The sequence below is a fragment of the Carya illinoinensis genome, chromosome 4 (genome assembly GCF_018687715.1).
Source record: "Carya illinoinensis cultivar Pawnee chromosome 4, C.illinoinensisPawnee_v1, whole genome shotgun sequence".
Taxonomy (NCBI): domain Eukaryota; kingdom Viridiplantae; phylum Streptophyta; class Magnoliopsida; order Fagales; family Juglandaceae; genus Carya; species Carya illinoinensis.
In genome coordinates, this window is record NC_056755.1 from 16727179 (window position 1) to 16870169 (window position 142991).

General features: G+C 35.1%; 5 protein-coding genes, 1 long non-coding RNA gene, 1 other non-coding gene and 1 pseudogene across 13 annotated transcripts; 2 read left to right on the forward strand and 6 right to left on the reverse strand.

Moving 5' to 3' along the window:
• The first annotated feature begins 10962 nt into the window (after positions 1 to 10962).
• LOC122306298 lies at positions 10963 to 14841 on the forward strand. The gene is made up of 5 exons (XM_043118728.1): positions 10963 to 11347; positions 11624 to 11853; positions 12121 to 12405; positions 12532 to 12718; positions 12836 to 14841. The coding sequence occupies exons 1-5, from the start codon at positions 10963 to 10965 to the stop codon at positions 14839 to 14841; spliced, it is 3093 nt and encodes a 1030-aa protein (XP_042974662.1).
• Positions 14842 to 22813: 7972 nt separating this feature from the next.
• Positions 22814 to 27201, reverse strand: LOC122307364 (G-type lectin S-receptor-like serine/threonine-protein kinase At4g03230). Of its 2 annotated transcripts, none has more exons than XM_043120219.1 (8): positions 25775 to 27201; positions 24964 to 25491; positions 24605 to 24751; positions 24285 to 24490; positions 23996 to 24206; positions 23631 to 23868; positions 23345 to 23495; positions 22814 to 23256 (listed from the first exon to the last, which is right to left on the reverse strand). In XM_043120219.1, exons 1-8 carry the CDS (start codon positions 27135 to 27137, stop codon positions 22951 to 22953), a joined length of 3150 nt encoding a protein of 1049 aa, XP_042976153.1. In that variant the 5' UTR covers positions 27138 to 27201; the 3' UTR covers positions 22814 to 22950. The 2 variants fall into 2 exon arrangements, with proteins under 2 accessions (XP_042976153.1, XP_042976152.1); XM_043120218.1 differs by having other exon boundaries at positions 24285 to 24493.
• Positions 27202 to 70206: 43005 nt separating this feature from the next.
• On the reverse strand, positions 70207 to 75286 carry LOC122306299 (annotated as a pseudogene).
• Positions 75287 to 79333: 4047 nt separating this feature from the next.
• On the reverse strand, positions 79334 to 80130 carry LOC122307366. Its single transcript, XR_006241744.1, has 3 exons — positions 79924 to 80130; positions 79693 to 79815; positions 79334 to 79459 (listed from the first exon to the last, which is right to left on the reverse strand). It is a non-coding gene; the product is annotated as an uncharacterized LOC122307366 (long non-coding RNA).
• A 56-nt stretch (positions 80131 to 80186) lies between these two features.
• LOC122306300 (protein FAR-RED IMPAIRED RESPONSE 1-like) lies at positions 80187 to 82895 on the reverse strand. Its single transcript, XM_043118730.1, has 6 exons — positions 82845 to 82895; positions 82690 to 82755; positions 82492 to 82581; positions 82341 to 82407; positions 80328 to 82257; positions 80187 to 80223 (listed from the first exon to the last, which is right to left on the reverse strand). Exons 1-6 carry the CDS (start codon positions 82893 to 82895, stop codon positions 80187 to 80189), a joined length of 2241 nt encoding a protein of 746 aa, XP_042974664.1.
• A 15790-nt stretch (positions 82896 to 98685) lies between these two features.
• On the reverse strand, positions 98686 to 104221 carry LOC122307365 (G-type lectin S-receptor-like serine/threonine-protein kinase At4g03230). 6 transcript variants are annotated; one of them, XM_043120225.1, is made up of 9 exons: positions 104026 to 104220; positions 101625 to 103360; positions 100845 to 101339; positions 100518 to 100661; positions 100197 to 100405; positions 99908 to 100118; positions 99543 to 99780; positions 99257 to 99407; positions 98686 to 99170 (listed from the first exon to the last, which is right to left on the reverse strand). In XM_043120225.1, the coding sequence occupies exons 2-9, from the start codon at positions 102970 to 102972 to the stop codon at positions 98865 to 98867; spliced, it is 3102 nt and encodes a 1033-aa protein (XP_042976159.1). In that variant the 5' UTR covers positions 102973 to 103360; positions 104026 to 104220; the 3' UTR covers positions 98686 to 98864. The 6 variants fall into 6 exon arrangements, with proteins under 6 accessions (XP_042976159.1, XP_042976154.1, XP_042976158.1 ...); XM_043120220.1 differs by having other exon boundaries at positions 99543 to 99792; XM_043120224.1 differs by lacking the exon at positions 104026 to 104220 and adding an exon at positions 103847 to 104019 and having other exon boundaries at positions 99543 to 99792.
• Positions 104222 to 113652: 9431 nt separating this feature from the next.
• Positions 113653 to 115118, reverse strand: LOC122306301. The gene is made up of 3 exons (XM_043118731.1): positions 114715 to 115118; positions 114484 to 114535; positions 113653 to 114438 (listed from the first exon to the last, which is right to left on the reverse strand). Exons 1-3 carry the CDS (start codon positions 115116 to 115118, stop codon positions 113653 to 113655), a joined length of 1242 nt encoding a protein of 413 aa, XP_042974665.1.
• A 6196-nt stretch (positions 115119 to 121314) lies between these two features.
• On the forward strand, positions 121315 to 121396 carry TRNAS-UGA. The gene has a single exon. It is a non-coding gene; the product is annotated as a tRNA-Ser (tRNA).
• Positions 121397 to 142991: the final 21595 nt, after the last annotated feature.

Consider the following 142991-nt stretch of genomic DNA (forward strand, 5'->3'; position numbering starts at 1 on the left):
CAGAATGACTAAAGACACAAATGTCTCGTCCTCCTATCTGATATGCATCTTCATTTTCAACCCATATTGCTGCAACTTGTGAAGATGTCGGGGCATTGAATACGCGTTGATCTAGACCAGCATCTGATCTTATATGGATTACTTGATTTTTCAGATTTGGCAAATCATCAAGAGACCGGAAAAACACAGAATATGGATTGATGCGAAGAATATCGATAAGTTGAGCTATAATTGATGGATTCATTCTATCTGAATCAGAAATGTGATTTTCTAATTCATGCTCCGTATCATAGAAATACAATTGGAGATAAGAAGAACGACCATTTAAATGGATTAAATCATTGATATAGTGATAGATCTATCCCTGAGTTCAAAAGGTATAAATTCCTCTATTCTGTCTGCAAAGATCTCTATCGAATTTAACTCCAAAAGATGTAAGCACGAACTTGTTATTATAAGTCCGAACATAGGTCTTAAAATGTGTATAGTCATCTGTGTTGGAGGTAAAAAGATCATAAAATTGATTAGGGACAGCATTTGTGGCCAAAGAAGTTATCCCATCAGCACAACAAAATTCGTTTGTTTCATGATAGAATTGCTTTGCTTTACAATGTCTGCAACAAGGCACATACGACAAAGAATATGCTTCAGATGGCACGACTTATAATAATTGCCTAAGTCCAGCAAAGCGGCGATGCCTCTCACCTATTGAGTTCAAAAGTGAATATAAGATAATATGTGTAAACTCATCGATTGTTCTTTGAATGATCTAACTAAGGACACTATTGGAAGAGTGGCAAGAGTTGACAATGGAATCAAAAGAATGAATAATATAATTATACTGGTTTCTTACCCCTACAAGGTGGCGATATACTTGTTTCAAAACTTGACTGTTCCTAAACAACACATAGAGCCTATTTGAATAGAATGTTCCCAAATTTCAATGAAAAATAATATAAGGCTGTTTGAATAAGAAAGATGAGAAAATAATTTCAGGAAAACCTGTTGAATCAGAAGCTGATTGGAGACGGTTGTTTAATCTATGTATGTATTTCCTGATTTACGTGTCAAAAAATCTATAGAATCACTCGGACAATTAGAACGATCTGTCACATTGTTTAATGATGAAGTTGCCTCTGAATCAACTACACAGACATTAACACCAGGAGGATCACATACTTCATGAGATGAAATCAATTCATAGATGTCAACATCAGCGTGGAAAATTCATCGTCTCTTTGACACCTTTTATAGAACAGTAAAGTCTTGAATGATGTTTATATGTTGGACATCATCATTTGAAGGTTCATCAATTGATGTAGTCAGTTGATCACCACCAAATGAAGTTGAATCTTTTAACTGGATGGAATTGCTGCTAGATGCCTTTTTTTTAGCATATCTTTCTCTCTGTTTTCTACGGAGTTCTTCCTTTTTCTCTTTTGGTAAATTTTTATACGGGACATTCTTTGCTGGTTGTTTTCTATGATCCTAAAAAAATAGTCCCCAAACTTAACTTTTAAAAAATTAATATTACTATTTCACAACAAATGCTACATAACTTACTAACACAATCTTACCACTTCTCATTATGTTAACGAAGCAAATGATTCTTCTAAACGTTGGATACTGTTCCACACAACCAAAACTAAATGAATAAATAACAACTGCTTAATACGAAATCCATACCTCCATGATGCATTTTAAATGCTATAAACAATTTTGTTGATTCATATGTTGAAAAATACATACAACCAAATTATTTATACTTTAAATCAACAAGGAAATGAAGATAACAAAATAACACATGGAATGAAAAAAATACCATAAAAAGGGAACTTATAAAAAGCATAGATCGATATCACATATCAAAAATCTTGAATGCAATATTTCTTAAAATTAATTTACTATTCAAAGCAAGTACTCACAAAAAAATTATAAGCAGAGACCAGCAAAAAGAGATATAATATATATATAAAGGCACTTACAGGTCTTGAAATGAATAATAGAGAGTCTTTTATATATTTAGATCTCTTGATGAGGAAGATAATTTCTGTCTAGACACAAAAGCCATTGTAAGTTTTGATTGCATTGTATATATATATATATATATACACACACACACACATATAAATTGTTGAATTTTTTTTTTCTTCCCTTAAAAATTGATTTCAATCAATAATTTAATGTATAGAGAATAAAATGAACATTGTAATAAATATGGTTGTAATAAAAGATCTGGAATGCTTATTATTATCAGCATCAACGTTCTTATTATATATATAATATATGTAGTGATGATAGGTAGAATATTTATTCTTTTGCTTAAGGATGCATTGACCAGGCCGGATAGAATGCACTTGTGGGTCTCTGTCGGACGTGATCGAGCCATTTCTAATTTTCTGTGGTCCAAAGAAAGTTACAAATGAAACCATGTATGAAGCAACGCCTCGAGTCTTTGACTCTCTCCTCTCTTTCCCTCTCTCTAGTCTCTAAGAAGCGTCAGCAAATTTTATACAGAAAAATGATATTTATATTTATTGGGTGTATAAGTGTTTCGTATTTTTATTAAAAAAATGATTAGTTTATATGATTAAATTAATTTTTTAATAATGAATCCTACTTTTTGTTAAAAAAGGTGTGTAACTTTTACATTAATTAAGACTGTATTCAATATTATTCTTTTATACAATATTAAATGTATTTAAATGTGAAATTTATCCGTTCATGAGTTTTTTTTTTTTTTTTTGAATTTCAATTCTAAATCTCAAATTTTAAAATCTTCATCAAATTATAAGTGCAGATAGTATTTTTTTTTTATGAAATTAATTTGATAAAAAGTTTAAAGTTTAAAATTTTATTTTATTTTATTTTTTAATTTGATAGGATAGTGGTCATATTTCAAAATTTCTTAACAACAACTCATGTTCTAAACTTACTTACAAATAAAATGATTATTTTGAATATATTTAAGATGTGATATCCTTCGTTTAAATGCATGGTTTGAACTTTTTTATACTTATATTTAGAATAAATATAAAAAAACTTGTTCAAATATGATTTTTTCAAAATGCTTGCCCGTATTTTTATTTTTAAAATTTTTTTTAATAGTAAAGAAAGTAATTACTAATGACTTTGTTTTTTTTTTTTTTAATATTTGAAGATGTTTAAAAAGATATAATTGCATACAAGAGAAAAACCACAAAGGATATATTTAAAGATGTTTACTATCAAGGGGTTTGTTGGTGGTTTTAAATAAAAAGTTACAAAATATAATAAAAAAAAAACTAATTGTTTGTTGGTGGTTTTAAATAAATACATCTTCTACTTTTAGAAACTTTTTTGAGGTGTTAAAAACAAAGGAAATAATTACAAACCACTTTGGTTAGTAAAACCGTTTAAATATAAACTTTGTTAGAAGAGTTAATTTTATTTAAGTTAAAATTTGTTCAAGAATACTTTAATTTTATTAAAACATAGTGGGACAAAAGAATAATTGTGTTTTTGCTATTAGTTCTTTCTTTCTCATTTTTTATTTTAAAGAAAAAAATATGAGAAACTATTCTTTTTCTTGTTGAAGTATTTTTTTTTTATGGAAAATACTATTCTCACAGATAATTTCTATCGAAATTGTTTATCGAATTTTTTTTTAATTTGTTTTTATTTTTTATTTTACTTAGTGATTAAGTAAATGTTTTTAAATGAATATGTGATTTTTTTAATTTTTAAAAAGGTTTAAATAACTTAAACAGAATTTCTGTTATCGGTAGAGGATTTCGGTGGAAATCCTATGTGTATGTAGCAAGCTCCTTTTAGTGTTTTAATACTTTTAATAGTCTCAATAATACATAAAATATATTTTGCTATTCAAAACGGTGCCGTTTTAGTCTCCTCATAACCCTAATCCCCATACCCCCTCCCATTCGTATCATCCACGCCGCAACTCCCGCCCCCCCGCGGGCGCGATCCCTCTTCCGTTCGAGCAGATAAACCCTAGCTTCCCCAGTCTCTCTCTCTCTCTCTCTCTCTCTCTCTCTCTCTCTCTAATAGACGAAACAAGCATGCCGTATCTCTCCTTCATTCTTCACTTCTCTCTCTCTCTCTCTCTTTGCTCTTCGATGCCCTACCCACTCCCCCCCCCCCCCCCCCCCATTCACTTTCTCTCTCGTGTGTGCTCCGACGGTGAAGCCCTAAGTTTCTCGGCCGTCTCTGTCAATGATCTCATCGCTAGCATTTCGGTAAGCCTCTTCTCTCTCTCCTCATCTTTGAGCAAGCATTTCGGTAAGCCCTAAGTTTCCAATTTTTTTTTCTTCCTTTAACATGGGTCGTTTTCACCTACTTTGCCCAGATCTAGCAGTAAACGATTTGAGGAGTTTTCTGTTTATGGGTTACATCCTCATGCCGTCGTCTTCATCCCTGGGTAATTTTTCCTCTCTCTGTTTCTTTTGTTCTCTCTTTGTTGATTTTGATTTTTTTCTTTTTGTGCATTGGGTATTAGAGTATATCTTATATAGATCTATGTTGATTTGGGTATTATAATTTATATTGAGTTTGGGCAAAACTGGTGTTTTTAAAAAAAGATGTACGTGTTTAATACTTGGGTATTAGAATTCAATGTGTGCACCAAGATTGCTTTGTTCTACTATGATTGGAATGTTGTATTGAATCCTTCACTGTTCCAAATTTGTACTGTGATTTGGTCCTGATCTGAGCATGCATTCTGTGGGTTAGAAAGTTGTTATGACTGTTAAATACTTGAATTGAACTGGATAATTATGGTTGGAAAAACTGTGTGATAGTTTTATTAGAGATGTTTTATGGTATAATATGGTGAAATCTATCTCTAATGGAGGTGAAATACTTGCAGATAGCAAAGAAATCTGGAACTTATAATCCATCTAGGTGGGTGAGATATTTTACTAGGCCAAATACATATATCGACTGAATGAGTTAAAAATAAAAAATCTATGTTTTTTTTGTAGTATTTTAGATCTGTGAGCATGTGGGAAAGGATTAGGGTTTGTTTTGGTTTTTTTTTTTTAAACATGGGGTTTTATTTTGTTGCTCTTTCACAAGGTGTGAGGCTAAGATGATCATATGTTGATAGTTTTATTACTATCTAGATCTGAATTATTCTTGTTATTGATATTTGATAGTTTTTTGATGATCAATATATCTTTTTATTTTCAGTTTATAGATTGGATCTGTGATTGGAGTTTTTATTGGATTCCTAGATATGTTGTTGGTTTCCATGTTTTGAGTATGTATGTTGTGGGTTGTTTGTATTTTTGGTGAAAATGTTTTTTTTTTTGTTTTTTGGGGTTTGTAAGGGTTATTTGAGTTCCCTGTTAAATATTTAGCTAAAGGGTCTGAATATTGAGGCTCTGGTGTTCTGGCCAGTAGTGTTAATGTGTTCTGCACTAAGCGTACAAAAACCATTGTTATATCACAACAACAACTTAATTGGGACAATTAATCTGTTGGATGTGATGGTTGCACATGGATGCAAAAAGGTATCCTACCATTTTTTGCTTTAAAACACTGGCGCGGGTTCATGTTTTTCTAAAACCAGAGGTGTTTTAACAAACACAAATTTTTCTTCTTATCTACTGTTCTGTTCTTAGCTTTAAGAGAATATCAATACCCAGGAAAATGTTTCTTAACAAACACTTGTTTTGTTATCTGGAATCGATGTTCTCTTTTGGATGTCCTCTTTGTAAATCCGTGGCAATGATTTGCACTGTTGGGATTCTCTTCTTTAAATCATTCGCTTTAGTGTTGTTCTGGCCCTACCAATGTTTTGTTAATGCTTGTACCTCTGTTGAATTGATACATGTGCAACATCTGATCTGCTTATATTCTTTTCATCAATCTTAGAAACTCATTTTTACACTAAAAAAATCTGTAATGACAATGGAACAATAATATGCCCTTTCCCTTTTTTTGTATAATTAAGAAACAATATGCCCTTTGCTATGGGAAAAAAAGTATCTATTAGTGAAACAAGAGCCATGTAGTTCAATTCCCAAAGGGTGACTTGTTATGTTTTTTTTTTTTTTTTTGTTGGAATTTTGGGTTCGAAGTTCATGATGGTTTGCAGTTTGTATATGGATAGATGTATAATTTAGCTTGGTTAATGTTGATGTGATCAATAGACTATAAGCTATTTATTTTAGATTTAGATGTGATCAATATATATATATATATATACACACATTTAGATGCATAGAAATTAAGAAACATATATTATAACAAATACTTCTCATGACTTGTCATCCTAAAAAAAATATGGGTTTTATTATTTTGGTTTGCACATTGTTGCTACCAGTTATAAATGTGATACTTTTTCAACTGGCTTATTGTTGTTTTTGCATGTGTGATTTTTAGATGAGTTAGAAAATATAATCTTTTTTATAATGCAGTGTTGTAAAGCTTATATTTGTTTGTGTTATTATCTATAATTTATATATTCATGAGAAAATATATTTTCCTGTTTGTTGGTATTTTTATTGTTATTTATTTTCTATTTTTTATTTTATTTCTTGAGTTGATTTGCTTGTTTCTTTTCTTGTTTTGCATTGGTTTTTACCACAATGCTTGTGAGGGAGATGGGGCCTAGAACAGATCTGGGTAAGTTTTTTCCCCCCCCCCTATAATCTATGTACTCATCTATTATGTTGGTTTGTTGGTATATAACTCATTTACATTGTATTGCCCTTAATATTTCTTGTATCTCATCTGTGCTGGTTTGTTGGTTTTTTGTTTGAAATATGTGGCTTTCAATATTGAGAACAACTTTTTCTGGTTTGCATTCATTTTTTGGTTTGCATGTCATTGTTTAAAAAATAAAAACAAATACAACTAAACACATAAGTAGAAATAAGAACAAATACAACTTTTTGGTTTGCTTAGTGTAGAGTTTGTCATCTTCTTAGAACATAAGAACATAACTAAGCACAACATTGAACATAACAAGCCAAAAAGACACCACTGAACGTAACAAAAAAAATCAAAAGAATTAAGAAAACAAATACAGCAAAACACATAAGTAGAAATAAGACATTGTAAGAGTTAATAATAACATAACCAAGCACAACATAGAACATAACCAAGCCAGAAAACAGAACCCATTATGTTTTTAGATCTCTTCATATATTGCACCTTCTTATATATAGCATGAACCATCATGAACCAAACCAAAAAGTAGCACAAATCTGTACAACAGCAAATGAAAGATAACAAAGTAAACCATACTAACAAAGATAAAAACCAGAAACATGTGGAACTCTGAAAGTCTTGAATACAGCCCACACTTTGACCCACAAACTGTAAGAATACATAGGAAAGTATAAAAGTTTTTCTTAGGCAGATTACGTGTAGGCAGATTTTCCTTACCATGAAGAAAGAAATAACACTAAGGAAATATGTACCTCTGAAAGAAAAACCAAATTAGCTATACGAGACAAGCTAGAAGTGAACACAAATAATCCATAAAGACCCTTTTAATGTGCCTGTTCTCCTCAATCATCCAGACATCCTATCACCCTGCAAAACCACTGCTGCAACCAAATAAACTGCTGCAACCTAATCGCTCTGTTGGAAAACTGATAAAACAGGTATGGGAAAAGAAAAAACATGAGTCATGACTATTATGATAGATATTACTCTCTGCGGATTCATGATGTAGTAGTGGCTGACTTATAATATATTATTGTATACCTTTAGTCATATTTATATGATGTTTGCCCAATTACTTGATACCATTGCTTTCAATGCAGAAGACAAAATTTAGTGGAAGATGGCAATACACATGTAGTGCTTTTATTATTAATATTGTTATAATTGTTTGAGATAAAGAAGTTTTATATAAAACCTCTTTATTTAAATCTGTGAGATAGATTCAATTTTACTTGTGTAGGGAAGTATTGAAAAGAATGGCATGAGTCATGACTATTATGAAAGTAGCCTATTATTTCTTTTTTATCTTTTAATTTTTCTTCTTCAATAATGAGTATAGTTATCAAAATGTAAAAGAGATGCATGGATTTTATTTTATTTTATTACCCAATGAGATCGATTTAATATTTTTTGTGATTTTTTATTTTTTTTCTAGGTTTTGATTTATTTATTGGCTAGATGAGACATGCATGTCTTTTTTTTTCCTTGTTCAACAGAGAGCATGTTTTTTTTTTCTAATTATCAAGGATAATTTTCTAATGTATTTTATGATTTTTTAGTGGGTTACTGTATGCATGTCTTAAACATTACTGTACGTAGATTGTATTTACTGTACGTAGATTGTATTTTATGAATTTTCTAATTATTAAGGATAAGTTTTTAATATATTTTATAGATTGTATTTACTGTATGTAGATTGTATTTTATGATTTTTTAGTGGGTTACCGTATGCATGTCTATGATTTGCTTCTTTTTCAGCAGAGAGCACGTGTAAGACATGCATGTCTTAAACATTGCTGTACGTAGATTTAAATATTACTGTATGCATGCACTGACCAAGGAGCTATAGAAATCCTCCTCAGTCTACCTATACACGTTACTTGTAGGCATGCACTGATTATGGACAGGTTGTAGTGACAGCTGCTTAATCATGTATTGGAAATGGACATAACTGGACTGACGGAAAGAACATGAGTGGATTGCCAACAGACTAAAATAATTATATAATAAACACAATTCAAAGAGAATTGCATGGACAATATGCACAAAAAGTGGAGGATACGGAAACGGAATTAGAAATCATTGTTTATTACTATAGCAGTGAGATAGAGGCTTTATATTATAGAAAGATATATATTCTTATGCATGTCCCAACCTCAGGCTTGAAGAAACCCCCCAAGCTGCAGCTTTTGTTTTATTCTTCTCTGGATTTTTGTATTTTTTTTTCTTTTCATTGTTCACGCCGTATCCTCCCGTGAATTGCACCCCTCTCGGCCATCCCGTACCCACATAAGGGTCTGCCTAACTCCTCGCTTCATCGTGTATGTGCTGACCAAAATTGCATCTCACCCACCGTGTGACTCAGCTGTTGTCCCCTGTTTTTCCACTCTCGAACATAGCAAAACTGTGTAGGCCACAAACTCGGTTGATCATCACTGTATGATAGAAAAATACTCCAGTTGGCCACATTACCTTCTGGTTGTTGCCTCCCTGTTAACCTTAAGTCGCTTTAGATCTGCCTTGTTCCTCACGGTGAGTCGTCAGCCAACGTTCCCACTGCCTCTCTGTCCCTTTCTCCCATTGATCAACTTTCTCTGTATATATATATATATATATATATATATATATCTGTGTGTGTGTGTGTGTTTAGCTACCACCTCGCCGGCATAATCTCCGTCACCTCCCAGTTCCTCGCATTGCTCCTCCACTCTCGGTGAGTTTGGATGCCTCCATTGCATGTGTTTGGTCTCAGTTTTTCTTTCCCTTTTTGTTCTTCATAAAGTATGTAAAACTAATTCCATCGCATGCGTAATCCTCTCTGCGTAGAGGTTTTGTCTCCAATCCAGTGCAGGCTTTTCTTTTCTTTTCTTCTTTTTTTCTTTCTTCTTTTGCTTTCATTATCTTTCTGCCTCAATGGCAGAGGAGTTATAATCTTTAGGCCAACATTTGTCATTATCTAAGAAAGAGAGTTGTGAGATTCATGTAGATTCTACTGTCCTAGAACCAAATATTGCACGTGGGGAACGTTGTCTGGTGATGACTTTACTTACGGATAGATATTACAACCATGAGGCTCTCAAAAGTATGATGAAGAAAGTTTGGCAACCTATTCACAAAGTTAGTTTTAAGGAGTTGGGTTCAAAACTAATTTTGGTGGAGTTTGCAGATGATCGCGATAAGCAACGTGTTCTTCGAGAAGGACCATGGTCGTTTGATCAAAATTTGGTTCTCATGAAATGCTTGGAGGGGGATCGACAAGTGACAAAAATAAGGCTGTCTGAAGCATCATTTTTGGATCAGAATGTATGAGATGCCGTTAAATGCCATGAATGAAGAGGTGGGACGTATCATTGGTAATAAGATTGGATTTGTGGAGGAGGTAGACAGGGAACAAGGTGAGGCTGCATGGGGAAAGTTCATGAGAATAAGAGTCAGGATGGATATATCTCAACCTCTTATGCGAGGAGTTAGAGTTAAGCTGGGATAGTATGGTATATGCTGGATTCGTTTTGCCTACGAACGTTTGCCAAATTTCTGCTACTGGTGTGGAAAACTTGGTCATCAATTCAAAGATTGTGAGGGGGTTGGCCATCAAGAGATAAGGGCGTCTACCAACTTACCATTCGGAGCATGGCTGCGTGCTGGTAGTTTGATGGGAAGTGGAGAGAAAAATGCAGGGATTCAAACTTTTGTCCATCGGAATTCCTCACCGGAAGCTCCTTTGGAATCCGAGAAACAATCTTTCGGTGTCAAGCCGAAAAATAAGGATATTGCAGAGCAGAGAGAGGAAAATCAGGAAATGACTGAACAGGTAGCCTTACCCTCTGCTTCAACTATGCATGATTTAAGGGAGGTGGCATTAATGAGGGAAAAGATTGCATGTAAACAACTGGGCAGTTTGACCCATGCTGCTATACCTGAAAAGGTAACAATACAGCCCTACTCTAGTACATATAGGGAGGAAATGATATCCCATCCCTCAAAGGACGATTGTAATGTGGTGCCCATGGCTATGGTGACAAATGAAGATGGGCTTCAGCCCATAGGAGTGAAGACGAATGCTGAAACACAATTAAAACCCAAGCGAGGAAGGCCTTGCCGAAAGTGGGTCAGAATGAGCCTTGCAACTCATGCAGCCCCTGGTGATTCTCTGGTGCAGGAAGTGAAGGGTAAAAGGAAGGCTCTTGAAATATTATCTACTCCTTAAAAACGTGTGAAGAGAGGAATACCAGATAAGGAGGCCTTAAGTGATCTATTTTTAAGCCCTGTGCAGCCCCGCCCAGAACAATGAAAACAATTAGTTGGAACTCTCGTGGGCTTGGGAACCCACGAGGAGTTCGAACTCTTCGTGACTTGGTCAGAAGGGAAGATCCTGAAGTTCTTTTCTTAATGGAAACAAAAATGAGCAGTTGGCAAATGGAAAGAATTCGTGTTAGTATGGGTTTTGGCTGCTGTTTTACAGTACCTAGTGAAGGGAGAAGCGGTGGCTTGGCATTACTATGGAAAAATGAGGTAAACTTATCCATTAAGAGTTTCTCATTCTTTCATATTGATGCAAAAATCAGTGAGATCGATAACGGATTGGAGTGGAAATTTACGAGTTTGTATAGACATCCAGAAACTGAGAAGAGAGTGGAAACCTGGAGTTTACTTAGAACTTTGAATGAGGATGGTAATATACCTTGGCTGGTTTGTGGAGACTTTAATGAAGTGATAAGTAGGTAAGAAAAGATGGGAGGAAGGCCACACCCAGAAAGGTTAATGCAAGCTTTTAGAAATGTTCTAGATGAATGCAATCTGGTTGATTTGGGGTATGAGGGTCCAAGGTATACTTGGTGTAATAGAAGATATGAACATGGTGTGGTTAGTGAGAGATTGGACAGGTATGTCGGTAATCACAGCTGGAGAACATGCTTTCCCTCTTCTTGAGTTGTGCATGGTTTTGCAGCATACTCTGACCACTTGCCTATAATTCTTATACCAAGTAGCAGCCATAATAGATACCGACAGAAACTCTTCAGGTTTGAAGCAATGTGGGTGGAGGATGATGAGTGTGGGGATGTCATTTCAAGATGTTGGAATGGGGCTACTGACAATAGGCCTATGGATTCTTTTATTGACAGATTGAGAATTTGTAGTAGGGGCCTAGAGACATGGAACAAAATGAAATTTGGGCATGTTAAAAAGCAAATAATAAAGGCCTGAGAATCTCTACAAAGATTACAACATGCTGATCCAAGTAGTATCTCAAGAGAGGAACTTATGCAGGCCCAAAATAATCTTCAGGTTTGGTTAGAAAGGGAAGAAATTATGTGGAACCAAAGGGCAAAAGCTTTGTGGCTGAAGGGGGGTGATAGCAACTCAAAGTTTTTCCATTATAGATCATCTTAAAGAAAGAACAAGAACTGGATCATAGGCTTAAAAAATGATGTTGGGGTTTGGCAGTATGGAAATGATAGGGATCAGCTTATCATTAGTTACTTCCAATCCTTGTTTCAATCAGAACAGCAAGTCCCGATGGAAGATCTGGTTTTCTTAGAAGATCTGAGAGGCAGAGTCATAGATGATATGAATGTGGAGTTGACAAAGGATTTTACTAAAGAAGAGGTCAAAGAAGCTTTGAATCAGATGCACCCTACCAAATCACCAGGACCCGATGGAATGCCACCTCTATTTTTTCAACAATATTGGCACATAGTGGGAAATGCAGTAACCTGTGCTGTATTGCAGGTACTTAGAACTAGTAATATTCCTCCATCTCTCAACCATACTTTTATAACCTTGATACCAAAGAAATGCAAGCCTGAGATGATTTCTGAATTTAGGCCTATTAGTCTATGTAATGTGGTATACAAGTTAATATCCAAAGTCCTTGCTAATAGACTTAAAAAGGTGCTTAATGCAGTTATATCTACCTCTCAATGCGCTTTTGTCCCTGGTAGAATTATCTCTGATAATATTCTGGTAGCCTATGAAGTTGTGCATTTTTTGAGACAGAAGAGAAAAGGAAAAGAGGGCTATATGTCCATTAAGTTGGATATGAGTAAGGCTTTTGATAGAGTGGAATGGCCTTTTATTGAAAAATTCATGATAAAAATGGGCTTTAATACACGATGGATTTCTCTTGTGATGAAGTGTGTAAAATCTGTCTCTTTCTCAGTTTTGAGCAATGGTGAGCCTAAAGGTCCTATAATTCCATCAAGAGGGCTTAGTCAAGGGGACCCATTATCTCCCCATTTGTTCTTACTTTGCACAGAGGGATTGATATCTCTACTTAAGAAGGCTGAAGAGCATGGTAAGATCACGCCTGTTAGAATCTACAGTGGAGCTCCTAGACTATCCCATTTAATTTTTGTTGATGATAGCATCTTGTTCTGTAAGGCAAATGTGTATGAAAATCAAAGGATTCAACATTTATTGCACTGTTATGAGCAGTCTTCGGGTCAAAAGATTAACAGAGGCAAAACTGGCATCGTTTTTAGTACAAATGTAAAACCTGATACAAGGCAAGATATTTTGGATCTTTGGGAGGTGCAGCATAGCCAACAATTTGAGAAGTACCTGGGGCTTCCACCTTTGGTTGGGAGGGCAAAGTATAGAGCTTTTTCTGATATAAAACATAAAGTGTGGAAAAAACTGCATGGATGGAAGGAGAAGATGCTTTCGGTTGGGGGGAAAGAAATTTTAATAAAGGCTGTGGCCTTGTCTATCCCAACATATGCCATGAATTGTTTTAAACTACCTTCTTCTCTGTGTGCAGAGCTAGAGCAATTAATGGAAAAATTCTGGTGGGGCCAAAAGAAGGAAGAACATAAAATACATTGGATGAGCTGGTCAAAGATGTGTAATACAAAACAGAATGGAGGGATGGGCTTTAAAGACTTGAGAGTGTTTAATGAAGCTCTTTTAGCAAAAAATGGTTGGAGGATTATGCAGAACACTGAATCTTTACTCCATAAGATCTTCAAAGCTCGATATTTTCCTAAAAAACACTTCTTAGATGCTGCATTGGGTTATAACCCCTCTTTTGTATGGAGAGGTATTTGGGGAACAAAGCGCAAACTACAAGAGGGCTGTCAGTGGAGAATTGGCTCAGGAAAGGAGGTGAGGATTTGGACAGACTCTTGGGTTCCTGGCTTTACTAGTATTGCTGGGCAACATATCAGTCCCTCTTATTATGGGAATGCAGAATTGATAGGGGATGAAAGTGCAACTGTTAATTCTTTATTTATTGCCAATCAGAGAGTGTGGGATGTGGGTAAAATTACTGCATTCTTTAGACCAGAAGTAGCTCTTCACATTACAAAGATTGTGCTCAGCCAAGATAGAGAGGATCTAATCCGCTGGAAGAAGGAAGCAAATGGTACTTATACTGTCAAAAGTGCCTATAGACTGTTTAAAGATTTAAGTCCAGGTAGACAGAATGGGGAATCCTCAAATGTTGATTTATTAAGGAAAATGTGGAAAGCTATATGGAGCATGAAACTTCCTATAAAGGTGAGGATCTTTGCTTGGAAAGCTGTCAAAGAAATCCTACCCACAAAGTCAAATCTAAAGAAAAAGAAGGTGTTAACAGAGGATGGTTGTGTATTCTGTCATGCTAAAAATGAGGATACTCTTCATGCTCTTTGTTCCTGCCCAGCTATCAAAGAGGTCTGGTCTCTCTATTTCCCATCAATGGTTCTTATGAAGGAACATGACATGTTCCTGGATGTGGTTCTGAGGCTGCAACATAATAAGAGACATGATATGCTTGATCTGTTTTTCATAATATGTTGGAGCTGCTGGTATAGAAGAAATATGAAGATGTTTGAGAATAAGGCAATGAGTATTGATGCTATTCTGGGAAATGCTTTGGCAATGCAGAAATCGTACAAAGAGCTCAAAAATAAACCTATTTCTATCATTAGAAATCAGTACAGATGGGAACTTCCACCTCCTGGTGTTTTCAAACTAAATGTAGATGGAGTCTTTTCTTCATCCGGTTCTATAGCTGGTATAGGAGCTATTGTTAGAGACTCTAAAGGAAAAGTGATCATGTCTGCTGCAAAGAAAGAATGTTCTGCTATGACTGTTGTGGAAGTTGAGGCTTTAGCTATCCTCCAAGGTTTGCAATTCTGTATCCATCTTGGGATTAGTAACCTGGTTATTGAAAGTGATTCTTAGTTCGTTGTCACTGAGTTCAATCAGCAAGGCCCTTCAAAGGCTACTTTTGGCAATGTCATTCATGAGGCAAAGGATTTGATATCTCGGTTCAGTATCTGTGATGTGCAACATACTTATAGAAACTGCAATGTAGCAGCTCATTTACTTGCCAAATATGGCTTAAGTGTTCAGAATGTTAGCTTATGGTGGGGTGCATACCCTAGTGTAATTTCTAATGTTCTTTGGTCTGATTCTAATACCTTGTAAGCTTTATTGTTAATGAAGTATGTTTCCTATAAAAAAAAAAAAAAAAAGAAGTATGTAAAACTTTTGTTAAAAGAAAATTACAGTTATGCCCTTAAATCCTTTTAAGTTGTGGTGTAGCTCGGAAGTTTCTGATTTTACGTGGCATGTCTCCTTTTTATATTAAACCATCTTGTATGGACCTTATTTTCAATAAATGTTTTTTTAATGATAATAAAGGAGTTTTAAATTTATAGGATTTAGTATGAAATTATTTTTAACAGTCTGAATGTGTGTATATATAAATATATATTTTTATGTTATTTTGTAACTGGAGGCTATATGCAATAAAATCGGTATTCTATTTTTAAGAGGTTTGGGATTTGTTTCCTTAAATAGACTGATGTTTGAGTGAGAATTAGATTAAGTGAATAATTGATGATTTTGAAAAATGATGGTATTTTAGGAATTATGAAGATTTTATATTTTGAGGAATTAGAACAGGTTAATTGAGCATTTCGGGTTTAAATATTGAAATTGTGTTTGACAAGAGATTTACAAGAATTACGTGACTATTTTATAGGTGTCCATTAATACTTACGCAGCAGTGTTAAGGAAATTTTCAAAAGGTTAAGAAGTTTAGGTAAACAGGGTTCCTAAACTAAACTTTGCTTAAAAGAAATGAACTGAAATTGATTTTGGAAAAATATGCATGTTTTATTATGAAAACAATTTTGGAAACACTTCAGTTAGTTTTTTTGTATTATTCATGAAATTTTGTATAAGAATAAAGTATTTTTCTGGCATGACTGGTGTAGACATGAGTTATTTTGGCATTTTCTTTCTGAACTATGCAAAAGAGAGCGAATATGAAATTTTGTACATAAATTATATTTTTATGATATGATTTTGTTATGTTCTGAAAAAGTTTTGTACTCTGATATGATATGATGTGATTTATGAAAACCTCTAGCGTGACATTTTGTTTCTGTTTCTGTTCTATTTTGACCATACCACGGGTGTAAAACTATGGCCCCCAGCCAACTTTTCTGTTTCCAGTTCACCCACTTTGGAAGCAAAATGGTCTTTCCTGTGTGCATACCCAGGTCTCTGAGAATAATAAGGGAAAGATTCACATTTTGTTTTTGCTTGGTTCGCCACTGGGGTTTGCACAATCCTACCACGGGGGTTAAACATGGAATTATGTTATAATGTGATATTTCAGTTATGCTATGCCAAAGAAATTTTGAATAATAATATTTTTTGAACTTTCGCTCTAATTTTTGTTAACATGTTTATGCTTCCACACTCTGAAAATGATAAGGAAAATGTTTTGTTCTGCATTCTGAATTCTGTAAATGCTCATGTTTGGACATTAGTATATGTTCTCTGATTACTGAGTTGTTGATAATTCAACCCTTATCTCAAAATATTTTTTAGATAATTTTGATGGTTCAGCTGAAGAACAAGATTAGGAAGTTTTAGCAAGGTGTGATGATCGAAGTGGAATAAGTGTCTAAGGGTACAAGTGCTTATTTAAGGGTCATAGTTAGTAAATTGATTTATTTTTAGATGTTTTGATTTGATGAGTTATTGATATTTTTGAGTTTTTGGGGGGTTTTTAAATTATGTTATTGAGAATTTCTTTATTATTCCTAGGAAGGAACATGGATATTTCGGTTGAGTGAATAAATTAATATTTTATAGAGTTATCTGGATTTTATAGTTGTGGTATTAAAGTTGATATGAAGTAATAAGAGCTAATTCTCAGGACCTTTGGGAATGGGGCATTACAGCGATGATGCTTGCAGCACCACCTTGGTGCATGCAGTACTTCACTGCTCATGATGGCTTAGCCCAGATAGTGTTTAAAAAAAAAAACAAAACTTTGTAGCACCACTTGTGCGCGAATAACTTTCACAGAAAAAAGAAGACAAAAAAAAAAAAAGGCCAATACAGTTTACATGCATATGCTAATAAAAATTTATAAATTGGGAACAACTAAATAATACCTCTGATACTAATGTAAGAAAGCACAATAGAAAATACCTCAAGCACAGCTTACTAAGTTGCTCCACAAGTTTATCTAGTCTATAAAATCTCAAATCTCTTCTTACTGGTGAAGTGTACTACGTAGTGTAAATTAAAGTAACACTTAACAAATCCACAGCCTAAATACTATTTCAAGAGAGAACCAAAAGAGAGAGAACTTTTTTTTTGGGATGATTACCAAGAACCAAATGAGGGGAGCTATATATAGCCCACCCACACAGCTGACCTCTTCACTCTGCCATTTAATTGCAGTAACACAACACGTTACATTGATTGTAACGCATAGGAGGAGAAAGGTCTGCCCATGTGGGTGCCCCTTCATCCAACAGTAAGGAACTACAAACTAAAAAAATGAGGCTCAATCTTAACAAAAACATTAATATACGAAAACCCTTCAAAATGTTTCCTTTAAAATTCCACACAAATTAGTCTTGGGAGCAACAGGATGTCGTGAGATTAAGATAAATAACAGAGAGTGGGCAAGGGAGTGAGAGAAAAAAGATAGCAAGCTTGAGATTGAAAGAGTTGCCTCAAGCTTCGACAAGACAACAGTGGGTGACAGCGCTAGAGGGAGAGACAGTGGCTAAGAGAAGGTTATAGTTTTTTTGTACAAAGGAACACGACTCACAAGAGATGGAAAGAATGGAGATTATCACAGATATTAATTTGAGCTGGTATTTTTGTAACTAGTAGTATAGTTAATTAGTCACTTTAGTTACTGTGGTTAACTACTTAATTACTACTCTTAGTTAGTTACTTTACCTCCTTTACTTTTCTTTCCTTTTCTATATAAATACAGAACACGTATCTTGTAAGTTCTAGTTCAGATAATAAGAGATTAGAAAGTTTTCTTCCCAATCTTTCCAGGATTTATTCATTCTACTTCATGGTATCAGAGCTCAGATACCTAACTGCACATGTGGAGCATATAAAAACTATATTTGTGGTGCTACATGCATGATTTTGTAGTATCATCAGTGTCAAAACATCATAATGTTTCTTATGGGTTTAAATGTGGAGTTCTCGCATATTAGAGGGCAAATTCTATTGATGGAACCATTGCCATCAATTACTAAGGTTTTTTCCTTAGTAATTCAAGAGGAAAAATAAGGGGATGTTGGGTCTATGGCTAGATCTGGAGTGGAAATAGTAGTCTTTATGAATAAAAGGTTGATAATGCAAGATCAAAGCTTGGAAAGCAACAATACAATAAGGTTTTATGTACTCACTGTGGTATGACAAACAACACGGTGGATAAGTGTTATAAACTGCATGGGTACCCTCCAAACTTCAAACAAAGGGGAAGAGTTTCATTAGCAAATCAAATAATGGTTCAACCTACGAGTACACACTTTGATCAAAATTTTGTGTCTTTCTCTGCAGAAGAATATCAGCAGCTACTTGCATTAATTCACCCACAACTATCTAATCAAAACACCATTCATCAAGCAGCCAATGTTTCCTCTAGCCAAAATGCATTACCTATTCTTTTAGGTAAAGCTAATAATACATTAGCATGCCTTTCAAGTTTTCAGCTTATTTAGTTGAATTTCCATATTTTGTTCATAACACCTGGATCATAGATATTGATGCAATAGATCACATTATATATTTAGCTAAGCTTTTCACTAAAATTACTCGAATCCCAAACAAATTTGTTAAACTCCCTAATGGAGAAAATGTTGCAATCACCTTTTTTGGGACTGTACAATTATCTGATAACTTAGTATTGAAAGATGTGTTATGTTTACCAAGTTTCTCATATAATCTTCTTTCATTTACTAAGCTGACTTCTAATCAGAATTGCTGTTTCATTTTCACGCCTCGTATTTGTTATATTCAGGGCCTTATCCGATGGAAGATGATTGAAAATGGTAGAAGAGTAGCTGGATTATATGTTCTACAGCAACCATCAGTGAGTGCAGTTAATAATTCCATTGTTTTACCAAGTGTCAATTCTATATCTAATTCGAGTTTTAGGATATGGCATAATAGGTTAGTCATCCAACATCATCCAGAATACTTGTTCTTGCAAAATCCATTCCAAACATTGTTTCTCAAAATAAAATTGTACATAATAATCATTGTACTATATGTCATTTGGCAAAATAGAAACGCCTATCTTTTCCAATTCATTCATATTAATTTAATACTTCTTTCCATTTGATTCATTGTGATATATGGCATCACTTTCAACTCCTACTCATGATGGTTTTAAACTTTTTCTAATCATTGTTGATGATCACTCAAGATCAACTCGGGTGTATCTAATGAATTTCAAAGCTGAGGTAAAATCTATTTTTATAAGTTTTTACAATCTAATCCTTATGCAATTTAAAACAAAAACACAATGTGTAAGGATTGACAATGGTTTGGAATTCAAGATGAAGGATTTTTACTCTTCTAAAGGGATAATTAATCAAACTTCTTGTGTTGAAACTCCTCAACAAAACTCAATCGTTGAGAGAAAGCATCAACACCTTTTTAATGTAGCAAGAGCCTTAAGATTTCAATCTAATGTTCCTTTGAAATTCTAGGGTGAGTGTGTTTAACAACAACTTACATAATCAATCTTATTCCTTCTCACATTTTAAGTGATAAATCACCACATTAGATTCTATATGGAAATGTTCCCAAATATAGTCATCTAAAGGTTTTTGGCTGTTTGTGTTATGCATCTACTTAAACTCAAAACATATCTAAATTTTCTCCAAGGGCAAGAAAATGTATTATTGTAGGCTATCCTCTTGGAACAAAGGGATACAAATTATTTCATTTAGATTCTCAAATATTTTTTGTATCCCTAGATGTCATATTTCATGAATCTATATTTCCATTCCAAAATCCAATTTATAAACCTTCATCTTCTTTACTATTTGATGTTGTCTTGCCAAATTTCATTCTAGAATCATGTTCTTTTTCTAAGCCTCCTTTATTAACTTTCATACCTCAAAACCCATCATCAACTTCCTCATCTATTCCAAAAAATTCAAATGTTCATTCACTTTAAGATAATAATCATTTTCCTTCACTTTGAAAGTCAATTAGACAACACAAAACTCCTAGTTACTTGCAACATTATCATTGCAATCTAGCAACATCTATTACTATCTCATCATCTTCAAGCTCAATTTCTACACAATTAGATAATAAATATAACATTTCTGATCTTTTTTTTTACAAATATATATCTCCTTCTTATTGTACCTTTAGTGTTTCTATCTCATCTACTCTAGAACTTGAATTTTATGATCAAGCTGTTAAGCATTCCAATTGGAGAGATGCTATGTCCACTAAATTACTTGACTTAGAATCAAATAACATATGGATTCTAATTGATTTGACACCCAACAAAATCCCAATTAGTTGTAAATGGGTATATAAAACCAAGTATAATGTTGATGGTTCGATTGAAAGACACAAAGCTAGATTAGTATCCAAGGAGTATACATATAGGAAATTAAGGTCTGGACTATCTAGAAACTTTTTCTCCTGTTGTAAAAATTGTAATAGTGCACTTTTTTTTTTTTTAATCTCTAGCAACTATTCATGATTGGCATTTGATACATTTAGATTTCAATAATGCTTCCTTATATAGAGATTTGGAAGAAATAGTATATATGAAACTACCTCCTGGGCATTTGAAGAAGGGGGACACAAGAGTTTGCAAATCGCAAAAGTCCTTATGTGGACTAAAGCAGGCTTCTAGGTAGTGGAACTCGAAGTTCACTGCACCTTGTTGAATCTGGGTTTTGTTCAATCTTAGTCAGATCATTCTTTGGTTACAAGGAAGCAAAATGATTCATTTGTTGTATTATTGGTATATGTTGATGACGTACTGCTATCAAATAGTAATTTAGATGATTTACAGTCCATTAAATCCTCTTTGAGTGAATGTTTCAAATTAAAGGACTTAGGTCCTTTCAAGTACCTTTTGGGCATGAAAATCGCATGATCTAATAAATGTGATAGCATAAGTATGCCTTAGAGTTACTTGAAGATGTTGGTTTGTTGGGATGTAAACCTGTTAATTTTCCAATGGACACCCATTGCAAGTTATCAAAGAATGATGGTGAGTTACTTGAAGATGTTTCTTCTTATAGAAGTATTATTGGTAGATTACTATATCTCACCAACCGAAGACTTGATATCACATATTCAGTAGACCATTTGAGTCAATTCCTTAATTCTCCTGGACTTCCACATATGCAAGCAGCCATCAGAATTTTGAAGTACATCAAAATGGCACCAAGATAAGGCATTTTCTTCTCAGCTTCTTCAATTCACCTCAATGCTTTTGCTGGTTTAGATTGGACTAGTTGTCTCGATACAAGGAGGTCTACATCTGGTTATTGTATATTTCTTGGGGATTCACTCATCTCCTTTAAATCCAAAAAGAAAAAGACAATCTGAAGGTCTTCTGTAGAGGCTGAATATAGGTCCATGGCCTATGCTGTTTATGAATTAACATGGCTACAGTCTTTGCTTTCAGATATGCATCAACAACATCCTCATGCTTCCCTACTATTCAATGATGACCAACCTGCCATCCATATTACAGCCAACCCTGTATTTCACGAGAGAACTAAGTATATTGACTAAGGGTTTAAAAATAAACCGAAAAATCAGAAAATCGGCATGGACTGGTTGGTTCGATCTACCTTTCGATCGGTTTGGTCTAGAATCGGTTCTTTTATTTTAAAAACTGGTCAAATCTGGTCCGGAATTGGTTTTAGATTTTCTAACACCAGATCGGACCGGACCGGTTTACATATTATATATATTTGATTAATTTTTAATATTATATGTAATATATTTTATATTATATATAATATATATGAATGAAATAATATATTTTAATTTATAACATAACATTTTAAACATAAATATTTATTTGATCGTTTGTTTTAAATATAATATATATATATTAAATACATTTTATTGTCTAATAAATTCTCAATATATTTCTTTTGATAAATACATTAGTAATACTAATATACTTAATATATTAAAACCAGACCAGAACTTGTGAAACCGGAAGTACCGATTTAGGGGGGTAACAGGTGTGTAATCGGTTTTAAAAAATGCAAAACTGGTGTTACCGGTTTAGTCCTAGATTTTGTCCAAAACTGGATTAAACCAGACCAGTTACACCTCTAAATTATTGAGTTTGACTGTCATTTGATTAGAGAAATGATTCAAGTTGAAGTCCTTCGAACGCTACACGTTTCTTCAAGTCATTAACTTGCTGATTTACTTACAACACTTCTTAGGTCTGCTATTCTTCACTCTTTGTTATTCAAGATGAATGTTAATAACATTTTCCATTCATCTGGAGATGTACAATCATAGATATTAATTTGAGTTGGTATTTTTGTAATTAGTAGTATAGTTAATTGGTTACTTTAGTTACTGTGGTTAACTACTTAGTTACTATTCTTAGTTAGTTACTTTACCTTCTTTACTTTTCTTTCCTTTTCTGTATAAATACAGAATACGTATCTTGTAAGTTCTAGTTCAGATAATAAGAGATCAGAAAGTTTTCTTCTCACTCTTTCCAGGATTTGTTCATTCTGCTTCAGAGATGATTTTATATTTATATTTTGGATGTAATCTGGTGTGAACAATATTTTGGATATTTATATTTATATTTATATGTTCCTTGGTGTATTTCTCTACTTTATAGTAGTGTGCACAATGATACGAAAATAAAGCTGCTCCATTTCTAAATTTCCATAGCAATTACAGCTAAAACTAGATTTAGGACAATAGGCACATCATAAAGCTGACTGACCTCAGCAAACTTCATAGTGCTACTTCATATGACACAATCATTCATATTAATGTTTCTCCCAAAGTAGAAGTCCATTCGCTTCGTGTGTATGCTTGACTAGAAGAACTTGCTGTGCTAGACAGGCCTTTTCTAAGAATGAAAGCTGGTTGTCTAGGAGTTGGAATTGTCACAGTCTCACCATCAAGCATGGTACTGATATTTGACATGTTGGGGCGGTCACTTGGGTCTTCTTGTACGCATAAGAATGCAATATTAATGCATTTCAAGAACTGATCAACATCGCAACTCTCCCGCAAGGATTGGTCCATTGAGTCCAACACCCTGTTTTCTTCCCACGATCTCCATGCCTGATACATTTTTTAAGTAGATATTGGTATGAAGAATAAGATGACAAAAAACAGAGCTGATGATTATGAAAAGCTATAAATTGCTTACATAATCTACAAGGCTCATGGCTTCTTCTGATTGATAAAATCCTGTATTCTTTTTTCCACATATTATCTCAAGGAGAACTATGCCAAAACTATAAACATCGGATTTGACTAAGAAAATTCCATTTAATGCATACTCCGGAGACATATAGCCCCTGCATTAAGATAATTTTCAGTCAACAAAGTTGGCACATGCATGAGTTCTGTTCAATGGAGTTTGAAGATTGAGAATTGTGGTATTATAGTATACAAAACCAGCTTTCAAAGTTATATTGCTACCATAAACTTACAAAGTTCCGGCTATTTGGGTTGTGTTATCCCCAATTTCTTTTCCTCCAACAATCCTTGCCAAACCAAAGTCAGATATTTTGGGGTTCATCTCCTCATCAAGTAGAATGTTGCTGGCTTTCAGATCTCTATGGATGATCCTCAATCTAGAGTCTTGGTGAAGATAAAGAAGTCCTCTAGTTATTCCCAAGATAATGTTGAAGCGAATCTTCCAGTCCAAAAGGATGCTCAAATTTTTATCTTGCAAGGTTTCCATTTTCCATCGAAGAGCACAATTTTAGAACAGAAACAGATTAAACTTTTACTCAAATAAGATACAGATTTATCAAGCACTATAAGAAAATGAGGATTTGGTTTAGAAACTAACCAAAGATAAATGAGTCTAAGCTTTTGTTTGGCATGTACTCATAAAGTAAAATCTTTTCATCTACATTTATGCAATATCCTCGAAGTCTAACAAGATTCCTATGTTGAAGTTTTGAAATCAGCACCACCTCATTTTTAAATTCCTGTAAGCCTTGTCGTGATACAGTTGAGAGCCTCTTTACAGCAATTTCTTTACCTCCTGGAAATGTACCCTGGGACAAAAGTATACACAATATTACTGCTAACATAAACTATTGCAATGAACATACTAAATGATGTTTCTAAATTACCAGGTAAACAGGCCCGTAGCCCCCCTGCCCGAGCCTGTTTGCATCTGAGAAGTTATTTGTAGCAGCTAGTATGCATTCCAAATCAAAAAAGGGTACTTCTATGCCTTGCTCATCTTCTTCTATGGACCCAACTGAGTCTATCAAGTCTTTGACATGTCTTTCACTGTCCAATGCGTGAAGTGCTTCTTTTCTTTTCTCTCTTATCACTTCTGAATTCAGTAGACAACATGTTTAGTATTTACATGTTAATTACAAGATTCAGCTACTAGTGGTTTCATTCTGAATCAAATGGGGTATAAAACTAACGATTGAGGAGTTACCTTGCCTCTTGGCCATCTTTCTTATATACATAAAAATAATGATGCAAGCGAGAGCAGTCACAACACATGCAAGAGTTAACACCACAATGAGGGGCAATGGAATCTTTCTCGTTGAAGGCTCCTCTAAAGACTTAGGAAAATCACGTTCTACAAGAAACAAAGAGGCCTTGTCTCACTTAGATATTTAAAATATTGAAATGGATTTTCTTGAATAGATTTGTGAGGATATTCAAGATCAAATGGAAATGGAAAAACAGATATTGTTAAATAAGAAAGTAGTTTCAATAGAATAGCTTCCTCTTTAGCAATAACATCACACGGGTCTAATCTGCAGAGGCATCTGATATATTCATCCTAACCTTTAGTACAATTCAAATTTTTGCCATCCCATTGGAAGTTTGGATGGCAAAGGCACCTCAGCTTTCCTTCTCTTGTTGCATTGCAAGTTGAATTTGGCCAATCCTTGCAGTCCGTGGATGAAGTACAGGTTGGCTCCATTGGTGGGTCCCAACTAATCTGTATGCCGACTTTATTTTTCCTTTGTGATCTAGAACCCTCCGATCTGCCTTCAAATTGATAAGTGGAGTTGCCTACCTCAGTAATCAACTTATCGGTCGAATTAAGTGGCAATGACTCATTGAGCCACGGAATTATTCTTGAATTTCTAGCGTAAGGATATTCTTGAATGACTTGGATGACAAAGTTTCGTGTACTTGGATCGATGCCAATAACACGATGGGCGCCATCAGGTGCCTTGAAACTAACCTGGCCTGACGAGGTATTGCAGTCGAAAATGAAGTACATGGGATCACCACAATCTTCACCTGTGCTCAAGGGATAGGGGATCGCATATGTGCCACAAGGCTCACAAGTCCTTGAAGTTGATTCTACAAGAGTATAAAGTTCAAAATTAGAAAATATACACTAAAAATTGAGCTTTGCCCCTTTTAGTTTTAGGAACCTGTTTAGCATTAAAACGTGTTACAGATCTGCCATGTAGAGTTTTCAAACTGCCTAACAAAATTAAAGATTTTGAAGGGGAGAGGTGATTGTTTCTCAGTTCCTTTTCCATCTTCTCTTTTTTCTAAAAGTAGTTATAATACATTGGCCAAATCGATGCCTATTGGTCCAATCAACTCCATAATATCATGACATTTTTAAAAGGATTACCTATGTCAGCTTTTGCTACGCGAACAGAGAGGTTACGGCCCGGGTGCTGATATTCCTCTTGAAGATTATGTATATACTCACTCCAAATCCAGCAGATGTTGTCACTAACGGTAGTATCACCTCTTTGCGTGCTCTTTCCAGCTTCCTGATATGAATAAGCGACGCACTGGCTATTTTTAAGGCAATACTCCTCTTCACATTCCGTTTTATTTGTTACTTTGAAATTTGAGCCTGCGTTGCTCACTTTCATCATCTTTAATCTCAAGAACGCATCGATCTTATTTGATGTCGATGTCAAATTTCTGGCGCACCCACCAGAAAAATCTCCGTAAACCCAATAATTAACAGGGTCGATAGGCTTGAACCCCGGCAAACATTTGCATAGAAATGGCCAATTGTTAATATTGCAGCTACCAAATTTCCCACAATAGTTATAAATGCCACATTCGTCTTCCGGCTTCGACCATGTCAGAGACCAAATGCGTTTCGTCTCATTCCAGGCCAGGTACTGCAACTGCCCATTGTTATTCATTACCAACCTTGTGAAATTTGAACTTCGATTAGTCGGCAGGTGTATTGTTGTGTATTTCAGGAGGCCGGATTTATTGTCAGGTCTGACGCTCTTGCTGAAATTGCATAACAAGAAGTCTATGGCATAAGGCATTACATTTGAGCTCGAGAAAGTACCTGGCATCTGGTTTTTCCCGTGAGGGAGAGATTTTTTTGACACAACATAGTGGTCCTCTCCTTGTTGATCTTGATCTAGCTTAAACGTATATGGCCCTCTTTGAGGGTCATCATCGGCTTGCCATGAAGTTAATATGAGGTTTTCATCCATCTTCATACCTGAAAGAAAAGTATCGGTTGGATTTTTGCAGCTCTCCCACAAACTCGTCGGCATGTGATCATCGCTTAACACTAAGTTTCCAGAATCCAGGAGCTTCACAGATCGGTTTGTAGAGATGGCTATCTCAAGAGCTGTAGACCAATACGGTTTCCCAGTAGTGCTATCCAATACCTTCAGGTTTCCATCTTCTGCAATTCGGAAAACACCAGTAACGTCCTCCAGCAATGGGTTGTCTCGGTTGGCAACCCATACAACTGTATCTCGGTCCCATTTATAGCATATTCCGACGAATATTTTGGGGATAGAGGTGTTGCTTCTAGTGGTAAAGAATCTGAGTTCAGACGTTCCTCCAGCGGAGACAAGAGTTCCACTCCCAGAAATAGACTCGCCATGCTTAAGAATATCTCCAGGATAGCAATAATTTACGTGGAGAGAGGAACACAAGAAGAAAAAGACGCAAGAAAGCAAGCATCTCGACGACGATCGTCTGTCGAGTGTTCTTCTATGGCTTGCCATTCATTCATTCTCAGAAAGCTGGCAGCCTGGCAATAGTGATTTCCCCTCCGACCGAGCACATGACTCACAGCGCATAATAAATGTTCATCCGCATAGATTTTAAATACATGAATGGACAGAGGATTAACGAAAATTATAAAATTATTTTTATTATAAATAAATTTAATATACGAAAATATATTAATTTATAAATTTAATTTTATAAAATTTATTTACAGTGGTACGGTAGCACTACTTGGGACGAACAATATTAATCGACGTAATCATGTCGATTGTATTATTGAAGTTGAGGTTTATCATTATTTAAGAGATTATGTTTATTGTTTACCTCAACGGATTGTCCAAAAAAAACATTTTAATGAATATAAGATAAATTTAATTTTTAAATATTCTATTCACAAAAGTCACTATATTGGAATAGTTATTTTTTTATTATAAAATAATAAAATAATATAAAATAAATTTAATTTTCACTATTCATATTAAATCTCTATATTAGATTATACCTTAATTCATTATATAGTAATCATTAATTAATAATTAAAAAAATATTTAATTTCTTTAATTATTAATTTATTTAATTTTATCATTTTTTATTATTTTACCTATTAAATGTTAATTAGTAACTATATTCTAATTAAATTAATAATTAGGAGTAATATAAAGTAATAAAATAAACATTTGTTCCTCAAACAGTAACAACCGAATTTAACTTTATATTTATCAATACTATAGTTGAAAGCCAAGTAATTTGAGTTTAGCTAATCCATTAAATGCCTATTTTCATGTCTAATAGTTAAAAGGTACTTTATTTTTACATATACATAATCTATTAATAATACTCTAAGATAAAGTATTTGTGTTATGTTTAACAAAAATTAAAAAAAAGAAATAAAAATAGGATCTAAATGAAAAAAATTATTTTTTTAATAATAGAACTTACTTCTATTAAAAAAGAATATGCGGCACTTACATAACTTATAACTATGCCGCAGTATTGTTAGGTCTACCCCTGATACAAATTTTTCTTTTTTCTTTATTTTTCTTTAAAAAAAATTATACCAATTCATTAATATTATTTTTCTAACCATTAAAAAAATCAAAAAATAAAATAAAATATATGAAATGTCAAAATTAGAGGACAAAACTAGAAGACATATTATCATTTTCCTTACTTAATCGTATGGGGAAATTAATCATATGGTACGAAAACTAATTAAAAGTTGTAATGAACACTGAACAAAATACTTGATAAATTATAATAGTTTGGAAATCTTTTCTAGTTAGTTACTGTCTGTTTTTGTTGTTGTCTATTTTAAAGGTCAGATACTAAATAAAGGGCACATTACAATGTTTAAACTGTTTTCGTATGCAACGTAAGGTGATAAAAATAATTTTACAACAGCCAATCGAAGGCTGCCACATAGGTATCTTTATAGTTTTCCATTTGTACCCTCACACAAGTGATAACCACTATTGCTTTGGATACCTCCCTCACCCACGTGACCGTCCTACTCTGCCCTCATCTATCCCTTTCTCTCTCTCTCCAATACGATCTGGATCAAAATTTGTGGGGCTCTGTCTGGTGAACCTTTAAGATTTCATAAATACTTTGGACCCGAATTTGGGTTCCGAAATACTGTCACGAATGATTTTTTTTATTTAATTTTTATTTAATAATTAAGAAAATATTTATTAATGATGTTATAAATTTTTGTATTTAAAAATATAAATAAATAAATAAATTTTTTTTTAACTAATTCGGCCAGTTTTCGAGTTACATCCTTCGGTGGCACGTCTCAAGCTTTCTTATAGGTAAATTTTTTTGTTTGTTTATTCCCTCATTTTTGTTTTGTCTCACAAAATCTACAAATTATTGTGGGGTTTATGAATTTCATCAACTGCTCGGTTTGGATGGCCAATTTATCTGTACCCACTACCGTACACTAATTTTTCCTATCTTAAAATATTATATTTTATTTTTAAATTTTAAAAATATATCTTTAAATAAACAGTAATAAATAATAAAAATTTGAAATGAATATGAATGCATAAACAGTAAATAAAGAGGGTGGAAACAGTATAATCTGATATGAACAGTACTAGGGGTGAATTCGGTCCGGTCCGGTCCGGTCCGGAGAGGTTTTACGGACCGGACCGGACCTATTCGGTCCAGGGTTTTCCAACCCTGGACCGGACCGAACTTCATACGGTCCGGTCCGGTCCGGTCCCATTCGGTCCAGTCCGGTCCGGTCGGTCCGTTCGGTCCACCCTATGAGTTTTTTTTTTTTTTTTTTTTCAATGACATTTTGTTTAATACTTATGTAATTATATTGTGACATATTTAATATATATACATATAGTATACTATTATATATATTAATAATACACTACTACTATTAGTAATAGTGATAACTATATATGTAACTATATCATGTAATAATAATAGTAATAATAGTAATATATGTAACTATATGCAATATTAATGACTAATACTATTAGTCTATTAGTACTAATAACTATACTAGTACTAATACTATAACTAATAAATATATGTAATGATAGTGATAATATATGTAATATTATATTAAATAATAGTAATACTCTTATTACTAATATTCTATGTAGTTATAGTGATTTAATGCTAACATATTACATATTAAGTTAACTATACTAATACTATTATAAATTTACAAATATATGATATATTATAATTGATACTATAACTTTTATAATATGTTAATACATTAATATATATACTAGTACTATATATTTTTTTTGATCGGTTGTACTAGTACTATGTATTATAGTTAATAGTTATATATTAAAGAATATAGTAATACATTGATACTAAATATATATAATATAGTTATAGACTTACATTGATTTAGTTATTATGAATTTATAATTAGTATAACTATATAATTGTATTAGTATTAGACTATTAGTAATTCAATTTGACTATATTATATTAGTAATATTAGTTATGTTGAACTTGAATCAGTTAGTTAGTATAACTGTATTCTATATTATTAGTATTAATATAAATATTAGTATTAGTTATAACTATATAGACTATATTAAAATTGAGTCTTAGACTATATAATATACTAATAGTATTAGTACAACTATATAAGTATACTGTATAGCTATATATTAGTTTTAATTATAGTGATTAGTATAACTATATAATATTAGACTATTAGTATAACTATATAATAGTAGACTATTAGTATAACTATATATTAGTATTAGTTATACTGTTATAGTGATTTAGTATATTATAATTTATATATTATATTTATACTATAACTCTTATAATATATTAATATATACTACTACTATATATTATAGTTATATATTAAAGAATATAATAATACATTCATACTAAATATATATAGTTATATTTCTAGTGATTTAGTTATTAACTTATTATGATTAGTATAACTATATAAATTATAATAGTATTAGACCATTAATATAGCTATATATTAGTGATATTAGTTGTGGTGAATCAGTGCTTTAGCATAACTATATAAGTATTAACTATAATGATTAGTATAACTATATAAATTATAATATAGTGATAATTATATTAATTAAATATAAGTATATTAATAATTAAATTATATTAATTATAGTGATAAATATACTCTATAGCTATACATAGTATTAATTATAATGATTAGTATAACTATATAAATCATATGATAGTATATTAGTATTAATAGTAAACTATTAGTATAGGTCACTATAACTATTGTTGAAGCCTTGAAGTATTAGCTATAGTGATTTATATAACTATATTAGTATAAGTATAACTACAATCTATATTAGACTATTAATATTTTTTTATACCATATATAATTATATAATTAATTATATACAACTATTATATAAATAATAATTTTTTTTTTTAATCTATTCGGTCCGGTCCGGTCCGGTCCGGGGTGAAAAACCCCCGGACCGGGACCGGACCGAATACCTTCGGTCCCTTAAAAATTGGACCGGGACCGGACCGGACTCATTCGGTCCGGTCCGGTCCGGTCCAAAAATGACCGGTCCGGTCGGTTTTTCCGGTCCGGACCGTTCGACTTACAGCCCTAAACAGTACATAAATAGTAAATAATTCGACTATCCTTGTTAAATAGTGAGACTCACACTTTTTTCAAATTTTAAAAATTAAAAATTATATTATTTTATCTTACTATTCAAATACACATTTTTTTTTATAAATTATTTTATCTCATCTTAACTCAAAAATTTTATTACTATTAAAAATATTTTATCTCATCTTATTTGAATTGTGTATCCAAACATGGCCTTAAAATCACCTGTAGACATTTCTTTTTCACTCTCTTTTTTTTTTTTATAATTCTTTTTTTAAATTTATTTTACATATCTCACTATTATATTTTTAAAATGTGAGAATCATATTTATTAATTTATGTAACATTCTTTTTATGTATCTGTCATTTTTTGGATCTGGTTCGTTCGAACTTCCATAAGCCAGGGAGCAATTCCGAAAGGCTAATTACAATTCGCCGTGGAATATGAAATAAATATTTAAGTGCAATGAGAATCAAAGAGTGATGAACGTTTGAGATTTTGTTTGAACTGAATGATCATTATTTAATTAATACTCTGGTGACTATTGACGGATTTTCAACATTCAGTCACACACGTGTTATGTGCCAACAGCTGTAAAATGAAAAAAAAAAAAAAAAAATGGTAACATTCAAAATACATTGGAATGTGATTTTTTTTTAAGAGTATTGCGTTGAAATATTTAAATTCTATTCTAAGTTTTGTATTAAGCTATATATACTACACTTAATTTGATTGTTTATTGAGCTATACTTATCTTGTAAATCATATTAGATTAAGTGAATAATGAGTACATCAAGAAATTATGTTGAAATTTTAGATAAATATAATTCTAGCGTCGGTGAAGTTGAGATGATTGAAAAGGATAGTAAGGTTAAATAAGACAAGAACATGCCCAGGAAATGCTATACGATGTCATTTTTGTACGTGGATCCATATGTGAAGGTTAGAGTTTGATGATCTAGAGGATCCACATAGTTACTATAAAGCCTTCTCCAGACGAACTGGTTTTAGCATCCGAACAAACCATACTCGTTTGCTAAATATTATAAATAGATCATTAATTGGTATATAGAGTATGTGTGTTTGAGAGAATGATCGTTATAATTGTAAACTTAGAGAGAGAGCAAGTGTCGAAACTACGAAAACCAAGTATGGGTGTAAGACAATGATTACAAAAAAGAAGGATTGAGACAAATGGGTTGTCCAATTTTGTACTCCAACATAATCTTGAGCTGTTAATACTTAGGAGTACAAGTTTACTTCGTAAGCATAAATGGGTGACATTAATGCAACAAAATTTAATAAACACGCTAAATGAGTCGGGGATACAAACACAAAAAATAATGTAAGAAGGCCATTTGCTTCTAACTTGATGAATTTGTTTTTATTATTATTATTATTTATTTTTTGGAATATAGGGGAATCAAGCTCCACTATATTCTCTCCAAACCCGATCACAATGTTAACCACATTTGATATGTATGAATACTATGTTGATCTTATTTATTTTATATTTAGACTTTCGATTTTGTCAATTATTCTAATCTCTATTTTATTTTGTTTGTAGGATTATGCAAGACTTGATTGACAATGTCATAAAATGAAGAGTTTGGAGTATTGTGGAATTTTTATATGCAAGATGATCATTGAATGTTTCTATTTTTTTGGGTAATAAAAAAATTCTCAAACTAAATGACTATAAGCCAAGTGATCTGTGAGATGGATACCCCAGTACTCTATTTGCCCTTTTCTTCTTACAGTTTTGAACTGTATGCTTTTTTTTATGCCGAATTGGTAAACTGTGGACTTTGTATTTTTTGGTTTGATGCCGAATTGATAAACTATGTTACGTGGTTCCATATTTGTATTTTTTCTGTAGTGGTGGATTGCAAGGACCACGCCACGCAGTACAAGTTGTGAAAATAAATTGACATATGTACTCAGGAGACATAATGAAGGGCACGAGCATTACAGAACACCCTGAAAGATAAGCGTTCTTTTGGTGCACGAGCACTAAGAACAAAAGGCAATACAAGAAAAATTTCAACACCATACAATACATATGTTCAACGTTCATCACATAAGTCAGTCAATCCTTAAGCCAAGTACATCTTATACTAGCATGAAAGCTCCTAAAATTTCAGAGTAAGAAATAATGCAATAAATACAATCCAAGATACAATGAAGACGTATTTTGGAGGAAATGCCGCAATAACATTGTGATCTTTTTCTCGAGATCACTTTATCTCCTACCCTCATAGACCGTAAGCTAGATATGGTGTCTCCGCCACTACTTTTCATATTGATGGAAAAACAAAAAAAAACACTCAATCAAAGTCATTCAGACATACATGCCATGAATGAAGAGTCAGCAGATATATGTATGTAATGACAGGGTAGTCTTTTTTTTTTTTTTTTTTTTTCCATGTGTTTAGCTGGATATCGTACTTAAAGTAGTGTTTTTTCATGTGTTTAACTGGATATCTTACTTGAGGATTAAGTAGGGCTACCTTCTAAACAAACCCATTAGAACTATCTTCATATGCAAAAATCACAAAAGATACATTAATTGCTAACAACCAGATCTCCTGCATCTACCAGTTCTGGAGGACACATTGGGTATCTAGATTCTGTAAACTATTCAAAATAATTCAAGCATCAAACTACCAATGGTTGAAGGGATATATGAAATTTAAAATCCAAATTAGGTGGGAAACTTAAAATCTAAAATCTTTGACAAAGTGACACTATCAAATTGACTAGTTATAAAATAATAGGTGGTATTGATATATCATTATTCATATTTAGGCAATGGTATGATCAACTTGAAAACTGTCAAAATACAGTTTTGGTCCCCTTCTTCAACCCATCGGTTTCCCATATATAACACTTATGATAATCACCTAAAATATCCAATACCATTATACCCAGTAGTAAGTGGCGAACCTACCACTACAAGAAATCGGAGCTTTTCCAGCGATTTTATTTTTGTTGCAAATAAAATCGTTGGAATAGAATATTAAAAGCAGCGATTTCCGTAAGCTATAGACTTTTAAAACAGTAATTTTCATTTAAAATTTTTTGCAGCGATTTTTGACTTATTGTAACGAAAATTTTTGCTGTGTAAGAAACTTACTGTTCACTGCCAAAAATTGCAGCGATTTTCTATGTTAATACATCAGCTTTTGCCGTCGGGGGTAGAGTTATATTTTAGCAGCGCACTAATCTTCGCTACAACTGAGACTGTTGTGCCAAACACCAATTTCACTTTTAATTTCCCCCCAACTTTTTTTTCCCCATGTTTGCTCACTTCGACCGATTTCCCCAACTTTCTGCACTTCGAGTCTTCAATACATTCCCACCAACAATTCCAGTAGCTCAATCCACCCAACTGAAAACAAATTTATCACGTTCAAGAGTGCCTTGAGCTGCTCCACCTTTAGCAACTGTCGTGTTTCTCCCATTCTCTCCTATTCACGTTTTGGGTTCACCAAATTCAAAGAACCAATTTTGATCTCCCAATCATAAGTTCTCGTATGCACACAGCCTTCCATGCTATTTGGTTATTGTCTCTGTTTGGGAAGCTGAAGGACTACGTTTCCACATTTGCTGGAATAGACGATTCCAGCCCTCCATCTGTAGTCCGAAGTTATTAGTCCTCTGTTTTGCAAGAATGATCAAACGATTGTCCAGGTATCCATTGAATTTATGAAACCCCTTTACAAGTAGGTTGCATTACAAAAGTTGTCGTAACATTGATGTACACTTGTATTTTTTGGGTGATGTGAAACTGATGTGCATGTGCGTTTGCCTAAGGTATACTGGTTGTGTATCTGCCTCTTGTATTTGGATTGCTCAATCAGTTGTGTGTATTAGATAATTTGAGTATTAAGCAAATAGAACTTCTTGTAGCTGAACCAGAAGCATGTTGATTTCAACAACAATACCCAGAAAAGGTGTTTGGTCAGGTTTCCTGTGGGTTTCCAACGTGATTTTCCTTTTAACAATTTGTATGACAGAAGATTTATATATAGATACATTATAACATAACATCAAAATATGTATAAGAGATGCTACAAAATAAAAAATAAATAAAAAAAAAAAACCACTGCAATACAAGTTGTGCCAATTAATTAAAGAATGTTCCTTTCTCCATCTCATGACTGGTGGGATTTGGTCCTGTTTTTCCTACTTATTTGTAATAAGTAACTTAGTGATATATTTATAGAGCCAAGCAATTAAATGTCTCTTTAATGAAATGTGGAGAGCCCTAACTTCTTTCCAAAATTATCAAACTGCCATACTCTATAAATAAGATATGAACATCTTCATTGTTTGCAGGGTGTTATGCTACTCTAAATACTTACAAATAAACATTGGTTGAAGAGTTTTTGGGATTGAATAAAGTAGAGTAAGATGTATCCTTTTACCTCCACTATGGGCATCTCTTTCAATCAATATAGGAAGGTTCAGTGTGTGTCATTATACGTAGTTTTATCATATAGGCATGATTATGGCCTTCCTTAATGAATTGCAGCAAATATTGTTAAGGCTAGAGTTTTACAGTCAATTATTATATTTTTAAAGCCTAGAATGATTGGCTTAAAACTAATGGAAAACAAAACCCTTACATATTATTTACAAACTTTTATGATGATCACTGAAAAGTCACAATGTAGTGAGAAGCTACCACATTTTCTTTTCAGATGAATAATATTACTAAATATTGTTCCTATTAGTGCTTCCCATTATACATATATAATGGGAAGTTTCCGCCCATCGATATTTAGTAATATCTTTAGTGCATTTCTCTATTTTTATAGCAAAGAATGTCATGCCTTCAGATCCTCTATATGTGTTTAATGAAAGTTTTATATTTCAAATTACTAAAACTTATATTGAAAAAAATAAAAAAACTTAAAGATCAATTAGTGGCCTTCAGCTTGTGTTTTCTGCATTCTACTAGCCTTTGTGACAGCTTGCACTACAAACTTAATCTGTTGTGTCGTTTTTGTGGATGTGCAGTGGGATTTTAGTGCACAAAACAGTTATGGTTCTGTTTTAATGCATCTGAGTTGTGGTTCTTTTCTGTGCATCTGTGTTGTGAGTCTATTGTGGGGCTAGTTGGTTGCTGTCATTTGTCACTGACCAAAACATTACGTATACGTAATGTCTAAGGGCCCCCCAAAGTTTTTAAAAAATTCAAAATGTACATTATGTTTTATTTATAATTTTAAAAATATAGTAAATGGCCCCCTAAAAAAATTTACACTTCCCATATGTTTTTTAAAATTTTCTAAAATTTCAATATATTTAGAAATTTCTTTCTTCAATTTTTGTTTTCCTATAGTCTAGAAATTTTGTATAATTTCTATATATTATTTATTATCAAGGATGTGGTCTCACCAAAATTAAACTAAAACTAAGTTTAGGAAAAATAATAAACTTATTAGCATAGATTTCCAAGTTTTTTTTTTTTGTCTACAATATTAGATTTCTTAATATAAAATCTAAAGTGAAAATATAAGTAAAATCATTTAAGGTTGATAATTTACATGAAAAATAGTTGAGATATTATCCTCTAAACTTCATTGAGCTAAATAAATAAATATATATTATTTAAGGTCTCAACTATAACATTAGATGCTTAATGTGACACGAAAATATTTAGATTTTGTATGAACTTGATAAACTAACTTACGAACTAGAATTAAAGATGACATTTTAAAAGACCAATTGATAGTTTCTATAAAAAAATAAATTCTAAATATTTCATTATAAAAATAACAATGGATTAATATTATTCCATAAAATATTATCGTTATAAATTTGAAACATATATTAAATTGTGTTTTTTGAACCTTTATATATAGTTATATTTTATAATTTTTTTATTTTAAATAAACATACCATACAATAGAAAAGTTGGCACCCCTCATAAAAGTTTCTAGTTCTGCCATTGCCAATAGTGAGAGATAGAGAGACCTCCGATATTAAAAGAGTCGTTGTATTTTTTAGTGCAAATGAAATTTCACTTTCATATATAAAAATGCATAAATGAAGGGTAGTAAAATTGGTACAAATTTTTAATGAAATAACTTGCTTTTGCATTGATTGAAAACTTCTTTCCTAATATAAGAAGTTCCCAACTTCAACAGTCATACCTGATAATTCTGCTTGTTACAGTTTTCAACACAAAAGCGTGAAGCGAAGCATTTCTTATGTCAACATCAAAACTACTCTCCTGAAAGCTCGAGAAAAAATTTTCACGATATCAAAGTGGCTATAAATTAAAATTGCATCTCACAGTCTGGCACAAAAGAAAGCTTCCTATAGAGCACCATGCAAAATAAAAATAAACAACTTATCAATCGATCAACAGATGAGATGGGTTCCACGCAGGAGATGGGTCTGTCGAGAGATCAATAAACGAAGATGGGTTCAGAGGGGAGAGGGGTTTTGGACGATGGTATGGAGGGAGAAAACGATGGGTTTAATAGGTTTTCTTGAAGGGGAAGAAGATGGGTTCGAATCGAAGAGGAGAGGAGAAGAAGGGCTTCTAAAGGTAAGCTGGGTTGGAATCGAAGAGGAGAGGAGAAGAAGAAATTTGAGGGAGAAGCGAAGAATTGATTCGAGGGGAGAAGAATGGATATGGGGGAGGAAGAGGAAAGAGGGAAAAGAGAGGGGTTTACCTGCATGCAATTCCAATATAATTTCTTTAAGTCGTATATGTGTTTATACATCACTGGGTATTATAAAAAGAAACCTTTCACCTAACCGGCTTTAAGGTTTTCCAAAGGGAAATAGAACAATAACGACATTTTTATTGTAAAATAACATTGTTGTAAAATAAATTGTATGACCACTTTGAGCTAGCCATCAAATGCATAATGCATAGTGCTAGCATAGTGAGAAAGCCGTCAAATGCATAGTGCTAGTCGTCAAAAGCATAGTCCCCTTTGTACTCCTATATATATCGTTGAATCCTTTAAGAAATTCATAAGTTTCATAACCTCTCTGAGCTCTATCTCTTTCTCTCTCATTTCGAAAGTTTTATAACACGTTATCAGTACGAAAGTTCTGACGATTTTGAAGGTAGTAGTTCTCTACTTCAAGTAAGTTTTTCAATATATTTTTGTAGTTTTCAAAATGAATATGAAATGTTAAAGATACTTATGTTCCTAATTTATATATGTAGAAAATGTCAAATCTTACAAAATTGGAATTCGTTGCTCTTGACATTTCTAGAAAAAATTATTTATCTTGGATCCTTGATGCTGAGATCCATCTGGATGTGATGAACCTGGGAGATACAATTAAAGAAGGAAATCAAGGGTCCCTGCAGGACCGTGCTAAGGCAATGATTTTCCTTCGGCACCATCTTCATGAAGAATTAAAAACTGAGTATTTAACGGTGAAAGATCCACTTATTTTGTGGAATGATTTAAGGGAGAGATATGAACACTAGAAAACTGTAATCCTCCCAAAAGCTTGTCATGATTGGATGTACCTGAGGTTGCAAGACTTCAAGAGTGTTAGTGAGTATAACTCTGCACTCTTTAAAATTAGCTCGCTATTGAAATTATGTGGTGAAAAAGTCATTGATGATGACTTATTAGAGAAGACATATACTACTTTTCATGTCTCAAATGTGCTCCTGCAGCAGTAGTATCGAGAGCAAAAGTTAAAAAATATTCTGAACTTATATCTTGTCTTCTATTAGCTGAGCAAAATAATGAGCTTTTGTTAAGAAGTCACCAGTCACGTCCTACTGGTTCTATATCATTCCCTGAAATGAATGGTACTAGATTTACATCATTCCCAGAAGCGAATGGTGCATCTTTTCAAAGAAAAAGAGGGCGTGAACATGGTAAGAAAAACTATAGAAGTGTAGGTCCTAGAAGTGACCACACTAAAAGGGATAATAATAGATATACACCATACCACCAGAAGTGGTTCAACTCAGAGAAGGGCAAAGGTCCTCAAAACAAATTTTTAAAGAAAGATGAAGATGGATGCCATAGATGTGGTATGACTGGACATTGGGCTCGTACCTGTCGTACAGCTAAGCACTTAGTTGACTTATACCAATCTTCTATAAAAGAAAAAACAAAGAAATTTGAAACAAATTTTGCTGAACCATCATATGCTTTAGATTCTATAGATGGAGAAGATATTACAAGCCTTGATGTTTCTGATTTCTTTGAGGATTCTAGTGATAGAGTTGATCATGTAAGTGTTCCTTTTTAATTAATGTATTTCCTTTATATTATTATAAAATATTTTTATATTCTGCAATGTTTTGTAGTAATGAAAGTTTTATATATTTTGTAAAATCATGAGTCTTATTGATGAACTTTCTATCTCTGAGATGAATAATAGAGATGTATGTCTGGCTGACAGTGCAACAACTAACACAATTCTTAAGGATAAAAAATATTATCAAAATCTAACATTGAGTAAAACCTATATTCATACCATTTCTGGTTCATTGAATCTAATTGAAGGCTCCGGAAGAGCTTATATTGTGGCCTAATGGTACCAAATTTTGTATTGATGATGCTCTATTTTCTTCACAATCCAGAAGAAATTTATTAAGTTTTAAAGATATACGTCGTAATGGCTGTCATATTGAAACCATTAACGAAGACAAGAAAGAGCATCTTCTCATTACTAAAATAATTTCGAGCCAGAAGCTCGTATTAGAAAAACTGTCTGCCCTCTCATCTGGATTGTATTATACAGAAATGAGAACAATTGAATCACATGTTGTAATGCACCAGAAGTGCATTGATCCCAAAATATTTATGACTTAGCATGATCGCCTTGGACATCCGGGATCAATAATGATGAGACGAATAATTGATAATTCGTATGGGCATCCCCTAAAGAATCAGAAGATTATCTTACCCAATGAATAACCATGCTCTGCATGTTCTCAAGGTAAATTGATTATCAAACCATCTATCTCAAATGTTGTTTTTGAATCTCCATCTTTTTTACAAAGGATTCATGGGGATATATGTGGGCCTGTTCAACCATCAAGTGGACCGTTCAGATATTTTATGGTTTTAATTGATGCATCAAGTCGATGGTCACATGTTTGTCTACTTTCCACTAGAAATGTTGCATTTGCTAAACTTCTTGCACAAATAATTAAGCTACGAGCACAATTCCCTGACTATCCAATTAAAACTATTCGATTGGATAACGCAGGAGAATTTACATCTCAAGCTTTTGATAATTATTGCATGTCAATAGGAATAGATGTTGAACATCCAGTTGCCCACACACACACTCAAAATGGTTTAGCTGAATCATTAATTAAAAGGCTTCAACTAATCGCTAGACCTTTACTCATGAAATCAAATCTTCCTATTTCTGCTTGGGGACATGCTATAATTCATGCAGCATCATTAATTCGAGTTAGGCCATCAGCATATCACAAATATTCACCATTACAGCTTGCATTTGGTCAGCAACCAAATATTTCTCATCTTCGTATTTTTGGATGTACTGTATATGTTCCAATTGCACATTCACAACGTACAAAGATGGGCCCTCAACGTAGACTTGGGATATATGTTGGGTTTGATTCTCCATCTATTATCATATACCTTGAGCCTCTTATAAGGGATATGTTTAAGGCACGTTTTGAGGATTGTCATTTTGACGAATCCATTTTTCCAACATTGGGTAATGAGAAGTCGGTGCCTGAAGCACGACAGGAAATTACTTGGGAAAATAAAACTCTTTCTCAATTTGATCCTCGTACAAAAGAATACAATCTAGAGGTTCAAAAGATTATTCATTTGTAAAGTGTTGCAAACCAATTACCAGATGTATTTATTGACACTAAAAGTGTGGTAAAATCATATATTCCTGCTGTTAATGTTCCAACAAGGATTCCAGTCCCTGAAGGACAAGTTGCCAAAACAGCAATAGGCGAGTCTAAGATACGCCTGAAGTGTGGACGACCTATTGGTGCTAAGGACAAAATTCCTCGGAAGAGAAAAATACAAAATGAATTTGGTACTCCTGAAGAGTCCATACCAATACAGGCCATAAGAGTAATTGATGCTCCTGAAGAGAGTAAATCTCTTGAGAAAGAACCTCCTGAAGAGGTATTTCATGAAATGTCTTCCTTTGAAGAGGGACAGGTACCTGAAAATAACGAGATCTCGATACATTTCATGAGTACAGGAGAAATTTTAAATAGAAATAAAACTGTTGTCGACAACATATTTTCATATAAAATGGCTCTTGACATTACCAGAAGTAATGAAGAAATTGAGCCAAGAACTGTCGAAAAATGTCGACGTAGAAATGATTGGCCAAAATGGAAATCAGCTATTGAAGCTGAATTAAACTCGCTAGTAAAGCGAGAGGTCTTTGGACCAATTGTACAAACACCAAAGGGTGTAATGCCTGTTGGATATAAATGGATATTTATATGTAAGCGTAGTGAAAGCAATGAAATTGTGCGATATAAAGCACGACTTGCTGCACAAGGTCTCCTGTAGAAACCGGGGATTGATTATGAGGAAACATACTCTCCTGTTATGGATGCAATCACATTCAGATATTTGATCAGTTTGGCAGTTATAAAAAGATTGGATTTGCAGTTGATGGATGTAGTCACTGCATATTTATATGGATCATTAGATCATGACATATATATGAAAATCCCTGAAGGATATAAAATGCCTGAACCTTCTAATCTGAGTACATCCAGAAGTATGTATTCTATTAAACTTCAAAGATCTTTATATGGATTAAAGCAATCCGGACGCATGTGGTATAAATGCCTTAGCGAATATCTATTGAAAGAAGGATTTGAGAATAATCCAATATGCCCATGTGTGTTTATTAAGAAATCAGACTCCGGATTTATTATTATTGCGGTTTATGTTGATGATCTAAATTTTGTTGAAACTCCTGAAAAGATCAGAAGAACCGCTACATATTTAAAGAATGAATTTGAAATGAAGGATCTTGGCAAAACGAAATTTGTCTCGGCCTGCAGCTCGAGCATTTGCCAAATAGAATTCTCATTCATCAGTCAAATTATACAGAGAAAGTCTTGAAACACTTTTACATGGACAAAGCTCATCCCCTGAGTACTCCAATGGTTGTTCGATCACTTGATGTGCAGAAGGATCCATTTCGTCCTTATGAAGACAATGAAGAAATTCTTGGTCCTGAAATACCTTATCTCAGTGCAATTGGAGCCCTGATGTATATTGCAAATTGCACTCGGCCTGATATTGCATTTTCAGTTAATTTACTTGCAAGATATAGTTCCGCACCAACTCGAAGACATTGGAATGACATTAAACATATCCTTTGATACCTTCGAGGTACTGTTGATATGGGATTATTTTATCAACATGGTTCAAGTCCACAATTAGTTGGATATGCAGATGCAGGTTATCTTTCAGATCCACACAGAGGTAGATCTCAAACTAGATATGTATTTACTTATGGAAATTCTGTTATATCATGGAGATCTGTCAAACAAATACTATCTGCTACCTCTTCAAATCACTCAGAAATCATTGCAATTCATGAAGTAAGTCGAGAATGCATTTGGCTAAGATCCATGATCTAACATATTCAAGAAAACTGTGGTCTTCCAGTGATTAATGATAGTCCAACAACTTTATACGAAGATAATACTGCTTGTATTACTCAAATTAGAGGAGGATATATCAAAGGTGATAGAACCAAACATATTTCACCTAAATTCTTTTATACTCACGAACTTCAAGAGAAAGGTAAAATTAAAGTCAATCAGATACAATCATGTGATAATCTGGCAGATTTATTCACAAAAGCATTACCAACTACAACATTTAAGAAGATTGTGCAGAATATTGGAATGCGGAGACTTGAAGACTTATGCTGATTGTACTCTTTTTCCTTCGCTAAGGTTTTATCCCACTGGGTTTTCCTTTGCAAGGTTTTAATGAGGCAATATTAAAAGCATTTTACGGTACACATGAATATTGTACTCTTTTTCCTTCGCCATTGGTTTTTTTCCCACAGGGTTTTTCCTTGGCAAGGTTTTAACGAGGCATATTCTTTATATGTGGTCATCCAAAGGGGGAGTATTGTAAAATAACATTGTTGTAAAATAAATTGTATGACCACCTTGAGCTAGCCGTCAAATGTATAGTGCATAGTACTAGCATAGTAAGCTAGCCGTCAAATGCATAGTGCATAGTGCTAGCATAGTAAGCTAGCCATCAAATGCATAGTGCATAGTGCTAGCATAGTGAGCTAGCCGTCAAATGCATAGTGCTAGTTGTCAAAAGCATAATCCCCTTTGTACTCCTATATATATCATTGAATCATTTAAGAAATTCATAAGTTTCATAACCTCTCTGAGCTCTATCTCTTTCTCTCTCATTTTGAAACTTTTATAACAATTTTTCCTTTATAAGATAGCTTTTTGAGTACTCTTTTTTTGTTTTCTGTTTGTTTTCTTTTATTTTGCCATTTTACTCCCATCTACAGTTATTTTATATATTTTTGTTTGAAGAGCACAGTTATTTTATATGATTGATAACTGAGTGAGACAAGTATTCTTTATATCACATTTTATACATTTACGGTCCTCCCTCGAGTTAATCAAATGGGTGTTTCAGGGCCAAAATGGAATTCTTTCTCAATATGGGATACATATATCTCTATTGGAATTAAGAGTGTGCATATAAGTCAAAAATGTAGATATCCGGATGATTAGGTCGAGTAATTGACCCTCTTCTCTAAAGGAAAATACTCAAGCTATAAAGAGATTATATAAAAGTAATTACACAAACTGATGTAGTTTGATGTGGTTCGTTAAATTATAAAATTATTTTTATTGTAAAATAAATCTAATAGATTAGATGAAACTACATAAGTTTGTAGAATTTCTTGTGTAATTCCTTTGTGGATGTAATAATACTCCCTTTCTAAAAGGTGGATAATTGGATTTGATATCTACCCTATACTCAAATGCGTAGTGAATCCCGTTAACAGATAGCAGTTGATCCCTGCCATCCGATTTATATATATATATATATTTTTTAAAAATAGGTAAAAGTAAAAAAAACATACATATATATATTTCAATTTGAAATAAAACAAAATATAAAATGAAAAGGGAGGGCCACCAAAATATATGTCAAGGATCGTATGGAGTAATTGACAGATATGATGAGCATGTTATTTGAAAATCAAATCCAAATGGCTAAAAGGGAGGGCCACCAAGAACTAGATCTCAAGGTCCAGGACTCTAGAAGATCATTCACAAGGGGAGTACAGCTAGACTTCCCACATTTTGAAAGGGACAACCCAGTAAGTTTGGTGTTTAAAGCAAACTAACACATGAGTTTCACCAAACTCAATCAATGCGATATATATTAATGGCATCATACCACGTGTAAGGAGAAGCACTTATATGGTATTAGGATGCTTGGGAGAGTGACCATTTCAACAACTAGGAAACTTTCATCCAAGCTCTATAAATCAGATTTGGTCCCACTACATACAACGATCCCATGGAAGTCTTGACAAGGTTAATTTGAAACAAACATCCTCAGTAGCGACTTACAAAGTCCAGTTTGAAGCTCTCTTGATGTACACAAACTTAGCTGCTTCCTCAGTGGATTGAAAGATGAAATCCGCCTACCAATTAGAATGTTAAACCTAGTAAGTTTGAATGTGGCCTTTGGGTTGGCCAAAATCCAAGAAGAATACCTAACCAATAATAGAAAATGGTGGAAATCCATGGGAGATAAAGTAGCCTTACCTGCAACAGGAACTTCATCACATGGGGGGCTCTTCCAGCGATGGGGGAAATAAAGAGCATAAGCCCTTTGTGCCTGCAAGGAAGATAACTTCAACTCAAATGGATGAAAAATAGGAGAAAATGCCTATGCTACCATTGTGATGAAAAGTGAAACCAACTCACATATGCAAAACTCCCAATATTTACCAAATACAAGGTGTGATGGATCAGGTGAAAGAAAAAAATAGAGGTAAGTAGTGAAATCTAGAATAATGAAGATGGGTTGATAGGAGAACCTAAGAAAGGTGAACCTTAAGAGTTCTTCTAGGTACAATCCCCCTTCACCTAGACCCCACGCACAACCTAAGTTCACTGTCTGAATTGCCCATGCACAAATTGAGTTCATTGACTGAAATGCCCATGCTCTGCACAATGATGAAAACACCCTTGACTTCAATTTTACCCAGACCCTATTGCCATGAAATTTACCCAGCAACCTGCACTCCACCTCCTGCCTTTTCTTTGTGCATTTTTGTCCTTCATCTGCATAGTTCTCCCACCACTGTTGGCATGTGCAGCTCCACCACTGTCGACCTATCCCAAAGCTTCAGATTTGCTACAAACTAGCATCCAGCCAGCTCGTACCACGCACCACAACTCTGCCACCAACTAGGTACCATCATTGCTCTAATCTCATTTGTAGATGGTGATTACATGTGGTGCATTATAAAAAAATATTTGTATGCCTGTGCATTATCATTGCTATGATAAAAAAAAATTAAAAAAAAGAAAAAGAAAAAGGACCTTTTGATGTGTGTATTATCATTGTGTGATGACTCGCTTTTACGTGTATTTTCACTGAAGGGTTGTTTTTTAATTTAATTAATATATGGGTTTATTTATTTTAAATTATTGTATTTTTATTTAGTTTTTAATTTATTTGATGTTGTGTTTATTTATTTAGTCGTTTTATGGTTTTTAATATCGTTTTCGGCGTACCTATTTTGGTTTCCAGAGTGAGGATTGGATCTCATTTCTTTTCCCTTATCTTTTCTTTTTCTTTTCTTTTTTCCTTTTTCTTTTTCCTTTTCCTTCTTTTTCTTTCTTTTTCTTTCTTTTCTTCTTCTTTCTTCTCATTTCTCTCCCGCATATGCCGAACAGCTTCTCTTTCTCCTTCCTGTCGCTGCCCCTTTGATTGCCCAGTTCTCTGCCGTCCGGCCACCGTGTAGTGCACCACCACCACCATTCTCTTCCCCTCCCACCAGAGATCATCCCCACCAATGTTCAGAGTCGTTAGCCGCCACGAGCCCCTGTTTTTCTCCCCTATCGCCGGTTGCTTTCACAGCCCAGAACTGCCGCTCGCCGGCGGTGTGGCCTACACCACCACCCAATTTTCTTCCCCTCTGACTGGTGAATATCCCCACAAAGTTTCACCTCCATCCGAGCCACCGTTAGCCACCACGAGCTCTTCCAAGCCATACTGTTTTTCACAGATTCCGGCACCGTCGCACCACCTCTGACCACCATCTCTTCACAGCTTCTTCCCCTACCTCTTGCCGACCTAAACCACTCATTTTCGGCCTTGATCTGTTGCCGGAGCAGCTCCCACTAGCTCAACTCCGTTCAGCCCCTTTTTGGCCTTCAACCGCCGTTTCCACCGCCACCCACGGCCAAAACTCGTTTCCTTTAACTTCATAAATATCTCAAGATCATTCCCTATCAATTTTGTGCCTTGGTTTGTCCCCGTTCGAAAGTGGGTAATTTATTACCCACGTCCACAATGTAAATTACACTGTTACGTTATTTTTCTTCCGCCATTTGCAACATCGCGAGCTTTCAAAAAATACCATATAGCGCCATAAGTATTTTCTAAACTCTACTTGTTGATTTAAATATATTTTACTCATACAATAAATATTTGCTGTTGGTTGGCTGATTCCGAACTCAGTCTAAGGAGTTCGGGGGTCGAATGGTTTGAGGACGGAGTGCTTAGTTTTTGTTGTTTGTGATTGCTTGATTATTTGTGCCATGAGGCGTGTATTGCATATTGTATACATGTGCATTTTATTTTAAGTGAGAAAATCATGTTTTGTTAGCGTAAATGGTTTTCGGATGCGTGTGTCTCACGAGCCCAAACCAAGACGGGTTATTATCTCGGTGGAGCTTCTCTAGTCATTCGGGAGTGGATAATAATGAGTGACGTCCTCTGAGTTGTCGCAGGGCAACGACCAGATCGCACGATATGGTAACACTGTCTTGTCGACTCCGTGGTCCCTAGAGTGGCGGGGATTAGAGGATAGCCTGGCCAGGTACACGCTGGGCGCAAGTCTGGTCATTGCTCATTTAGGTGTCACATGCGTAGTCGTTACCTGCGGTGTGGCATAGAGCCAGGGTGTGCGGATGATCCCTAGGGGAGATCATTATGCATGCATAATTGGTTTGTTTTTATGGTTTACGGATGCGGGTCATTTTCTGTGAAAATGGCGAGGCTTGGTTTTGAGGCTTTTGATCCATTTTCTGGGAAAATGGTGGTTTGAGCCATTATCTGGGATAATGGCGAGACTTGGTTTTAAGCGTTATGTTTTTGGGCCAAATGGATTTTTGGCTTGCGTGGAAAAAATGGTTTTACGGGACATGTGCATTGGTTTTTCTTTCATGCATATTGTTTGAGTTTTATATTTTTTTATTTAGTGGTGTTTGGATTTTACTTACCTGCGATACCATTTTTGGTTTTGTAGATTTTGGTGCAGAGTTCGAGGAAGAGGAGGAGACTGAGCCCGAGGATGCAGCTCCGCCGGAGTGCTGAGTTAAAGTCTATGCTTTGTTTTCGGCTTTGAAAATATATTTGTATTTTGTAATATTTTATTATGTATGTTTTAAACTATTTTGTATTAAATTAAGAAAAATTCTGATACTTAGTTATTAACTTTACTATCCGTTGCGTGTTTCTCGTGCACATTCGTTGCTTACACACACACTTGGCACACATCGATAGGGTGGTGACCCGTGATGTCATCATCCGGACGTCTCGATTTTTTCCTGTCCATGTGTGGGGATTTGGGGGCGTCACAGGTGGTATCAGAGCGGTTTGGCTATGGGTAAAACCACATGTCCCGTAGGTAGTAACAGAATGGTTTTAAAGTTGTGTTTTTAAAAAAAAAATTATGTTAAGTAAAGTTGTTATTTGATATGTTTTATTTGTTTTATTTCTTTCAACTTGTTTGCTTGTTTTTTTTATTTTATTTATTTAGTTATATTATTGCATGCTAGTTTCTTTTATTTCTTGCTATGTGGTGTTGGTTTTTAGTTTTATGTTGGTTTTATCTGTTTTCTTAAAGGGGGTCAAAGGTTGTATTGTGGCAGGAAAAATGGTGAGACCAAGGAAGTCTACTTAGGAGCCACGAGACGATACATCGAGAGATGACTCCATAGCCCAAGCAATACGACAGATGACGAAGTTCATGCAGCAGAATTTTAGGCCACAGCAGGCAGGGTCTTGGCCACAATAAGGAAGACCTTGGCCACAACAAGGGGGTCCCTGGCCACAAAAAGGGGGTCCCTGGCCATAACAAGAAGGGCCTTGTCCACAACAAGGAGGGCTTTGGCCACAACCAGGAGGTCCTTGGCCATATCAGGGAGGGCTTAGTGGCATGGTGCAAGCTGGATGCACTTATGAGCGCTCTCTGGTGCATAGAACTCCACACTTCACTGGAGAAAAGGATCCACTTCAAGCTGGAAAGTGGATCAAAGACTTGGAAAGAACTTTTGAGGTGTGTGGTTGCATCGAAGCGCAACAAGTACTCTACGCCAGCTATCTATTGCAAAGCACAGCTTCTGATTGGTAGGATACGAAGAGGGTAATGCTGGAATCAGAATTAGGATCTTTCGCCGCTATGACCTGGCAGCGCTTCAAGAAAGAGTTTAATGATCGCTTCTTTTCCGCTTCTGTAAGGAAGCAAAAGGCAAGAGAGTTCTCAAGTTTGGTCCAAGGGAGCATGACGGTGGAACAGTACGCTCGAAGATTTATAGAACTTGGGTGATTTGCTCCCCACCTCATCGCCATAGAGGAAATGCAAGCTGAGCTTTTCCAAGAGGGACTACCCCCTGATATACGTCGTATGGTGGTTAGTCACCGGATATCCACTTTTCAGGACTTAGTGGATGTGGCCACCCTTGTGGAGCGAGAGAATAATCTGAGTATGGGCTCCCCTCCGGGACATAAGAGGCGGAGTTTTTCTGGTGAAGGAAACAGCTCGGGTTCATCTTAGAAATTTGTTCAGCGGACCGAAACTCGACCACAAGCATCCTCAAGTGTTCGCATGGGAGGACGTGTGCCTGTTTGTGGAGTTCGTAATAGAGCCCATGTGGGTGAGTGCCTTTCTGGTGGGGCTCGATGCTATAATTGTGGCCAGCAGGGTCACTTTGCCCGTGAGTGTCCAAGGCTAGTTCAAGGAAGCCGTGGAGGTAGATGCGGTGGAAGAACAAATTCAAGACAAGCATTGCAAGCCCGGGTTTATGCTGTCACACCCGGAGATGTGAATGATGAGGCGCCAACGACCCATGATGCTAGAGTAATTACAGGTATGGATTTAATTTAATTTAATGTTGGATTTGATTTTTGGTGTGCTTTGATTTCTTTGTGTATTTGGATTTCATGGGTTTATGTGTTTGGTTCAGGGAGAGTCCGTTTATATGAGTTTTATGCTTATACTTTGCTTGATTCAGGTGCTTCATAGTCATTTGTATCTTCCACGTTTGCGCGAATGTGTAATTTAGTCACGGAACCTTTGCCGAAGTCATTGGTAGTGGCTCTACCCAATGGTGAAATGGTGTGGTGTTCCAAGATTGCTTTGGGATGCCCATTAAATTTTGATGGAAGGTTCTTGGATGCTGATTTGGTAGTGTTTAAGCTGTTGGGTTTTGATATCATCCTTAGGATGGATTGGCTATACCGATATTCTATGAGTATTAATTGCAGAAGTCAGATAATTAGCTTTCAGCTTCCAGATGGTGATTGTCTAGAATTTATGGGAAGTAAGTTAAAAGAAAAGCCAGTAATTATATCGGCAATTCAAGCAAGAATAGAGATTGCATGGGGAGCGAATGCATTCTTAGTCCAAATGGTGTCCACGCCGTCTGAGAAGAAATCTTTGGTAGATATTCCAGTTGTGGAAGAATTCCCCGATGTGTTTATGGATGACTTGCTTGGGCTACACCCCGTTCGAGAAATAGAGTTTGTTATAGACTTGGAACCTGGAGCAGCTCCTGTATATAAAACTCCTTACCGCATGGCACCGACTGAATTAAAAGAGTTGAAGACTCAGTTGCAAGAGCTAGTAGATAAGGGGTTCATTCAACCAAGTACTTCGCCGTGGGGTGCTCCAATTCTGTTTGTTAAAAAGAAAGATGGAACCATCTGTATGTGCATTGATTATCGGGAATTAAATAAGGTAACCATCAAGAATAAATATCCTCTCCCACGGATCGGTGATTTATTTGATCAGCTTCAAGGAGCAGCTGTGTTCTCGAAGATAGATTTGAGGTTGGGATACTACCAGTTGAGGATCAGAGACAAGGATGTGCCCAAAACTGCTTTCAGGTTGAGATATGGGCATTATGAATTTAAGGTGATGTCGTTTAGATTAGCTAATGCCCTAACTGCTTTCATGGATTTAATGAATCGAGTATTTCGACCTTATTTGGATTCCTTTGTGGTAGTATTCATTGATGATATTCTGATTTATTCTCAAGATGTTGAAGAGCATGTGTATCATCTTCGTCTGGTTCTTGGGAAATTGAGAGAACACCAGTTGTATGCCAAGCTCAGCAAGTGTGAATTCTGGTTGGAGGAAGTCAGATTTCTTGGGCATGTGATTTTCCGAGAGGGAGTGGCTGTTGATCCTAGTAAGGTGGAAGCCATTTTGACATGGCAGCGTCCGACAACAGTGCGCGAGATCCAGAGTTTCTTGGGACTTGCTGGATATTATCGAAGATTTGTGGAGGGATTTGCTTGCCTATTCGGAATATCACATGCCCAAGATTTGTGGAGGGATAACTCAATTAAGAACTCAATTCTCGAAATTTCCGGTCGGAAGGTATAGATTTATAAACTAAAATTAAACCTTTTGAGAAAATATGTAAATTATTATCCCTATTGAGAAAATCCAACGACGACAATATACTCAAGGAGCGATATTGCAGTAAATAACTAAATCAATATAGATAAATAATTGATCTAAACATAATTAAAGAACCAATCTATTCAATAGAAAAAGCATGACTGAATCTATAAATAGAATAAATTCTATTATTATTCAAAGAAGAAAATATCAATAATGAATTAAGAATGATGAAACAAAATAGTTTTAGTAATTGAAAATCAAATATATAAATTAAAAATATCATCTAATATGCAAATTCATCCTAACCCTACTTGAGAATTTAGTTACCTATAAATATAATAGATAACAAAAATCTCAAGAGAAGAATGAAGTGAACGGCAACCATGAAAGTGATTTTTTTCATCTCTTCAAATCAGCCTCTTGTGCCTCACTCCTCCCATATTTCGTGCTAATGTTATGCTTATATAGATAGGATAGGAAAGAAACCCTTATGTTTTTATAATTCCAACATAACAAAATCGCTTAAATTTTAGGACTAATCTTGGTAGCCACGTACGTGCTTCAGAAGTTTAAATTTGGAAATCCTTATTAGAGACATATTTATAGCCCATTAAGATAGCTTTCTAATGCATTAACAATTGCATCAATCCGATGTGTGGGTAGAAAGTTATGGTTAAAATATTAAAATATGTCCAGGCTATCTCCTAGCAAATTTCGAACTTAGACTTCTTGTAGTTTCCTTTTGTGATTTTTTTCCTTTTTTTTCTTGATCCAAATTGCTCTCAAATCCCATAAAAGTTCTCATTTGAATTCGATTGAACTTTGACTTTCTCTTTTATAAACTCTGAAATTAAATATAAAAAACTGCTTAGGAATATCCCAACGTAAATAGAAACTCAATTCAAGAATATACATTAATTCCTATGATTTCTATTCACATTTTAGCATTTTAATCCAATAATAGGATATTTAGAGTGCACTTTCGCGCACTCATCACACCCCCCAACTTACTCATTGCTAGTCTCTAGTAATTTTCATACCAAAATAACGAAAGAGACCAAAGAAAATCACATGACACAAAGGCCACCAAGTCATACTTTCCAGATTCACATGTCAAGACAATCTTAAGAATTCAATAACCCTATCACAAGCAATCCACCTATCGTAAACTACAGAGTGTGTGTGTTCCAAATTATATCCATCTAACCAGAGGCCCTGACACATGCAACATCAAGAACATCTCAAATGAAAGGTTCAACTCCATAACTCACGGGTATAAAAGTGTTTTGTTTGAAGATTCTCTCTATGGAGTTGACAATAGGTGTATACACACTCTCATGGGTAATTAGGCAATTATGTACAAGCAACAAGCAAACATTAATCTAATGATAGGAATACTAACAAATGGGACTTCCACAACTCTTTCCAAAAGCTTACTTAGCATTAGAACAGTCAACACAAAAGATTGTAACGTGGTTTGGGTTCGGCTTTATATGAAAAAAAAAGGGGGATGAAAAGGATTCAAAAGACTTTCAAGTACATACAAAGGGAATTTTATTAAATATCTCAGTAGACCATACTTCTCACTTGATGTACTTTTCAATTTTTCAGATTATTAAATAATAATGCTTTTCCTTCTTTCTTTTCTCTCTCCTTTTGTTTTCAAAAATTTTATGGACAAACACATACCATTTTGGTATTCTTGTCATTGCTACCCAACCTTTATTTTATTTTTTTTATTTTTTGCCTTTGAAGCTCACTCAATTGAATACTTTGCAACTTATACTCGTCTCTTTTTTTCTTCTTCCTTTTTTATAATTGAAAATGATAAGACAAAAGAAAGAAAATGCAAATTCCACACCTAGTATACACTTGGAAGTAAAAATAGTAGAAAAATTTATGTATAAGCTATACTTCAATGTGGAGATGCATGGATGATATGGGTATATGAAAAAAAAAATTACATGTGTTTATTAGCTAAAAGTTGGCTACTACGAGCCTATGATGGAAATAGTTAGCTTGAAAGGCTTAAACGTTGATCTTAAGTTGACCTTCGTCATATTTTAAATATATTCACCATCTTACCACAAATCATGTAATGATATTCTTAAAAGAAATGCCCAATCCAACAGATAAATGAACGTTTATCATAATTTACTGCATTTATAGGCTCTCAATCCTTTCCAAACTTTCATGAATATTTAAACAAAAGAGTTCTCTATCTACATGTATCAAATTATCATCTTATCACAAAGCTTGGATGAGTGCATTAGGGGTTCTGTGAATGCTTCAGAAAAAAATGATTATGGTGGGTTTGGTGAATTCACGAAAATGGCTATGAATGAGAATGAGTACACATATGAAAATAGTGCACGTGTGATTCAAAAAATTGACATATAAAGATATATCATAGAGTTCTAACAAGTATTTTAAATACTGAATTTGTACCACCACCCCCAACTTAAATAAAACATTGTCATCAATATTTAAGAATCAAAATTGAATGGGGAGTAACTAAAACTGGTAGAATATACCTGATGAGTGACAATGGTAGCTCACTAAGCACTAAAGATGATAACCTGAAATGATGAAATAAAACTATCCTGCAAATAAAAACAAAGAAAACAATAGTAAATAAAAAGGAAAAGAAAGAAAATAAGAGAAAACAAAAATAAAACAAAACAAATAAAGAAAAAACATACATGTGTGGTGTGGTTAAGGTTAATAGACCGAATCCACAAGTAGAATGTCTTCTATTTATGGAACTTGCCTATCAATTAATACTTTAAGACATTGACCATTTACTTTAAAGATCCGACCATCCTTAGGATTCTTTATTTCTACCGCCCAATTTTCAAAAATATTTTTCACTACAAATGGGCTAGTCCACATAAACCAAAGTTTTCCTTGGTGCTTGTGAAGTCTAGAATTATATAAGTATACTCAGTCATTAGGTTTAAACCTCTTCTTAAAAATATTTTTACCATGAAACACTTTCATTTTAACCTTATGGATTTTAAACTTAGGCAAATGTTTCAATTTAACTCTTGGTGCTTTCATACTTACAAGAATCTGTCTTTCACCTTTCTTAAACCACTCCTCAAATTTCGGTTGCCATGCCTGTATCCTATAATCCGAGTTTTATAAAAAAGCAGCACAAATATCAATAATATTAGATGAATCACTAATAGTATCAAACTCAGAATTAATAAGGGAATATTCTAGGGGATCAAAATCATAAGTTGTGTGAACTCCCTGTCTATAAGTGTGTCAATCATGTAAATTTGGTGGCATTCGTCATCTTCTATTGGTTGTTTTTCAATATGAAAAATATTCAACTCGAGTCTTATTCTTAAAAGACAGTTTCATTAGATCATTCCCGTAATTAATAAGAGAGTTATTAGTAGTGAGAAAAGGTCTACCTAAAATTAAAAGGATTTTAGAATTAGAGTCAACAACAGAACTAGTGTCAAGGATTAAAAAATTAACAGAATAATAAAATTTATCAATTTGGATCAAAACATCCTCAACTATCCCTATTGGTTTCTTAACTGAACGGTCAACCAATTGAAGCACAACAGAAGTTGGCTTAATTTCACTCAAAACAATCTGTAACTAAATGGAATAACGCATCAAATTAACACTATTTCCTAAATCTAGCAATGTTTGCCCAAACTTATTATTCTCAATATTACATACAATGATTGGACAACCAAGATCCTTGTACTTAGAAGGAATTCACTGCTCAATCAGAACACTGACTTGCTCTATCAAAAATGCTATCTTCTTAACATAGTGCTTTCTCTTAACTGTATATAAATCTTTGAGAACTTTTGCATAAGTAGGAACTTGTTTAATAACATACAAAAGAGGAAGGTTAATTTTTACCTGCTTGAGGTTCTCCAAGATTTCATTGTTAGTATCCAAAGTTCGCTTATTCAGTTTTAAAGTTTGAAGAAATGGTACCTTAACTTGGCTCTTTATTACCTCGGCTTCTTTGGGCAACTCGGCAGTACTACTACTATCTTGATTCTTTTCCACATCCTCTGATTTGTTCGTTGTTGGGATGTATAATGACTTACCACTTAGGGTCACAATGACATTCACATCCTTCAAATTCTCTTGCGCCATGTGTTGACCATGGGGTGCGGAGTGAGCTTGAGAAGAGAACTTACCTCACTCATTCATACTCAAGTAGCTCATCAATTTGGACACTTGACTCTTTATCTCCTTATTTTCTTCAACAACTTTTGTAATTAAAGATTCAAACTTTTTGTTAGTCTTACTCTATGCCTCAACAAAAGCATACAAAGTGTTTTCTAAAGGAATCCTAGAAGATGAAAGTGCATGATATAGTGCAGGATATGATTTAGGGGATTGTGCAGATGGCTGGTTTTCAAATTTTCAACTAAAATTGGGGTGATTGCACCATCGAGGCTTGTAGGTATCAGAGAAAGCTGCAACAAGCTTCATGTACACACCTAAGGCATTACATTGTTCCTCATACATCCCTCTCATCTTAGCAAATATGGGGCACTCTTGGGCGAGGTGATCTATCTTGCCACACATAAAACATGGCCCAAAAGACTCTGCATGATTAGCCACATATGTTGGCTTTAAGTGCTTAGTCTTTAACACCTCTAGCTCCCTAGTGAGTATCTCAACCTTAGTCTTTATGTTATCCTCTTCCCTAAGATGGTAAATTCTACCACCATTTGGGTTTCCTGCAGGTCGTGACCTATTTGTGCTCTCAATAACACTAGGTCCAATCTAAGTGTGAACTTTTTCAGCAAGCTTATTGAGGTATTCTATAGCCTCATCAGGATCTTTCTGTAAGAACTCACAATTACATATCGTTTCCACAAATTGGTACTCTCTACATGTAAATCCTTCATAAAAATAGCTCATTAAGTGCCAATTCTCATACCCATGGTGAGGACACATACTCAAAAACTCTTCAAATCTCTCCCAAGACTGATACAAAGTCTCGTTGTCCTTCTGTACAATGGTGGAGATTTGCCTTTTTAAATCATTAGTCTTATGTTGGGAAAAGTATTTATTAAATAAGACATGAGTTATCTTATTCCATGATTCAATAGATCGTGATCTTAGTGAGTATAGCCAACTCTTAGCTCTATACTTAAGGAGAAAAGAAAGAACTTAAGTCTCACAATGTCATCAGTTGCATTTTGAATATGAAAAAGTCGCAACTACTTCCTTAAACTCCCAAATGTACACATATAGATTTTCATTTTCCAAGCAATAAAAAGTAGGGAGTAATTGTATCATCTCTATTTTAAAATCCAATTAGCGAGTATTAGCTGGAAACATGATGCATGATGGTGTGGCTATGCGTGTAGGGTGAAGATAATCCTAAAGGATTCTAGTAGGTTGATCTCCGTGTTCACTCATTTCCTCAGAATTAGAAGAATTATCCAATCAATTATTAGAAAAATTAAACTCTGACTCTGACTTTAACACAGGTTTACAAGGAAATCGACCCAATGCGTCTCTATACCTGTGCATGGAAGATAGAGAAAAATGTCCTACTAAAAAAAACCAAAACTACAAAAAGAAAAAGAAAATAAAATAAAGATGCAGCAAACTAAAAGAGGGAATGAAATTACCACCTTTACAAACTGATGAAAAGAAAAACTATCTAGCAATTCTTCTACCTTCTCCTCAGCAACTGCTCCAAAATTTGATTACACTTAAAGAATAACACGGAAATTGTAGCATAACTTTAGGGTGTCGATTCACATGAAGACAAATTAAAAAAATAGCAGAATGAATAAGGAAACTAAATAAAAATATTAAATGACTAATGGAGAACAAAAATTTATTTTAAATACAAATTAAAGTGAATCAAAATTACTAATGGAAGAAATATTCAAATTTGATGAATAGTAAAGCGTCAGGAATCCCTTGCAGAAATATGGTATTTTAATTATTCTTAATTCTTTTGATAACTCAATTGGGAACTCAATTCTCGAAATTTTCAATCAGAAGGTATAGATTTATAAATCAAATATAATCTTTTAAAAAATCATTTACTACTTTTAAAATATGTAAATTATTATCCTTATTGAGAAAATCCAACAACGACAATATACTCAGGGAGCACTATTGCAGCAAAGAACTAAATCAATATAGATAAATAATTGATTCAAACATAATCAAAGAACCAATCCATTCAATAGAAAAGGTATGACTGAATCCATAAATAGAATAAACTATATGTTTATTTAGGGAAGAAAACATCAACAATAAATTAAGAATGATAAAACAAAATAGTTTTAATAATTGAAAATCAAATATATAAATTAAAAATACCATCTAATGTGTAAGTTCATCTCTAACCCCACTTGAGAATTTAGTTACCTATAAATATAATGGATAACAAAAATCTCAAGAGAAGAATGAAGTGAACGACGGCCATAAAAGTGATTTTCTCCTCTCTGCAAATCTGTCTCTTGTGTCGTCCCTTTCCCCTATTTCATGCTAATGATATGCTTATATAAGGTAGGAAAGAAACCCTAATGTCTTCATAATTCCCGCATAAACAAATTGCCTAAATTTTAGGACTAATTTTGGCAACCACGTATATGCTTCAGGAGTTAGAATTTGGAAATTTTTATTAGATATAAATTTATAACCCTTTAAGATAGTTTTCTAATTCGATAAGAATCACATTAATCCGATATGTGAATAGAAAGTTATGGTCAAAATACTAAAATATGTCCAGGCTGTCTCCTAATAAATTTCAAATTTGAACTTCTTGTAGTTTACTTTTGTGATTTTTTTTCTTGATCCAAATTGCTCTCAAACCCCATGAAATTCCTTCTTTGAATTTGACTAGGCTTCGACTGTCTTTTTTATAAATTTTAAAATTAAACATAAAAAAACTGTTTAGGAGTATCCCAACGTAAATAAAAACTCAATTCAAGAATACACATTAATTCCTATGATTTCTATTTATATTTTAGCATTTTAATCTGATAAGGATATTTAGAGTGCACTTTCACGCACTCATCAATACATTTGTGGATTGAAGAGTGCATTGCACAAATTGGTTTATGATTGTCAGACTTCTGAAGAGTTTGAGAAGTCTTGGGAGATATTTCTTGATATGTACAATCTGCACAAGCATCCATGGCTTCATAGTTTATATACTGAGCAAATGTATTGGGTTCCTATATATATATATATATATATATCTATGAAAGATACATGTTGGGCTAGGATGACCACAGCTTAGAAGAGCAAGAGTATGAATGTATTTTTTGATGATTTTGTGCATTCGCTGACCAATTTAAAGGAGATCGTTGATCAATTCGATAATTCACATAAGAATAAAGTAGAGCATGAGATAGTAGTAGAATTTCATTCAGTTAACTGCACAATCCCATGTATATCCCATTTACCTGGTGAAAAAATATTTCAAGAAGTGTATACTAATTCTAAGTTTAAGGAAGTACAGTCCAAAGTAATGAGGATTATCTATTCTCAATGTGTTCTCATCAAAATGGAAGAGGTGATTTCAACATATCGAGTGAATGACTAAAGGCAAGTTGATGACTGCATCAAACAAGTTATATATTAGGCATATTTCAATAATGATGAATGTGAGGTGAAGTGCATGTGCAGACAATTTGAGATGAGAGAAATTTTATGTAAGTACATTTTTGCTATTTCTCAGTCAAGGATGTATGGTCGTTGCCTTTGAAGTACATTATGGATAGATGAAGAAAGGACATTAAACGTAGGTGTACTCTCATCTGAAGCAGTTTCAATGAATTGAGTAGAAAACCAACTGCTAGTAGGTACTCTATTTTAATAAAGATATGGTTTGAGATTGCCACAAATGTAGCAGAAAGCAAAGATAATTCTATGGATATGGCATAGAAGTTATAGGCAATGAATTTAGTTTACACAAAGTCAAAGCCACAGCCAGCACTTGCTAATACTAATATTGAGGACATTGATATTGAAACTGGAAGTTCGATAAAAGTATTGAGCCCTCACATTGTTAGAGTTAAAAGGAGGCCCCCATCGAAGAGGAGGGTTATTATAATAGAGAAGGTTGGGAGGAAGTCACAAACCAACAATAAACTTTCCAAGCCTACTGGGAACAGAAAAAGGAAAGATGTATTTAATATGCTTATGAATCTTGCATTCTATGATTAATAATTCCCTTTTTAAGAAATGCTTATTTTCTTTTATTGTTCCCCATTACTTGCAAGAGAATGTCTTGAGTGGCATTGCAGCTGGGGCATCAGTGGGTGGCACAGAATAAAGTGTTGTTGTATAGGTTCCAAATTAAAGCTTTTTATTTTCTTTTTTAACATTCTATGCTTAATAATGAACCTTTTAAGAAGTGGTTTTTTTATTGTTAAAAACTACTACCAGAGGACATCATGAGTGGCATTGCAATTGAGGCACTAGTGGGTGGCACACAGTAAAGTATTGTTGCACAAGTTCTAAATTAAAGCTTTTTGTTTGTTTTTTCTTTGTATTCCATGCTTAATAATGAACTTTTTAAAAAGTGCTTATTTTTTTATTGTTCCCAACTAGTACTAGGACATCACGAGCAGTGTTACAGCTAAGGCATTAGTAGGTGGCACACAACAAAGTGTTGTTGCACTGGTTCTAAACTAAAGCTTATTTTCTTTTTTTTCCTTTTTTTTTAATTCTTTTAGCATTTTATGCTCAATAATGCACTTTTTAAATACTGCTTATTATTTTTTTTACTGTTCCCAACTTCCCAAATACTTGCAGGTGGACGTATTAAGTGGCATTGTAGCTGAGGCATTACTAGGTGACACACCACAAAGTTTTGTAGATTTCATGAGGAGTTATTAGATGATCGTGTTTGCAATATAGTCACTGTTTGTATTCATATTGCCTAGTTGTAATACTCGTTGTAACACCCTGCATAAAAATCTCCTAAGGCTTTGACTTTAGTAGCCTTAGTCCTAGTTAATTAGGAGTTGTGTTATTTGAGAATAAGAACAATTTTGGGTACTTGAATTAGAAAAAGGGTTGTATACTTTGGGTTTAGTAAAATTATTAGAAGATTCTATTGTAATATTGATTTTGATAAAAAGGAAGATTTTTGGAGCTAGATTAGTTTAGTTTTATAGATTTTAGTGCTTTATTAATTTTGAGGTAACATGCCAAGAGCCCGATGGAAGATTGACACATGGCATATTGGAGGGTAGCTTCATTTATGAGCTAATAAGTTAGGCCTCACTTATTGGACACAAGACTATGGGCCTAACTTACTAGACCCAAGATATTAGGTCCAACTTAGTAAGCTTAAGGCAATTGGGCCTAATTAAGTAAGATTCAAGACCTTGGCTCAATTAAGGAAAGACCCAAAGATTAGGATCTAACATAGTAGGCCTTTTAGTCTATGGATAGGCCCCACAAATCTGGAAATAAAGTCCACTCCAAAGCCCACAACCAAGGCTTGCACTTTTGGTCCAACCAAAACCCAACCCTTGAAGCCCAACACCTTGTCTTTTATTTCATTTTTCTAATTGGAGCCCACAAACACCATACCAGTGGTTTCCTTCAAGTCCAAAAAGTGCCACACACCCCTAAGATTCTCACCTAATCATGTTTAAGCTTCTAACTTGAGTTAAGAAGCACTAATCATTTCACACATGATTAGTAACCTCTAAACTATGTTTTACGCTTAATGTTTCTTTAATTTGTTTCCCACATTGTTGATCTGAAATTTTTTATTTTTATTATTGATTTACATTATTTTTAGACTAATTTAGAATTTCAATCTTGACCCAACACATGTCAATAGAAGCAAAGTCATGTTAATATTCAAGTCACCACCAATCGGCACCTAGGTGCACATGCCTAAGTGCATGTGTATTGTAGCAAATCACTTCCTAGTCCATGCCTTTTCCATCATATTTTCATTTGTGATGACACCAATCACACATCAGGAGTGTTAAATCATGTTCACGGGTCGTGTTCATGTTGTGTCAAAATATGTGTATTACAACTAATGGGTCAACCCGAACATGACCTATTAAGGGTTTCGTGTCAAAATTTTAAAACTTAACACGACCTATTAAGATAACGGGTTGACACGACATAACCCGTTAGTGAATTCTAAGAAAATGTTAACTTGACACGACTCGTTTTAACCGGTGTATATTAATAGACACGAACATGACCTATTAACCCGTTTAACCTAATTAATTTTATATAAATATTAAAATCACGATGTCTCTAAAAAATATAAAACTAACTACAATCCAAAAAATAAATATATCGAAATTAAAATTCTAACAATACCATATATGATAAACAAAGTAACAAACTTACAACATATTGCATAGTGCTACAGTGCGTAGTTAGAACACCTACCTAAGTCCAACTATTACTTATTACATTACATCCAAGAGTACCAAATATGATAAACACACATTGTAAATCTTAATGTTGCAATTCTAAATACGATGATACACACAAAAATCTAAAGAAATTATGAACCCACAGAAGGAATTGAAGGAAGTGTAGCGTCCTCATTGGTCTTGTTGGTCTCCAACTCTATTATATCTTTAGTTAACTCATTCATTTCTCGTGTTCCTATTAAAAAAAATGGCATTAGTAAAAGAATTAAGATAGTATTTAATAAAATAAATAAATAATGTTACCCTTGACTTCAGCTTCCTCACCATATAACCAATCTCTTGTGCAGACTAATGCTTCAACAATATCTGGTTTCAATGCACTCCTAAATTGATCAATGATACACCCACCAACACTAAAAGTATATTCAGATGCAATTGTAGAAACTAGAACACTCAAAATGTCATGAGCTATACAAACAAGATCAGGATAATGAAATTCATTTCCTTTTCAAAATGAAAGAATATCAATCTTTACATTTCTATCTGCCCTAAGTTCATCCAAGTAAAGCTCCAATTGACTTTTTTGCATATGGGCAACGAGATCAATATTTCCAAACGAATTCAATTCCTATATTAAAAAAAAAAAAATCAATTGAGAATATGTGATATAAAATAATAAAACAACAATACACTATAAATCTTTAAACAAAAAATATTATTTGAATTTGCCTGAAATACTTGTTTATTGACTCTATTCCATCTACTAGAAGATGATTCACTTTCCGCTCTACTAACACTTATTTCAAAAGTTGTGGTAGAACTTATGAGAGCACTAGAAGAACTATATTCCATGAAAAGAGATTTCATTTTGGTATGAACATTCAAAAACTCTAGGAAACCATTTCCATAAAGCGTCGTATGAGAAAAATCAACAAAATGAAGCTTATATCGAGAATCCAATATAACTGCTATAACCAATAACATATTAAACTTAGACCAATATTTCCCAAACTTAGCAAGGATTTGACAAGACATATGCTTCATGTAGTCATCTTCACTTTTAGCATGTTCTTTTAATGTCAAATAAATCATAAATACTGGTGGAAGTACAAATTAGATGTAGGGTATTTGGTTCCAAAAAACTCATAAGTGACATCATAAAAAGCTTCAAAGATAGTGTTAACGGGTCATGTCACATATTACCACCCCTACTTGAAACAGCTTTTGTGCTTGAAAGGAACTACAAACATCACTAAAAAAATGAAGCTCAATCTTTACAAACACTTTTAACATACGAAAACCATTCAAAATGTTTTCTTTAAAATTCCACACAAATTAGTCTTGGGAGCAACATGATGCAATGAGATTAAGATTGATAACAAAGAGTGGGCAAGGGAGTGAGAGAAAAAAGATAGCAAGGTTGAGATTGAGAGAGTTGCCTCAGGCTTCAACATGATGACAGTGGGCGATGACGCTACATGGAGATGAGACAGCAAGACAGTGGCTGAGAGAAGGTTATATTTTTTTCTATAGAGGAACACGACTCACGAGATATGGAAAGAATGGAGATGATTTTATATTTAGAAAAATGATTTTTATAAGCCTAAGATAAACAAATTTCATACAAATCCTCGTAAAAAAGTAGACCATCACTTAAAAAAGTGTTAAAAAAAACTATTTTTTGTTAGTGAGTTCTACTTTTTTAATGGAAGGCATGTATGAGGCTTGTATATTTAAAACTTATGCCTAGCATTTCTCTTTTGATGTAGAATTTAGAACGAAATAAGAAAATATGTTGGCAATCTCTCCTTACACACTTTCAAGTAAATTACATTGGAGTCACACCAAACAATTGAGAAATTTTTGTGAAATCGATACTCTGCCTTTATTCATTGAGTAATCTCCTTTAACAACTATGGATATTACAAATTTAAATTGCAACAAATATAGCTGAAAATCAGCCTTACGATACCAACAAAAATTCAAATTCAAACTAGCTAAAATTAGCTTTGCATAACCAACAAATAAAACTAAACTTTGAAATTAAAAAAAAAAAAATGGCTAAGAGATCAAATCTTCAGCCTAGTAGAGTCTTCGGACACAGATCTTTCATTCTTCCATCATCAGTCAGCCACCAATTCCGCCTTGCTGAAAAGAACTAGACTCCGACGAGTGAAGCAATTGGTAGAACTCGTACAAATCTGGATTAAGTCATTGAAGCTCTTCAATGGGCACCCACGAACAATCAGAGTATGGTCTATTTTTCCATTTAACAAAGAATTTATGATATCCACCACAGCGAGTAGACGCAATATGATCATCAAGGATTTCTTCAATTTCTTCTTTCGGAGCTATATTTGTCGGAAGCTTAGGAACTGTTACTGGAACTTCATCATCAATATGGTGGCCTTCATACATTTGCAAATCTTCAACGTTAGCAATGTGACTAATCTACAAATCATCTGGCAACTTGAGCACATAAGCATTAGTGCCCAATTTCTTCAGAATTTTAAACGAACCTGCCTTCTTTGAATGTAACTTATGGTAAGTGTGTTGTGGGAAACATTCATGTTGGGAGCTATTCTGACACAGAGACGATTCTAAATAAAGGAGGGATGAAATTTAACGTGGTTCGGCAATTGCCTACGTCCACAGCTGCTGTAATTTCACTATAAAACGATTTTTACAGAAAACTCTCTCACCCACTCTCTACACTGTCTGCACACACACGCAGCACACACCTTATTTTCACTCTGCTGCCCTCTCTCTCATACCAACGCCAACTGAGCTCTCTCCTATTTATAGGAGAGAGCAGCTTACATTTTTCTCTTTTTTTTTTTTCTTTCGGTGCAGTGAATTACGAAGCGGTTTGAGGCGTCACTTGCTGCAGACACTGTGCGTGTCTGCAAGTGGCGCCTAATACGTTAAAGAAATAAACGGTGCAAGTTTTCACTGTTCACTGTTTTTGTCTCCACTCGCAACAATCTCCCACTTGGAGACAAATGAGTCTACATATCTTCATAGCAATTATCACAGCAACTTCAAATCATGCCTTTAAGTACGGAGGCCAACTGAAGCTATACACAGCTTCAGTTTGTCAGCAGTAACTACTTTTGTAAACATGTCTGCTGGGTTTTCTGCTCCTCGAATCTTCTCAAGTATCAGCTGTCCACTATCGAGAAGAAATCGGATAAAATGGTATCGCAACTGTATGTGTTTTGTTCTGGAATGAAAGGTTGGATTCTTTGCAAGAAAAATAGCACTCTGACTATCACTGTGCAGAATGCCTTTTTCATTCTTCTTTCCCAATTCCTCCAAGAATGACTGCAACCAAACCATTTCCTTCTCTGCTTCAGTTATAGCAACGTATTCAACTTCTGTAGTTGAGAGAGCAACTATCTTCTGTAACTTAGAAGCCCACGATACAGCTGTACCACCCAGCGTATACACAAATCCAGTAGTACTTTTTCTGCTGTCAACGTCACCTACTAAATCAGCATCTACATATCCCTGTAGTTTTAAACCTGCTTTTGTAAAGCATAGTGACGTATCTGAAGAGCCTTGTAGATATCTCAAAATCCACTTAACTGCTTCCCAATGATGCTTTCCTGGATTACTCATGTACCTGCTCACAGCTCCCACTGCTTGTGCAATATCTGGCCTTGTACAGACCATGGCGTACATAAGACTACCAATAGCAGATGCATAGGGTATTCTGTTCATGCATTCTTGCTCTTCCTCCGTCTTTGGCGATTGATCCTTAGTTAGTCGAAAGTGACTAGCTAAGGGTGTGCTCACTGGTTTCGCCTTGTCCATGTTAAACCTTTTGAGCACCTTCTTCACATACTCCTCTTGGGAGAGCTTGAGAGTATCATTAGACCTGTCTCTAATAATTCTCATACCAAGGATTTGTTTTGCAGCACCCAAATCCTTCATCTCAAATTGCTTTGACAACTGCTTCTTCAGTTTATTGATCTCCTCGATGCTTGACCCTGCAACGAGCATATCATCCACATACAACAGTAGGATAATATAAGAGTTGTCAAAGTTCTTCATATAGCAACAATGGTCAGCCTGCAGTCTTGTAAATCCATTACTGCACATGAAGTTGTCAAACTTTCGGTACCATTGTCGTGGAGCTTGTTTTAGGCCATACAAGCTCTTCTTCAGTTTGCAAACTAGATTCTCTTTTCCCTTCACTGAGAATCCTTGTGGCTGGTGCATATAGATGTCTTCCTCCAAATCACCATGAAGGAATGCAGTCTTCACATCTAACTGCTCAAGATGTAGATTCTCTGCAGCCACAATTGCCAACACTAGCCTGATCGTAGTCAATTTTACAACTGGGGAGAAAATGTCTGTGTAGTCGACACCTTCTTTTTGTTGAAACCCCTTCACGACCATTCTGGCTTTGTAGCGCTTGCTACCATTGTGCTCTTCCTTAATTCTGTACACCCATTTATTGTGCAAAGCCTTCTTGCCTTTTGGAAGCTTAGTTAGCTCCCATGTCTGATTTGACATCAGTGACTCCATCTCATCTTGCATGGCTTTCTCCCACTTGATCGAATCTTCAATTCGTAGAGATTCATCATAACTTTCCGGTTCACCACTATATGTTAGCAAGATGTAGTATAGAGATGGTGAGAACCGCTGTGGTGGCCTGATTGTCCTTGAAGATCTTCGAATAACAGTGAGTGGTGTACGTTGTTTGATCTGTGGATCATCATTCTCTTGATCCTCGTTCTGATCAGTGTTGACTCGAGTAACATCAAAGTCAACAACCTCAGGTTTCTTTGGTTGTTCCTCAGATTCAGCTTGTGACTTAGCTTTGTACAGAATCTGCTCATTAAATATCACATTTCTACTTCTGATGATTTTGCGATTTTTATCATCCCAAAATCGATAGCCAAATTCTTCATCTCCATAACCGATGAAAAAACATTTTCTAGATTTGGCTTCTAACTTGTTACGATCAGTAGAATCTATGTGAACATATGATAAACAGCCAAAAACTTTCAAATGGGAAAGATTTACCTTCTTTCCGCTCCAGACTTCCTCTGGTAGATCGAACTTTAAGGGAACTGAAGGTCCCCGATTAATCAAATAGGCTGCAGTGTTAACTGCATCAGCCCAAAAACATTCAGGCAATCCTGAATTCAGCCTCATGCTTCTGGCACATTCGTTGAGAGTTCTGTTCATGCGTTCAGCTACGCCATTCTGCTGCGGTGTCCCGGAAATAGTCTTCTGAAATCTAATCCCATTTGCAGCACAGAATTCTTTGAACCCTCCGTCGATGTACTCTCCTCCATTATCTGACCTTAGACATTTTAACTTCAAGCCTGTTTCATTTTCAACCATGGCTTTCCACTTCTTGAAAGTATCAAATGTGTCAGATTTATTTTTCAAAAAATAAACCCATACTTTTCTGCTTGAGTCATCAATAAATGAAACATAGTACCGCGATCCTCCAAGAGAAGCGACTGGGGATGGCCCCCACAAATCTGCGACTGGGGATGGCCCCCACAAATCTGTGTGCACCAACTCCAACTTTGTAGATTTTGGAGTTTTACCATTTTTTAGGAAACTGACTTTTTTCTGTTTTCCAAAAATGCAACCTTCACACATGTCGAAATCAGTTGATTCCAACTTTGGTAACTTCCCCTTGGATAATAGTATTTTCATTCCTTTCTCACTCATGTGACCAAGCCTTTGATGCCATAGGTTGACATTTGCATCAGCAATTGCAATAGTATCTCTAATGCTTGAAGTCATATATAGAGTACCTGTTTTTGTGCCTCGAGCTACTACCATAGTTCCTTTTGTTATCTTCCACGTGCCACCGGTAAATAGTACCGAATGCCCATCAGCATCAAGTTGTCCTACAGAAATCAGGTTCCTCATGAGCTTAGGAACATGTCGCACCTTCTGTAGCAACCATGCACTTCCAACGCTTCACCATCTGCTAAGTACACCTTCCCGAAATCACCAGTGACATAATTCTGCATGATTTCTCGGTGTGCTGTAGTGTGGAATGAAGCTCCTGAATCTAACACCCAAGATTCAATTTGATTGTCGACTGAAAGAAGTAAGGCATCTTGGAGATCTTCTTTTGTGGCATTAACAGAGTCATGCTCATTCTTCTTCTTTGCTTCCTTACAATTATTTTTGTAGTGGCCAGTCTTGCCACAATTCCAGCACTGTACTTGTTTTCCGGACCTAGATTTACTTCTGCCTCTTCGGGACTTCGATCTGCCCCGATTTGAACTTCTACTAGCTCCTCTACCTCTCGTCTCGAGGTTTAAGGCAGAACTGAAAGTTGATGCTTCTCCCATATCTCTTCTACGAACTTCCTCGCTAAGAATATGGTCCCAGATTTCTTGATACTTCATCTTTGTTTTGCCATAAGAATTGCTAATAGCTGTTCTCATGGCCTCCCAGCTTTTTGGCAATTGAGCCAAAGCAATCAGTGCACGTACTTCATCATCAAATTCAATCCCCACTGAAGCTAATTGATTGATGATGGTGTTGAAATCATTCAGATGCTGAATAACTGGAGTTCCTTCTGCCATTCTCAAGTAGAATAGCTTGTACATCAAATGCACTTTGTTATTGGCTGATGGCTGCTCGTACATGTCTAATAGAGCTTTCATCAACTCCGTCGTGGTCTTCTCCTTTACCACATTGTGTGCAACTGATCTTGACAGTGTTAGTCGAATGACTCCCAACACTTGTCTATCAAGGAGACTCCAATCTTCATTGCTCATGTCATCTGGCTTTCTTCCTAGGAGTGGAAGATGTAGTTTCTTCCCATAGAGATAATCCTCTATCTGCATTCTCCAGTAGCCAAAGTCTGTACCGTCAAATTTCTCGATACCAGCACCTTTAGCTTCTTCTCCAGCCATGAGTTCAAATTTAAACAAAGATCACCGTTACGTCTGAAATACTTGAATTAGCTGGAAACGAGTCCGGAATGATCCAAATAGTTTGTCAGCACTATTTGATCGTCGCGATGGAACTTCAACTGGCGTGATCTAGCCCAAAATGATCTGCAACATGTGAGCACGTGTGAGCACGCGTCTTCAATCTCTGGAGCGCGTGGGGCGCGTGGGGTTGCAGCAGATGCACGCGCCTATCTTCTAGGGGCGCGTGTAGCCTCGTCCGACCTCCGTTTTCGATTCCGTTTGCGGCAACGGATTCGTCTCGACGCGAGGAACACCGTGGAGTTGTCAAAAATTGATTTTGAACAACTTGAATTTTCAGACAGCTCGAACCGGTGCTCTGATACCAGTTGTTGGGAGCTGTTCTGACACAGAGACGATTCTAAATAAAGGAGGGACGAAATTTAACGTGGTTCGGCAATTGCCTACGTCCACAGCTGCTGTAATTTCACTATAAAATGATTTTTACAGAAAACTCTCTCACCCACTCTCTACACTGTCTGCACACACACGCAGCACACACCTTATTTTCACTCTGCTGCCCTCTCTCTCATACCAACGCCAACTGAGCTCTCTCCTATTTATAGGAGAGAGCAGCTTACATTTTTCTCTTTTTTTTTTTCTTTCGGTGCAGTGAATTACGAAGCAGTTTGAGGCGTCACTTGCTGCAGACACTGTGCGTGTCTGCAAGTGGCGCCTAATACGTTAAAGAAATAAACGGTGCAAGTTTTCACTGTTCACTGTTTTTGTCTCCACTCGCAACAATTCAAGTCTTAAACCTCATCATAACAAAATCACCCTCTACAAATTCAACATTCCTACGATGCTTATAAGCTTGCCGTTTATAGAAATCATTGTTGACTGCCAAACATTGCCTGATTTCTTCATGTAATGACTAGATGTGATTAGAAAAATTTTCTCCACTCTTGCTAACTCTTTTAGTTTCATTCTTACGAACCTAACCTTCTTTTCGGTTGCCATGTTAAACCATTCAAAATAGTCTTCTAGTGACATAAGCCAATCATGAAAGCGGTTTGGGTCTAAGCTCCCATGATAATCAGGTGCATCCACTCTAATTCGCTTAGATGCTTTGTCGAAGTGATTGTGCTCCCTAGGTTGTTGGTATAGCCAAGGGAAACAACCAACGTGTCCACCTGCCCGATGTCAATTTTTCTCACCATTGTTTTCTCCACTCGCACCTCCGTCTTGATCATTATTGTTGCTCTGGTTCTCTCCATCACCATGATCTTCCTCGCAATTTTCTTGGTTAGGAAAGACTTGATTCCATACAACCTCCATTTGTTGAGTTGATTAGTCATCTGAAGCAACATTTCATCACGTTGCTCTTGCATGAGTCGGTTACCACTATTATAGTGTCGTCCATTTCTCGTACTCATGTCCATGATCACCGAAAGACCATGGGATTGATGTCAAAATTGATGTAAAATTCACAAGAAAATAAGAAAATATGCTGGGAATCTCTCTTCATACACTCTCGGGTAAATTACATTGGAGTCACACCAGACAATTGGGAAATTTCTGTGAAATCAATACTCTGCCTTTATTTATAGAGCAATCTCCTTTAATAGTAATGGATATTACAAATTTAAAATGCAACAAACATAGCTGAAAATCAGCTTTATGATACCAACGAAAATTCAAATTCAAACTAGCTAAAATTCGCTTTGCATAACCAACAAATAAAACTAAAATTAAAAATTAAAAAAAAAAAAAAAAAAAAAAAAAAAAAAGGCTAAGAGATCAAATCTTCAACCTGGTAGCGTCTGCGGACACGGATCTTCCATTCTTCCATCATCGGTCAGCCACCAACTTTATAGTAGTCTACACAATGCTATGAAAACAAAGCTGCTCCAGTTCTAAATTTCCAAAACAATTACAACTAAAACTAGAATTAGTTTAGAAACAGCAAACAACTAACTATCCTGTCAAAACAAATTTAGGACAATAAGCACATCACAAAACTGAATTATCTTAGCAAACTTCACAGTGCTACTTCATATGAAACACAATCAGATCATCATTCATTTTGATGTTTGTCCCAAACTAGAAGTCCATTCAGCACGTGTGTGTGCTTGACTAGAAGAACTTGCTGTGCTAGATAGGCCTTTTCCAAGAATGAAAGCTGGTTGTCTAGGAGTTGGAACTGTCACAGTCTCACTTTCAAGCATGGCAATGATATTTGACATGTTGGGGCGGTCATTTGGGTCTTCTTGTACGCATAAGAATGCAATATTAACGCATTTCAAGAACTCGTCAACATTGCAACTCTCCCGCAAGGATTGGTCCATTGAGTCCAACACCCTGTTTTCTTCCCACAATCTCCATGCCTGATACATTTTTTTAAGTAGATATTGGTATGAAGCAAGATGACAAAAAACAGAGGAGCTGATGATTATGAAAAGCTATAAATTGCTTACATAAGCTACAAGGCTCATGGCTTCTTCTAATTGATAAAATCTAGTATTCTTTTTTCCACATATTATCTCAAGGATAACTACACCAAAACTATAAACATCGGATTTGACGGAGAAAATTCCATTTAATGCATACTCTGGAGACATATAGCCCCTGCATTAAGACAATTTTCAGTCAACAAAGTTGGCACATGCATGAGTTTTGTTCAATGGAGTTAGCAGATTGAGAATTGTGGTTTTATAGTATACAAAATCAGCTTTCAGAGTTATATTGCTACCATAAACTTACAAAGTTTCGGCTATTTGGGTTGTGTTATCCCCAGTTTCTTTTCCTCCAACAATCCTTGCCAAACCAAAGTCAGATATTTTGGGGTTCATCTCCTCATCAAGAAGAATGCTGCTGGTTTTCAGATCTCTATGGATGATCCTCAGTCTAGAGTCTTGGTGAAGATAAATAAGTCCTCTAGTTATTCCCAAGATAATGTTGAAGCGAATCTTCCAATCCAAAAGCATGCTCAGATTTTTATCTTGCAAGGTTTCCATTTTCCATCGAAGAGCACAATTTTAGAACAGAAACATATTAAGCTTTTACTCAAATAAGATACAGTTTTATCAAGCACTGTAAGAAAATATGGATTTGGTTTAGAAACTAACCAAAGATAAATGAGTCTAAGCTTTTGTTTGGCATGTACTCATAGAGTAAAATCTTTTCATCTACATTTACGCAATATCCTCGAAGTCTAACAAGATTCCTATGTTGGAGTTTTGAAATCAACACCACCTCATTTTTAAATTCCTGTAAGCCTTGTCGTGATACACTTGAGAGCCTGTTTACAGCAATTTCTTGACCTCCTGGAAATGTACCCTAGGACAAAAGTACACACAATATTACTTCTAACAGAAACTATTACAATGAACATACTAAATGATTTTTCTAAATTACCAGGTAAACAGGCCCGTAGCCCCCCTGCCCGAGCTTGTTTGCATCTAAGAAGTTATTTGTAAGAGCTAGTATGCATTCCAAATCAAAAAAGGGTACTTCTATGCCTTGCACATCTTCTTCTATGGACCCAACCGAGTCTAGCAAGTCTTTGACATGTCTTTCACTGTCTAATGCGTGAAGTGCTTGTTTTCTTCTCTCCCTGATCACTTCTGAATTCAGTAGACAACATGTTTAATATTTACATGTTAATTATAGGATTCAGCTACTAGTGGTTTCATTCTGAATCAAATGGGGTATAAAACTAAAGATTGTGGAGTTACCTTGCTTCTTGGCCATCTTTCTTACATACATAAAACTAATGATGCAAGCAAGAGCAATCACACATGCAAGAGTTAACACCAGAATCAGGGGCAATGGAATCTTTCTCGTTGAAGGCTCTTCTAAAGACTTAGGAAAATCACCTTCTACAAGAAAGAAAGAGGACTTGTCTCACTTAGATATTTAAAATATTGAATAGGTTTGTGACAGTGTTCAAGATCAAATGGAAAAACAGACATTGTTAAACAAGAAAGTAGTTTCAATAGAATAGCCTTCTCTTTAGCCATAACATCACACAGGTCTAATCTGCATAGGCATCTGACATATACATCCTAACCTTTAATACAATTCAAATTTGTGCCATCCCATCGGAAGTTTGGATGGCAAAGGCACCTCAGCTTTCCTTTTCTTGTTGCATTGCAAGTTGAATTTGGCCAATCCTTGCAGTCCGTGGATGAAGTACAGGTTGGCTCCGTTGGTGGGTCCCAACTAATCTGTACGCCAACTTTATTTTTCCTTTGTGATCTAGAACCCTCCAATCTGCCTTCAAATTGATCACTAGAGTTGCCTATCTCAGTAATCAACTTGACAGTTGAATTAAATGGCAATGACTCATTGAGCAATGCAATTATGCTAGAATTTATGACTTGGATGACAAATATTCGTGCACTTGGATCGATTCTAACAACAGGATGGGCGCCTCTTTGTGCCTTGAAGTTAACCTGGCCTGACGAGGTGTTGCAGTCGAAAATGAAGTACATGGGGTCGCCACAATCTTCTCCCATGCTCAAGGGATAGGGGATCGTATATGTGCCACAAGGCTTACAAGTCCTTGAAGTTGATTATGCAAGAGCATAAAGTTCAAAGTAGAAAATATACACTAAAAATTGAAATTTGCCCCTTGTAGTTTTAGGAACCTGTTTAGCATTAAAACATGTTACAAATTTGCTTTGCTGAGTTTTCAGATTGCCTAACAAAATTAAAGATTTTGAAGGTTGTTGGTGTTTGGATAATGAGATGTGATGAGATAGTTTTAGATAAAAATTAAATAAAATATTGTTAATTTTTTTAATATTATTATTATTTTAAAATTTGGAGAGTTTGAATTATTTATTATATTTTGAATGAGAATTTTAAAAAATTATAATAATAAAATAAATTAAATTGAAAGAGTTTTTCTATCCAAATTAAAAGAGTTAGATTGTTCCTCACTTTCTTTTCCTTAGCCATATTTTTTTTTTTCCCGACAGTATCCATAATACATTGGCCGAATCAATGCCAATCGGTATAATTCTGGCATTCTGCTATGGAATCAACCCTATAACATTCTTACAGTTTTAAAAGTGGCAGTTCTACAGTAATTGATAGGTCTATAGATATTATTGATTGATTACTTCTAAAATTCTCATTTTTTTTAATTTTATTAAAACAATATTTCCTATCAATTAAAAAAATAAAATTATTTTTAATACATTTCTTAATAGTTAAGGTAAAAAATAAAAAAAAATAAAAAAAAATAAAAAAAAAAAAAAAAAAAGAAAAACCAACCATCGGTGCAATTGTTTCTGTAGACGATCAGTCTACTTACCTAGCTAGCATTTCTATTTAAAAAGATTACCTATGTCAGCTTTTGCCGCGCGCACAGAGAGGTTACGACCCTGGTTCGGATACTTCTCTTGAAGATTATCTATATCCTCAATCCAAATCCAGCAAATGTTGTCACTACCAGTAGTATCACCTCTTTGCTTGCTGTTTCCAGCTTCCTGATATGAATAAGCGGTGCACTGTCTATTTTTAAGGCAATTCTCCTTTCCACATTCTGTTTCATTTGCTACCTTCGAAATGGAATCTGATGGGTCCCTCACTTTCTTCACCTTTAAGCTCAAGAATATATCGAAATTAGTTGATGCCGAATTTCTGGTGCACCCACCAGAAAAATCTCTTAAATCCCAATAATCAACAGGGTTATTAGGCTTGAACCCCGGCAAACATTTGCATAACAAAGGCCAATTGTTAATATTGCAGCTCCCGAATTTCCCACAATAGTTATAAATGCCACATTCGTCTTCCGGTTTCGACCATAGTATAGACCAATTGCGTTCCGACTCATTCCAGGTCAGATACTGAACTGCCCATTGTTATGCATTACCAGCCTTGTGAAATCTAAACTTCGATTAGTCGGCAGCTGTTTTGTTTTGTTTTTCAGAAATTCGTATTTATTTTCAGTGAAATTGGATAACAGGTCGGCCATGGCATAAGGAATTATTTCATCCGAGCTCGAGAGCGTACCTGGCCTCCGACTTTTCCGGTAAAATCAGAATGCTTGTTTTGAGACAACATAGCGGCCCCATCCTTGTTGATCTAGCTTAAACGTGTATAGCCCACTTCGAGGGTCATCTCTGCCTTTCCATGAAGTTAATGTCAGTTTGTTATCCATCTTCATACCTGGCAGAAAAGTATCGGTTGGACTTTTGAAGCTCTCCCACAGACTCGTCTCCATGTGATCATCATCGCTTAATACCAGGTTTCCAGAATCCATGAGCTTCACATTTCGATTTGTAGAGGAATTCTTAAGACCTGTAGACCAATATTCTTTCCCGGCGGTGTCCAATACCTTGAGGTTTCCATCTTCTGCAATTCCAAAAACACCAGTGAAATTGCTAGGAACTGGGTCGTCCCGGTTGGCAACCCACACAACTGAATCTCGATCCAATTGATGATAGAATATTCCAATGAAACTTTGGGGGCCCGTGTCGTTAATGCTGATAGTGGAAAAGAACCTCAGTTCAAACTTTTCCCCAGCGGTGACAAGAGTTTTGTTCAAAAGAATAGACTGGCCCTGCTTAAGAGTATCTCCAGCATAGCAATGTACAGGAGAGGAACACAAGAAGAAAAAGATAGAAGAAAGCAAGCGACTTGCAGACCATCGTCTGTTCAGTTTTCTTCTATGGCTTGCCATTTCCAAGAAAGCACGTGTGCATTGGTTCATGACTCCATATCCGTCCTTGATGGCCTGCCATTTCCAAAAAGCATGTGTACACTATTTGTGATTTTGATGGCTTTAGCCTTTTCTTCTTGTCCAAAGAACCTAAATGTGCGGATTTTAATATAAGCATTAATCATGCGGACCCACACACTCACATGGTATTATGTCAGGTCATTATTTATTATTATTATTATTATTATTATTGCAGTTTTAGAAAAGCAGAATTTTTGCACCAACCCGTCCGTGAGTTTCCAGCCCTGCCATCCATCCCGTCTGCAGAGTTTCCAGCAAGTCTCATTTCAGAAGTTTTCATTCCCGCATAACGTTCCCTCCTGCAAGTATTATTCAGCAAACCCACAAGGCCACCGGTATCTTTATCTCTTCCGACTTGTACTCTTCCATTTTCTGTTTCTAGAGCCCAACGTCACTTTTTTTTTCCCTCTCTCTCTAGCTATCGCTGCTTACGTCCTTCACACATCCAAGCCCCTTTCGTGAGCCATTTTTGCTTTCCCTGTTCTTGAGTAGATAAAATTACAAGCAGGTGCTTTCATGTTTTAAAATCTTTGAGTATGGATGGCAGGGCTTACAGGGGAATGTTTTGGCCACCTTTAGTCGGGTTGCAGGGGAATGTTGCGATAGTAGATTGTGGGCGACGGTAGTACCTGAACTGGTCTTCTCGAGGGAAAGGGAGGAAAGAGAGACAGAGGGATGGGCGACGGAATCCATTCGGCAACGGCAGTGGCGACGGTCCGGGAAGGAAGCCGAAAGGGAGGAGGGAGATAGGAAAGGAGAGCAGCGGGTGAAGAGAACTTGGGAGAAAAGAAATAAACTGGGAGAGCAGGAGATTCAGGGGATTTGGGAGGAAAAAATAAATAAATAAATCCAATAGAATCTTTCTCGTTGTAGGCTTTTTGAAAACAAAAATTCTACTCAACCTTCAGTTTTTTAAACGCACTCCGCACTCCTTACGTGGCGAACCCGGTCCGGAGCTACATCACGGTTTTTTCACCTAATTTCAAATCAGTCAGTGGAACCAGCGTCATTCTCCTCAGACCAATCTCCGAACGCTTCATTCTCCTCAGACCATCTCCGAACGCTCTCCCTTAGTCCTCCTCCCTCTCACGACGCCATTCGGCTCTCCCTCAGACCATCTCCGATCTCTTGCTCAACTCCTCCCTCTCAGATGCGTCGGCTTCTTCTTCTTCTTCTTCTATCTCACCCCTTCTTTCTCACCCGAATCCTAAAAAATTTCTTCTCCAGCTAGAACCACAAACACACGGCGAGAAAATTTCTTTAGCACGCCGAGAAAATTTATTCACCAATCGCCGAGAAAATTTCCTCTTCTTCTCCCTCTCTCTCTCTCACCCATTCTCTTCTCTCTCACCGATCTCTCACCCCTTCTCTTCTCTCTCACTGATCTGTCACCCTGCGCTCCCATTCACCCCTTCTTTCCGAAAGCCCCAAGCCGGTAGACCGATTCGTCAAAGGTACATTTTTTAGTTGTTTTTTCAATTTGCATTGCCAAATCGCTGTCTCCACCGTACATGCCTACATAGGATCCCAATCTTAAGTAAAAATATGTCTGGGAAGCTGGATTGAAATGGCTGGGTCTGCTCATTTGTTTGGTTTTGTATAAAATGGGTTGACTTGATGTGCTGAGAGAATGTTAGCAAATTTTTGTTAATTTCTTCACATTGCGTTTTATTTTTCGGGAATTTCTTCTCATGTAATTTTTCTGTTTCGATGTAGACTTTGTCTCATGTAATTTTTCTGTTATGCTACGTGTTATGTTGCTTTATGTGGATATAATATTGCATTTCTGGAAGTAAGGTTGGCAACATCTTAGGAGTATTTTGTGGCCTTGCCAATATACATGTGTTGTGAATTTGGGAGTTGGTGTGGGTTTGGAGTAGAAATTTTGACGTATGCCATTTCCGCTGAAGTTCCTATATTTGCTAGTGTTTTGGTATAGTAATGTTAGAAGTCCTGGAATTAATGCTTTGTGTTGATATCTGGAATTGATCCTGGAATTTGACCCGAGTAGAAAATTTTTAACTAGTTTTCAGGTTAAGTTCTTATACTTGATAGTGTGGATTTGAGGTATATGTTTGTGGACAACCCTGTTATAATAGGGAAGTCAACAAACGTATTACTACCCTGCTGCCCCATTCTGTATTTGGGGATGAATGTTTCTATTGCTAAAGCGGGAAACATCGTTCTTATTCACATCGTTTATTTTTCAAGATATTGTTGGTATTCGGTTCTATATAACTTGATTATTTTTTTTTTTTTTGGTATGCGAAAGCAGGAATGGAGTAAGGTTGGCAATGGCATGTGCTTTGATTCCCAGAATGCAATACAATTACCTTGTTGGTAGCATTTTAAATCTGTTTTTGCTTGTTAGCATTTTATAGTTTTATCTACTACACCCATCGGTATTTATACATGTTCTCTTTAAAAAATTATGTAACACTTATGTGAACAAAGTGTTGCACCCAGATTTATACTTGCCTCGTGGTTTATATGATGCTGGAGTTGTTTAAATCATTATTTATATTCTGTTTTATATAATGCTTCTATCTTGCAATAATTATGAAAATGAATCCTAACCATTAATAATTCTGTTTTGCACTTAAAAAGTAGTCAATGCTACCTTATTGCTTAATATTTTTGTCAAGTAAATTACTATGATCATCATGTAGATCAACTATGGCATCAAGTCAATCATCATCCACTGTAGTTAATGATATTGAAATTGAATCACCGAATTGTTGGTGTGGGTTGAAATCGCCATTAAAGATCTCCCACACCGACAAAAATCCTGGAAGGAAATTTTATGCTTGTCCGAATTATTACACGGTAATGAACCTCCCCTTTTTTGGATTGGTTTTGAAAGTAAATACAAAAATTTCCTTGTATGGAGTTTGAAATTCTTGAATTGTCCACAGGGAGAACCAAGATGTCAATTCTTCATTTGGGAAGATATATTTCAATCAGTAGTACGTGAGAATGTAAACAAGACAAGAGAGAATGAACTTCAGAAGAGAGAGGATGCTTTTACTGTTGCGTGAATATGAAGCTCAAAAAGAAAAGGATAGACTACTGGACAGAGAGCACATGGTTAACAAGCAAGAGGGCGAACTGGGAAGAAGGATATTAGAGAATAGGATTGGCCGTATTCTGTTGTGTATATTTTGGATTTTATCTCTTGTAAAATCTTGGTTCTAAATGTTCATGTATCGGATTAGTTTTAGATGTAAATGGCATTATCTTATCCTAAGCCAGATGTACAATTATGACAACTTGGTGTGGATATTAATTTTGCATGACACTCCGTAAGGTTGGCAAGATTTTTGGACTATTGTATTGCCTTGCCAAGATTTTGTACTTGTCAGTATCATCTTGCTTTGTAATATCCACTGATTTTGAGTTGTTTTATGCATTTACATGCCTACATTTACACTTTGTATGCATGTCATGTGCTTTGCCAATTGAATATTATGTTATAGTGAATTATATAGAATCTGCCCCTAAAAGCATGTTCTCTTTGTATAGGATTGGCCGGATTTGGGAATTCTTGGAAATGGAAATTGTCTTTCCGCATGGTCAACTCATCTCAATGATTAGGCAAAATTAATAATTATATTGGAGTTATTTGCAACTCATGACCGATTTCTACACTACCTGCTGCATTCAATTGCTCCACTTCATATTACAATTTTTATATTCAAATTTTCCAGCCACTTCATATTACAATTTTTAAACCATACGAATGTACTTCATATACAACCATACGAATGTACTTCAAATTTTCCAACCACTTAATATACAACCAACATTTACAAATACACAATTCACATTTTCATTTACAAATTCCTGCACAAAATACTTTCTCCTTTCAACTTCCTCTACAAAAGTTAGTTAAATTTCAACTCCCATGCCATAGCCTCCAAAATATTGGCAACATACATACACATTCCACAAAGTTGAGTGGGATCAAAAACATCCTCCTATCATTTGCAAATAGTACCTGCAAGATATTAAATGAAAATATGAAAAATTACTAGTGTATCCGCCACATATATAATAAACTTGAGAAAATAGAAATTGTTCATAACATATAAATTAGAAAGCACAGTGGTTTCAGAAGCCGAAGCTTCTAAATCCCATAAATAAAATATATAACATATCATTGGTATGTTATGTTTCACTCCGTATGGGTCGGATGCCGAGATAATATTCGCTACACTCCCCACATTTCAATGGTAGTAGACCAAGATGATGATGATCATCATTCTCTCCCCCCATAAAAAACTGCAAGTGCACAACCACAGATATGTTAAAGAGTGAAATTTATGTTTAAGTACATCAAGGGTGTTCTCAGATGTGCTAGTTATAAGTTGTATATATATAGATACACACTATTGAGGAAATTAAAATAAAGCAAACCTAGTAAAACATAAACGCTATAAAAATTGGATGCTATGTGATATATCTTTGTATTTTCTAAAATTAAAAAACATCTACTAGATTTCATACGTGCTTACCATAGTTGCTCAAATCAAATGTCGAAGCTGTATCTTCCACCTCAGATGACACAAAATACTGAGATATCCAAGATACACATACAGTATCCAATTCTAAGTATCATGGGGCAAGCTTGGCATAGCCTAATCACATGCAAAATAAACATATTACTATAATAGAGAAATTAAAAATGAAAAACTGCATTCGTGTAATAAATGAAAATCAGCACACCCATGGAAATAACCTCACACCTCGTCATTTGCTAGTGGCGTTGCTTGTGTTAAATTACTACACTGGGTTGGGATAACAACGTCGTCAACATAAGGATAGACTTCTGACACCAGATTGTTGTGATTTTGTGGTTCGTCGTCAAATATTTTCCTCTTGATCTAATTTGGAAAATAGAAAAAAACACAAATTACGAACCCATATGTATGCAATTCGTTTTCATGGAAATACAAGCGACGAACCAAAACGTAATACCTGTTTCTTCCTTCTCTTCCCAGCAGCCTTCTCAACCATCGAGACCTTTCTTCGCGTTGGCGGCCTCCCTTTCCCCCGAACAACGTGTGGACTTAATATTTTCTTACCCCTATTAGCGTCCACATTCTCTTGATCCTTTGTTGAACAAGTGACAGGCTCTACTCCTACCAACTTCAGCTCAAAGTCATCCAAAAACTGAAAGAATGCATTTACATGCTCTTCATTTCGAGATACACGTGTGGCAAATCGTATACATCTTTTAACAACTTCCTCATACCGACGTGCATCCGGATTGAGGCGACAATCATCGTAGCTACTCTTAACCAGTGTGTATCTTCTCTTTGTATCTTTCCGCCATCGGTCCAACAAATATTTATCTGGCAAAGCATGAATGTACTTCATCTGACATACTTTAAATGAATGCCTACAAATAATCCCCCTCATCTCAAAGAGGGCGCAAGTGCATTTAACTTCCAATTCCTCTTTATTCAAATAAACTATGTACTTCATAATTTTGGATTGGCCATCGGGGGTGGAAATTTCTTCAAAAACATCGAAGGTAGAAATGCTACCTTGTGTGCTGACAAGTGAAGGGTTACATAAAAGCATCCCTATAACCTCTGCTTGGACCTCTTTAAATTTAGCATTCGTGTAACATGACTGAAACTGCCTCTCAATTTTGAATGGGGAAACACATGGGATTGTTTGGTTACAGGAATGGAAATCAGCTGTCGTCTCCGTCTCCACCTTCTTCCTCAAAGCATTGTCAAATTGATCGACAAATTCTTTTAATGTCGTACCGGAATGCACGAATCCGTCGAAGAAGGCGTTCATACTTTCAGACCGTTGGGTAGTACTCATACCAGCCCAAAATACACCTTTCAAATAAACTGGTACCCAATATGATCTCTCGGTGTACAACCCCTGCAACCATGCATTATTAGTAAGAGCATAGTTATTCATTAGCTGCCCCCACTTCTCATCAAATTCTTCACAACTCTGTGTATCATAGACTGCATTCTGAATGGCAGTCTTCAACTCATGGTATGCTGAGTGGGATCCCAATTTTTCAGGAAGTTTCCGCATTATATGCCAGAGACAATATCGATGCCTTGTGTTCGGGAATACAATGGCAATGGCATTCTTCATTGCCCTGTCTTGGTCTGTTATGATGGCGTGGGGTGCCCGTCCATTCATGCATTCTAACCATGCTTCAAATAACCATACGAATGTACTTGTATCCTCGCTTGAAATCAAGCCTGCCCCTAAAAGTATGGACTGTCCGTGATGGTTGACACCAACGAAGGGAGCAAATGGCATTCTGTACCTGTTTGTGAGGTATGTCGTATCGAACGTGATCACATCACCAAAATACTCATACACAGCTCGACTTCTTGCATCAGCCCAAAAGACATTCCTAACTCTAAACTCATCATCCACATCCATGACGGACACAAAGCCATCATTCATCTTCCTCATTCTCTTAAAATACTCGTTCAGTGCTTCCCCACCTCCTTTACCCATTCTCAAATGTCGAGCTCTGTCAATAAAATTTCTACAATCTTTCTCTTGGAAATCTAAATTCTCATACCCCCCGGCATCAGTCACAAGTGCGTTGAAATTTTTATGCATCCGAATACCTGCTCTATCATTCAAGTCAAGAATCCTCTGATTGTATTCATCTAAATTTTTGTGAGATCTAAAAAATCTTGCTTTTTTAGGGCTAACAGTACTATGATTGTGAACAAGCTCGACACTGGTCACCACCCATTCCCCCTTCACTAGGCGAGCATTAACCTTCGCCTTACAATCCGTTTTTGTTGTTGGTCGTGGCTTTGATAAGTTACTATGGCATGGATAGTACCTGCCGCCACGTGCACATGCAATCGTCACATACCTTGCATGGCCATCTATATCTCTCTTCGTCCTTCTTATAATAACCCCAAAACCCTCTTGTTTGGCATATCGTTTGTAATATGATAAAACCTCTTTATTAGACCCAAATTTCATACCAGCTTTTGGAGGCTCAATTTTATTATCTTCATCTGATACTTCAAACTGATCCTCCACATTTGGGGATAAACTTTTGTCAGGTGAAGTTTCTATTGAGGAAATGCAAGAAGATTAGGAAGCAAGATTTTTATTATATACAATAGATGTTAATATGATATACATAAAAATGTACCTCCAACATTCTTCTCACTTTCGACACTAAATGGCATAGTTGGTACGTCATGTGGCATGGATGAATGCTGTATTTTGAATATTGTGTTATTCATTAAGGAAAATACGGAGGTACAAGAAAAACTATAAAATAAATGACCTTAAATAACAACCTGCGTTGTATCTTCACCTAGTCTCAGCTCCTCCGGATTAGTCGATAGAGGGTATGGCATGGTTGGCCCAAAGGGTGGCATTGCCAAATGCTGCAATTACCCACTCCATTACAATGAGTCCAACCCACGAAGGCAAAAAAACAATACCGACAACAATATAAAATAAAACGAAACATTGAATATACAAAATAATATGACCTGGCTACCCCAAGTATACGGATATGGACTTGGATATGTAGGCATCATATATGGCAGGTGATATCCCTACAATATACATACATAACTTGCATTAAATTAAAGCTATAGTCCGTACCAGCATTCGAGTTGACAAATTTCCAATTCTTGTATCATACCTGGGTCGATGTAGAAGGCATGGATGGCCTACCAGTTTCCTCTTCGCCCATCACCGGATTTGAGGAGCTCTTTCAGCTCTGGCACAGTATCTACTAGAATCAAATGTTAGTGGACAAAGCTTATCTAGTGGGCTGAAACCTCACAAGGCTGCATGGCTATAGATGAAGATGTAGTTCAAGAGAACTGTAGTTCAAGAGATCTATCTAGAATAGAAAATTGTTGTCATTCAATTTATATTTTGTCATCTTCAGTCATTTTCTTTCGTACGATGAATTTTAACCAACTTTCTGTTTAAGTAATTGAAATAGAAAACCATTGAATATGTTATAGATCAATAACTATAACTGACCATGTCATGTATTTTAGAAAAATACACATAACATGTTCTTCTACCGTTGAGCGTTGATTTTAAAATTTGCCCTCAAATGATATTACATAAACAGGCTGGATATGCAGAGAAAATGGCAAACGTGTGGGAGAAGCTTGCTGAAGAAACAAGTGGGTATGCAAAAGATGGAAGCTAAAAATATTCGTATGTTGTTTTTCAGACTTTCCTCTCTACTTTCTTCTGTAGTTCATGTATGTTGACAAGTTGGAATATTCAACCAAGTCTAATCTCTACAAGTTGTGTTTCTTTTTTTGTGTTGGCTGTATCCTTCCTTCTCATTTCCTAATGTTTGAAATTTCTTTATGATCTTTTTTTTTTTTCGAAAATTAACTGGCTGATAAAGTCCAAAAAAGCCTTTAGAGCCAAAAGTCCAAAAAAGCCATCAACCTTGGGCTTAATTACTTGGGTGTCCTAAATCAAAGACCCCACTATAATTTCAAGATGGCGGCAGTGGCGCATCACGTGATGAACTACCAAAATGCAAAATGTTGAGTACACATATATTAGCTATTAGCATAATTATATATCTAGATCGAGTCCTTCCTAGTCCAGTTCGAAGCAGTACTTTCAGTTTAGTGCTGGAAAGATGATTTACATCAAGAAAAGTACTAGTGTGTGTGTGTGTGTGTGAGAGAGAGAGAGAGAGAGTGAGTGAGACCCCTGATGCCATTCATGATCTATATATATCTACATCTGCATGCAGATCATGTAAATAATATTTCACCTAGATCTCTAAAAGAACACGAAAAAATAAATGTTAAAGATCGTGTATGGGAGACTAATTCTCGTCTACTTCTTCAATCGCATTTTTCTTCCAAGCATATATATATATATATATAGATCGATAACTCGTCTTTAAAACTACAAATTAAAGCATTTATGCACCCCTTGAAATTAATATATATATATATATATATAGGGTGTTCGTGCGGTGTAAAATGGACAGGTTTTAAAAAGAAAGTGGGCACCTCAACTTGCGCGTGAACTGTCCGAGAAACAATCTTATCAATTTCAAGTTTTGCACCCAAGAGCCAAAAAAAAACCAACTCTCAACGCTTATGGAAAGACTGTGTTGAGTGTTCCTATATACTATATATCACGTTTTAAAATGTGAGGGGCCTTTCTTTTTCAGTTTCATCAGCTAATAGATCAAGCATAACCGCTCTTTTCACTTCTGAGTTCTCTTTTATTACTCACTAATAAAGGGATAAAAACCACCTTTCTGCATGATCTGAAAGCCAAAGGAACTCTCCCTTTCTGCTGGGGACGAGCTGATTTAAAAGGTGCTGGACATAATACACTAGAGTCAATTTGCCAAGGCTTCTTCAACTACAATTATGTTTTGATGGGGTAACTCGAAATAGACTCTCTCGAATTGGCAAGACAAAAGAGACCCTACCCTCCATCCAATAAATAGAAAAAAAAAATAAAACGTATATTTACAGACGCTAATGCAATAAACTAAAAAAAAAAAGTAATGTTCATGAAAGAATCGTGGACTAACTACCAGTCTTATTATGCGCTACCACTCTAATCACTTGTTGAAGGGACTCCAGCTCCATCATCACTAGAAAGTGGGAAACAAATGGGACACCATGACCAGAAATTGGAGAGAATCGGAGCGAAGAGGGAGAGAAAAAGGGAGGCTTGGGAATACGATTTCAACGTGGAGTTCAAATGATATCAACAACCAAAAAATCAGTGGCAAAAAATTAGTTCCATACATACAACATCAACAACCCAAAAAAACCCAACAAAACACAGGTCCAACTAACATCGGTCCGCAGATCCATATCAGGAATAAACACAAAATCAGAGTAATGCTAAAAATGGAGTGATGAAACCAAAATATTCAAATAAAAACCCTTTCCTTTAATTTCTTACCCTTGTAAGACGACAAACGGTGGCTGTGGCTCTCTCCAGCTACAATAACACCGGAAGACTTGAACCCGTGCAGGAATGGAAGCTAGATATGCCGTACGGAAATGGACAGAGTAGAGATGATCTTTTTCTTACAAGGTGCCAAAATCATGACCCACGTTGCCGGCATCTTCGAGCTACTCGATTCCGAAGTGAAGGAGCCGCACGGGCCGGCCAGAGGGTGACATCGGCGAAAGAACAATAGCAGGGCGAGTTTGGAGAGAATGCCGGGGAAGCTTTCTGAAGAAGCAACTGAAGAAGAACGTGCGGGGAGGATGTTGGGGGGGAGGAAATTGAATCATAACCCATGACCAAAACGCTACCGTTTTGAATTTAAAAAAAAAAGCCACGTAGGCTGGAGTGGGGGGGTTACGTGAACAGTGGGTGGTTGTGTAGATGGACTCTTTTGAAAACTTAGAAAAATCACATTCTACAAGAAAGAAAGACGACTTGTCTCAATTAGATATTTAAAATATTGAAATGAATCTTCTTAAATAGGACTGTGAAGATGTTCAAGATCAAATGTAAAAACAGATATTGGAACACGTAACAGATATACTATGCAGAGTTTCCAGACTACCTAACAAAATTAAAAATATGCAAGACTACCTAACAAAATTAAAGATTTTCAAGATTGATAGTTGATTGTTTCTCACTTTCTTTTCTTTATCCATTTTCTTTTTTTTTCGAAAAGTAACTATAATACATTGGTCAAATCACTGCCTATTGGTACAATTCAGCTATTGAATCTATTGCAGCTTTCCACTCCCACTACTGCTATGAGTTGTGAAGATGCTCTGGAAGACCTGCATTGAGACGCACTAGAGGACCTGCATAAATATGCACCCGACTGATTTCCCCACTCATTTTTGTCTTATTTATTGTGTTGTACATATACCATTGTATTTTGTCATTTTATGGTTAGTGGTGGAATAGGTGTTGTCTGCAGACAGCAAAAGATGAGCTTGTATATATATTAGGTTCCTTTGGTACAAACTTTTTCACAATTTTGAATTCAATAGAATACAGAGAATTTTCTCTCCACGTTGTTTCCTTTTTCTTTTCTATCAAGCACTGCTTCCTTTTTCCATGCAACTCTTTCCTTTTCATTTTTGTCAAGCATTGCTTTCATTTACACTTCTATCATGTATCAGAGCATTAGCTTCTTTTCATGCTCTTAATTTCTTTCCTCCTTTTTTGCAATGGGAGACCAACAAAACCCCACACCACCTTCTCATTTTCTCAATTTCGGTGGACCAAACAATCATATCGGGTTGATAGTGGAGATAATATCACCATCACACTTGTCACTAATCTACTCACATCAGACAACCATGTGATTTGGTCTAGAGCTATGCGACTAGCTCTTAAAGCAAGAAACAAACTAGGGTTCATCAATGGGAACCTTAACAGACCTATCTCATCAGAGGATCTCCTGTTAAATGCATGGGAGCGGTGCAATGACATGGTGGTTACTTGGATTCAAAACTCCATCAGTACTGCCGTGAAGTCCAATGTAGCCTTTGTGGAAAATGCACGAGATATTTGGGATGAACTTAGAGATTGCTTCACCCAACAAAATGGCCCCAAAATTTTTCAACTAAAGAGGAGCTTGGCAAGCCTTCAACAAGAGCAAGATCCCGTGAGCATATATTATGATAAACTCAAAACTCTATGGGATGAACTTGCTGTGTATGACCCAATGCCTACATGCACCTGTGGACAACTGACTATTATGAATGATAGATGTCAAAGAGATAGTGCCATTCAATTTCTGATGGGACTAAATCATGTTGTTAGATCCTATTCCTGCTGTTAGTAAGGTTTTCTCCCTTATACAGCAGCAAGAACAGCAACATTAGATCATATCTACTTTCCCAAATTCTGAATCCATGGCCTTAGTCATCAACACATCCTATACTCCTTTCAAAACCAATGCCAAGTTCCCTGCTGCCACAAAGAAGGAAAGACCATATTGTACCCACTGTCGTGTGCAAGGTCATACTCTTGAAACTTGTTTTAAAATAGGAAATGCGCAAGTTCCTAGTTGTGCTCATTGCAAACAAACTGGTCATGTGGCTGAAAGATGCTATAAGTTGCATGGTTACCTTCTTGGCCATAAATTTCATAAGGGTAAGAACTTTGGGTCTTCTATCAATCAATTCAGTTTGTCTTTGGACTCTAACCAGGGAGAAACTGATGAAAATCGAGTTAGTTTTACCAAAGCACAATATCAGCAGCTTATGACTTTACTTCAAGACAAGGATAACTCGACTGCTTTTTCCTCTGTGAACCATACTTAGGTTGTTTACCAACCTGTCACAGCTAAGCCAAAACCTTCAAAAATCTCTGGTATTCATCTTGTTCTATCTTCCTTTACACATAAATCCATCCATCATGCTACTATACCTTGGATTATAGACTCGGGTGCAACAGATCACATGATCTGCAGTACCACTTTTTTTACTTCTGTTATTTCTAAAGTTTCATATTCTGTCAAATTTCTAAATGGAACTTCCATGCCTGTTAGCCATTTAGGAAATGTTCAAGTCACTAATAACATCCTGTTGAAGGATGTTTTATGTGTCCCTTCTTTTTGTTTTAATTTAATTTCAGTTAAGAAGCTAATAGAAGCCCTCACTTGTTGTTTGCTTTTTCTCTTTAATCGTTGTTTCATTCAGGACTTTCCACTTAGACCACGACTGGGATTGCTGAAGTCAAAGGCAGCTTGTATCACCTCTTGCCTGTAGATGTTTCCCCAAATGCATTCACCGAGGCCTTATCCACCTTGTCTCTTAGTTATAATTTTTTCAGTGCTCTTGTCATGACTGGTAGCAGTAGTTCTGACCTCTGGAATTGTTACCTTGGTCACATTTCAAATTCTAGAATGTATTTAATTGATAATCCTAATGTAAGAGACAATTTCAATATTAGTAAAATTTCCCCTTGTTCAGTTTGTCCTATTGCTAGACAACACAGAAATCCTTTTCCCATTAGTCATCAATAGTTAGTTTCTATTTTTGATTTGGTGCATGTTGATATCTGGGAGCCATGTTCCACACCTGCTTATGATTGAACCAATTATTTTCTGACCCTTGTTGATGACTTCTCACGAACTACTTGGGTTTATTTGTTGCATGCAAAATCAGAAGCTAGAGCTTGCATTGCATCCTTTTATAACATGATAGCAACTCAATTTGACACCAAAATCAAGATCATTAGAAGTGATAATGGGACTAAGTTTTCAAATGACTGAGTTTTTTTAATCAAAAGGGCATTATACATCAACGTTCTTGTGTTGAAACCTCTCAAGAAAATGGCATTGTTGAGAGAAAACATCAACACATTCTTAATATTGTCAGGGCACTTCGTTTTCAATCAAGTATCCCATTACCTTTCTCGAATGATTGTATTCTAACAGCTGTTTATCTTATAAGCAGAATACCTACCCCTCTTCTTGGCAATAAAACTCCATATGAGATTTTGTTTTCAGCTAAGCCTACATACCATCATCTCAAAGTGTTTGGATGCTTGTGTTTTGTAACTACCTTATCTCATGGTCGTAAGAAATTTGATCTAAAGGGCAAAAAATGCATTTTCCTAGGATATCATTTCGGGGTTAAGGGATACAAGCTACTTGATCTTGAGTCACACACCACTTTTGTTTCTAGAGATGTTATTTTTTATGAAGAATTATTTCCCTTTCTCCATGCTTCTCACTCTGATGAACCTTCCCCTACTATCCAACCTTCACCTGTTATTTCTACTTCACCTATTCCCATCTTAGAACCTATCCAACACTCACCTCCTTCCTCTATCAATGATTCCCTTGCTCCTTTCATCAACTTACCTGCTGAATCCCCTATCAGCAACACTTTTCCTCTCTCATTCAGCCCCTATTCTATACCATAAGCTCCTGATTTTGACACAGCTTCCCCCCTATATCACCTCACCTTCGTAGGTCAATAATAAGAAGGACTGCACCTGCTTATTTAAGGGACTTCCACAGTCTACAGGTTTTTTTGACTTCAGCACAACAATCAAAGGCTCAGGTAACCTCTCCTCCTTCTACTTGTTCTTTTCCCTTACACAACTATCTCACTTATAAGCATTTCTCTCCTTCCTACCAAGCTTTTTCTTCATCTCTTTTCTGTTATGAGTGAACCAACCTCTAATTCCCAATTAGTCAAAGATCCAAATTGGTGCATAGCCATGGATGCTGAGTTGGATGCTTTGGAACAAAATAACACTATGATTCTTTCAGACCTTCCTCCTGGTAAACAACCCATAGACTGCAAATATGTGTACAAAATTAAGCTCAACTCAGATGGGAGTGTGGAAAGATTGAAGGCTCGATTGGTAGCAAAAGGCTACACTTAACAAGAGGGAATTGACTATACTGAGATCTTTTCACCAGTTGCTAAAATGGTGACTATCCGCTGCCTTCTATCCAAAGCTGCAATTCGAGGATGGCATTTACATCAATTTGATGTAAATAATGCCTTCCTCCATGTGGATTTAGAGGAGGATATTTTCATGAACAAACCACCAAGGTACACTAAGGGAGGTCCTAACCAGGTTTGTAAACTTCAAAAAAGTATTTATGGTTTAAAACAAGCTTCTAGGCAGTGGTACGCAAAACTCACTGCCTGCTTGTTAGCTTTTGGTTTTTCTCAATCAAGAGCAAATTATAGCTTGTTCATTAAAGTTGATGACAACTATTTTACAGCCCTTTTAGTGTATGTTGATGAGATTTTGGTGGCCATTGATTCACTTGATTCCATAGCTACTCTCAAAACCTTCCTCAATGATAATTTCAGAATTAAAGATCTTGGACCCCTCAAGTTTTTCCTTGGCATTGAGGTAGCAAGATCTTGAAAGGGGATTCACATTTTACAATGCAAATATGCATTAGAAATTCTTGCAGACTCTGGTACCTTAGGATCCAAACCAACCAAGATTCCAATGGATCAAAATCTCAAGCTTAGCAAGGATTCGGGTATTGAGCTGCAAGACCCTTCTACATTTCGCAGATTGGTTGGTAGGCTCTTATACTTGACAATCACTCGCCCTGATCTCAATTTTTCTGTTCACACACTCAGTCAGTTCATGTCAAAACAAACTACTGCTCATATGTCAACTGCTCACAAAGTCCTGAGGTACCTCAAAGCTGCTCCTAGACAAGGGCTCCTTCTTGCTGCTCATTCTTCACTTTAATTAATAGCATACTGTGATTCAGACTTGGCTTCATGCCCTGACACATGCAGATCAATCACAAGTTACTATGTTCTCCTTGGCAACTCACGGATCTCTTAGAAATCTAAAAAGCAAGCAGTAGTATCAAGGACCTCAGTAGAAGTCGAGTACAGGTCAAAGGCTGCCACTTGTGTAGAAATTACTTGGCTCAAGTATATCCTAGCTGATCTTCAAGTTCCTCATCCACATGTTGTTCACCTCTTCTATGATAATCAAGTAGCCATCCATATTGCTGCAAATCCAGTTTTTCATGAACGTACCAAGCATATCAAATTGGATTGTCAAGTAATTCGAGATAAAATCATTGATGGCACTGTCTCTTCCTCCCATGTTCCTACTCATCTCCAACTTGCAGACCTCCTCAACAAGGCCCTTCCTTCTACCCTTCTCCACTCGCACTTACTCAAAATAGGAATAACAAATCTGTATTCTCCAGCTTGTGAGGGAGTATTGTAGCTTTCCACTCCCAGTACTGATATGTGTTGTGAAGATGCTCTGGAAGACCTACATTGAGACGCACTAGAGGACTTGCATAAAGATGCACTATACTGATTCCCCCACTCCCTTTTGTCTTATTTGTTGTGTTGTACGTATACCATTGTATTTTGTCATTTTATGGTTAGTAGTGGAATAGGTGCTATCTGCAGACAATAGATGATGAGCTTGTATACATATTAGGTTCCTTTTGTACAAACTTTTTCACAATTTTGAATTCAATAGAATACAGAAATTTTTCTCTCCACATTGTTTCCTTTTTCTTTTCTATCAAGCACTGCTTCCTTTTTCCATGCAACTCTTTCCTTTCCATTTTTGTCAAGCATTGCTTCCATTTATAGGTCTGTGAAGATGTTCAAGATCAAATGGAAAAAACAGATATTGAAACATGTAACAGATCTGCTATTCAGAGTTTCTAGACTGCCTAACAAAATTAAAGATTTTGAAGGTGATAGTTGATTGTTTCTCACTTTCTTTTCTTTATCCATCTTCTCTTTTTTCGAAAAGTAGCTATAATACATTGGCCAAATCACTACCTATTGGTACAATTAAGCTATTGAATCAACTCCATAATATTCTAACATTTTTACCTAAGTCCGTTTTTGCCATGCGAACAGAGAGGTCACGACCCTAGTTCGAATATTCCTCTTGAAGATTATCTATATACTCACTACAAATCTAGCAACTGTTGTCACTAACTACTGTATCACCTCTTTGCGCGCTATTTCCAACTGCTTGATATGAATAACCGAGCACTGGCTATTTTCAAGGCAATACTCCTTTTCACATTCCGTTTTATTTGTTACCTTGTAATTTGGGCCTGGGTTGCTCACTTTCGACATCTTTAAACTCAAGAACGTATCGATCTTATTTGATGTCGATTTCAAATTTCTGGTGCACCCATCAGAAAAGCACTTAAATCCCAATATTTAACTGGGTTAGTAGGCTTCAACCCCGGCAAACATTTGCATAGAATTGGCCAATTATTAATATTGCAGCTCCCAAATTTCCCACAACAGTTATAAATGTCACATTCGTCTCCAGTCTTCAACCATGTCAAAGACCAATTACATTTCCTCTCATCCCAGGTTAGGTACTGCCACTACCCATTATTATTCATTACCAACCTTGTGAAATCTGATCTTCGATTAGTCGGCAGCTGTTTTGTTGCATTTTTCAGAAGGTTGGATTTTTTGTCAGGTTCACTGAGATTGGGCCATAACAAGGAGGCTATGGCATAAGGCATTTCATTTAAGCTCGAGAACGTACCTCGCATCCCATTTTTCCAGTAAGGTCGATAATTTTTTGACACAACATAGTGGCCCTTACCTTGTCGATCTAGCTTAAACAAGTATAGCCCACTTCGGGGGTCATCATCGTCTTGCCATAAAGTTAATGTTAGGTTTTCATCCATCTCCCTACCTAAAAGAAAAGTATCGGTTGGATTTTTGAAGCTCTCCCACAAACTCATTGGCATGTGATCATCGCTTAACACTAAGTTTGCAGAATCCACGAGCTTCACAGTTCGGTTTGTAGAGGAGAATTTCTCAAGAGTTGTAGACCAATATTGTTTACCAGTCCTATCCAATACCTTGAGGTTTCCATCTTCTGCAATTCGGAAAACACCAGTAACGTCTGCTGGCAAAGGGTTGTCTCGGTTGGCAACCCATAAACTATATCTCGGTGTTGAGAGCCACCCAAGTGGTCTAATTTGCACATGCACCGTAAGGTGCTTTGGCTTATTAGGCCACCCATTCTCCCTTGACAATGTTAGGCGCCTCCCACAGACAACCCATCCCATAATTTTAGCAGCAATTTGCTGCACCGAATTTGGCAACCGTTTGAGGAGAACTCCTCCTATAAATAGGAGAGAGTTCAGTTGCAGAAAGATCATCCTCACTAAGGTGAGAGATCAAGGACAGTGGGAGAGGAGAAAGAAAGAGGGACGTGAGGGAAAATTGAGAATTTGAAGATTTTTGTAAATCTTGTACAAATTCTATAAAAGAGGCTCTAGTGGACGTAGGCAAGTTGCCGAACCACTTTAAAATTATTTTGTGTGATTTTCGGACAGGTTAGAAGCACAACAAATGGTATCAGAGCTTTGGTTCGAGCTGTCCGAAAATTCAAGTTGCTCAAAATCAATTTTTGATCACACCACAATGTTCCTCTCATCAAGACGGATCCGTAGCCGCAAACGGCGTCGAAAACGGATGTCGGAGGAGCCCGCACGCGCCCCTGGAATTCGGAGAGTGTGATGCACGCGCCTCAGACGCCCTACTGCGGCGCGTGTGTTACACGCGCCAGAGAGATCTGGACCGTCCGATTTTCAGATCTTTGTTGGGCTAGATCTAAGCCATCCGGAGTCCGATTTCAACGATCAAATAGTGCTTTCCAACTATTTGGATTATTCCGGACTCATCCGTACGGTGGGAATGTTTAGATTCGCCATCAGTACTGTCGATCTGAACTGTCGATGTGTTGCAGATGATTTTGGGCTAGATCTACGCCAGTTGGAGTTCAATTGTGATGATCAAATAGTGGTGGCAAACTATTTGGATCATTCCGGACTCATCTGTACGGTGGGAATGTTGAGATTCGCCATCGGTACATTCGATCTGAACCGTTCACGTGTTGCAGATCAGTTGTGGGCTTGATCGTAGCCAGTTGGAGTTCCATCACGATGATCAAATAGTGGTGGCAAACTATTTGGATCATTCCGGACTCATCGGTACGGTGGGAATGTTGAGATTTGCCATCGGTACATTCGATCTGAACCGTCCACGTGTTGCAGATCAGTTGTGGGCTTGATCGTAGCTAGTTGGAGTTTCATCGCGATGATCAAATAGTGGTGGCAAACTATTTGGATCATTCTGGACTCATCGGTACGGTGGGAATGTTGAGATTCGCCATCGGTACATTCGATCTGAACCGTCCACGTGTTGCAGATCAGTTGTGGGCTTGATCGTAGCCAGTTGGAGTCATGATGAACTCATTGGTTTTGGGCTTAATTTAAGCCAGTTGGGATCGTGAAATTTGATGGAGCAAATTTCAGATCATTGGACAATGCTGATTAACTTGTTATATCAGCAGGTTTTGGCAGTCATACAACTCATGGAGCATATTGTTATTAAGAGGAAAACCACATCGGATCTCGTTGTGGCTTTCTTTGAAAAGCCAGTTGCAAATAACAAAGTGCAGATGAAGCTTTGGTGTGGTAGTGTGGATACGTACAGTTTAAGGAGGTTCTGTCTAGGAGATTGGAAATTTTAAGTGTGTCCATTGTGACCCTCCAATCTTTCCTGGGAACTGACTTAGTGAGGTACTATTCATTTCTACGGTAAATTCATTAAAGTAATGTCATGAAGAAATTGTTCAACTTCAGAAAGGGCAGAAGGTACTATTGTTGCCCAATAGCATTTGACGTTGTGGTCAAAAGGTTGGGAGGTCATGAGAATGGCTATGAGTAATTCTGCAAAGAGGTCGAAGTTGAAGTTTCTCAATGTAAGAGATCTTATCCTGGATGAGGAGGTGCGCAGAAGAGATTCTGGAAATATTTCGAGTTGTTGGTCCTGAATGTTGATTGTAAGGACAAAGGCAAGTCAAGATCTGGACAACAGATGACTCGCTAGAAATTGTGGCAAGACAGGCCACAAGAGACTGCTAAAATCAGGAGAAAACTGAGAATGATGTTGTGAATATGGTGACTGAAGAAATACATAGCGTTGCATTTCTTGCAGTGCACAATGCTGTTAAAGACAGCTTGAAGACAGCAGTCATTCAGTAGTGTTTTCTCAAAAAGGCGTGGAAGGTCACGAATGATTTGTTGGTCTTGGCTCGTGGTAATTGTCGTGTGAATTAGATGAGAAAGTAAAAGGGACCCAGTTTTACTTTTCTAAAGAAATCTTCCTAGACCACGACATGAAGTATAGGTGTGAGAGATGGGAACAAAACGTCAGATGTTCCAGGGATATCTACACCTAAAGAACTGCCAAGACGATCAGACCTCCATGGTGGTTACTACCTTAAAATGTAGCCTGCTGAATGAAGGTAGTGAACTACGGTATGAAGAAAAATCTTGCAAGAAGGGAGATTATGCAAGTCGGAGACTGCACACAAGATGGACACATGCGACTGAAGATAGCAGCAGGATGAAGGGTCAGTCACCCAGATCAGAGATGAGACCTCAGCAACAGGTTCTCTGATATGTGTCAAGGTCTGTGCGAGACCATTGATTCCCAGTGCAGTGGGAGATGTGTTACCCTATGTAGATGTGTTGATTAAGGGCATTGTACGTGATGAACTAAAGTTATGCATCACTTTAGTTAGTCTTCTAAGTTGAATACATGAGCTGTAAAATTGTATAAGGGATCATGCTGGAGATAGAGCTCGGCATGTTGAGAACCAGTCTCCAAGTTGGAGATTGGTGTGATTGTAGGATTATGGAGCCTGGTTTGAAAGCTGTAAAGCGAAGCAGATTGTTCGCTCGGATGAGCCTAGAGCGAAGCTCAGTTTGCTCAAGGTGTACATGAGTGTAGACTCATGAACTCGAGCAAAAGAAGAATCCTAGAGAGTTGAGATTGTGCAATTGAGCACTGGTAAATCTCCTCTGAAGAAAATCTCTTGCAAGCTCCGTGGATGTAGACGATGCTGATGCATTTGAAGATGCATTTGGAAAAGCATTTGGACATCCATTTGAAGACGTACCTGCAGATGCATTGGAGCGTATTCGATAGCAGAAGTCTTTCATGTCAAAGAAAAGGGTGTATTCATTTGAAGAATGAATCAGTTTGCAAGCAGCCTGGTATGGTACACTTGGGTGGAGGGGGTGATTGTTGAGAGCCACCCAAGTGGTCTAATTTGCACATGCACCGTAAGGTGCTTTGGCTTATTAGGCCACCCATTCTCCCTTGACAATGTTAGGCGCCTCCCACAGACAACCCATCCCATAATTTTAGCAGCAATTTGCTGCACCGAATTTGGCAACCGTTTGAGGAGAACTCCTCCTATAAATAGGAGAGAGTTCAGTTGCAGAAAGATCATCCTCACTAAGGTGAGAGATCAAGGGCAGTGGGAGAGGAGAAAGAAAGAGGGACGTGAGGGAAAATTGAGAATTTGAAGATTTTTGTAAATCTTGTACAAATTCTATAAAAGAGGCTCTAGTGGACGTAGGCAAGTTGCCGAACCACTTTAAAATTATTTTGTGTGATTTTCGGACAGGTTAGAAGCACAACACTCGGTCCCATGTGTAGCATATTACAACGAATATTTTGGGGATAGTCATGGTATTGCTCCTAGTGGTAAAGAATTTGAGTTCAAATGTTCCTCCAGCGGAGACAAGAGTTCCCCCAAAAATAAACTCGCCATGCTTAAGAAAAGAAAAAAAAATAGAAGAAAGCATTAAGCGACTTGCAGACCATCGTTTGTTCAGTTATCTTCTATGGATTGCCATTTCCAAGAAAGCAAGTGTACATTGGTTAATGACTCCATGTCAGTTCTTTTTATTTGAGGTTTTGGTGGCTTCACTTTTCTTGTTGTCCACAGAACGTAATGGTGTGGTTTGTAATATAAAAATTTGCCTTATACTTATTTTTCTAGGAAAAAATAATTATTTTTACTCAAAACATTACATACAGTGATTCATATGCAGCATGCAATCGTAAAGTGTACAAATATTATGTAACTCATGAATTTGCTTTCAAAAAGATTATATGGCACTTGCACATTCTGTCATTGCAAAATCATTTATCAATAATAAATAATGAATTATTTTATTTTTAAATCGATATATAAAGTATATTATGCACATCACTTAAAATTTGTTTTCTAAATTAAATTAAGTCATATAAACACCTTATTGGATGTGTTCTACACTTTGACTTGAGAACAAAATTTCTCAAAGAAAAAAGAGAAGGAAACACAAAGAGAAAAGGATGGAAAAAAGGAAAACGAACGGGTTGAGCACCAGCATTGGTGTAGGCAAATGTAAATGCAAACCAATTTTTATTTAACAACCCTGTTAAATTATCAATATTGGAAGAGGCAAATGCAATTTTTTTGTTTACAAGCTATTGTAAATCTACATATTTGCATATTTGGAGGGTTACTATTCCACATCTATTGAACATTTTATGAGTTATTTCTCTCTCCTCTAAATACCATTAGGCTTAAAAAAATGATAGTTGGCAAACAATAATTTAATTATAAATTAAATTATTAATTAATATATGGTTAGTATAATTATAAAATATTAAAAAAAATTTACGAAAAAAATTATTATTATTAAATTAATAATATTTAATTATTATTTTAATTAACAAATGGATAATCTAATACAAGAATCTCTCGTGGAATAGGCAAAAGATAAAACATATAATTTTAACCAAATTTTATTGTTGTCTTTGCCTGTACCATTGTTAGTAGAGATCAGAGGAAAAGAGCACCATGTTGCTTTAACCTAACATTGAGACTCTCAAGCTTATATTTATTATTAATGGCACAAAACATGTTAACTTAATAACAACTATCTTTCATGCAAATAAATTTCAATAATATTTGCATCCACCACTAGTACTCATTTTGGAATAAAGAATAGGAACTTTTTTTGGTCGAAAGCCCCTTATACTTAGGTTTGTTTGAAATTTGACCATTGTGCAACTTTTTTTAAGAAAGAGCTTTTGTGTTATCTCAAGTTTTGAATTAGGCTTTTTCGTTAGGATTTTCGACCATCTTAATTAATGGATAACACAAGGTAGTATGACCTTTTTTTTTTTCATATTTTTTATTTTTTTAAAATGAAATTATAATTACTTTTTTGTTTAAATAATAAAAAATAATTCTTCACTTGGAAGTTATACACCCTACCACGCGTCTTTTGTTTATAAGATGGATACAAAAATATTAAAGATTAATAATGCTAATTTGTCCCTATATTTTGTCCCTTCATTTTGATCACTAATATATTTAAGTTTTTTTTTTTATTTACTGATTAAGAAAGTAATTATTAATGTCCTGATATTTTTATATGTTTTTTAAAAATATTTAAAAGTACTAAAAAATATAAAAAAATTATAAAATTAAGTTTTGCTTAAGTGGCACAACCATCTGTATATTGCTGAGTTGTTGGGTGGCAACCTACCATCACTCAATCTCAAATATAGGTGTTATTCCTAAAAACAAAAATCGTAGAAAAGATGAATATCAAACAAAGCTACGCACATGGATTAAGGATGAGAAAATGTCTAAAAAGGAATCTAAACATACGTTGTTGACTAGTAATTGCCTCAAAATGTTCCTCTTAGACATTTTAAAAAATTATAATATATATATATATATATATATATTTTGCCGATGGGAATCTTTTCCACGCCAACCAATCCTTGGAACGTAGCAATGATATGACTCTTTCTTGCATCCTTAATATTAAAAAAGCAATTACATTTCACATCTTGTAATAGAAAATTAATTATAAAAAAAGATTGAAAGCAACTCTCTGCCAATGTCCATTATAGAGAAAATCTGTATCTTGGATGACGGAAACGTGCATGCTCTTTCGTCTTCTTAAGATTCACCGAGTTGAAATTTGTAAAGAAATGGGCCAAGTTGACCATGCTAGCCTGCATCTTTCACTTGTTGGTGAATTTCAACTACTGTAGCATGGGCCAAGTTGACCAAATCCTGTAGCATGTTAGCCGATAAAATATAACCCGGTGTGTTTCTACAACCACGTCAGCCTCCCATTCGTTGGTGTATTTCTCTACTTTATAGTAGTCTGCACAATGCTATGAAAACAAAGTTGCTCCAGTTCTAAATTTCCAAAACAATTACAGCTAAAACTAGAATTAGTTGTATAGAAACAGGAGACAGCTAACTATCATGTCGAAACAAATTTAGGACAATAAGCACATCACAAAGCTGACTTCATAGCGCAGCTTCATATGAAACACAATCAGATCATCATCATTCATATTGATGTTTCTCCCAAACTAGAAGTCCATTCGGCACGTGTCTGTGCTTGACTAGAAGAACTTGCTGTGCTAGACAGGCCTTTTCTAAGAATGAAAGCCGGTTGTCTAGGAGTTGGAACTGTCGCAATCTCACTGTCAAGCATGGTAATGATATTTGACATGTGGGGGCGGTCATTTGGGTCTTCTTGTACGCATAAGAATGCAATATTAACGCATTTCAAGAACTGATCAACATTGCAACTCTCCCGCAAGGATTGGTCCATTGAGTCCAACACCCTGTTTTCTTCCCACAATCTCCATGCCTGATACATTTTATAAGTAGATATTGGAATAAAGTAAGATGAAAAAAAACAGATCTGATGATTATGAAGAGCTATAAATTGCTTACATAAGCTACAAGGCTCATGGCTTCTTCTGATTGATAAAATCCTGTATTCTTTTTTCCACATATTATCTCAAGGATAACTACACCAAAACTATAAACATCGGATTTGACGGAGAAAATTCCATTTAATGCGTACTCCGGAGACATATAGCCCCTGTATTAAGACAATTTTCAGTCAACAAAGTTGCCACATGCATGAGTTTTGCTCAATGGAGTTTGGAGATTGAGAATTGTGGCATTATAGTATACAAAATCAGCTTTCAGAGTTATATTGCTACCATAAACTTACAAAGTTCCGGCTATTCGGGTTGTGTTATCCTCAGTTTCTTTTCCTCCAACAATCCTTGCCAAACCAAAGTCAGATATTTTAGGGTTCATCTCCTCATCAAGAAGAATGTTGCTAGTTTTCAGATCTCTATGGATGATCCTCAATCTAGAGTCTTGGTGAAGATAAAGAAGCCCTCTAGTTATTCCCAAGATAATGTTGAAGCGAATCTTCCAATCCAAAAGCATGCTCAGATTTTTATCTTGCAAGATTTCCATTTTTCATTGAAGAGCACAATTTTAGAACAGAAACAGATTAAGCTTTTACTCAAATAAGATACAGTTATATGAAGTACTGTAAGAAAATAGGGATTTGGTTTAGAAACTAACCAAAGATAAATGCGTCTAAGCTTTTGTTTGGCATGTACTCATAGAGTAAAATCTTTTCATCTACATTTATGCAATATCCTCGAAGTCTAACAAGATTCCTATGTTGGAGTTTTGAAATCAACACCACCTCATTTTTAAATTCTTGTAAGCCTTGTCGTGATACACTTGAGAGCCTCTTTACAGCAATTTCTTGACCTCCTGGAAATGTACCCTGGGATAAAAGTACACACAATATCACTGCTAGCAGAAACTATTACAATGAACATACTAAATGATGTTTCTAAATTACCAGGTAAACAGGCCCGTAGCCCCCCTGCCCAAGCCTGTTTGCAACTGAGAAGTTATTTGTAGCGGCTAGTATGCATTCCAAATCAAAAAAAGGTACTTCTATGCCTTGCCCATCTTCTTCAATGGACCCAACCGAGTCTATCAAGTCTTTGACATGTCTTTCACTGTCCAACGCGTAAAGTGCTTGTTTTCTTTTCTCCCTTATCACTTCTGAATGCCATAGACAACATGTTTAGTATTTATACGTTAATTACAGGATTCACCTACTAAGTGGTTTCATTCTGAATCAAATGAGGTATAAAACTAAAGATTGTGGAGTTACCTTGCCTCTTGGCCATCTTTCTTATATACATAAAAATAATGATGCAAGCAAGAGCAGTCACACATGCAAGAGGTAACACCACAATCAGGGGCAATAGAATCTTTCTCGTTGAAGGCTTTTCTGAAGACTTGGGAAAATAACTTTCTACAAGAAAGAAAGAGGACATGTCTCACTCAGAGATTTAAAATATTGAAATGGCTCTTCGTGAATAGGTTTGTGACGATGTTCAAGATAAAATGGAAAAAATAGACTAATCTGCAGCCTCCTCTTTAGCAATAAAATCACTTAGGTCTAATCTGCAGAGGCATTCGACGTAGCCATCCTAACCTTTAGTACAATTCAAATTTGAGCCATCCCACCGGAAGTTTGGATGGCAAAGGCACCTCAGCTTTCCTTCTATTGTTTCATTGCAAGTTGAATTTGGCCAATCCTTGCAGTCCGTGGATGAAGTACAGGTTGGCTCCATTGGTGGCTTCCAACTAATCTGTACGCTGACTATATTTTTCCTTTGTGATCTAGAACCCTCCAATCTGCCTTCAAATTGATCGGTGGAGTTGCCTAAAGTGCCGTTCAAAATAGATGGCAATGACTCATTGAGCGACGGAATTATGCTTGAATTTATGACTTGGATGACAAAGTTTCGTGCACTTGGATTGATGCTAACAACAGGATGGGTGCCCCTGGGTGCCTTGAAGCTAACCTGGCCTGACGAGGCGTTGCAGTCGAAAATGAAGTACATGGGGTCACCACAATCTTCTCCCGTGCTCAAGGGATAGGGGATCGTATATGTGCCACAAGGCTCACAGGTCCTTGAAGTTGATTCTGCAAGAGTATAAAGTTCAAAATAGAAAATATATACTAAAAAATTGAGCTTTTAGTTTTAGGAACCTATTTAGCCTTAAAACATGTTACAGATCTGCTATGCAGAGTTTTCAGATTGCCTAACAAAATTAAAGATTTTGAAGGTGAGAGTTGATTGTATCTCACTTTCTTTTCCTTATCCATCTTCTGTTTTTTCGAAAAGTAGCTATAATACATTGGCCAAATCAGAACCTATTGGTACAATTCAGCCATTGAATCAACTCCATAATATTCTGACATTTTTACCTAAGTCAGCTTTTGCCACGCGAACAGAGAGGTCACGGCCCTGGTTCGGATACTCCTCTTGAAGATTATCTATGTAATCATTCCAAATCCAGCAAATGTTGTCACTAACAGCAGTATCACGTCTTTGCCCGCTGTTTACAGCTTCCTGATATGAATAACCGACGCACTGGCTATTTTCAAGGCAATACTCCTTTTCACATTTCGTTTTATTTGTTACCTTGTAATTTGATCCTGGGTTGCTCACTTTTAGCATCTTCAAGCTCAAGAACGTATCGATCTTATTTGATGTCGATTTCAAATTTCTGATGCACCCATCAGAAAAATCTCTTAAATCCCAATAATCAACAGGGTTAGTAGGCTCGAACCCTGGCAAACATTTGCATAGAATTGGCCAATTGTTAATATTGCAGCTCCCAAATTTCCCACAATAGTTATAAATGTCACATTCGTCTTCCGGCTTCGACCATGTCAAAGACCAATTGCGTTTCCTCTCATCCCAGGTCAGGTACTGCAACTGCCCATTGTTATTCATTACCAACCTTGTGAAATCTGAACTTCGATTAGTCGGCAGATGTTTTGTTGCGTTTTTCAGAAGGTCGGATTTTTTGTCAGGTTCGCTGATACTGGGCCATAACAACGAGGCTATGGCATAAGGCATTTCATTTGAGCTCGAGAACGTACCTCGCATCCCATTTTTCCAGTGAGGCTTAGAATTTTTTGACACAACATAGTGGCCCTTCCCTTGTTGATCTTGTTTAAACAAGTATTGCCCAGTTCCGGGGTCATCATCTTCTTTCCATGAAGTTAATGTGAGGTTTTCATCCATCTCCATACCTGAAAGAAAAGTATCGGTTGGATTTTTGAAGCTCTCCCACAATCTCGGCGGCATGTGATCATCGCTTAACACTAAGTTTCCAGAATCCAGGAGCATCACAGTTCGGTTTGTAGAGGAGGAACTCACAAGAGATGTAGCCCAATATTGTTCACCAGTAGTGCTATCCAATACCTTGAGGTTTCCATCTTCTGCAATTCGGAAAACACCAGTAACGTTCGCCGGCAATGGTTTGTCTCGGTTGGCAACCCATACAACTGTATCTCGGTCCCATTTATAGCATATTCCGACGAATATTTTGGGGCTAGTGGTGTTGCTCCTAGTGGTAAAGAATCTGAGTTCAAACGTTCCTTTAGCGGAGACAAGAGTTCTACTCCTAGAAATACACTCTCCATGCTTAAGAATATCTCCAGGATAGGAATTAACATGAACAGAGGAACACAAGAAGAAAAAGACGGAAGAAAGCAAGCATCTTGAAGACGATCGGCTGTTTAGTGTTCTTCCATGGCTTGCCATTCATTCATTTTCAGAAAGCTGACAGCCTGGCAATTGTGATTGAGAACTGCTAGATACGGTCTCTGTTGGGGAGGTCTGCATGCGGACGAATGGGACTTGATAGTAATTTACTCCTCAAATTGGGGTGAAATGTCAAAAAGTCCAGCTTAAATCATCAGGTCCTTTCCTCTCCGGCTGTTCTTCTCTCCTCCTGGGTGTTCGAACGTCAGCGATCCTTCTCTCTCTCAATAGTTTCTTCTTCCTATTTTCTGTTGTGAAGACTGATTCCTGGGGTGAGCTTTGTGTGATTGGTTTCTTTTTCTTTGTCGATATTGGATTTTAGCACATTTTTATTTTGAAGCAAAACCTCGCCTTTCTCCTTTGAAGCACTTTTTGCTGGGATCAAAACCTGGAAAAGAACAAACACCACTGCTTTATCAGGATCCTAAACCATTTAAAATCCAGAAACACTACCAAGAACCATTTTATACTCTTAACTTCAAAGCAAAATTAACCAAAGTTGAGAATCGACATGGGGAAATGCCAAATTGATAAAACCCATTAAAATCGAAGATAAAAATACTCAAATCGAAATCCAAAAATTAAAATAGACCAAAAATTAACCCATGTCGACAAACTGGAAGAAAACCCAACCAAACTCCAAATCTGAAAATTAACTATAAACCAAAACAGAGCCAAGAAGAAATAGAACTCAGAATCGAACTCCCAAATCTAAAACCAACCAAAACGTAGATAAAATAATTAGGAAAAAATCCAAAACCACCAACCAAAACAAAAATTGTCTTTTAAATAGAATAACAAATGCACGCATCCAAGACCTGCATATCAATTGTCCAAAATCATGCTGGACACCAATCACTCCAAAATTATTGACCTCTTATGTTCTTAAACCATCGTTGGTAAACTGTAAACCAAGGTGAACAAGAGAGAATAAATTTTCAGAGGGCTGGGCGAAATGCACTTTGCCGCCCAGTTGTTTCACAGAACTCAGAAAGAACTTTCTTTTTTAGAGAGAGAGAGAGAGAGAGCGAGAGAGAGAGGTAGCGCTGTTACACAGAGAGTGGGGAAAGCCTCGCGAGTACAAGCTTGGGAAACATCTGGGATGGAGGAGATACCCAGTCTGTGGATAAAGGAGATACACCTGTCTGTGGATAAAGGAGATACACCTGTTGTTAATTAGCGGGATGGAGGAGATACCCAGTCTGTGGATAAAGGAGATACACCTGTTGCGGAAGTATGCAGGAGTTTATTTGCCCTTCTGAGATCGATCTCTTATATGATGGACACATGCAGGTATATTAATTAGTAATTATTTATTAATAAGTTTATAGGCGCGGCTGTATATTTACCATTGATTTCTATTAGGCTATTCCAAGAGGTGTGGGTATAGACATTAGTACAATACAGGTCCGAGAAATAGTGATGCAAAGTCAAAAAAGCGTAAGTGGATTTGTGAACTTTATACCCGAGTTCTCTATATTAATATTTATTAGTACGCTTAATAAATATGTTTGCAATTATTTACATATACAAGTTGAGTTGGATAGATCACAATATGGTATCAACTTTTGGTTGGACGGCACACAACCATTGCAATGAGAATATTGTAGATTTGTATTGAATATTTGTATTTAGATTTAATATATTTTGGTATATTCCAGGTTTAGAGTTCTCTATGCTATGGGCAATTTTTTATTGCAGCTTATTTGTCAAGTTATTAATTATATGTTGGATGGTACAAAAATATATGTTGGATATTCCACTTCTGTAAGCTGGTGTATGAAGTGCCGAGAACATTACGTTGGTGCAGGTGGCAGGAAGAAGTTTTTGTGTTCCCTTACACCTGCAGCAGATCGATTTTAAGTATTTTTCCAAGGTTTTGTTCTTTAATGCCATTTATGGGAGTGATCTAAAGTATTAAGATTCCAAGATTTGTACTTTATCATCTAATTCTCAGCTTTGGGTTCCAGCTTTGGTTTCGAGATTATTTATTAATAATATTTCTTTTGCCTCTTAATTTATTGGAGACCAATTTTTGAAACTTTTTATTTCTCACATTCAAGAAGGAAGAATGTGTTCTGGATTATTAACTTTAGGAGATGTAGAATGTGGTGCACAGGTTTTCTGATGTGTTGGTATATTTTATTGTTCATTTTTCCCTCTATCATTTGCACATAAAAGAGGCAAGAGTGTTGGATATTTTATAGTCAATTTTGAGTGGCACTGGGATGAGCCTATATTCGCGCTGATCTTGATTGGGGTGGGAATGGAGAATTTTGGCTTTATTGGCAGAGGAATGGGGAACGCGAATTGATGAGGAGTGTATTTACGTGCATTTGTTAATTACCTTGTTCATTTACGTGCACTGATTTGGTTCTGCAGCACAAATCAATTCTAACTAACTAACACTAAAATGGGAGTCATTTACGTGCAACAGTTTTTTAAGGGACAGTGAGGTACACCTGTTGTAGTAAACTTCAAAGAACATCAGAAAATACCTATAATTTTCAATGAAAAATATAAGAAATAATGATCAATATAATGCTGTACAGTTTCCAATATAAATAACCTTTCCCTCCATCAATTTCATTCCAACCAAGCATTTGTACCAAAAAGAACATCTTCTATTCTTTAGTGCACAGAAACAAGTACCCAGCAGTCTTAAATTACATTCATCACCTCAGAGTTACATAACTAGGATAATATTCCACCAAAATACAAAACACTAGTTAACAACAATCCCCCATTCACTTATATAACACTAGGTAAAATGCATGTACAAATACAAAACAACAGTAAATCCAAAATAGCGTGCACAACCCCCTTCTTCTAGCTTCTTGTGCATTAAGCACCAACTCCTTTTACGTAACCTCGTCGCTTTTATTGGACAGCACCATGCTTACCCTCTCGAGGCGATCCACTATCTTATGTAGCTCAATCTCCCTCTTTTCCAGCATCTAAAGTATGTTCTCTACATCTTTCTCTTTCTTTAACAGTTCATCAATTCTTTCTTGTTGTTGTAGCTCAATCACTTCATTACCATCCAACCACTTGAAGAACTTACAATATGGTAAGCCCTGCTCATTTCATACATATATTAGAAAAGAGGAACTGTACAGTTTATTCATGCTCATTAAGCACCAAAATATTTTAGGCAACTTGTGTTATTGTAGTTACCTGGGTATTATACTTTGCACACCCTAAGAAGGGTCTTCTTGGGTTTTTTGTAGTAGTTGACCATTTCAATGTGGCTTCCAACTAGCAGAAGCACAATTCTTTTCCCAAACTACGTTTGGGAAAAGATGATGAATATATTGATGAAGATGATTTTGACATTCTAAGATGAACCCCCATAAAACAATTGAATAACAGTTGAATAATGATGGAATAATTAATGAAGAACGGGAAGTTTTGATAGATTAATGAAGAGCAGCAAGTTTACAAAGTATTATTGATAATATAATTAGTTTTAAATTTTCAACTTTTTTTAATGAAGGGAAGTTAATGAAAGAGGATTATAGTTCTACATCATAGCGATAAAAAAAGAACCTGCTATGAGCACTAATGTAGACCAATTTTGTATACACATTGTCAAAATTATTGTACATTATTGTACATTTACATAACCAAGAACCTACTTGGTTGTTGAACATAGTTGTTTTTTTTGGTAAAAATTGTTGTACATCTCACCAACAACTGAACGACCATTCAAGTGCACATTTATAATTGAGATTCAATAATCACTAAACAGGAAAACTAAGGATAAACAATCCAATCAACAACCTTGCAGCCTTGAAGTGCAACTAAGGAAAAACCAACAACTGAATTACATTCAAGTGCACATTTACCTAACCTTGAATTGTTAGTAAACGTAATTCGATTCAAGGTAGAGTTATGACACTTTAATATTTGTTAGTAATTGCCTAAAGCCTGAGAATCGAAATGAAGATATAATGATAATAATTTCTCCATAGGTAGAAATGCTTTCGATCTACTAGAATATTAATAGAGACTCTCCGTAAATGGAAGGTGAAACCTCCTACATCCTTAGACTTGATAGCCACTTTGGTATATAAATAGTTTACTTACATTAATAGTTTTATGATTGAAAATGACAGGCTTGAGAGTAGTTTACTTACAATTGTTCATTAGTGTATCAAGAGTAGAATTTTATAAATGTAAGTCAATCGGTTTACCTAATGTTGAAGGCAGTACACCATCGTAAAAGTCACTATGTGGTGCAGCTATGATACTTGATAGCCAAACCGTATCTCTATTAACTGTCTCTATTCTTAGATTATAGAATATTCACTACTCTTAATTCCTTCACTTCTTTATTTTTTTTGGACTCATGTAACGTCATTTTTCCCAAATTTTCCAAGCAGCCTGTAGCACTAAGTATTAAAAGCACTCATCTCAAACAGAACAAATAAACGAGATAATATTCAATAAAATTACTATGAACAAACCATAAAAACACAAACATTAGACTCATCAGCAATCAAACCCAACCGAGCAGAAAATAAATAAATAGAGCTACAACCAACCATTTAAAACTATAGCAGCTTATAAAATCCCAATCCGCCAATAATACCCAAAACTCATCAGCAATCAAACCCAACCGAGCAGAAAATAAATATATAGAAAAACGTTAAAACAAAGCAAAACCATTTGAAAGAAATGCAAAAATTCGTGCCTTATAAGATCTCCAGCCCAGATTCGTGCCTTGAGGGTCGTGGGTTCGTGTCCTGTCACGGCCTCAGGGGTTTGAGTGTCACCACCTCATCTCTCTGGGAGGACGACGGGGAGAGGGAGGGCGAGTGGGTTTTAGGGTTCGTGTGGGTTAGGGTTCGGTTCGGTTAGGGTTTGTGTGGGTTAGATTGGGACGATGAGAAAGGAGAGATTAGAGGGAGATGAGAGGGTTAGGGTTCGGTTCGGTTAGGGTTTGTGTGGGTTAGATTGGGACGATGAGAAAGGAGAGATTAGAGGGAGATGAGAGGATTAGGGTTCGGTTCGGTTAGGGTTTGTGTGGGTTAGATTGGGATGATGAGAAAGGAGAGATTAGAGGGAGATGAGAGGGTTAGGGTTCGGTTCGGTTAGGGTTCGTGTGAGATGGAGATGAGGGGTAGGGATCAGAGGGAGATGAGAGGGTTAGGGTTCGTGTGAGATGGAGATGAGGGTTAGGGTTCGCATTCGTGGGAGATGAGAGGGACGAGAGAGATGGGTGAGAGGGACGAGAGAGAAGAGAGAGATGAGAGAAAGCAGAGACCACGGGAAGGGAAAGATAGATCTGTGCAGTCAATGTAAACGGCCTCGTTTACATTATGTTGCCACGTAGGCAACGGGGACGCACCCCGGGGACGTTTAGAATTTTCCTTTTTTTTAAAAAAAAAAAAAAAAAAAAAAAAAAAAAAAAGAGGATGGAAAACAAGAAAAAGAGGGAAAGCAGCTTCCTTCGAAAGCTATCTCATTTCGTCCCATCCAGGCCGTGCGAGACTTTCTTCCCCGACCATCACGTACGTTTTCCGATAAATCTTCTCTACCATTTTCAGTGTAACCACCAACCCTCTCATCAGTTAATATTTATTTTCATTTATTTCTCACTTTCTCTATTTTGATCCTCAAGCCGTCTCTATTTTTTTGACAGGTTCCTCAAGTGGTCTCTGTTCCGATCCATTTTATACCATTAGAGTACATGATAGTCTCTGAAGGAGAATCTCACTTAGCATTCGACTTTCACATGTAACAATGTGCTTCCTAAATATCTATTTTTTGTTTTCTTATTTATTTGAAAACAAGCATGTAACTTTTCACCATTTTTTTACTCTGGTTGTTCTTGTGGTGTTTTCCTTTTATCTTACAAAGTGTTATTTATTTGGTTTACAACCAAACTAATTTGTATATAGTTGCTGATCGAGAAAACCAGTAGAAGAAGAGAGGGTTGAAGGCTGCGTTGGTTGGTTTTCTAAAAACAGGGGAGATTGAGGCGAGAGTGAGGGTCGGAGGCTTGTTGGAATAGAAGGTAATTTTTCCACAACGTTCAGATTTCATAGGGATTATACAGTTTATAATAAGTGATTAGTTAAGTAGAAAGTAGTGAAATAATCGGCCTTCATAGATTAAAGAAACATTATAGAAGTGTTATACATGGTCTTAGGGGCATTATTAGCAACCAACATGCTGCATTTCGTATAATGTTGTTAGAATTTATTCTCATGTGCAAGCAAAACTTGTTTTGGTGCTTCAGAACATGAAAAGAGGAATTGACGTTGAGTTTATGCATAAAGTAGTGAATAAATTCACGTTGGTCGTAAACATAAATTTTTCCTCTCATTTCTATTGTACTGTTTTTTTTTCTATGTTTTATTTGTGCTTGATCTCTGTCTCCGTCCGAATCCATGTGGTATGTTTAAGTGTGTGATCACGTGGAGGAAGATAGTCTTCAAGAGTAGTTTCTAGTTTTGGTGTTTGCATGCTTTGAAATTCCTAGCTAAAAATAGGTAAATGTTTGGTTTGAATCAGAGTTCATGTGTCTCTGATCCGTGCTACGGTCCTTGGAAGTTTCTGTGATTATATTGGCTGCTATGCTTGTGGTTGTTGTTTCTTTCATGCTTTTAATTATTGCTAATTTTTATTTTTTATTTTTTTGAAATATTTCTCCTCTTTTAATAAACATTTTGCTGGACATAATGACTCTTAGATTTATTGTAAGATCATCCCTTCAATTGTTTCTTTGATCCTCACCATCTGATGGAGGGTGTTAATTTTTCAGTTTCAGAATTGCAAGATTGAGGCTTTTGATTTTCTTTAACCTCTGTTTGGACGTGCAAAGTAATCTATTAATCTATGTCTTACGGTGTGTGGGTTGCTTAGTTTAGTAACAAGGAACAGTTTGTTTCAAAATATAGTATGCATGTATGTGGTAACCCCTTTTTATTTTTATTTAATAAATTTTTTTATTCTTAGAAAAAAAATATAGTATGCATCTATTCATACATACAAGCATTGAACTAGAAGGACTGGGTTTAATCAAACTATGAAAAAATGATTGTGCTCAATAATAACGTTGAAGACATAATTTCTTATTATTTAGTTCTATACTAATATCTATTTTAGCTAGAACTAGCATGCACATAAACTCTACATATGCAATCATGCATGGTTGTATGTATTAAGTCCTCTTGATAAAAAGTTGCGGCCATATCAATTTAGTTTCAAAATGATAAATTATTCTAAGTATATATAATATATATTATTGTATACTGCTACCAATGGAAATAGGTAATATAAAGCTAAGCTCCAAATTATTTATTGCATTTTATATAATTTACATAAGCTGATTTTTAATGTATAAAAATATTCTCTAGATGGAGAAAGGGAAGGAGCCTGCATCTTCCTCTACACCTCCTACTACAGATCTAGCAGCAGATCTAGCAATAAATCCTTTGTCCCAGGTAGGAATTTATCGCTTTTGTAATATTCAGCTTTTATACCATTATCATTACTGGTTTTGTTCCGTAGTTGTTCCGTAGTTGCCACGAGTACATCTTTGTTTCATAATCTTTTTTATTTTATATGTTAGGCGATACCAATACCATTTTATCCGGATTTGTTAAACTATATGCATGGTTTCCATCTACCAATGCCACGTGCGTGGTCACCACCATTTGTAGTTCGTCCTGATGCAAACCCATCTACATAAACTAGTCAGGTGATAACTTCATTTGTTAAGTACAGTGGTTAATAATATCAATGTTTGTAATGTAATCAATTTTGTGGGTGTAATTGCAGGAAAATCCACTTCCCCCATTTCACTCATCAGTTTTCTCTCCGATTGGTGCTCAGTCGACAAATTCAAGCCATGTGGATGAAATCCAACATATATCACCCGAGTCTAGTGGAAAAAGTTTGTCTACGCCCTCCATTCATGATACAAATGAACCCAATGATGCTAATCAGTTCGGAGATACTGTTGAAGTCAAAGATGCCGATCAGTCCGGGGGTACAAATACTATGCATACTGAAGGGGCTGATATCGTTGAGGAGTCGAAGTTGGGAGTGGTGTTTAAATCTGAAGAGGAGTTACTTTCTTACTATAAACGATATAGGCAACAATTCGGTTTTGGGATTAACAACAAAGGAGTCATAGATTTGAGGATGGGAGCATTAGATATGTCACATTGGGTTGTGCTCGTGGTGGGAAGGCATGGAACTGTACGACAAATGTTGCGAGACCGCGTCCGACATCAAAGACAGAATGTAAGGTAAGGATAAATGTGATGTTTGAAAAATGGGTGTTGAAGATGTCCAGTGTTAATAATTCCCATAATCATGGCCTAAGTCCACAAAAATCGAGGTTCTTTCGCTACAATAGAGAAGTGAGCTCGTCTGTTAAGAGAGTGCTAGATATAAATGATCAGGCTGGGATCAGAATGAACAAGAGTTTTGCCTCTCTTGTTCAAGTAGCGGGTGGGTTTGAGAACTTGCCATTTATAGCATATTCCGACGAATATTTTGGGGATAGAGGTGTTGCTCCTAGTGGTAAAGAATCTGAGTTCAAACATTCCTCCAGCGGAGACAAGAGTTCCACTCCCAGAAATAGACTCGCCATGCTTAAGAATATCTCCAGGATAGCAATAATTTACGTGGAGAGAGGAACACAAGAAGAAAAAGATGCAAGAAAGCAAGCATCTCGACGACGATCGTCTGTCGAGTGTTCTTCTATGGCTTGCCATTCATTCATTCTCAGAAAGCTGGCAGCTTGGCAATAGTGATTTCCCCTCCGACCGAGCACGTGACTCACAGCGCATAATAAATGTTCATCCGCATAGATTTTAAATACATGAATGGACAGAGGATTAACGAAAATTATAAAATTATTTTTATTATAAATAAATTTAATATACGAAAATATATTAATTTATAAATTTAATTTTATAAAATTTATTTACAGTGGTACGGTAGCACTACTTGGGACGAACAATATTAATCGACATAATCATGTCGATTGTATTATTGAAGTTGAACAATAAATTTATTGCTTACCTCAACCGATTGTCCAAAATAAACATTTTGATGAAGGAATATAAGATGAATTTAATTTTTGACCATTTTATTCACAAAAGTTACTATATTGGAATAGTTATTTTTTTATTATAAAATAATAAAATAATATAAGATGAATTTAATTTTGACTATTCATATCTGATCTCTATATTAGATTATACATTAATTCATTATATAGTAATCATTAATTAATAATTAAAAAAATATTTAATTTCTTTAATTATTAATTTATTTAATTTTATCATTTTTTATTATTTTACCTATTAAATGTTAATTAGTAACTATATTCTAATTAAATTAGTAATTAGGAGTAATATAAAGTAATAAAATAAATATTTGTTCCTTAAACAGTAACAATCGAATTTAACTTTATATTTATCAATACTATAGTTGAAAGCCAAGTAATTTGAGTTTAGCTAATCCATTAAATGCCTATTTTCATGTCTAATAGTTAAAAGATACTTTATTTTTGCATATACATAATCTATTAATAATACTCTAAGATAAAGTATTTGTGTTATGTTTAACAAAAATTAAAAAAAAGAAGTAAAAATAGAATCTAAATGAAAAAAATTATTTTTTTAATAATAGAACTTACTTCTATTAAAAAAAAAATGCGACACTTACATAACTTATAACTATGCCGCAGTATTGTTAGGTCTACCCCTGGTACAAATTTTTCTTTTTTCTTTATTTTTCTTTAAAAAAAATTATACCAATTCATTAATAGTATTTTTCTAACCATTAAAAAAATCAAAAAATAAAATAAAATATATGAAATGTCAAAATGAGAGGACAAAACTAGAAGACATATTATCATTTTCCTTACTTAATTGTATGGGGAAATTAATCATATGGTACGAAAACTAATTAAAAGTTGTAATGAACACTGAACAAAATACTTGATAAATTATAATAGTTCGGAAATCTTTTCTAGTTAGTTCCTGTCTGTTTTTTTTGTTGTCTATTTTAAAGGTCAGATATTAAATAAAGTGCACATTACAATGTTTAAATTGTTTTCGTATGCAACGTAAGTTGATAAAAATAATTTTACAACAGCCAATCGAAGGCTGCCACATAGGTGTCTTTATAGTTTTCCATTTGTACCCTCACACAAGTGATAACCACTTTCGCTTTGGAGTTTGGATACCTCCCTCACCCACGTGACCGTCCTACTCTGCCCTCATCTATCCCTTTCTCTCTCTCTCCAATACGATCTGGATCAAAATTTGTGGGGCTCTTTGTCTGGTGAGCCTTTAAGATTTCATAAATACTTTGGACCCCAATTTGGGTTCCGAAATAGTGTCACGAATGATTTTTTTATTTAATTTTTATTTAATAATTTAGAAAGTATTTTTTGATGATGTTATATTTTTTTTTATTTTTAAAAATATTTAAAAATTTGAAAAAATAAATAAAAAAACTTTTAACTTGTTCAGCCAATTTTCGGATTACATCCTTCGGTGGATGTAGCACCTCTTAAGTTTTCTTATGGGTAAATTTTTTTGTTTGTTTATTCCCTCATTTTTGTTTTGTCTCGTAAAATCTACAAATTATTGTGGGGTTTATGAATTTAATTTTTTTTTTTTGAAATGAAACCTCAGAATCTTTTATTCATTCAACTTCAGTAACAACATTTTTATCCTTCAGTACATAAACTTGCATACCTTCCGGACCCTCTTCTATCCATATTCTATCCTCATTTACAGTAAAAGAAAATTTTGCAAGAAAATGAGCTACACAATTGCTCTCTCTATATGCATGTATAACCTTCCAACTAGTCCTATTTCTCAGCACCTTCTTGATATCTTCAACCACCTGACCATGCCATTCCCAGCTTGACTCAAGATTGTTTACTGCTCTTACCACTTTCAAAGCATCTCCTTCGAATATCACTTCTGTTATATTCAAGTCTGCACATAGTTTCATAGCTTGTCTTAAGGCCTGTAGTTCTGCCACTAAAGGATCTCGCACATTCCTTTTCTGTGAGCATAAAGAAACCATCACATCCCCATTCTCATCCCTTATCACCACACCAATCCCCATCCTACCTTCCTTAATCTTCAGTGCAGCATCCCAATTTACTTTAACTTGGTCTTTTGCAGGAGCCTTCCATCTACAAGATCTCCTCCTTCTTATACCTGCATCTTGATTCTTATGACTCTGCTGTTGAACTTGTTTAAACTGAAACAAACTGTCAGCGGCTAACTTGAATAGCACATCAGGCTTTTCAAATTTGTTTTCAAAAACAAAATTGTTTCGCCTCAACCAAATTCTTTTAAGAACCATTACCATCAACTCCAGATCATTTATACTCAGCTTTTCACACCAATCTGCCCACAACTCTTGCATCTCCCTTTCATTTGAAACCCATTTCTGTACAGGACTAGCATTTTCTGCCTAAACATCCATGGCTCCTTCACAACTCCATAAAGCATGAGATACCGTCTCCTTATGAATTTTACAGACTGGGCAGTAGTAATCCTTTACAATCTTTCTACAAGCCAAGTTCATCTTTGTCGGCAAACAATTGTTTAAAGCTTTCCATAGAAACATTTTAGCTACACCAAGCACTTTCAATTTCCACATAATCTTCCACTTTTCTAGGTTTTTATCTGATATCTCTCCCTTTTCCTTATTTCTTCTACTCACTTCTAAATGATAAGCACTTCTTACATTAAATTGTCCATCCTGTGAGTGAGCCCAATCAGTTTGTCTGGTAACCCTGATGTACTCATGGGTAAACTACAAACTAATGCAACCTCTTCTTCATTCAAAATACCCTTTATCATCTCTTCCTTCCATGTCTTTGAACCCTCTTTAATAAATTCTGATACTTTTGCATCTGCTTCAAGAAGAGTTCTAGGAGTTTGAACCCGCATAGTGGATAATTTTGGTATCCATTTATCCCCCCATATATTAATCTGCCTTCCATTCCCAACTCTCCACACCAACCCTTCTTTTAATAACTCCAATGACCCCCATAGACTCCTCCACATAACAGAAGGTCTGTGCCCCAAATTTGAATCCAAAATCGTGAAGTGCCTGAAGTACTTATCTTTTAAAACCATAGCAGCCATAGATTGAGGTTTAGTCAGTACTCTCCAACATTGCTTTGCCAATAAAGCCATGTTAAAACTTTCAATCTTTCTAAACCCCAATCCACACCACTCTTAGCTGTCCCCATTTTTGCCCAACTCTTCCAATGGATTTTCTGATCATCTTTCTTGAATCCCCACCAAAATTTTACCATCTGAGCCGCTATCTCTTTACATAAATTCTTTGGAAGCTTAAAAACTGACATGTAGTAGGTAGGTATAGCTTGTATAACAGCTTTCAACAACACCTCCTTACCTGAAGGTGATAAGAACTGATTTTTCCAGTTACTAATCTTCTTCCATACTCTGTCCTTTATTACTCTAAAAGAGTTGTACTTCGATCTTCCAACCATAACTAGTAGACCCAAGTATTTTTCACTATTGCTCAGCTGCCTAGCTTCCATATCCTTCATGATTCCTTCTTTAACAATTTCTTGGACTCTTCTACTGAAAAAAAATTGTAGTTTTTTCCTTATTTAAGCTCTGCCCCGATGCCTCTTCATACAAATCCAGAATGCTTCTTATATTCTTCCATTCCTTCCAGCTAGCCTTTCCAAAAATAATACAATCATCAGCAAAAAGTAAATGGGTGACCCTTATGCCTCCTCGTGCCACTGACACTCTTTTTAATTCTGATCGTCTTTCTGCATTGTTCAACATTGCACTTAAACCTTCTGAGCATAAGAGGAAAAGATAAGGAGACAATGGATCTCCTTGTCTTAGTCCTCTTGTAGGCTTAATAGTCTCACCTGGTTTTCCATTAACTAATGCAGCATATGACACTGAAGATATGCACTGCATGATCAATCCAATCCACCTACTTCCAAATCCCAGCTTTTTCATGACTGCCTCAAGATAAGACCATTCAACCCTATCATATGCCTTAGAAATGTCTAGTTTTAAAGCCATGCTGCCCCCTTACCTCTTTGCCTCGTTTGCATAAAGTGAAGAACTTCATAAGCTGCTATGATATTGCCTGAAATTAACCTCCCTGGAATGAAAGCACTCTGGCTTCTTGATATGATTGCATCCATAACTTTCTTCAGTCTATTAGCAAGATTTTTTGCTATAAGTTTATACACAACATTGCATAAACTTATCGGCCTAAACTCATTTACTGATTTAGGATCACTAACCTTAGGAATCAAGGTTATATAGGTGTAATTCAGCCTTTCATCTAACCTTCCACCATTTAAAAATTGAAGCACTGCTCCACACACATCACTTCTGACAATATGCCAAAAGGATTGGAAGAAACAAGCTCCAAATCCATCTGGTCCTGATGATTTTAACGGCTCCATCATCTTTAGAGCATCTTCTACCTCCTCCCTTTTAAAGTCCCTTTCCAAGACTTCATTCATTTCAGCAGTAACTTTCTTCTCCATCTCAGCTAGGCATTTATTAATTTTTCCAACTCTCGGATTTTCAGTCCTGTACACCTCATCAAAATGTGTCTTAAAAGCCTCTGCAACTCCATCCTGCTCAGATCTCAAAACTCCCATACCATCAATGATTGACAGGATTTTACTCCTCTTTTTTCTCTGGTTTTCACATTCATGAAAAAATCTTGTATTTCTATCACTAAGACTAGTTTATGAATTTAATTAACTGCTCGGTTTGGATGGCCAATTTATCTGTACCATACACTAGTTTTCCCTATCTAAATATACTATATTTCATCTCTAAATTTTAAAAATTTATCCTTAAATAAACAGTAATGAATAATGAAAATCTGAAATGAATATGAGTGCATGAACAGTATATAAATAGGGTAGAAACATTATAATCTAACATGAACAGTGCATGAATAGTAAATAATTCAGCTACCCTTGTTAAATAGTGGAACCCACACTTTTTTTTAATCTTAAAAATTAAAAACTATCTTATTTCATCTTATTATCTAAATACACATTTTTTTAACAAATTATTTCATTTTATCTTAATTCAAAAATTTCGTTATTATTAAAAATATTCTATCTCATCTCATCTGAACTGTGTATCCAAACGGGGCCTAAAATCACATGTAGACATTTCTTTTTCTTTTTCTTTTTCTTTTTATAATCTTTTTTTTAAATTTATTTTACATATCTCACTATTATATTTTTAAAATGTGAGAATCATATTTATTAATTTATGTAACATTCTTTTTATGTATCTGTCATTTTTTGGACCTGGTTCGTTCGAACTTCCATAAGCCACGGAGCAATTCCGAGAGACTAATTACAATTCGCTGTGGAATATGAAATGAATATTTAAGTGCAATGAGAATCAAAGAGTGATGAATGTTTGATATTTTGTTTGAACTGAATGATCATTATTTAATTAATACTCTGGTGACTATTGACGGATTTTCAACACAGTCACACACGTGTTATGTGCCAACAGCTGTAATATGAAAAAAAAAAAATTGGTAACATTAAAAATACATTGGAATGTGATTTTTTTTAAGAGTATTGCGTTGAAATATTTAAATTCTATTCTAAGTTTTGTATTAAGCTATATATACTACACTTAATTTGATTGTTTATTGAGCTATATTTACCTTGTAAATCATATTAGGTTAACTGAATGATAAGTAAATCAAGAAATCATGTTGAGATTTTAGATAAATATAATTCTAGCGCTGATGAAGTTGAGATGATTGAAGATAATAGTGAGGTTGAACAAGACAAGAACATGCCCAAGAAAGGCTATACGGTGTCATTTTTATACGTAGATATGTATGTGGGGGTTAGAGTTTGATGATCTAGAGAATGCACATAGTTGCTATAAAGCCTTCTCTAGATGAACTGGTTTTAACATCCGAACAAACCATACTCGGTTGTCAAATATAGACAAATCATTAATTGGTTTATAGAGTATGTGTGTTTGAGAGAAGTATTCCATCGTATAATTGTAAACTTAGAGAGAGAGAGCAAGTTCCGAAGCTGTGGAAACTAAGTGTGGGTGTAAGGCAATGATTACAACAAAGAAGGATTGAGACAAATGGGTTGTATCCAAGTTTGTACTCCAACACAATCTTGAGCTGTTGATACTTAGGAGTACAAGTTTGTTTCGTAGGCATAGATGGGTGACACTAATGTAAAAAAATTTAATAAACACGCTAAATGAGTCGGGGATACAAACACGAAAAATAATGTAAGAAGGACATTTGCTTTTAACTTGATGAATTTGTTTTTATTATTATTATTATTTATTTTTTGGAATATGGGAGAACCAAGCTCCACTATATTCTCTCCAAACCCGATCACTATGTTAACTACATTTGATATGTATGAATACTATGTTGATCTTATTTATTTTATATTTAGATTTTCGATTTTGTCAATTATTCTAATCTCTATTTTCTTTTGTTTGTAGGATTATGCAAGACTTGATTGACAATGTCACAAAATGAAGAGTTCGGAGTATCGTGAAATTTTCATGGACTTTGAATGACTTTAATTCTCATGGACTGAGATGTAAAATCGAAGGATATAGAAAGAAAATAGAACTTGAGACATCTAGGGTGCAAATATGTCCATTGAAAATAAAGATAAGGTTCAAAACTTTAGCTTTTTTGTAATTTGGCTCAGTGATATAGTTTGATGCTTACATTTTAATTGATTGTGTTGTTGATGGTCTATATGATTGGTGAATCTGTTGCAGATTATCGAGATAATGGGAGACAGAGTTGGAACTTGGAGTACCTTTAAAGACTTGTGAAAAGAGCTAATGATAGTTTGGTGACACTAGTTGTAATCCCAGAAGATTCCGATCCTGATATGTGAAATATGTTTCTTTCCAAATCATTGTCTTTTGGTCATATATAATTTAGATCTTTAGTTTTTTGTACTAGTGATTTTCATCCCGAATTAACCTTTATTTATGTTGATGAGGAGTGACTCAAGGTAGACAAGAAGAAGATGAAGAGGAAGTGGAAGTGGTTGATCATTTGGTCGAGTTGGGTCGGTTTATTTTTGCTGGCCATGGGTTGCAGGCCAAGTTGGGTCGGGGTGAAAAAGAGCTTGGGCGGGCCAATGTGGAAGTGGAAGTTGAAGTGGTCGACCATTAGGCCAGGTTGGGTCGGTTTATTTTTGCTGGCCATGGGTTGTGGGCCAAGTTGAGTCAGGGCAAAAAAGAGTTTGGACGGGCGAATGTGCAAGCCTACCCATCGGACCCCCCCACTAGTTAGGCTACCGAAGGCTAGATGCAGTTTTAGACCCTGTCTCTTTGGAAGTCCAGTGACCGAAGTTCTGATCAAGTAAGTAGCAGCCTCTTTGGAAGACAATAACTGGGAAAACTTGTGGAAGCTTAGGACCCTATACCTACACCTTGTGGACAAGGACTTTGTTAGCAGGGGGGATTTTCACGGTGCTTCATGGAGGAGAACGTAGAGGGAAGAAGATAAAGGTTGGATTTTTAAACTCTATGGAAGATGAAGGTACGGAATGAAGAAATGAAGAAATGAAGTTTAGTTTTGTGAAAAAGGGGGCCTTATATGTAGATTAAACGGTGTAGTTTAATAAAGCCTGGAACGGCTTCGCTTTGTAACCCTGAAACGGTGTAGCCTTGATATTTAAACGACGTAGCCTTTATTTGATCTTAAAACAGTGTGTTTAGGCTACGTATTACAGTCGTATAGCGGGTCATTTTATTCTTTTACTTGAAGTTTGTTAGAAGGGGATACAGGCACTTACTGCAGGGAGAGAAATGAGGAAAGGCATTCTCAAAATTGTAAGAAATTGATTGGCTTTTGGAGCTTTGGGTTGCCTCGAATCACTCACAGTTTTATAAAATTACAATTGTTTTTCCAATTTTTGTTTCCATTCCAATCTAGATTTTCCAGATCTGCAGTAGTTCTGTCACAGTTCTGTAGATGCACAATGATAGACCAAAGTCGTTAGGGGCTTGGTGGGCTCAATTCTGTCGGGCATGTTGACTTGTGGCCATTTATTTTATTTACATGTTACTATTGATTTGGGCCATGGCCCATTTATAGTTGTTAGGATTATATGAGCTATTTTTATTTTACTGTTTTGTTAAATTGGCCACGGGGCCATTAGTTAATTTTTGTAGTCGTGTTGGACGCACTTGTAAAACATCAAGCTTAATAGTTAATACACATACTTTCTATTATTCTCTATTCTCTTGAAGACTAGGTCAATCTCGAATCTCAATTTTATTACATTTTCTATTCATCCAAATATCAACCATAGATGTGTTACAAGTTCCTTTAAATCCTAGAAAATTTTAATTAAGAGCTCTAACACGGATTAGGCTACCAGAACCAGAATAAAAAATATTCGGTCAATTTGATACTAGATTAGGCTAGATCAATTGGATTTATCTATAACTGAAGCCTACGATTTCGACTAAATCTATGCCTTATCTAGCCGGCTTTAGTGAAATCGATTTCTTATTTAATGACATTTAATGAATTTTAACTGTTTTTCGAGATGGTGGTAGGAGTGGTGACCAAAGTTGGTATCTAAATTGATTAACATTATTGGAGTTTGGGTTTAAAGCTTAAACTTCCTGTTTTAGAATTTTATTTATAAAATTGTGCAGTCGAATTCGTGATAATGATTTTAGTACATATGTCAAACTTAGATAAGAGAAAAAGGGTCCCGATGCTCAATCAAAGGGTAGTGCTGGGACACATCATTTCCCGAAAATGTTATAAAAGCCAATAAATTTAAATTTAAAATATAGTTATTTAATTCTAAAATCGGTGCACCATAAAATTTTAATTTTAAGATTTATTTTGAAAATCAATTTATGTTAATGTAAACACTTTATTAAGTATCATCTAAACCAATTTGAGAATATAATTTTTCTTTAAAATATGATTAGATATATCTTATTAAACGTTTAACGGCTGAGATTGATTATGATGAAAAAATAGTTGATTTCATCCATTCAATCTTCAGTATAATACATCAATTTTCGGACAATGCTACCCAGCATGTACGTTTGGGTGTGTCTTAGTACATTTATACTTATTTTCTTTTAAATATTTTTTTAAAAATAAATTAATTTACTAATAATTACTTTATTAACTATTGAGTAAACATAAATTAAAAAAATAAAATATACGAGCGGTCAAAAAAAAGGGGAAGCAAAATTATGGAACAAAGTAGCATTTTACTCAGTGAATCCATTTAATTAGAAATATCACCAGTACGAATTCGAGAAAGTCAATATGTCCGAGTGGTTAAGGAGACAGACTTGAAATCTGTTGGGCTTCGCCCGCGCAGGTTCGAACCCTGCTGTCGACGATTTTAGCCTCAAAGTCAAGTGTATCCCTTCTTACTCTCTTTTATTTTTGGAAACAGCCTCACTTGTATCTTTTCGCTTTTTTCAAAAGAGTTTTGCTACATACAAGCGTAGTTACGCACTAATCTGTATATCAATATTGATTTATTCATACTTAAAATTTAAATTAACACTGTTATCAATAAAATCTACTTTTTGACCAATCACATCATATTGGTACACAGATTAGTACACAATTGTGCTTGCAATTATACTTTTCCTTTTCGGAAACATCCTCACTTTATCTGCATAGTGCCACAAACACATTTTCTTTTATTGTTTTATTTTAAAGCCACTATAGGTATTGGTGGGACTTTAATGAATTTGAATAATGTTATATACTACACTATTATTTTACTTGAATATCATTATATATGATGTGACGCATTTATCATTATTTGATAATAAAGAAGCATACAATAAATAATTATTTAATAATAGTAAATATATCATATCCTACTTAGTAAAATATAAGTGAGATTGTAATATAATATATAGAATTTTCGTAATAAATAGATATTGCTACGGACCGATGTCCCTACCTACAAATCCAACCGATCTGTGCAATTCAAAAATTTTTACCTTTTTGGCTTTTATTTTATTCATTTTTTTAATAACTTAAATATTTTTTTATATAAAAAAGACATAAATTTAATAATATTTATTTACTTAATCACTAATAAAAAATTAGAAAAAGAAAAAAGAAACAAAATGCAAAATCGGTACACTATTGGTTCATTAAGCATTATCCTTAATAAATAAATACACAATTTCGCACTGGGGGAAAAAATATTAAAGCTGAAGTGGCTCTCAGATATTTTTGTAACGAGATGATTTTAAATATTTTGTAAATAACAATGTAGAGTAATAAAAAATAATAATAAAATATTAAACATTAATAAAAATTATATGAAAAATAATAATAAAATATTTTCAAAATCCTCTAATATCTAAACTATCACTAAAGCTGAGGTGACTATATAATATTATAAAGTTTGGCGTTTTAAAAAGTTAAAATACTTTCAGTAAATTGCTAAGTTTGAATTTAAAAATAATCTCAATTCATTTTATCTTATTATTATAATTTTTTTAAATTTTATATAAATAAAATAAATAATTTAATTTTTAAATTTTAAAATAATAATAATATTAAAAAAATAATATTTTATTAGGGAGGGAACTGAAATGTACAGTGTCAATACTTTATTTTCTGGAAATTCTAGATTATGGGATTGGGAAAAACTTAGAGCTCTCTTTAATCCAAGAATAGTAAGGGATATTTTGAAACTGACTTTTGGGGCTGTGAATGAGGGAGATAAAAGGGCATGGGGTTTTGAAAGAAGTGGTTTATTTAGTGTTAAAAGTTGCTACCGGTTCATCATGGAAAATCAAGGGCCTAATGAAGCTAAATCCTCTACGGCTGCTGCTCACAGACTGGTTTGGAAAAATATTTGGAAGATGCCTGTTCCTCACAAGATAAAAATATTTGCTTGACGAGCTTGTAAGGATGGACTACCTACAAAGTCAAATTTATTGTTGAAGCACGTTCCTATTAATCAAATCTGTAGCTTCTGCAATGACAAGGAGGAAGGAATCCTTCATGCTTTGGTGGAATGTAAGTTGTTGGAAGATTCTTGGTTGAAACTGTTGCCTACACTAATTTCAGAATCTCATTCAAGTATTATAGATATAGCTTTCAAATTTTGTAAGGCTAATCTTTGAGAAAGCCTATCTATTTTTTTCTCGGTGGCCTGGGGTTTCTGGTATAGACGGAATAAATCTTTCCATGATCAACTTGTCATTTCTCCTCACAATGCAGCTGAGCATGCTTTATCTCTGTTAAAGAATTATAAAGATGTATATAAAAGAAGTAGAAGGCAGGTGCAAGACTTTTATAAATGGAAGATGCCGCAAGGGGACTTTTTAAAGTTGAATGTTGATGGATCTCTATGTGTTGAATCTGGAACCGCTGGAGCAGGTGCTATTCTCCGAGACAGTAGGGGCAAAACGTTGCTGGCTGCATCTATACCAGAAGTGGCAGTTGATGATGTTGAGCACATTGAACTTCTGGCTGTTTTACGTAGTTTGCAACTCTGTGCAGGTATGGGTATTACTCATATACAAGTGGAAAGTGACTGCTTCCTGGTTATTGAAGCTTTAAATCAAGATAGCATGTCCAGCTCTTTGTTTGGTGGGATTTATTATGAGATTAAACAGCTGTCTACTATGTTTGGGGAATGTTTGTTTACACATGCTTATAGGGAAGCTAATATGGCTGCTCATTCTTTAGCTCAATATGGTAGGAAAGTTGGTAGTATTACCACATGGTGGGATTGTATTCCGGACTTTCTATCTCAAACCTTATGGTTTGATTTATGTGTGTAATCTTTTCTATTATTTAATGAAGTTTGAAGTTTGAATATCAAAAAAAAAAAAAAAAAAAAATTATTCTAAAACTATCTCGTGCTACCTAACTATCGAAATATCACTTTATTTTAGAGAGACTACTTTTGCTTTGTTTAAAGTAAAAGTAATTGAGGCGGACTGGCCTCCTTTTGCAACTTGCTGATGTCCAGCTTTTTGGAAATTATTTTTATCCTGTCCAATCTCATATCATCAACACCACAATTGCACAATGTCGCAATCAATTTTATTTTATTTTATAAAAAAAGGTTTTCTTTAAAGCCACTATCGGTATTGGTGGGGCTTTAATAAATAAACACAATTTCTTATTATGTAAAAAAATATTAAAGCTGAAGTAACTATATAATGAGAAATACTTTGAGATTTGAATTTAGGTTTTGAATTTAGGTTTTCCTATATAATATTATAAAGTTAGGCTAATTTAAAAGTTAAAGTACTTCCGGCATATTTATCTTATAACATTCCTATTCCATTCCATTCCTTATAATCTTTCTTAAATTTTAGTTATAAATTATATTTTTTTATAAAATAATATTGTAAAATTGTATGACTATATTTATCTAGTCGTCAAATGCACAGTGTACATAGTGCCAGCATAGTATTGCATAGTAACTGGCATAGTAAATGACCGACATAGCACAGTGCGCATAGTGCCAGCATAGTACTGCATAGTAACTGGCATAGTTCCCTTTGTACGCCTATATATATCGTTGAATTCCTTAAGAAATTCATAAGTTTCATAACTTCTCTGAGTTCTATCTCTCTCTCTCTCATTTTAGAAAGTTTTATAATAAATCTATCTCTCTCTTTCATTTTCGATAGTTCTATAACACGTTATCAGCACGAAAGTTCTGACGATTTTGAAGCTAGTAGTCCTCTACTTCAAGTAAGTTTTTCAATATATTTTTATATTCCTGATTTATATATGTAAAAAATGTCAAATATTACAAAATTGGAATTCGTTGCTCTTGACATTTCTGGAAAAAATTATTTATCTTGGATCCTTGATGCTGAGATCCATCTGGATGCGATGAACCTGGGAGATACAATTAAAGAAGGAAATCAAGGGTCCCTGCAGGACCATGCTAAGGCAATGATTTTTCTTCGGCACCATCTTCATGAAGAATTAAAAACTGAGTATCTAACGGTGAAAGATCCACTTATTTTGTGGAATGATTTAAGGGAGAGATATGAACACAAGAAAACTGTAATCCTCCCAAAAGCTCGTCATGATTGGATACACCTGAGGTTGCAAGACTTCAACAGTGTTAGTGAGTATAACTCTGCACTCTTTAAAATTAGCTCGCTATTAAAATTATGTGGTGAAAAAGTTACTGATAATGACTTGTTAGAGAAGACATATACTACTTTTCATGCCTCGAATGTGCTCCTGCAGCAGCAGTATCGAGAGCAAAAGTTCAAAAAATATTCTGAACTTATATCTTGTATTCTATTAGCTGAGTAAAATAATAAGTTTTTGTTAAGAAATCACCAATCACGTCCTATTGGTTCTATATCATTCCCTGAAGTGAATGGTACTAGATTTACATCATTCCCAGAAGCGAATGGTACTATATCACGTCCTACTGGTTCTATATCATTCCCTGAAGTGAATGGTATTAGATTTACATCATTCCCAGAAGCGAATGGTGTATCTTTTCAAAGAAAACGAGGGCGTGGACGTGGTAGGAAAAACTATAGAAGTGGAGGTCCTAGAAGTGACCACACTAAAAGGGACAATAATAGATATACACCGTACCACCAGAAGTGGTTCAACTCAGAGAAGGGCAAAAGTCCTCAAAACAAATTTTTAAAGAAAGATGAAGATGGATGCCATAGATGTGGTATGACTGGACGTTGGGCTCGTATTTGTCGTACAGATAAATACTTGGTTGACTTATACCAATCTTCTATAAAAGAAAAAAAACAAAGAAATTTGAAACAAATTTTGCTGAACCATCATATGCTTTAGATTCTATAGATGGAGAAGATATTACAAGCCTTGATGTTTCTGATTTCTTTGAGGATTCTAGTGGTAGAGTTGATCATGAAAGTGTTCATTTTTAATTAATGTATTTCCTTTATCTTATTATAAAATATTTTTATATTCTGCAATGTTTTGTAGTAATGAAAGTTTTATTTATTCTTTTATATTTGTTATAAATTATTGATGATATAATTTATCTGAGAATGGAAATGGAGCATCCCTGAAGGATCGCCCTAAATCAATAATTTTATTGAGTATCTCATATGAGTGATACTTGTACCAAAAACTCATTATGATTTATGCACCTGAAATTGCATAATTGAAATTGTAGAAAGAATATATATTTGAATGAACGTCTCAAATGTGCTCCTGAAGTAGCAATATCGAGTATGCTCCTAAAGTAGTAATATAAAATGCAAACGTTCACAATATATTCTAAATTTGTGTCAGGTCTTTCAGTGACTGAGCAAAATAATGAGTTTTTGATAAGAATCATTAGTCACGTCTTACTAAATCTACATCATTCCCTGAAATGAATGATAATAAATTTATATCATTCTATTCCCTGAAGTGAAAAGAATGATGCGTTTCATTCAAAGAAACTAAGAGATTGGACGTGATAATGAATATCTTTTCGGGCCAGAAGCTCGTATTGGAAAAGCTGTAAGTTTTCTCTTTGAGATGATATTATACAAATTATTGAATCAAATATTATGCTGCATTAAAAGGTGATATGATTCAAAATATTTGTATCTTTTAATGGTTATCTTGATCATCCAAAATCAATTATGATAAGTCGAATGATTTTCATATGGACGTCCATAAAAAAACCAGAAGATTCTTTTACTATAAAGTCTTACCACCAGAAGTGGAAAGAAAAATTTGTCAGAAGCAAATAAGATGAAATAATTCGACGTTATCTTGATTATCATATGTGAACCAGAAGTTCATATGATAATTAAATTATGGATACAATAAGATAAAAATGTCTCATATTCGAGCTGCTAAAATCCCAGCGAGGATTGAAGTCCCTGAAGGACAATTAAGAAATTCAGCAGTCTAAAGACATGTTTAAAGGCATGTGAGACGTATTGATACAAAAGATAGAGCATCTCAAAAGAGAAAAGCACAAATAATTTGGTGCTCCTGAAAAGGCCATACCCACGAAACAAGTAATAAAGTCCATCCAGATTTTCTGTATAAAATTCTCCTATATAAACTCTTGAAGAGTACAAATCTCCTGAAGAGTGCCTCCTGAAGAGGTTTATCATGAAAATATCTTCCCTTGAAGAGGGACAGGTACCTGAAAATAACGAGATCTCGTTACATTTCATGAATAATGGAGAAATTATGAATAGAAATAAAATCGTTGTCAACAACGTATTTCCATATGAGATGGCAATTGACATTACCAGAAGTAATGATGAAAGTGAATCAAGAATCGTCGAAGAATACGACGTAAAATATTGGCCAAATTTGAAAGAAACAATTCCTGCAGAATTGATTCACTAGTAAAATATGATGCATTGGGACTTATAGTCCAAACACCTAAAAGAGGTGATGCTTGTTGAATGTCACACGGGTATTTATAGAAAGGAAATAAAAATGTGATATATAAATCACGAGTCAGTTTCTCAATTCCTGCAGAATTGATATGCAGAATTGATATCACTAAGTAAAATGTGATAAATATTGACTTGAAGTCTAAATACCTAAAGAGGTGATTTTTGTTAAATATCAGTGGATATTTATATACATGATATAAAAAGCCTGAAGCTTTTAATATGAAAATGTGATATAGAGATTACAAGTTAGTTTCTCGAAGAAACAATATTGATATATTTTTAAAGTGGTTGAAATCATATTGAGATTTTTATTAGCTTGAAAGTTACCGAGAGTTTGGATATGCATGATTAACTGCATATTTATATGGATCATTGGATCATGATATATATATATATATGAAAATTCCTAAAGGATAGAAAATGTCTGAAACTTCTAATATGAATACATCTGGAAATATGTATTCTATCAAGTTTCAAAGATCCTTATATGATCTAAAGCAATCCAAACGCAAATGAAAACAAGCTATTATTGCAGTTTATATATATGATTTAAATGTCATTGAAACTCCAGAAGAGCTCATAAAAACTGCACATATTTGAAATATAAATCTGAAACCCTTGCGGCTTCAAGGGGAAGATGGATGATGTTATTAGTCATGAAATGCCATCTTTTAATACAATTAGTATTTCAGATTCATATTATGGGTTTGATATGAAATGTGCATTATTAAAGAAGAAATAAAGCACACAGAACATTTACCAAAAGATAGAAACACAAATATGAATATTTGTGAAATATTATTTTATTATCTTGAAACAAGAATTACAGAAATTTAAGGTACTTTGCCTCATTCTTCAAATGCTCTTGTTCTTCAAGAATCTGCATGGCATCCCTATCTAAAACGGTGGGCAATCGAAAAGAAGATTTAAGTAAGGATTTTAAATTCCTATTCTCTTGCTTTATTGATTCTATCTTCATGTTGGACTCCAGAAGAAGTCGCTGAAGTATAGCAATATTCTCGTGGAGATCGTCAACTCCACAAGTTCTGGATTGCAGTCGCTGAGAAAATGCGACAATGGATGATGAGTATCGGGTACCGAGACTCACAAGCTCATAGATAGCTTCATTATCTGCCCTACGAGTCAGATCATTATATTGCATGATAGCACCTGTGGTAGAAGCAGGAACAGCTGATAAACGAGGTGCAGAGTACCTCATATATTGGCCATGAAAAGATCGCTGAGCCATTGCAGAGTAAAAATGCAGAAAGAGATTGCAGAGTAAAAATGCAGTATGATTACAGAAAAGTGAAGAAGATGAGATGTGAATGAAGATGAGCTGAATATCTCTTTTATAGAGAAAATTATGATACAACATCTCTCGTGAAGCTAGAAAAAAGAGACGAAATATAGCTTCATAGCTCTGCGGCGCCCGACAGCACGCCTGACAGCTGACGCACCTGACAGCTGCAGCACCTAACAGCACGCCTGACACCTACAGAGGAGTTGAAAATCTGCGGTGCTTGTCTGATCTCAAAAGGCTGGCCACCGTTTTTATTAAAAAATGAGGTTAGCGGTTTAATGTTGATGAATTCTCTACTAACTGTGTTATTTACAAGAACTCCAGAAGAGTACAACTCCAGAAGAGTAGTGATGTACAGAAAGATCCAGTTGTGATTATTTTATCAACATGGATCAAGTCCACAGTTAGTTGGATGTACAGATGCGAGTTATCTTTCAGATACACACAAGAAGATCATTGCAATTCATGAGAAGAAAGTTGAAATTGATATCAAGAAGGTACGGTCAAGTAAAAATCTGGCAGATTTATTCACTAAAGCATTACCAACTGCAACATTTAAGAAGATTATGCAGAACATTGGAATGCGGAGACTTGAAGACCTTTTATCATGCACTTTTCAGGGGGAGTAACGTCTTGAAGACTTATGCTGATTGTACTCTTTTTCCTTCGCTAAGGTTTTATCCCACTGGGTTTTCCTTTGCAAGGTTTTAATGAGGCAATCTTAAAGCATTTTACGATACACATGAATATTGTACTCTTTTTCCTTCGCCATTGGTTTTTTCCCACAGGGTTTTTCCTTGGCAAGGTTTTAACGAGGCCTATTCATTATATGTGGTCATCCAAAGGGGGAGTGTTGTAAAATAACATTGTAAAATTGTATGACCACATTTATCTAGTCGTCAAATGCACAGTGTGCATAGTGCCAGTATAGTACTGCATAGTAACTGGCATAGTAAATGGCCGACATAGCACAGTGCGCATAGTGCCAGCATAGTACTGCATAGTAACTGGCATAGTAAATGGCTGACATAGCACAGTACGCATAGTGTCAGCATAGTACTGCATAGTAACTGGCCGACATAGCACAATGCGCATAGTGCCAGCATAGTACTGCATAGTAACTGGCATAGTTCCCTTTGTACGCCTATATATATCGTTGAATTCCTTAAGAAATTCATAAGTTTCATAACTTCTCTGAGTTCTATCTCTCTCTCCTTTTAGAAAGTTTTATAATAAATCTATCTCTCTTTCCTTTTCGATAGTTTTATAACATATTTTTATAATTTTTTTCTAAACTTTAAGCAATTTCAAAAAAGAGAAAATGACTTTTAAGAACGAGATAAGAATGCTATTATAGAGCCTACTTTTGCTTTGTTTAAAGTTAAAGTACTTGAGGTAGACTTATCTTATAGAGTCTACTTGATCTTCAGCTGGTTAGAGGCTTAGAGCTTCTTTTTGCAACTTGCTGATGTACAACTTTTTTGAAAGGGTAATAGTATTTATAGTTATGGTTGTGTAAGTATTGTATAGTCTTTTTAAAAAAATAAATTAATATAAAATTTATATAAAAAAATTAACTTTTTAATTATGAATCTTATTTTTTTTAAAGCGATTGTACGATATTTGCACACTCTATTACTGCATATAGTATTACGCTTTTAGAAATTATTTTCAACCTATCTTGTTCCATATCATCCAATTTTATTTTATTTTTAAATATAATTAAAATATAAATACTTTTAAAATAATAATTATAATTTTTTCTAATTAATAATTACAAATTTTTCAAAAATTTAAATAAAAAATAAAAAGAAATTCAATTTTTTTAAATGTCAAAATTAAAATTATATTTTGACAAAATTTTAATTTTATAATATTTTTTATTCAATTTTTTTCTCTTTTTTCAAAATTCAAAAAATATTCGACTCAAACTGTCTCACAATTATTCACAAATCATTTTATTACTATTCACAAAATTCTAATATTATCTTGTTTTTCAAACATCTACTCAAGTTCAGCCCATGATGCCAAGGTGCCAAGTTTTTTATTAATTACTTTTTAAAATATTATATGTTACATCAAGTACATAAGATAGGTAAGTGAATGACTATAATGGTTGAAATGAAAATGTGCCTTGTAATTAAAACTAGCCATAGTGGTTTAAAACTAGGCCTTGTACAAATGAGGCCTAAAACTAGCCATAATGGTTCAAAAAATACTTCTAATTAGGGATGGAAGCTTCACCTACTCATATTTATAGCAAAGTCAATAAATCAGGTGTACCGATATGGCCTAAGTACTTTAACCCACTCAAGCAATGTACGCAAGCATATAAAACTACGAAAAATTCTATTTGAAGGTCCGTGTGTAAAAGTACATCTTCCATTTAACTAATATGATAAGACTTGATTTATTAGAAAAACTTAAAATTAAAATTCTTTACGAATCAAGTCTTTTCATGTTAATAAAATAAATGATATAATTTGCACACTGATTTTTAAGTAGAAGAACTCGCTTTATCACAATGCTTCATTATCAATTGTGACTTTCAATCACAACCAATCGATCCACTAAATAAACCAGACGAACCTTTGCAAAGATTCGGATATTTTTCAGAAGCTACTTTGTTCAGTAAACGTGGTAGAGATGCTTAATTTCTTATCGCTAGTTTAATGGTAGAATCAGACATGAATTATTAGCAATTTTATTGATATTCAATTGTAGCCATTAACTTTTTGGGATGGTGTAACGTTCTTAGCAGTAATTTAGATAGTAAAGTAATATTGCGGCATCGGAAATGGGGGCATTTAGGGCTCCAAATGAATTGAATCGAATCAAGTTTTAATAAGAATATTTAAGTTCGTTGGATCATTTGATAATAAACTTTTTTATATAAATTAATATATCATAGTAAATCACATCATTTTTTTAAAAAAAATTTTATACACATCAATTTTTAAACTTTCTTCGGTAAAATTTGTTTGTAAATTTAGCGTTCCTTTTTCAATTTATCCTAATTGATTCAATTGAATGCTCTCCCAAGACTTTGTAAAACCTTTTTAAGTATATAATTTTCTTAGAGATACCCTCAATATAAAGATAATATTTGGTCAATTTATAACTTCTTTTTTTCTATTTATTTACAATTTTTCTTTTAATTCTTCCGCTAGCTAGCTTATTTTAATTGATTTGTTAGTAACATCTATGTTACCATCGAGTTAATAATTGGGACCCAAAAAAACAAAGCTCAACTAATGAAAAGCAAAATCAGGTGGCTTGGAGTAACAAAAAAGAATTTCGATCAAAATGTGGGACGAATATGCAAGGGCAGGGGAGAGGGTTGGCCCCTCAAAGATTCCTTCTACTCTTTTTTATTTTTGAAAAGATATTAGGAAAATACCAAACATTAATGGGAAGACGTAAAAGTTGTGGCTAATGGGGTAGTTTGCCACTTCTCAAGAATTTTGGCCTCTCCTTGCTAATGGAAAGCCAAAGAAGAAAATAAACTAACACTTTCTTCAATTGTTTAATTTCATTTTTTTGAAAATGAGTCGAAGTAGCTTTTTTTTAAAGTGGTCATAATATCATCTCTTGTGACGTTGAAATAATATAACCACAAACTCATTCAAAGTTTGTACTTTCTCACTACGGCTAAAATTTAGGTCAAATTCATCGTAAGAAGTGAATTGCATCAAAAATATTATATTAAAACATTTCTAAAAAGACTAAGGCATAGAAACTCACTAATATATAACTCTGAATGTGATCCTTAAACTCACCAAGACAGTAATAAATGGCGCATAAGTTCAAACTAGTGTTTCAGCATAGGAGGAAAGCGATGTCGCATTGTCATCCACACCACTAGTGGAGTTATTGGAGATGTTGACTTCGATTTTCCCGTACCTTCTATTTCTTTCTAGAGCCAAACCACGTGTTAAGCATGACTATGATGTGACAAGGCATTAGCTAATATAATTAAGATTATTAAAACCAGTCTTCCCAAGTATTCAAATATAATTAATTATCAATAAGAATTTTTTTACTAGTAGGTGTGGACTACCCGGCTGCCTCTTGTGTATCAACTTGATCAGGAGCAGAGTCCTCAGATGGAGAGTCCTCAACCGGTTCGGGACTTGACGGATGAAGCACATCTCTTTATTGTCATTTTGATAAGAAAAAAAAAGGTGCATAGATGTCATTTGTACCAAACTTTGCAGAATAAACACGAAAGTCCAGTTGATAACAGAATACACTCAAGACTTATAAACTTTACCTTAAACCGATTATAATAATCATCATAATTAAAATGAGGTTACATTTTGGGAATGCATGCAAAAGATATTTCATGTCACGAATTATTCATGACTTGAACAAATTATTTTGAGGATGATATTAGGAAAGTTCGAAAATAAATTGCACGGCAATGTCACACATGCCAGAAAATATATATAAATAATGTCAAAGCATTAGAATGAACAAGAACATGCTGTAAATAAACTAGAGAATGCAAGGTAAAAGGGGCCACAGACATGGGCATAAAGCTCCTAATTTTGGCCCATCGCTAACATGCAAAATCCACCTGGTTGTCAAAAGAGTGATGATATTTAAACAATCACTTTGTGATCAAGATTTCAAAAACATACATTTCTTGTTATCTTCTCTATTTAACTTAAACTATCTTATTACTATATACAAAATTTTTATATCCATCTTATTTTTCATACATCCTTAATGCCCAAGTTCAGCCCATGATGCGAATTAAGGTGACAAGTTTTTCTTTTTCTTTTTTTCAAATTATTTTTTAAATATTTTATATTACATCAAGTACAAAAGATAGGTAAGTGAATGACTATAATGGTTGAAATGAAATTGTGCCTTGTAATTAAAACTAGCCATAGTGGTTTAAAACTAGGCCTTGTACAAACGAGGCCTAAAACTAGCCATAATGGTTTAAAAATACTTCTTGTTAGGGATATGGAAACTTCACCTACTCATACTTATGGCAAAGTCAACAAATCAGGTGTACCTATATGGCTCGAATACTTTGACCAACTCAAGCTATGTAAGCAAGCATATAAAACTACAAAAAATTCTATTTGAACTGAGTACATTCTCCAGACTTGATTTGTTAAAAAAACTTAAAATTAAAATTCTTTACAAATCAAACCTTGTCACGTCAATAAAAAAAAAAAAAAAAAAAAGAGTGAATTTTATTGTAAGTAGAAGAATTCGCTTATCGCAATGATTCGCTATCAATTGTGACTTTCAATCACAACCAATTGATCCACTAATTAAAGCAGACGCACCTTTGCAAAGATTCAGATATTTTCATTCAGACAAATGTTACACATTATCCTATACTACACATTTTATATATTAAAATATTATTTTTTATTTATTTTATTTTATTTTATTCTTATTAAACTAATTAAATTATTTTATTTATCATCCATACACTATATATTTATTATAAAAAAATGAAAAAAAAAATTAAAATAAATATGATGTATGAAATATGAAGATGATAAATAAATTTTTCCTTTCAAAAATGCATTGTAGCCCGTGAAGCTTCTTTGCTCAATAAACGCGGTAGAGACGCTTAATTTTATTGGTAGTTTATTGGGTAGAATTAGACTTTATAAGCAATTTTATTGATATTCAATTATAGCCATTAACTTTTTGGGATATTGTGTAACGTGCTTAGCACTAATTCAGATCGGAAAGTAAGATTGCGGCATCGGAAATGGTGGCATCTAGGTTCGAGCTCAAATAAAATTCGAATATTCTTATTCGGACTCGATTAGTTAACTATTAATATTATTTAAATTCAACTCGAGTTCTTTATATTTTATTTTAAAATTCCTTAATCTTATCTTTTGATTAATAATTTTTTTTTAAAAAAAAATTTTACAAAAAAAACTCAAACCATTTAACTATTCAACCAAATAATTTTAATTCAAAATTCTTATAGTATAACTTTTTTATAAAAATAAATTATAGTTATAAATTAAAAGAATAATGCACAAAATAATTATAATAAACTACACTATTTAATACATATAGATAATATAATAAATCAATAGTTATAGTTGTATGATATATTATTATACAAATTATCCTATATACATTTTGGGAACATAACATATGCATATTAAATAAGGTAAATTATAAATAAATATATAATTAAGTGTATAAAATATAACTAATATGTAATATATAGAACATATACATATATAAAACATATTACGAGTTCAAACGAGTCAAGTAAAGCTTATACAAATTTTGTTTACAAATTTAAATTAAGTCAAGTCAAGTTTATCGAGTTTTATTTATTTAATATTCGAATCTATATTATTGTTTACTATCATCTTATTTATTAAATAAATCAAATTCGAACCGAGTATACACAACTAAACTCAAGTTCTTCACGAGCTGCTATGATCATTTGCAGCCATAGGGCATCATATTGCTTTGTTTGAATGCAGAACAAATGACTTTAATTTGACCCCAAGTTATTTAATGGCTGCCAAGAAGCTATTTATAAAAGTAACTCACGTGGTTTACTATACCTCGTTGGATCATTTGATGATAAATTAAGTTTTTTAATAAATTAATATATCATAATAAATCACATCAATTTTCAAACTTTCTTCGGTAAAATTTGTTTGTAAATTTAGGGTTCATTTTTTCAATTTATCCTAATTGATTCAATTGAATGCTCTCCAAATGCTGCCACTACATACTTGTGCTAAAAATACGGGAGGAACTATGTTGAGGGGCATGGCTCTCCCAAGAGTTTTTAAAATCCTTTTTTAGTATATAATTTTCTTGGAGATGCCTTCAATATAAAGATAATATTTGGTCAATTTACAACTTCATTTTTTCTGTTTATTTACAATTTTTCTTTTAATTCTTCCACTATCTATCTTATTTCAATTGGTTTTGTAAGTAACATCTATGTCACCATCGAGTTAATATTTAGGACTGAAGAAAACAAAGCTCAACTAATGAAAAGCAAAATCAAGTGGCTTGGAGTAACAAAAAAGAATTTCAATCAAACTGTGGGACGAATATGCAAGAGCGGGGGAGGGGGTTGCCCTGTTCACATTTTTGTTCCTTTACTTAAATCCCACATGGGTGGGAAGTGAATGAGGAGCACATTTGAAAGCCTATATAAGGAGGTTTGGGTTTTTGAGTTTAAGTGCACAAGTCAAAAGTTTAGCTAGTAATTTTTTATTCTAGTTAAATTCTTCTGTTGTCCATTTTTGTAAAATGGAAAGAGGTGTAAAGTTAAAATTTTGCTAGTGGAAAAGCTTTGTGGGTGTGTTTGGGGTGAGGAGAAAAATTGTGTGATTGTAACAATTTTTCACATAGTGAATTTTCTTCTTTGGGTCTAGTGGTTTTTTTCTTATTTTGAAATTTCCACGTAAATTTATTATGTTATTATTTTTCTATTTTTCTTGTTATTCTTGCAAAAGATAGATCCTGGAGGGGATGAATTTGGAAGGTCCAAATTCCCAACAATTGGTATCAGAGCTACTAGGTTTTTTTTTTTTTTTTTTTTTTTTTTTGTGGGGTGGAGCTTTGATGTGGTAGTGTGGATATGTATAGTTTAAGGAGGTTCTGTCTAGGAGATTGGAAATTTTAAGCGTGTCCATTGTGACCCTCCAATCTTTCTTGGGAACTTACTTAGTGAGGTACTATTCATTTCTACGGTAAATTTACCAAAACAATGTCAAGAAGTAGGCCATCAAATCTTTTCAGATTTGAGGTGGAGAAATTTGATGACAGAATCAATTTTAGCTTGTGGCAAGTACAAGTCAAGGATATCTTGATTCAATCAGGATTGCACAAGGCTTTGAAGGCAGACCAACCCCTAAAGTTATCAGTGATACTAGCGACTGGTGGAACGGCTAGTACAAGGAGCAGATTTGGCAAGTGACTCCAAATCAGAAAATAGAGATACTGGTATTGATGCTAACGTTGTGTCTCTCTCCATGGAAAAGAGATATGTGCATCCTCATTGCATACTACTAATTTTCAAAGTTGCCATGATAGAGGATTTGTTAATGTTAGCGGGTTCACAAGTTTGCACACAGGCATTGGTTTGGCATTGATGCAGGATGTGTGGTGGAAATTCATGTCGATGGCTGATGAACTTCCAGGAGAGCTAAACGTGGAAGTTACACCATATTTTTTCATCAAAGTTATTTTTCGACATGGGCCGAAGTGAAATGCTTGGAATTGGTTTATTCTGAGTGGGTATGCTTTTATGGTGAAGCATGATAGCAGAAGTTATGAATATCTTCATTGAGGTGGAGCTTGGCTGTGGGACCAATCAAAGTTGTAAGGTGGAGATTGTTGACATTTTTGCTCCTTTACTTAAATCCCACATGGGTGGGAAGTGAATGAGAAGCACATTTGCAGGCCTATATAATGAGGCTTGGGTTCCTTAGTTTAAGTGCACCAGTCTAATGCTAAACTAGTAATTTTTGACTCTAGTTAAATTTCTCTGTTGTCCATTTTTGTAAAATGGAAAGAGGTGTAAAGTTAAAGTTTTGCTAGTGGGAAAGATTTGTGGGTGTGTTTGGGGTGAGGAGAAAAATTGTGTGATTATAACAATTTTTCACATAATGAATTTTCTTCTCTGAGTCTGGTGGTTTTTCTCATATTTTAGACTTTCCACGTAAATTTCTTATTTTGTTATTATTTCTCTATTTTTCTTATTATTCCTGCAAATGGTAGATCCTAGGAGGGTGAATTTGGGAGGTCTAAATTCCCAATAGGCCCCTCAAAGATTCCTACAACTCTTTATTTTTTAAAAGATATTAGGAAGATACCAAACATTAATGGAAAGGCGTAAAATTTGGGACTAATGGGGCAATTTGCCACCTTCTCAAGAATCTTGGCTTCTCCTTGGGAATGGAAGCCAAAGAAGAAAATGAATAGACGATGTTCTACAAGTTGCTTGCTTTCTTCTATGTTTTCTTGTTCATATTTTTATTGTGTTCCTCTCATGCAATATTGCTATTTTGAAGATACTGATCTTAAGCATGGCGAGCTTATTTCTTGGAATAGAATTCTTCTCTCAGTTGGAGAAAAGTTTGAATTGAGATTCTATACCCACTACAACATATTTCATTTATTGTGACGGATGAAACCGTCACAAAAATTTAGAAAACTATCACAAAAACTTTTTGGTGATGGTTTAAAATCGTCACCAAAAAGGAGTCACAGAAAGTATGTTGTGACGGTTTACTATATGACCATCACTAAAAGTTCATTTTTGCGATGGTTAGAAGTGTGTCGTGAGATGCAACATTTGAACATGAATACATTTTGTGACAATCAAATTCCGTCATGGAAAGTACGTTCAAACGTAGCAAAATAACATTTGAACATTTACCCAACCATTAGCATTTGAACGATAAATATCTAACGTTTGATATTTTTCATTCGAATATTTGATTTTTACATTTGAATATACACATGTCTGAACGTTTGTGATGTGGTGTTTGAATGTTGCATTTGCACGTTATTGGGTAATTATTCAAACTTCAAAGATTAAAATTTCGGATGGTTAATATATTTGTTCAAATGTTAAGAAATTTTGTTCGGTCATAATAGAATGAGTTCAATTGTTTGAGTATATACGTTTGAACGTAATACCTTTCGTTCTAACGTATTTATCGCACATCTATGTAATTATGTTCTAACGTTAATTTGAACGTAAAGCCATGTTCAAACGTTCTTCGTTTACATTCGAACATTTTAATTAGAACTAATAATTTCATAAAATTAAAAAGCATGAAGATTGTATCATATTACACCACAATAGTATCATCCCATGAAAATGTTTTAGAGAGTTGCAAAATTAGAGGACAAAAGGTTTGAACAATGATAGGATTTATTTCTTCTTCTTTCCTCGCCTCCCACGATCCTACTGTAGTGACATAACATCTTCCATCTAAACCAACATCTCCTTCTATACTTGTTCTTGAACTTCAATGTGTATTCTTTCCACTTGATCTCTTTGTCACTCCTGCAAATATGTCTCTAAATTGGATTTTCACAATAAGAGATCCTCCAACTCCTGCAGTCTCAAATTTATCTACTCAATTTCTTGGCATGCGGCATCCAAATCTTTGATAAGATTATTAACTTCTGAAGTCAAGACTGTTGAGGATGAGCCAACACGCTTGAAAGAACATTCCAAACCTCTTACCAAACTAGACTTAGCCCCAAGGACCTACGTAAATATGTTGATATCACTAGGAGAAGATTCCTTAGATGCAGATTGTAGCTCAATCACTTTTTTTCACAATAATTAGGAAGAAAATATACAATAAATAACATATTAAAAATAATAGTAAGAAAACATAATATCCATTCACATGTTGGCATAATTTATTCACACAAAATGACCTCATGTTACTTATATAATTATCTTTGGCAACAAGATCAATCCACTCACTATGTGCATTGGTGTAAGTAGCAACATAGACATGAATAAGGGAGAAATTTTCAGGATCATTGTGTTTCTAGCAAAGCCACAATAGTGATTTTAAAAAATCATGTTAGTATTTAAATAAAAAAATATGATAAAAATGATTGGATTTTAATAAGTAATAACCATTTTATCAGTAAGGTGTTGGAATGACCTTAAACCGGCATGATGGTCGATTGTCAAGATGTTCTATTTTGTGCATTGATAGAACTTAAGTGCTGCAAGAGAAATTAACAATGCTAAATATAATCTATGAAACCAATATAGGTGTAAATTAGTTATAGGAGAAAAATCAAGAATACCTGATAATTTGGGCTTGCGAAAAATGGCAAAACTTTATCCAACCATCTAACTTCATTTTTTGAAAGGGGACTGAGTAGCCTCTTCAAACATCTTAAATTCTTGAAATGATCATAACATCGTCCCTTGTGATGCCGAAATAATGTAGCTATAAACTCATTCACAATTTGTACTTCCTCGCTACAGGCAAAATTTAGGTCAAATTCATCTTACAAAGTGAATTACATAAAAAATATTATATTAAAACGTCTTAAAAAGAACTGAGGTATAGAAACTCAACAGTACACGACTCTGAATGTGATTCTTAACCTCACTCAAAACATCTCGCCAAGACCGCACATAAAATAGCACATAAGCTCGGACTAGTGTTTCAACATAGGAGGAAATCAATGCCGCACTATATTTCACACCCCTAGCAGAGTTATTAGGAATGTTGATCTTGATTTACTCGTGCCTTCTATTTTTTTTAGAGCCAAGCCATGTGTTGAGCCATGACCGCAAAGTGAGAAGGTATCATCTAATATATTTAAAATTATTAAAACCAGTCTTCCCAAGTATTCAAATATAATTAATCATCAATAAGAATGTTCTTACTGGTAGGTGTGGACTACCCGACTACCTCTTGTGTATAAACTTGATTAGGAGAGAAGTCTTCAATTGGGGAGTCTTCAACTGATTTAGGACTTGGCGGAGGAGGCACATTGTTTTATTGTCATTTTGGTAGCATTCTTGAAAAGCATTATTATTTTCAATGAACTAGTTTAGAAATAATTATGAAAAATGTAATAGCCTAATCTATGTAAATAAAATATTTAGTACTTTTATTCTTCATCTCCAAATGTATTTTCCATGCTTTCATAATCTCTTTCAATAACATCTTTGTAATCTCCTTTCTCATCATCTTCTTCTTCATTTTCTTCATTGACTTCTTCTTTTGACTCTTCTTCTTGTTTTGATTATTCTGATTTGTCAAAATCTTCAACTGAATGATCATTTAATACGGATGGGTTGAGATGTACGAGTGGGAGGTCATCTTTACACAAGGGGATTAGTTCGACTGCATCAAGGTCAACAAATAAATTAATATCCTTTCCATCTTCCTGGTAAGCTTGTATAATCGGAGTGTCATCTTCATCTCCACTATAATCGTGATCCGCAACCAATCCTGCATCAGAAATATTCTGAGGAACAACTTTTGTACGACTCGCCAAGTTATCTCTCCACTTGCTTCATTGGCCCCTTTCATTGGATCAATCAAGTATAGACTTAGGTCGCTTGACAAGTCAATACGAATGAATAATCTTTGTACCATTTACATGCAGTATTGACATTAGTAAAGCGACTATCCCTATGTATCCATACCTGACCACCGCCTAGATTCCACCAATCAAATTTTAATACACATGTCACATTCTCGCCCAGGTATTTAAGTTCGATAATATCACGTATGACATTATAGTAGTCAATATCCTCTGTTTCATGACTTCCTTCGACCAATAGACCAAAATTTTGCGTCCTTTGATTACATTCATGGTCCATAGTATGGAACTTATAACCTTAAACCGTGCATGCAATACCTTCAGATGATCATCTGCCGCATCTCCTAATCCTAGAATATGATCTAGCATTTTGAGGGAAGTAGTAGTTGAGATTGCCGCGGTAATATTTGATTATAAATCTAAGCAAATTAACAGATAATTTAACATATAATTTACAAATAAATGCATTGTAGTAAAAGCATGAATGTATATCATAATCATAAATAAGCATGACTTGACTTGACGTATGACAAGGCATGAACTAACATGACTTAAATAGAGCATGGGCTAAACTTGAAACATAACATTACATGAGAAGAATTGAATTGACATGAACTTAAACATCATGGTTAAAACAGTTAGTGAGGAAGAATAATGTTGCAGTTGTTGTTGTCTTGGAACCTTTTCAGTAGGCTACACAGATGAATAAATTGGCCCTTTTCCTGGGTTTTCCACATTTTTGCTGTAATGCTAGGGTTAATGGGAAGGTTTGGGTTTTATGATAGGAAGGCTATGACTTTGTGTGCTCTAGTTTAACAGACCAATCTCTATCGGAATGGTTAAGTGTGATGAATATTAAAATGCTTGTTACCTTTGTCTATGCAAAATGTTCTCGGTGGAGAGGGCTTTGGCATGAACTGAATAATTTTCATATGGAGTCTCTTTCGTGGGTGGTGTTAGGGGATTTTAATGTTATTCAATTTGATGCTGAACGAACTAGATGTAGCCCTTGGTCTTTAGCGCCTATTTCAGATTTTAATGATTTTTTAGATTTATGTGGCCTTGTAGAGATGTGTTTCCAAGGTTGTTCCATGTCTTGGTGTAATGGGCAAGAGGGGTGATCTAGAAAGTGGGCTTGATTGGATAGGGCACTGGTAAACATTGCTTTTGCAAATATGTTTGGGTCGTCGTATCTGGATTATTTTGCTCAAAAAAGGTTTGACCATAATCCTATGGTATTATTCTTTACGGTACCACAAGTTTCATATGGACCTTTGCCTTTTAGGTTCTAGAATATGTGGTGTTCGCATGTTGGTTTTATGCCATGTGTGAAAGAAGTATGTAACCAACCAGATTCTTGTTCTCGGCTATGTCATTTGGCTGCTAGATTGAAGAAAACTAAGGTGGCTTTGAGATCATGGAATATTCATACCTTTGGTCGGGTTGATTAGTCGATTAAGAATCTGGAACATAAGTTAGATTTCTGGGAACATCAGTTGCAAGTTGAGTACAACTCGAAAATTGAAGAGCAGGTTTTGGCCACTAAAATGAAGCTTTCTGAATGGGAGAAGAGGGAGGAAATTCAGTTAGCTCAAAAAGCTAAGAAAAAATGGCTTCAAGAGGGAGATCAAAACACCAAGTTTTTTCATGCAACTGTTAATTAGCAATGTAAAATTTCGACCATTTCAAATATGCAGCTGGTTGATGGTACAGTTTTGGACACGCTTGAAGCAGTGCATGGAGGGGCCATAGATTATTTCTGTGATTTCCTTTCCACGGTGCCAACGGTTCATGTAGCTGATTTTTCTGGTCTTTTAGAGACATAAATTTTACAAGAGGACGATGACTTGCTTTGCGCAGCCCCTACGGAAGAAGAAGTCAGAGCTGCCATTTTTTGCAATTCCTCATTATAGTTAGCCTGGTCCGGATGGTTATGGATCATAATTTATTATCTTTTGCTGGGATATTGTGAAGGATGATGTAGTAGAGGCTGTGAGAGATTTTTTCAATGGGACAGCGTTACTAAGGTATTGTTCCTCGTCTTACATTGTGGTTATTCCTAAAGTTCCAGATCCAAAAATTTTTGACAAATTTAGACCGATTAGTTTTTCTTATGTGGCTTATAAAATTTTTACCAAGATTTTGGTGAAAAGACTGACGCAGCTATTGCCAAGAATAATTTCATAGGAGCATGGTACATTTATCCTGAGGCT

What these genes read in the sequence shown, in the direction of transcription:
- LOC122306298 (XM_043118728.1), top strand. Translation starts at nt 10,963, where the DNA reads ATGAAAACAATTAGTTGGAACTCTCGTGGGCTTGGGAACCCACGAGGA. An exon ending in ACAAAATGAAATTTGGGCAT is followed by an intron (nt 11,854 to 12,120) that starts GTTAAAAAGCAA and finishes GGGGTTTGGCAG; the next exon opens with TATGGAAATGATAGGGATCA. An exon ending in TAACCTGTGCTGTATTGCAG is followed by an intron (nt 12,406 to 12,531) that starts GTACTTAGAACT and finishes GTGGTATACAAG; the next exon opens with TTAATATCCAAAGTCCTTGC.
- LOC122307364 (XM_043120218.1), bottom strand. Translation starts at nt 27,137, where the DNA reads ATGGCAAGCCATAGAAGAACACTCGACAGACGATCGTCGTCGAGATGC. An exon ending in AAATTTGAATTGTACTAAAG is followed by an intron (nt 24,752 to 24,963) that starts GTTAGGATGAAT and finishes TGTTTCTTGTAG; the next exon opens with AACGTGATTTTCCTAAGTCT. An exon ending in CCATGAGCCTTGTAGATTAT is followed by an intron (nt 23,257 to 23,344) that starts GTAAGCAATTTA and finishes AAAATGTATCAG; the next exon opens with GCATGGAGATCGTGGGAAGA.
- LOC122306300 (XM_043118730.1), bottom strand. Translation starts at nt 82,895, where the DNA reads ATGGGCGAAGAGGAAACTGGTAGGCCATCCATGCCTTCTACATCGACC. An exon ending in CGTATACTTGGGGTAGCCAG is followed by an intron (nt 82,582 to 82,689) that starts GTCATATTATTT and finishes GGGTAATTGCAG; the next exon opens with CATTTGGCAATGCCACCCTT. An exon ending in TTGGATGACTTTGAGCTGAA is followed by an intron (nt 80,224 to 80,327) that starts GTTGGTAGGAGT and finishes TTCGGGGGAAAG; the next exon opens with GGAGGCCGCCAACGCGAAGA.
- LOC122307365 (XM_043120220.1), bottom strand. Translation starts at nt 102,972, where the DNA reads ATGGCAAGCCATGGAAGAACACTAAACAGCCGATCGTCTTCAAGATGC. An exon ending in CGTGGCAAAAGCTGACTTAG is followed by an intron (nt 101,340 to 101,624) that starts GTAAAAATGTCA and finishes ATACTCTTGCAG; the next exon opens with AATCAACTTCAAGGACCTGT. An exon ending in ACCCGAATAGCCGGAACTTT is followed by an intron (nt 99,408 to 99,542) that starts GTAAGTTTATGG and finishes GTCTTAATACAG; the next exon opens with GGGCTATATGTCTCCGGAGT.
- LOC122306301 (XM_043118731.1), bottom strand. Translation starts at nt 115,118, where the DNA reads ATGGCTGCTATGGTTTTAAAAGATAAGTACTTCAGGCACTTCACGATT. An exon ending in CACAGGATGGACAATTTAAT is followed by an intron (nt 114,536 to 114,714) that starts GTAAGAAGTGCT and finishes CTTGGCTTGTAG; the next exon opens with AAAGATTGTAAAGGATTACT. An exon ending in GTAAAATTCATAAGGAGACG is followed by an intron (nt 114,439 to 114,483) that starts GTATCTCATGCT and finishes ATGGATGTTTAG; the next exon opens with GCAGAAAATGCTAGTCCTGT.